At 45.2% G+C, this 142,023-nt stretch overlaps 5 protein-coding genes across 10 annotated transcripts; 2 read left to right on the top strand and 3 right to left on the bottom strand.

Moving 5' to 3' along the window:
- Nucleotides 1-464: 464 nt before the first annotated feature.
- Nucleotides 465-46,126, bottom strand: DCAF8 (DDB1 and CUL4 associated factor 8). Of its 6 annotated transcripts, none has more exons than XM_084865878.1 (14): nucleotides 45,983-46,126; nucleotides 44,756-44,830; nucleotides 25,358-25,432; nucleotides 21,804-22,474; nucleotides 20,772-20,912; nucleotides 19,775-19,869; nucleotides 14,253-14,363; nucleotides 10,043-10,115; nucleotides 9,526-9,583; nucleotides 8,906-9,013; nucleotides 7,250-7,380; nucleotides 2,525-2,644; nucleotides 1,998-2,114; nucleotides 465-1,417 (listed from the first exon to the last, which is right to left on the bottom strand). In XM_084865878.1, the coding sequence occupies exons 3-14, from the start codon at nucleotides 25,404-25,406 to the stop codon at nucleotides 1,301-1,303; spliced, it is 1,791 nt and encodes a 596-aa protein (XP_084722004.1). In that variant the 5' UTR covers nucleotides 25,407-25,432; nucleotides 44,756-44,830; nucleotides 45,983-46,126; the 3' UTR covers nucleotides 465-1,300. The 6 variants fall into 6 exon arrangements, with proteins under 6 accessions (XP_084722004.1, XP_084722002.1, XP_084722003.1 ...); XM_084865876.1 differs by having other exon boundaries at nucleotides 44,756-44,869; nucleotides 45,983-46,094; XM_084865877.1 differs by having other exon boundaries at nucleotides 45,811-46,022.
- A 12,442-nt stretch (nucleotides 46,127-58,568) lies between these two features.
- PEX19 (peroxisomal biogenesis factor 19) lies at nucleotides 58,569-66,807 on the bottom strand. The gene is made up of 8 exons (XM_084865919.1): nucleotides 66,678-66,807; nucleotides 65,054-65,163; nucleotides 64,466-64,631; nucleotides 63,942-64,027; nucleotides 63,570-63,731; nucleotides 60,080-60,256; nucleotides 59,803-59,847; nucleotides 58,569-59,641 (listed from the first exon to the last, which is right to left on the bottom strand). The coding sequence occupies exons 1-8, from the start codon at nucleotides 66,745-66,747 to the stop codon at nucleotides 59,558-59,560; spliced, it is 900 nt and encodes a 299-aa protein (XP_084722045.1). The 5' UTR covers nucleotides 66,748-66,807; the 3' UTR covers nucleotides 58,569-59,557.
- Nucleotides 66,808-70,190: 3,383 nt separating this feature from the next.
- Nucleotides 70,191-112,640, bottom strand: COPA (COPI coat complex subunit alpha). Its single transcript, XM_084865833.1, has 33 exons — nucleotides 112,484-112,640; nucleotides 109,095-109,208; nucleotides 108,822-108,895; nucleotides 103,127-103,207; nucleotides 102,721-102,797; nucleotides 101,883-101,992; nucleotides 97,373-97,482; nucleotides 95,315-95,414; nucleotides 93,763-93,898; nucleotides 92,117-92,199; nucleotides 90,088-90,238; nucleotides 89,136-89,202; nucleotides 87,667-87,742; nucleotides 85,717-85,799; nucleotides 84,889-85,028; nucleotides 84,279-84,364; nucleotides 84,030-84,168; nucleotides 81,185-81,347; nucleotides 80,938-81,084; nucleotides 79,504-79,693; nucleotides 79,287-79,382; nucleotides 78,024-78,112; nucleotides 77,036-77,159; nucleotides 75,661-75,750; nucleotides 75,378-75,487; nucleotides 74,162-74,236; nucleotides 73,947-74,015; nucleotides 73,046-73,182; nucleotides 72,617-72,803; nucleotides 72,418-72,528; nucleotides 71,934-72,095; nucleotides 71,101-71,295; nucleotides 70,191-70,834 (listed from the first exon to the last, which is right to left on the bottom strand). Exons 1-33 carry the CDS (start codon nucleotides 112,521-112,523, stop codon nucleotides 70,775-70,777), a joined length of 3,672 nt encoding a protein of 1,223 aa, XP_084721959.1. The 5' UTR covers nucleotides 112,524-112,640; the 3' UTR covers nucleotides 70,191-70,774.
- Nucleotides 112,641-112,688: 48 nt separating this feature from the next.
- On the top strand, nucleotides 112,689-125,727 carry NCSTN (nicastrin). The gene is made up of 17 exons (XM_084865871.1): nucleotides 112,689-112,832; nucleotides 114,097-114,201; nucleotides 116,760-116,883; nucleotides 117,296-117,417; nucleotides 117,851-117,996; nucleotides 118,719-118,869; nucleotides 119,172-119,281; nucleotides 119,516-119,668; nucleotides 120,319-120,423; nucleotides 120,597-120,674; nucleotides 121,509-121,678; nucleotides 122,967-123,069; nucleotides 123,181-123,276; nucleotides 123,534-123,621; nucleotides 123,863-124,017; nucleotides 124,252-124,464; nucleotides 124,988-125,727. The coding sequence occupies exons 1-17, from the start codon at nucleotides 112,748-112,750 to the stop codon at nucleotides 125,108-125,110; spliced, it is 2,127 nt and encodes a 708-aa protein (XP_084721997.1). The 5' UTR covers nucleotides 112,689-112,747; the 3' UTR covers nucleotides 125,111-125,727.
- Nucleotides 125,728-136,151: 10,424 nt separating this feature from the next.
- On the top strand, nucleotides 136,152-137,904 carry NHLH1 (nescient helix-loop-helix 1). The gene has a single exon (XM_084865240.1). It carries the CDS (start codon nucleotides 136,940-136,942, stop codon nucleotides 137,339-137,341), a length of 402 nt encoding a protein of 133 aa, XP_084721366.1. The 5' UTR covers nucleotides 136,152-136,939; the 3' UTR covers nucleotides 137,342-137,904.
- The last annotated feature ends 4,119 nt before the right edge of the window (nucleotides 137,905-142,023 follow it).

The following is a 142,023-nucleotide window of genomic DNA, read 5'->3' as shown; positions in this document are numbered from 1 at the left end:
TGGGGATTGATGGTATAAAGGATCAAGCAGCTTTAAAAAAAAAAAAAAGCACAGTGGCTAAAGCTCAGAGTGTCTTCTGTCACACAGTCCCAGGAGAGACAGTCCGCAGTGGCAGGACCTTTTCTGAAATCAAAGGTCAGTCAAGTTTTAAGGATGAGCCAGTGTGTGGTTAGAAGAGCCATCCTGGGAACCCTGACAAGAGGTAGGAGAGCTGAAGCAAAGAGCTGAAAGCCATTTCCTGTTTCCCCACCCCGAAACAATGAGAGCAGGGAATGAGAATCCTTCCATTCTTGAGCCTCTCACAACCCAACGTTAGCCCCAATCTCTAATGGCCGTACCGAGAGAGTAGGCTGTCCCCTCCACCATCATTGCTCTCCATCACTCTCTCCTGTAAGCCCCTTTATTGCAATCCGAGAGAATAGGTAGGTATTTAAACTTTAACAATAATTTTAACATGATACATCCAGATTTGACTTGCTTTTTAATATATTTATAATAGATATAAAATTAGGCTTCTAACAGTGATAGGGACAGGGAGATTGCTGCCACCAAACAACTTTTTTTTAAAGTAACAGAAGAGGTAACATCCTTCCTATTCTTCCTCCACTTCTGCCCCTCTTCCCACGTCCCACCAACCTCCCTCACCAGATATTAGGGGGTGATGGGATGAAGAGAAGAGAGTAAAGGATACATAATCAAGTGCAAAACACTGTGATAAGTACAGAGGATGAATGGGTGGAAAGAAAGTGAAGAGTGTGGGATGGTAAGGGGCTCTAAGGACTTCCCGGGAAAACAGATCCTGGGGTGGGGAGGGCGGAGGAAGGGGCGGGGGATAATATAACTGTCATAGATTTTTTAACAATAAAGGGGGGAAAAGGTCAAAAACCTAAACCAAAGAGAGAGTGGAACTTCTACCACCCCCCCCTGGCTCCTTGGTACTGAACAGCCAGTTATATCCCCAAACCCCCACCCAACAAACAAGGGAGATTAAAGAAAAGGAAACCCCACTCCTATCCCAAACCAGGTAACAAAATAGGCTCCCTTTCCCACTCCCCCAAAAGGCTTTGGGGAGAGGCATTTCTACTGAGTCCTATGCATCCTTCCGGGGAGCCCCTTCCAGGGCCCAACCTCACTCCTAGGACTCGGTGGGTTCACTCCTCTCTGGTTTGTCCTCCTGGGATTCTTCCTTTTATCTAAAGCAAAAAGTCCAAAGTGCGTTTCGGCTGAATTTAAGGACAGGAAAGGGCTCCCAGGCAGGATCAGGTTGGCAGCCCAGCCCGCCCCTCCTGGGTACGAGGCCTCAGGACGGCATGCACTGCACCCGGTCGGGGCCCTCCTCCTCGTCCGATGTGTCTGAGGAACTGGGAGACTCATCAGAGTCTGCATCTGTGGCCCCGACCCCAGGATCTCGCCAGCGCTGTAGAATGGGAAAGGCTTGTCAGTAACTTCCCTGAACCACAAACCTGTTAGATCTTAGCTACATAATTCAGATACTCTAGGCCAGGGGTCAGCAGAATTTTTCTTAAAGGGCCAGACAGTAAATATTTTAGACTCTTGGGCCATATAGCTGTTTTAAACTATGCCAACTCTGCTGTTGTAGCCACAGACAATACATAAATGAATGGATATAGCTGTGTTCCAATAAAACTTTATTTACAAAAGCAGGCAACAAGCCAAATGCCATCGTTTACCCCACCCTAGGCCTCTTCTGGCATGAGAAGTAAAACAGAAGGGTCTCCCTGAGACATTCCTTCTTCTCAAATCCTTCCCCACCCTCATGACCTTGTCTTTTTGGAGCCATCACTGTGCATGAATGGCAATGGAGAAAAAGCAGATGCCACTCATTTTTGCCAGTGGCTCTGCCAAGGCTACCTCAGGGCTCTGATGGGAATGCGGGACAATGAATAGGAAGCCCAGCCAAGACCGCCCGGTGGCTCTTTAAAGCAGCGAGGAAGTGAGCAATGGGGCCTGGGAGCTCCCTTCCCACTCCCGCTTACCCTGTGATGGCGTCTCTGTCTCAGGTGATGCATGAGGAACCAGAGCATGTGGCTGTCAAACAGGTCAGTGTGGTGCAAGCTGTCTTCATCCCGCTCCCGCTTGTTCTTCTTAATCACCTGGAGCAGAAACAGGGTTAGGGACATGGGGGATGTAATGGATGGCGATCCTGGACCTGGTCAGAAAAGGCTGGTGTTCTCTCTAATAAAGACTTCCCCTAGAACTGCCAAGCTGAAGTGGAACTAGATTAGGTTACGAAAGGGTGCCCAGGTCCATCCGCTGAGAAGGCGGAAACTTTAAATAGAATGATTCTTCCTAAAAAATGTCCCCTGCCCCCACTCTGGCATGAGCCAGAGACACTTCAAACCTTCATGCCAGACCGGGACTGTTCCTAGAGCGGCAGGACAGGCATGCAGGGGAGAGGGATCAGAGCAGTGCTTTTGGATAACTGGGCAGCGAATTATTCTTCCTATAACAACGAAAACTCCGCGTAGATAAGTAGAAAGAACTTTTGTAGTCAAACACTTACTTCCTTTAGCCCTATAAGCTCAGTAGAAGCTTCAGCTGTGGGTGCCCAGATCTTGACATCATGGTCCAGGCCGCTGGTTGCCAGCACAGGCAAGTGAGGGTGGGGCTCAAGACAGTTCACCTAGTCAGGAGGAGAGGAAAGCTCAGGCTCAGGGGTACGGGGAAATATGTTTTAAAAACCACTACTCACCGTGAGCCAAATAACTCTCCCTGAGCAGGGTTGAGAGGCTACCGGAAAGGCAGGCTCACTCATGATGAGGCTAAGCCAGAGCCCGGAGGCGGAAGGAACTCTGAGCACAGACTGGGTAAAAGACCAGGCCCGTTTCTCATTTCCTACGTATAGGCAGGGGTGGCCTCATCCCCAGAAATAGCCCTAGAGGTGGGCAAGTGACTGGCCAAGCTTAATGCTGGCTTCAAAAAAAGGCAATGAGGTCCAGATAATCTCATTCACTATAGAGTCCACAGCTCCAACTTACGCAAGACTGGAAAGAACCATCTCAGGGGCTTTCACCAAGTGGCAAACAGATTTTTAAAAAATGAAGCAGCAGAGAACAGTCAAAGAACAACTCCCCTCATTTGGCACCATGTACTCGAACAGGAGGAGGCATAGGCTGGGAGAGGCTGAGGTGGGGAGGTGGGGTAATGGAGGTACATTCATGTCTGCCTGGGAACCCTGCACATTTCAGGGGCCAGCATCCTGACACCTGCCCTAAACACACAGTAGGCCTAGCTCTCGGGTGGCAGAGTGCACCAGAGCAGCTTCTCAGGGCAGCCATAGCCTCAATCTCAACCACCCTCTAGCTGTACTCACTGAGCAGGCTAGGGCAGGCAGGCAGGTCCCTGGCTTAGGCAGCTTCCTCCTGTCCCAGGCCCTCCTGCCCCCTGCTGTCTGACTTGGAAACTTTAGCCTTCCTAACAAGGGCAGGGCGCTCCCATGCCCACTAGAAGTGCTGGTCCAGATGGAGCTGCTAAAACATTTTCAGCCTTGTAGTCAGGTGAAGAGTAGACAGGAAAGGCACCAAGAATGAAGAAGTGTGGTCCTAGTCATGCCTCCTCTCACCCACCCAGCCATACAGCCACCCAACAGTCCATGAAGACAATTCCTGGCAAAGGCTCTCTCTGTTCTCTCTGGACCAACCTTCTCTGCCTCTCCTGACCTTGCAGAGCAGATGAGGGTAAGCTGGGGCCAGCATGGAAAATAAAACTGACCCACAGACTTCTCATCTTCTTTTGTTTTCCATTTACAAATAAACAAAATGCTCAGAAAAGAGCCTACGTGTAAAGTAGAAGCCCCATTTCTCTCCTTTGCACTTTATATTTGGTCTCCTTCAGCGAGTGTGCAGAGGTTCCAGCATCTTGAACATGAGGAGCCACAAGATAGAAACTCCAATGCCCAGGAGCATTACCAAAAGCTATATGACTGCTTACATACACAAACCTTGAACTCACTGATCTTACCTTGTGAGTCCCTCTCCTCTGACCTAGCTCTGCTTGAACAAGTCAGAAAATTTAAAAAGCATAGGGGAGAAATTCCTTGGAACTTAAGGCTAAGGACAAAGCCAATGGCAGAAGAAACAACAGAATAAATTACACTATGTACTTAAGCTGGAGCCTGCTGAAGGAGCCAATCGTTTCTGGATCAGGATACCTGAGCACTTCACCAGACCTTGCCTGAATGCCAAGACTTATCTGGTCAATAATGCTGGAGCAGAGAAAGGAGCTTGGCCTTAGTTGTCCTTTGACATCACCCCCAACCCTTGTCCCTGAATGGCAACAAAGAAAAGACTGCAGTTTGAGGCAAAAACAGGGTCAAGAGACCTAGGCAAATGTGGACGATCATTTCTAAGATCCCTCTGATTCTAATATTATACTTGATGATACAGACCTGCTATCAGTCTGCATTGAGGTTGGTGCCTGGGGACCCCTCTGCTGGGAGATTAAGAAAAAACAACAACAGAAGTAGCCCAGTGAGGATCACATGAATCATTCAGCTTACAGAGGTGAGAATAAGCCAGGAAAAGCATTGTAGGTGCAGTCTCTATACCTCTTGGTCTAGTCCCTCACTCACATGACCACCCAAACTCAAGCAAGTACCCTTTCCATCGGGGCACTAGATTAATCATCAAATCCTAATAGTGGCTGAGCTGAAAGCAAACTGGCCTGGAAAGTGATTTTGGAGGACAGACAAGCGCAGTTCTGCATCTCTGGAATGGAATTCAAGACAATTTATAATCAAGAACAGACTCACTGGCCCCTTGTGACTTCCTTCTGACTATATGCCTGTTATAGAATTCTCATTAAGACTCCATTATTTTGGGTCTGTTCACTGCAGATTACAGATGAGGACTTAAGAATAGAAAATGAAGCAGGTGGCCTAACAGGCTTGGCTCAGTGGATGGAGCGCCGACCTGCGGACTCGGGTTTGGGTTCGATTCCGATCAAGGGCACATGCCCGGGTTTTGAGCTCAATTCCCAGTGCGGGGCGTGCAGGAAGCAGCCAATCGATGATTCTCTCATCATTGATGTTTTATCTCTCTCCCTGTCCCTTCCTCTCTGAAATCAATTAAAAAAAATTTTTTTTAAATAAAGAAAATGAAGCAGGCACCAGACACATCTTCAAGTTTTAGATTCCTCTTCACTTATATTCAGGCCATAAAAGTCTTGAATAACTACTGATTCCAGGTCAAAAAAACTTAGAGGAAACCAGAAGAAAAATCTCAAATAGCCTCACACCAGGGCAAGAAACACACAGAAGGAATGGGGTTCCAATTGCAAGAAACTGTTCTAAATTCTAACACCATTCTCTGGGTAAACCTCATCAAGGGATGGCAGCTCTCCACACAGCTCAGAAGGATGAAAAGGAAGAGACTAAGCTGACTCAGCCATTCCTTAGAGTAGGGGTGTCGAACTCAATCAGAGAAGGGGCCAAAATCTAAAATCCAGCCTAAATCGCGGGCCGAATGGTTTACTGAACAGTCATAAACTGACAATGTCATAAACTGACAGCGGAGTGCAGTGATGACAGCACGGTGCGGGCCACATTGCAAGGCCTGGCGGGCTGGATTTGGCCCGTGGGCCTTGTGTTTGACACATGTGCCTTAGAGGCTCTAAACCAGACTTTCTTGGGTAGCCAGTAATGTAGTCTCCCAAAGAGTCTCGCTCATATCTTCTGCAGTCCAAAAAACCTTACAAGAGAAAGCTAATCAACTTCCTTGTGACTCTGGGTCTTAAAAAAGGAAAAATATACACTGAGTGGCCAGGTTATTATGTTCTCTGAACGTATAATCATCTGGCCACTCGGTGTACTTCTCTCTCTCTTTTTTTTTTAAATATTTATTTTATTTTTTACAGAGAGGAAAGAAGAGAGATAGAGAGCTAGAAACGTCGATGAGAGAGAAACATCGACCAGCTGCCTCTTGCACACCCCCTACTGGGGATGTGCCCGCAACCAACGTACATGCCCCTGACTGGAATCGAACCCGTGACCTTTCAGTCCACAGACCGACGCTCTACCACAGCCAAACTGGTTTTGGCTCGGTGTACTTCTCTTGAGTACCTCACTTATTTGATTTCAAATAAATCAGGGGTCTTCAAACTACGGCCCGCGGGCCACATGCGGCCCGCAGAGGAGTCTGATCCAGCCCGCCAGGTTTTTTGGGCAGTGAGCGCAGCCGAGGTGTTACAGTAGGAATTAGTAGTTCATATAGTCCGGCCCTCCAGCTCTCTGAGGGACCGTGATCTGGCCCCCACTTTAAAAAGTTTGAGGACCCCTGAAATAAATCATGCAACTGATCAGTATTCCCCTTTGCTGATAGAAAGCTCAGGGCAAATAGGTAGTTGATCTCCAGTAAAAGTCTAGAACACTTTCGGTACTCATTTGAGATACAAATACACTGATTGGCCAGGTTATTATGCGCTCAGAGATCACAATAATCTGGCCACTCAGTGTATATGGTTAGCCAGATACATCTTAAGAGCTAACCATGCTTCACTCCCCAACTCAGGATCCTCATGCTTCCTTTGTGCCATATCTCTATGGAGATTGTCTGGAGAATTCAAAGGATAAGCAGACTGATGTGATCATGGTTTGTAAAGCAGGATGCCCAATCTTTCTTTAAAAAAAATTATGGCCATATTTGCTCTCTCATATATATTGTGTGTTTGTAGCCATTTGAATATAAGCATGACACTTCACACTTAAATACTTAATATGTATCTCCTAAGTACAAGGATATTCTCCTACATAAATAGAATACTATCACATCATCAAATAAATTTAACACTGAATACCATATTATCTAATATACAGACCTTTTTCTGATTTTCCTGATTATCTGAAAAAAATGATCCTCCCAATTTATATCCATTGATCCAGAATCTAGCTAAAATCACTATTAGCTCCTGGGAAGGGATAAGAGATGGAGACGTCTTTGGCATTATATAGGATGGTATCCACTCAACTTTCATGCTTTCCTTTTGCCAAAGGTTCATGGCTAGCGATACCTCATTCAGGCCAGAGGTTCTTCCCTAAGATCCATTTCTCTTTTCAATAAGCCATGTCTTAGAGGGGCAAAGATAGGAAAAGGAAGGAAATAGCCTATTGAAAACTCAGCGGTCCTCTAAGACATGCTATCATGTTGTCAGTGAGAATTCAGAGGCCCTGCCAAAACCTACCTTACTGACTGGAGAGAGTAGGGAGCCAGCCCACCAGGCACACCATACTCACCACGCCTCCCTTGTCCCCCTCCATGAACTGAACGATCTGGCAGGATGATTTCTCCCAGAGGAAGATATGCCCGCAGTCACTACCGCTCACCACAAACTCACTCTTGGGGCCATAGAAATTGACGCCTTTTACTGAAATGATAAATGAGGGAATAAACCACATGACTGTTGGCATCAGGCCTTTACCTCAGAGAGAATTTAGTTAGTCACAAACTCTAAAACAGCTAAGAGCCAAAGAATGCCTTTCATTTTCATAGAACAATCAGGAGAATACGTGTGTATAATAGTGATAACAAGAATAATACCAGCTGAAACCGGTTTGGCTCAATGGATAGAGCGTCAGCCTGCGGACTCAAGGGTCCTGGGTTCAATTCCGGTCAAGGGCATGTACCCTGGTTGCAGGCACATCCCCAGTAGGGGATGTGCAAGAGGCAGCTGATCGATGTTTCTAACCCTCTATCTCTCTCTTCCTCTCTGTAAAAAAAATCAATAAAATATTTAAAATAATAATAATAACAATAATAATAATACCAGTCCCTGAGACTATTTCTCCCAGAGACCCAAGGGCTGAGGAGTTAGTAGTCCCTAGCAATAGCCTAAGTCTCATCATTCCACACTCTTTCGAGCAACCACAGGACTCACTAATGCCTTACTGTCCCAACCTGAATCACCTCAGCTCTGCCTATTTCTAGACAGCTCTGTCCTATGCCCTAGGATTATTCTTGGGACGTGTACTTCACGGTACCTTATCAACGCTTCCTGAGTCATTAGCTGACCTGAGACTGATGGAGGTACACATCAGTCTAATCGCCTAAAGCAGCATCTAAACTGTGCTTGTTACCAAGACTCTGCACAACGGGCTCCACTCTCTCAGTTAGTGAGAGAAGCCAGGAGTCCCAAGCTTTTATCAGAAATGGGACTGGCACTCCTTCTTTGATCCCTCTCTTCTCACCAGCTCAAGAGAAAAAGGAAAACTGACTGCTCTTTCCAAATAAAAACTATGACAGCTATGTTAGGCATGGTAACAATAACAAAGAGCAGCGATTCCCCAATTTTTCTGCACATTAGAATCACGTAAAGGGCTTTTAACATCCCAATCAGGTCACATCCCTACCACTTACATCAGGATGCCTGGGGATGGGAAAGAGGCACCGGTGTTTTTAAAAGAGTATCACATGACTCCACTGTGCAGCAAAGAATAAGACAGAACAAAAAAAGACAAACTTCATTGCAAACTTGGGTGAGGTACTACACTATTCCTCCTCCTCTGCCTCATTCAAAAGAATCATTTCCTCCTCCTCCCTCTAGAAGTACAGAGCCATCCTCTTGTCAGCACTCAGTGCCACTGACTGAGGAGGGCTTTCCAGGCTTCCTTAACAAGCCCTTCAATCCTGAAGTTAACTGAAACCATAAGAAAAACAGCCCGGTCTCCTTATGCTCAAACCAAGTAATGGCAGAGGTGAGAGATGCCCCCAAACCCTCTCTCCTCTAGCAAAGTAGGCCCACAACAACTCCAGCCCAACAGGGATCCCCTCCCACAGCTCTCAGTGGCAGGCAGTCCACTCCTTTAGGTAGTCCCTATTGGCATAACCCGAATGAGACACTGGTTCTCCAAGCCAGCAGGCTTGGCTACCACAACCCAGAAAGACAGCCTCACCTGTAGCGTTATTTCTGTGGCCCTTATATCTCTTAACATACTGGGCCCCATCACTGTGAGAGGAGTTGAAGAGATAAATGTCTTCATCATTGTAACTGGCCAGGAGCTCTGCCAAGAACAAGCACACAGCAGTGAAGGCGAAGGCTGAAAAAAAAAAGCTGGGATCGGGAGCTGGGGGTAGGGGTGGGGCTTCTTGCCAGTAGTGCCCCCTCCTAATACCCATGTATATTAACACCCATCTTACTCAGTTGGAACAGCAGGCGAGTCAGGTGTCTCAAGCAGACTAGGAACACGCTGCTACAAAGGGGTAGCAGAATGCTCGAGATCACACCCATCAACTTAGGAACAAGTCAAGGCTTAAGCACCTGCTCAGGCATGTGGTCTAGACTTAAGGACAGGCCTGTCACCTCTCATCTGCAACCTTCCCCAAGTGGTCCTGGCATCTCCCAGGGTCCTCTGCTGCATCCTCCCCTGTGTGCTCACCATCAGCAACCACTCCCAGCCTCTCCACCTGGAGCTCTAGCACAGTGGTGAGCACTACCGGGCACATGCCTCACTGTTCAGCAGCTTCCTAGACAGAGGGGGCATGCCAGCCTAGGAGCTGGGCCCTGCTCACGTACCTGTGCCGTCGTGGCTGTACACAAGACAGGTGATGTTTGCTTTGGACTCACTGTTCACCTGCAATAAGGAGCAGATTCTGACTGATGCCCCACCCCCACCCCCCATTTGTTATACCATCTTCAGGAAAAAAGGTTTCCTTCAAACTCCCCTAATGTTCTCCCAGCGATTGAGAGAGAGACACAGAGAGGAATACAACCAATGAGACGTAACCATCTCTGGGGGAGAGGGCTTTCTGTTGGCTGTCTTCCGTGTGTTAGCCACTTTAGATATCCACTGACTCATTAAGCCTTACTATCATGGTACAAGGCATTTACTTCTATGTTGCCAGTAGGAAAACTGACCAACAGAGGTGAGGTGAGTGCCCAAGATCACAAGCTGGTAAGTGGTGGAGCCAGGACTCAAATCCAGGTGTCTGATTCAAAAGTCCAAGCTCTTCCCACTATATCAATAAGTTTGGGATTAGCCTTGGGGTCGAGTCAGGGAAGCCTAGAGCCATTGGCCCTTCATGACTCTTACCAGGTGATGAGGACAGAATTTCTTGAGTACTCCATTGTTTTCATTCTCATCAATTTTCCTCTGGTCATAAATCCTGTGGTGGGAGAAGCAATTAAAATGTCAAAACTGCCCTAGCTGGTTTGGCTTAGTGGATAGAGCATTGGCCTGGGGACTAAAAGGTCCTGGGTTCGATTCTGGTCAAGGGCACATGCCTGGGTTGTGGGCTAGATCCCAGGAGGGGGGCGTGCAGGAGGCAGCCTATCAATGATTCTCTCTCATCACTGATGTTTCTATCTCTCTCTCCCTCTCCATTACTCTCTGAAACAAAAATATATTTTTAAAAATAAATAAAATATCAAAAACTTAATCTCTCCTTCCTTCATTCCCATCAAGCACCAAACTATCTTCACCTTCCCTAATTTCTCCAATCCAAACTTTAATCATTCATTCAAATGTTTATGACACATATCATGTCCCAAATATTATGCTAGGTGCTTAAAATACCGTAAAGAACAAGACAGCCCTAGCCAGTTTGGCTCCATGGATAGAGCATTGGCCTGCAGACTGAAGGGTCCAGGTTTGATTCAAGTCAAGGGCACATGCCTGGGTTAAGGGCTTGATCCCCATTGGGGGGAAGAGGGCTGATGATTCTCTCTCATCAGCCCTTTGATGAGAGAGATGTTTCTGTCTCTCCCCTACCCCTCCCCCCTCTGAAATCAATAAAAATATACTTTAAACACACACAAAAAAAGACAGCTCCAATCTCTGACCTCACCCATCATTCTTCAATCTCAGAGCCTCCACAGCTGCTCTTAATCTCATTCCTCCAATGACTTTGGTGATTAGTCCATTCTTAACCTCTTCCTCATTACTGTCTGTCCATTTTCTAAAAATTCTCCTTCTACTGATTGTCCTTTCCTTGGAGTCAAATTATGAAAAGAGCAATCTACATTCAATATTTTCACTTCCTCACTTCCTATTCACTTCTTACACCATACCCACCTAGCTTTGGCTCTCAATTCACCACTGAGCTTCTCTGGCTAAAGTCATCAGTAACCAAATTGCCAATGCCAACAAGATACTTTCAGCCTTTCTTGTCCTGACTGTTCATTACTCCCTCACCTAAAACACTTTTCTTCCTTGATGTCCAACCACTCCTGTATGTTGTTCATGGGCCTGTCCTCCTTTGTCTATCCCTTAAATACTGACCTTCCACAGAGGTTTAGTCTTAAGTTCTCCTGACTCTATATCAGGAAATTTTTTAAAAATATATATTTTATTGATTTTTTTACAGAGAGGAAGGGAGAGAGAGAGCTAGAAATGTCAATGAGAGAGAAACATCGACCAGCTGCCTCTTGCACACCTCCTACTGGGGATGTGCCCGCAACACAGGTACATGCCCTTGACCGGAATCGAACCCGGGACCTTTCAGTCCGCAGACTGATGCTCTACCACTGAGCCAAACCCGTTTCGGCTATATAAGGAAATTTTAACTAGCATCTAAGTAGTATGTGAACATCCAGAAACTGTACTTATATATATTTTCCAGAGAGATGGGATCATAGTTCTCCGTATATTCTCAAAGAGGCCAGAGATTCAAAGGGAGATGGGGGAGAGAAGACTGATCAATACTTCCCATTAGTGATCAAATTCCATTGTCAATGCTTTAACTACCCTCTATGAACACGTCTCATAAACCTAACTCTCCAGCCCAAACTTTTTCTGAGCTCCAGATGTATATCTATGTGCCAACTGAAGTTATGAGATGCCCAAAGTAAATTCATTTTCCTTCTTCTAAAATTAAACTCATTCTAAACTTACCCTTTCCCCTAAATCTCTGTTAATGGCATTACCCTAATTTAAGTGATCAAGATAGAAATCAAGTACTTTCTCTCCTATAGAACTAATTTCCTTCCTGTCAATTAGATTCACTGGGTGTATTTCTTGACTACATCTATTTTCTCCATCCTTAATCAAATTTTGCCTGCATGATATGTAGTATCCTCCTAAACCAATTTCCTTGCTTATATTGTCTTCAGTTTAGAATTATGTCTAAAATGCAAAATTTTATATAAATTTCCTGCTTAAATCTCTTTGTAGTTTTTTATTTTCTACTAAAAAAAAAAGTCTAAACTCCTTAGTATGGCTGCCTACTTCTTCTCAAAGATCCCATACATTATACAAAACAAGTAAAAACGATGCTCTCCGTAAACATACCGTATCACATCTTGCTATCTCTAAACATACTGTCCACGGAAATACTAATTTCCCATTTGTCTTTAATACTTCCTCCGTGGAATGGTTTTTACTACATTTAAGGAGTCTGGCCTGAGTTCAAATACTAACTCTGCCACTTACTAGATAAGTAATACTGGGTTTATTAGTATTTGTAATCCTCACACAGGTTTCTCCAGAATCCTCTTTGAAAGCAGAGACTAACGATGTATCTAGCACATGCAGATATTCAGTAAATGCTAGATAAATGAGTCAGTTTATGCTTATATTCTCGACAATCCCTTGTTTAATATCCTACATAAAGAGAATATCCAGGAAATGAATGAACCAGAGCAAAAAAAGAGAAATAGGGTCCTGGTTGGGCAGTTCATTTGTTTAGGGTGTCACCCCAATATGCCAATGTTGCAGGTTTGATCCCTTGTCGGGTACATATAAGATTCAATCAATGAATGCATAAAGAAGTGGAACAACAAATCTATGTTTCTCTTTCTCTCTCTCTCTCCCCCTCTCTTCCTCTCTTTCAAGTCAATAAATACAAAAATTAAAATAATCCTGACCGGTTTGGCTCAGTGGATAGAGCATCGGGCCATGGACTGAAAGGTCCTGGGTTTGATTCTGGTTGAGGGCATGTACCTTAGTCGCAGGCTCGATCCCCAGTAGAGGGTGTGCAGGAGGCAGCTGATTGATGGATGTTTCTCTCTCATAGCTGTTCTATCCCTTTCCCTTCCTCTTGGTAAAAAAAATCAATAAAAATATATTTTTTAAAAATTAAAAAAAACCACAAAACTGTTGTATTACCAATTACTACTCTTCAGCAAATATATATTACCTGCTAATCAAGTTGTTTTCCTTCTACATTAAGTTTAAATCACAGATCTCAAATGTCACTTAGCCACATAAACTTCAGCAAGTCAGTAAACCAGTAAAAAATATTTAATATTCGGCCCTAACCAGTTTGGTTCAGTGGATAGAGCGTCAGCCTGTGGACTGAAGGGTTCCAGGTTCGATTTCAGTCAAGGGCATGTACCTTGGTTCCAAGAACATCCCCAGTAGGGGGTGTGCAGGAGGCAGCTGATTGATATTTCTCTCTCATCGATGTTTCTAACTCTCCATCCCTCTCCCTTCCTCTCTGTAAAAAAAATCAATAAAATACATATTTTTTTAAATTTAATATTTGAGTATGGACTATTCTGTGTTCCTTAGTAGCTAACACTCTTTATCCTTCTTCTTATTACCTTTCTTATAAATAAAATTAATTTCAGAATATAGTTATAAAAATGTGCTCTCATTTAAAGGAAGATAATGCTTTTTTACCCACCATTAGGAAAGGAAAACAAAAAGCCATTCAATTCTCTAGTGATCCTCTCTCCTCCTCCTTTTCAAACTGAAATCCCTCAGCAACAAAATAAATACATAGTTAAAATAAGCCAATTGGACAGGGTTGGAATACAGTTTATGGCTAAGGACCAGAAGGAAACTAATTGATGTACCTGGAAATTAAATCCATGAAGTCCATTTTCCTTAGGATATATACATTAATAGCCAGGGTTACAACAGATATTCATAGTAACAAAAATATCACTACAAAGAAAAGTGATTTAAGACAATGGGAGCATTGTATTCCAAGTACTCCAAAGTCACATCATTTCCATACCATAAACCAGCATTCAAAGCATGTTAGTGCACGTTAACTTATGTATGAAAATGGTGGGAGTTACTAATACAACACTTGAGATTATGCCTTAACTGCTATGTGGGGACCTTGGTCAATTCATCAAAGATCTTTAAAACTTGATTATTCCTATGTTAAGCCATCCCTCAGAGACTGTTACATTAGGGAGAATACCTCACCAGGAGCTAAACTCTTTTGGAAGAGAGTAAAAAACTCAAGATGGTGGTTAATGAATTCCTAGGCAATTCACACCTTTCCAAAGGGATAGTACAAAACGCATCAGAGTCTCAAACCCTTTGAAAGACACAGAAAAGCCAGACTCACCTTACAAACTGATCTCGTCCACCCACTGCAAACTGGTGAGTATTGGCAGGATTTACATAGATTGTATACAGCCCCACTTTCTTCTCTTTCTCTTTTGTCACCACCAGCTTCCTTTAAGAGTAGAAAAGCATAAAAGTTATATTCTCCCAAAGATACAGATGGTCATGGCAAGTGACAGCAGGGAGAGTAATATTTGTTTTGAACATAAGGCGAAAACCCCCTTCCCATTTATTTATTAAATGCTCCTTTGGGGATGTAGCAAAACAAACAAACTGGAGTGAAGTCATTTTTCTGGTGTTCCTCAAGAAGTGTAAGTTAAAGGCATATAAAAGTATTGTTCCTCAGGTAGTTCCCAGGTTAGCTGGAATCCAACATGATAACCCAACATTAAACAGACAATACTATCCACATCTTTCCATCCTTCATTCATAAATACACGTTCCTTATCACCTGGGAGCAGGGAATGAGGGGGAAGATGAATCACAAAACAGTGGACAGAAGCCAAAACCGGCTTGGCTCAATGGATAGAGCGTCGGCTTGGGGACTGAAAGGTCCCGGGTTCGATTCCGGTCAAGGGCATGTACCTTGGTTGTGGGCATATCCCCAGTAGTGGGTATGCAAGAGGCAGCTGATCGATGGCTGATCGATGACTCTCTCTCATTGATGTTTCTAACTCTCTATCTCTCTCCCTTCGTCTCTGTACAAAATCAATAAAATATATTTAAAAAAAAAAACAAAAAAAACAGTGGACAGAAAAGACCTTGAGATCAGAGTCCATCTCCTACATTCCAGGAAAGTGTCACTTAAAAAAATCCAGTGTTTAAAATGCACACAGCAGCCCTGACCAGTTTGGCTCAGTGGATCAAGAATTGGCCCTCAGACAGAAGGGCCCCGGGTTTGATTTGGTCAAGGGCACGTACCTCGGTTGCAGGCATGATCCCAGGCCCTGGTCAGGGTGCATGTGGGAGGCAACCAATTGATATGTCTCTCTCATGTCAATGTTTATCTCTCTGTCTCTCCCCCTCCCTAAAATTCAAAGGAAAAATATCCTCTTGTGAAGATTAACAAAAATAAATAAATAGAATGCACACAGAATGACAAGCCACAGTTTTCTAGCATAGGGGAAATCCAAAAGAAAACAGCATTCTTCTTCCCTTATCTGAAATAAATTAGGAGAGGAGAAAATTCTTATGAAGATTGAGCTGTTATATATTTTTTTTTCTTTATAGAGTTAGCATACGATATTATGTTAGTTGCAGATGTACAACCCCATAATTAGACATTTATATAACTTACAAAGTGATCACGCTGAAGATAGTGGTATGTTGTTTTTGTTTTTTAAGATATATTTTTATTGATTTCAGAGAAGAAGGGAGAGAGAGAGATAGAAACATCAATCATGAGAAAAATCATTGATCGGCTGCCTCCTGCACACCCTCTACTGGGAATCAAGCCCACAACCTGGGCATGTACCCTTGACCAGAATCAAACCCAGGACTCCTCAGTCCGCAGGCCGATGCTCTATCCACTGAGCCGAGCCAACTAGGGCAAAACAGCGGTTTTTAAATCTGGAAAATAATGTCTAAATTATTCATCTCGTCATACCACCAAAAAAAGGAGATCCTTACCAGGGCTTCAGGCTGAGGAAATGCTATGCAATTTCAGTTTTACCCAGAAGATTCTGCCTAATAGCCATAATCTGTCCTACTTTAAGGGTAGCACTATGAATCCTCTTCCCAGATCTCAGTACCCAACTGGTCAAATATGACATCATAAAGATTAGTCAATTTATAGAAAAGGAAAGACATGAAAGGAAAGAACTGGGTTTTAGCTTTTCTTTTTAATCTAAGCTTTTGCTCATTTCTGTTGCTATGGAAACTGAAATATAATCCTGACAACAAGCTTTTTATAAAGAAATGATTTTTAGCATCCCCTCAGCCAAGACCTGCTCTAGGCAAAGTGGAGAGATTTCACTTGCTCTGAAAAATCTCTGCAGCCTTCCATTAAAAGAATAGTGTACAGAGGTCATTAAAAAGGAATGTCATTAGGGAACACACACACACACACACACACACACACACACACACACCCCTCAAAAACACTAGGCAGAAAACGTATCAAGAAAGTTTCAGGAACACACCAGCAAGAGAAGAGATGGTATTAATTGGATTTCTGACAGGGAAAAGTGGCTGCTCCTTTTCACAGGACTATCCTATTTCCTTAACAATTTGGATTTTCAAAACGGTCAAATATAAAGGTTGCCATGTGGAAGCAAAATGAAGAAACTGTGAGGATTGATTATGAAGTACTGACTCTACTGTCATGTAATCCTGATATAACTTAATCTTTCCATCTTGCAATTTATTTACTTAAACATTCTCTCCCCCAATGGAAAAATGCATAGAGTACCTTGAGCTTTCTGGAGAATATGTAATGGTGCTATTAAAACGATTAATCAGGCCAAGACCGGTTTGGCTCAATGGATAGAGCGTCGGCTTGGGGACTAAAGGGTCCCGAGTTCGATTCCGGTCAAGGACATGTACCTTGGTTGCGGGCATATCCCCAGTAGGGGGGTGCAAGAGGCAGCTGATCGATGACTCTCTCTCATCGATGTTTCTAGCTCTCTATCTCTCTCCCTTCCTCTCTGTACAAAATCAATAAAATATATTTTTAAAAAAAATAATATATATATATATATATATATATATATATATATATATATATAAAATAAACAAATAAAACAAAATAAAATTATTAATCAGCCCTGGCCAGGTGGCTCAGTTGGCTGGAGCATCATACAGTACACCAAAAGGTTGTGGGTTCCATTCCCAGTCAGGACTCATACGGGAAGCAACGGATCAATGACTCTCTCTCTCTCTCTGTCTGTCTCTCTACCTCTCTAAAAATCAATAAAAATATATCCTCAAGTGATGAAAAAGATTAATTATGGCAGAGGGAAGTAGCATACAAAAGAAGCCATATGAAAGAAATCCACCAAGTTTTGTCTTAAAATTTGCAACTTTTTAAAGAGCAGGCATGTTCCCAGCAAAAATGGAAAAATAATTACAGATCAGACCAAAAAATTCCTTTGAGGACTATCTCAAACTTGTTTCCACTGGCTGAAGGAGTATTTACCCACAGCTCCAAATGCCACTTTTTTCCTAAGATGTTAGCCAATTTCACCAGCTCCCAGAGACTCAACTATCATATAGGATGGGGCAAAAGTAGGTCTACAGTTGTGAGTACCCAAAACAAAGTATATTCTTGTTTCATTTTTTATTAACTAGAGGCCCGATGCATCAAATTCATGCAAGGAGCTCAGCCCTCGCAGCCGCAGAGGCTTGCCTTGGCCCTTGCAGCCCGGCTTTGTCCAGAAGGTCATCAGGCTGCCTGGTCTAACTAGCATAGTATGCTTTTATTATTATAGATTATTATATTATTTTCAATACAAAAACAAGCTACTTTGGCCCCACCCTGTATATACACAAAAGAAAAATTCCCCTATGCCAACTTCACACAATGCCTGGCCATAATCTTCACATTCAGCCCCCACCTCATTCCAGCCTTCTACTACTTCTTCAATCCCTAAAGCAAACCTTTTTAAAGGCTCACTGTATCTTATTCCCCAAATCCAGAATTTGGGCATCCTCCTACGTGAAGTTTCTCTTACATTCCCCTCTTAGTTTCTATCCCATCTGTCACCCAGATTTTTGGTCATTTCTCAGCCAGATTTTCTGCTATCATTTCATTCCAAATTCAATGACTTACCAAAACTGAGTTCTCTGCCATTACTAGAACCAGATTCCCATTCCCTGTGGCCTAACAATACTTTTCCTCTGACCTTGAGCCACAGGATAAGATCTCATGCTGTTTCACAACTCTTCACCAGAGCAGACCAAATAAATTCATTATTTTTTGCATCTTTGCCCTTCCTCTCCCCTCTTGAAAACTTGCTAATGTTCCATTATAATCATAGAACCACAGAACTTCCGAACTGAAAATAACAAAAATCATTCAGTTCAAGAGACTGAATTATTTTCTCAACGCTGAATAACTGCAGGCTAGCACTGGAAAGCAGATCCCTTGTCACCCAGTTCTATTCCTTTTCCAGTATAAGCCAAATAGCTCCCAAACTCATGCTCTTGAAGGTTTATATAAATAACCAGTATACCTTTTCTGCAAGCCTAAAACATTTCTATCGTTTAAGTAATTTTTGAGACTCTTCCACAATCTAGACAACTTTTTCTATACTTATGTCTAAAAATAATCAGCCTTAAGTTTATATTCCCTAAATTAATTTATACTATTTTACTTGTATACTACATAAATCAGTGTCATACATTCCTTAATTTTGCTACTGACATACAAGATGTGATAATGATTTTTAAGACTAACAAGATAATAACCTAGATAATTCATCAACAAGGTCATGGTTAAATAAACTGTAGTATGCCATGTTATAATATATATGTCATGGTTAAAATATGAAGTAGACCTTTATGGTCTGACAGAGAAAGATTTACAAAATACAACATATTATGAAAAAAGCAAACTGTAGACATGTTTCTATATTAACTATCCTATCTATGGTGAAAAGTATACAAAAAGGATTGCATAAAAGTATATTAAGACACACAAAAGTATACAACAAAAAGGATTGGAAAGGTATTTAAAATTGTTAACAATGATTGCCAACAGCCAGAAAAGTGGGGGCCAGGGAGGTGTGCATGAGGGAGCATTTTGTCTGTATATTCTTTTTTTTTTTTGCAATAAAACAGCTTAGTTTGGTTTACTAAAATGTGTGGAGCAGTAAAAATCTTAGTATATAATTGATTATCTTTTCCAGCTGAGTTAGATGGTCCATTGTGGTGCTAGCATCTTAAAGGATCCTAAAGAAGTCCATTACACAATGAAGGAACCTATGAAAATTGCAGTAGTCTTTGTATATTCTTTATTTGAATTTCCTATGTGCGTGCGTGTGTGTGAGAAAAAACACACATACACACACAAAGACGCCTGGATCCGAACAAGATGCTATGATATCACACAGCTGAAAAAGAATATAATTTACCCATGAATCTAAAACCGATGTAAAAAGGAGCTGTGATATGATGGGGTTCAATATATACCAATATTTTTGTTCAAAATTAATCATTTGTTTACATGTTTTGATACGTTAACTGAATTGGAACTACACAGGACCACATCACTAAGCTGCTTTGTAGAGTAAATTCTTCTTGTGGGTAAGTTGAGTGGTACACAAGATAATGGACAGTTATTAAAGCCCACATATAATAAGATAACTGAACTCTGATTTAGAAACAAAAGGACTGAATGGCACTTCACTTCTGAGGAACAGTCAAATATCAACAAAGTTAAGGAATTCCTAAACCCTTATCTGCTTCTCATAGGAACAAAGGGACCATTCTGAGGGACCAGAGAATTGAGCATCACCTATGCCATGTGGAATATTTTCAAGGCCAAGAGAGCCAGTTCTGTAAAAATACTACTAGCATACTTACGAAGCTGGCCGGTCTTGTCTGAGGTCAATGGTGAAGACAACTGCATCTTCACCTGCAGATAGAAACGTACAAGGAGAGTCTGGTTCCAGGGCCAACTGTAAGAAAAAAAAGGGCAAGGATGAGGTTTCTAAAGATTGGAATTAGAGGTTATTTAGTTCATCCCTTTATCTTTAGAAGGGCTGCATTTAAAATGTCTCAGCAGGAAAGGAGATAATTTAATAAGTTCATCCTCTCTTGTTCTGTGTAAATTACTTACAGTTTGTTTATACAAGTCAAAAGGACAGGTGATTTGCTATTTTAACTAAGTCCCCAAAGGATTTGAACAGACAGTGATACCAAAGGAAAACATCAGAGATTAGGGCTCATTCACAAATAAAATCAATTTCCCACCCTTAGGTGGGAAGAGAAAGGGTGCCCAAGTTTCATTTCCCTATTTTCAGTTCTAAAAATGAGTGTACTTGGAGGTACACTTAAGATTCAAAGAAATACATAATTTTCACATTGCCTGAGCCATCTAGAAACGGATACTCCAGGTACACCTATATATTTGCTTAGGCTTTTAAGAGCAGACCATCGTCTTTCCATGACATTGAAGAACATGGTACCTACTCTGAGACGAGGCAGCTCCTCACTGGCTGCCACCATGACTATTTGGTCTATATTCCCAGGTCTAAATAGAGCTCCCAGCAATAGTGATCAGAGTAGTTTAAAGGTTTGGAAGGCATAGGAGACCTCAATGATCTCCAACTCACTCCTGTTTGGCTTAGGGATTAAGTATAATCAATTAATATTGCATTTGCAAGATTTACAGATCTCTCAAATACTTGCCTTCCAAGAAGTTTAGGATGGTGGCTGCTTTCTCTCCCTTCTTATGTACAAATCTTAGGATTAAAAGAAGGGAAGAGGAAGGTAACTACATTAAATACAGATTCAAGAAGACCTTGGTGAGATCCACAGAGGAGCTGAATTGCACATCCTTCGGGGCAGATTTACTTACCTTGTGGGACGCTCCCTTATGCTGGGCCACACGCTTCGTATTCTTGCAGCACTGTGTGGCAGACAACTCTGCTACCCGCACCTGCCCATCTCGGGCACACATGGCCAGGGTAGAATCACCACTGTTAGGAAGGAACTTTGCCTGGGGTGTTAAGAATGAAAAAGGCACACACAAAAGAAATTCAGGAGATAAATTTGAGAATAAGAAAAAAAAATGAGAACCCCAACTCGCCCCCTTGTTTCACAACAGATGAAAACTTAGCTCGCCAGCTTTAACAAAATTGATTCAAATCTAATTTCTTCCATAAGTTAGAGTAAGGGGAAAAAATTCTGACATAAAAGAGCATTTCATTTGACTCTGGAAGAGTACTTACAGGGTAAGTACTCAGGTGAACTAGTAATCTACCTACCAGGAGAGAATAGTAAGAAAAGTTTGCTAAAAGGTAAATTAAAGGGATGTTGGGAAAGGAGTGAAGATGCTTAGAGATAAATGGTCAGTACCAATATGATGTATTTCGCTAATGAGTAAAATCTTCAGATAACATTAACTAACATCAAATGTTTACTAAGTACCTGACACAGTTCTAACTGCTTAGCTTCCATTATTTAATCCTCATAATCCTCTGTTATTAGACCTACATGATAGATAAATAAACTTAAGTCAGAGGTTAAATAACTTGCCAAAAATTACACAGCTAGTGAAGGACAGGGCTAGGATTTGAACCCAACCAGTCTGGCTCAAGTCTCTGCTCTTACACAGTATGCCTCCTACCAGAGCACATCTGGTTCCTTCCTGATAATTTCTAAGCACTCTATCTATTGTATAATGAGACTTCCAACAGTCTTTATGCTCAAGGAAAGAAAAGCTTGCCATAGGTCTTTAACTCCTCTAAGGCATTATGAGAGCCAAGAAAGGATCAAGTTTGATGTCTAAATCCTGCAACTTTCTACCAGCTCTCAATACAGGGAACAGCTCAGATTCATCTAACTCATGCCAGATTTCCTCAATTGCCATTCTGCTCCCCTGCCTCACCTGGAAGACATTGCTTTTGTGGCCACTCTCAAAGTCCAGTACCGGCTGCCGCCGTACCCAGTCCCAAACCACCACTTTCAGGTCATCACTGCCACTGGCCAGCCAAGTTCCACGCTGGTTAAAGTGCAGGGTATTGACACAACCAGTATGGCCCTCGAGCCCATGCTGCAGGCGGAAACGTTGCACAAAGACTCTTGCCCCACAAGCCTCATATACAAAGCGGGAACTTGAACCCAGTTCCCGCTCCCGAAGGGCAGGAAGAGCTTGCCAGCGAGGTCGGGGAAGGGCTGATGTCTCCGAGGACACCCAGTCCTCCAAGGCCCTCTCATCATCTGATGAGTCGTGGTCACAGCTGGCCCGCTTGCGCTGTACACGACGCCGAGGATGCTCTTCTTCCTCCTCTTCTTCCTCGTCCTCTTCCTCTGAGCGATCATGGACTTGGTTTTCATCATTTATGGAGTAATGGCCAGTGTCCTCCATGCTGTCAGAGTCCTTGTCTTCACCTGAGCTCTCTGTATCTGTGTCTCGACTTTCTGTGCTGGTGCGATTGGGGCCACCATCATCCCCGGTCAAGCTCAAGCTCAGGTCTGAGGCCTCGACTTCAATGCCTGAGGATGTCTCCCTCCCCTCTTCAGCACCAGACATCTCCTCTGGACTGCTAGACATGCTTCCTGCATGTAAATGAAACATGGGTAGTTGGGGGGTGGGGGGAACAAAGAAGGAAACAGGATAGTGATTAGAAGCATTTTCCTGCCTTAGTCTAAGAAACTGTCACATCAAAAGACCCAGAAATCAACTTTGGTCAAAGTTTTTTCTGAGAGGGAATCTTGGATAAGAAGTTGAAAAGACTAAGATCAAAGCCACACACAAATAAAAGTACTTATTTCATCAGATCTGAAGAAATGGAGAATCTAAGAATATAATAAATTCTCAAGAGGCAAAGCATTGGCAAACTGTATGGAAAGTATGCTTTATACCTTAGGCTCAGTTCTGTTGGACAGGAATTCATTAGTTACAGTAAATAATTAAACTAAATATAAGAAAAAGAACAGCCATCCCTGCAAGAGTTGGCATAGCTATCTCTCAGAAAAAGATGGAGAAATAAATGAATAAAATCACTAGGATAGTAGGTAAGGAGTTGGACTATTTCCCACTACTTCCCACCTCCCAAATTCTAAACTGAAAGGCCTACTAAGAATCCAGAAGGAAGTACAAAAGTGGGAATTGTGATCATTTGAATGAGTTCTTGGTCACTTTTTGTTAATATAGGTATTCTGACTTATTTCCATTAATTTAAAAATGGTAAGAAGAGGAGGTACTACAGTTGATATCTGAGAAACAAGTTCACCATCTTCTAGATTCTAGACCCTCCCTGTTGGTAGTTATAAAACAACTGTGTCGTATTGAATACGTAATATAATCCCCTATAATTAGATACTGTATTCTATCAAAAAACAGCCTTCTTTTTTAAATAGAAATTTTATCTTGCCAAAAGTAAAGGCTGTTAGGAAAGGGAGACCAACTATAGGTGATTCTGGTATGAGCTTTTCAACTGTAATACCACTCTAATGTTTAAAAATTCAAAGGACTAGAGCACTTTACTGTTTACTCATCTAGATTAGAGCAGTACTTTCTAAAAATCTTTGTAGCAATGGAACTCCTTTTCCAATGAACTCTTAGACAAAACCCAATACAGAAAACTGATAATATAAGTGCTTTGGTTCAAGTAGTAACCGAAAGTTGGGAGACAAAAACAGCTCTTTTCAAAAAGCACCTCAACTAAGAACACAGTGTGAGAACAACTAGGCTAGTAGGAACTTGCCGATAAAGGGGAACAGTGTAGCCATTTGCTCCTACAAACTACAATGGTCAGAACTGCTATACACAAATGCAATTGGTTTAAGATTTGGAGTGGTGAGAAGACATAAAACAGTGGTTCTCAACCTTTTTATGCCGCGACCCTTTAATACAGTTCCTCATGTTGTGGTGACCCCCAACCATAAAATTATTTTCGTTGTTATTTCATAACTGTAACTTTGCTACTGTTATGAATCGTAATGTAAATATATGTGTTTTCCAATGGTCTTAGGTGACCCTGCTAGCAGTTTTATGGTTGGGGGTCTCCATAACATGAGGAACTATATTAAAGGGACGCGGCATTAAAAAGATTGAGAACCACTGGCATAACATACTACACCTACCACTTCTGTGGAAAAGGAAAAATAAAAGGCCAAACCCCTAGCATTTATTGTTAAAATCATGATTTAAAAATTAAGACAAGCCGAAACCAGTTTGGCTCAGTGGATAGAGCATCGGCCTGCGGACTGAAAGGTCCCAGGTTCGATTCCAGTTAAGGGCATGTACCTTGGTTTCGGGCACATCCCCAGTAGGGGGTGTGCAGGAGGCAGCTGATCGATGTTTCTCTTTCATCAATGTTTCTAACTCTCTATCCCTCTCTCTTCCTCTCTGTAAAAAATTAATAAAATATATAAAAAAATAAAGACAATTTTGGCGCTATTCTATCACATTAACATAAAGGTGAGAGCATACCACAAGCTCAGAAAGAGGACCTTAACAGTCAAGGACCAAGATCTAGGTCATGGACTAGCAAAATGTTTTTCTGCCAAGGGCCAGAGAGTAAAAATTGGAGGCTTCATAGGCCAAATGGATCTCTGTCACAACTACTCCACTGCTGTAGCACAAAAGCAATCATAAATACTATGTAAATGGGTGGGGCATGACTGTGTTCCAATAAACTTTATAAAAACAGTGGCAGGCTAGACTTGGCCTACAGGCTGTAGTTTATCAATCCCTATCTAGCTAATGCCAAAACTCCAAATCAATTATACACCTCAAACTCTCTAGAATGCCGTGTCTTGCAACTAAGCCCAATAAATATGAACCACAGCGGTAAGAAAAGAAAAAAAACCTCACTTCCCCCTCATCAATTTCATTACTCTGCCAATCACATCAAATAGATTTTAGCCTATAATCCTGACCTGCAATGTGCTGAGAAATGCTGGACACTGTGGTACCCAACAACTATATCCATTTGATGGACATTTCCCCAGTTTAGAAACTTGGTTGAATAACTCAGGTAGTAGCTAACTCTATCAGAATCTTCATATCTTGCCTTCAAACCTGCACTAGAGCTATTTGGCTGCACTGGCAAAAAAAAAAAAAAAAAAAAAGGAAGCATGAATGGATGAATGGAAAGAAGGCAGGAAGAAAATCCCAATTCCAGTCGGTTTATGTTCTATCTTCATCTCTTATCTAATATCTCTATTAAACTATGATCTACCATGGTAAGAGACTTCTCATTATGACTGTACAACCTCACCTTCCCAGCAACTCTCTTTTCCCACCATCAACTAGATGTTCTTTTCTCCTTTATTAAGAGCATTTCCTAGGTCTTATCCACCTTTACAACCTTTCAGAATTCCAAAGGAAAGATTTCCTTCCCTCCACTAAAATTCATGTCTCCACTCTCTTTGGGGGAGGAGAATCTAAGGTGATAAAACAAAAATAGCTTCACCTTCATTTTGGCTCCTTACCATTAGCTAAGTCTGTTTTGCCATCTGTGCTGCTCCCTTTTCTGGACATCTTGATTGTTGTTTATTGTAGCCAGCCTGGATTTGGAAGGGGGAGAAAATAACAATTAGAAAACAATCTTGAAAAGATGATAAAAGGAACAGGGAGATTTAACAATGGACACCTTTGTCATTTTTATAAAAATGATTTTTGTTGTGCTCAATAGGGATTCTCAGATACTGAAATCACACCAGATTTTCCCCCTATGCCTAAATTCCATTAAAGAGACATATCTTTGTGAAGTCAACTGCAATCTCTTTACCTTACTGAGTTACTGGCAGTGTTTTTTTCAGATGGGAAAGAGGGAACTGAAATAAACTTGAAACTGTAGGCACATATAAAGTGATACCCTATATAACAAAGAGGGAATATGCAAATAGACTGTCACTCCGCCACAAACATGGCTGTGCCCACAGCGGAGGCAGGGTTTCTGTAACACAAGATGGCTGCACCCACAGCAGAGGCCAAGTTCCTGTAAAGAGCCTTAATGAGCAATCAGCAGGGACACCACACCACACCACACCACACCACACCACACCACACCACCACACCCCCCCCCCCATGCTTAACAGGTGATCTCAGGTTGCATCCGCCACCCAGCAGGGCTTAATAGGGGACCTCAAGGCACACACACACACACACACACACACACACACACACACCCCGCGGGGCTTGACAAGGCTGGGACCAGCTGGGTCTGGATCTAGCCCAGTTGGGGGGAGGGCTGGCTGGGTCTGGGTCTTGTGCAATTTTGAGGCACATGTGGGTGGATGAGGACTTGACTCTGGGTCCTATGGTGCGCCCCAGACTCTGACAGGAGGAAGATTTTCATATACATTTTACTAATTTTCTTTCATCTCTGACACTTCTGTTATAGAGAAAGGGCAAAGAGCAATATTAAAATAGTTCCTCTAATGAATCCCCTTTTAATGTGCACAAATTTTGTGCACCAGGCCACTAGTCCTAAATAATAAAAGTGTAGTATACGCCGAAACCGGTTTGGCTCAGTGGATAGAGCGTCGGTCTGCGGACTGAAAGGTCCCGGGTTCGATTCTGGTCAGGGGCATGTACGTTGGTTGCGGGCACATCCCCAGTAGGGGGTGTGCAAGAGGCAGCTGGTCGATGTTTCTCTCTCATCGACGTTTCTAGCTCTCTATCTCTCTCCCTTCCTCTCTGTGAAAAATCAATAAAATATATTTATAAAAAAAAAAAAAAAGTGTAGTATACAAATCGACTGAACAGCTGACTGAACAGCCAAATAGTGGGACAACCATCAGGGATCACGCTATGACACCCACTGGTGCCAGGCCAGCCAAGGCAGGTACGATGCAAATGGTCAGGGCTGGCCATTGCCACATGATCGCCCCACAGAGGGAGGCCTAGGCCACCAGTGGCCAGCTGGCTGCAGAGGATGGGCAGGGCCTCACTGTGTGAGGTAAGCTGAGTGCCAGCAGGAAGCTGATCCTGGAGGAAAGCCAGTGCCGGCAGCCAGGGAAAGGAAGGCCGACTCTTGCACAAATTTCATGCATCAGGTCTCTAATATATTATAAGCAGAGAACCTTAACTCAATACAAAGCTAGCTTCAGCATTGCCCTCTATGCAAAAATCTTGTTTTAAATGTTAGACTTTTGTATCTAAAAACTCTATACTACACTGTCTTCACAACATGAAGAGGTGGGTCAGACTCTTTATATAATTTTGGACACTAAATAAGAGATAAAAGCACATGGCTGGTGTGGGCCAATGGTTGAGTGTCAACCCATGCAACAGAGGTCACTGATTCGATTCCTAGTCAGGGCACATGCCCATGTTGCAGGCTCGAATCCCAAGAGGGAGGAAGGGGGCAGGAGGCAGCTGACCGATGATGTTTGTATCTCTCTCCCTCTCCCTTCCCCTCTCTCTAAAACCAATAAAAACCTTTTTGTTTTATTAAAAAAAAAAAAAAAAAAAAAAAAAAAAAAAAACAAGAGAGAGAGAAAGAGATAAAAGAAATCAAGCTCATGAGGTAGGGTTAAGAGCTTGGGCATTATGTTCACTAGATGCTTATCTTCACACTTACAGGTGCAGGTACAGTATTAACTATTATAAGAAGCAGAGATGCATTAGAACTCGGAGTCCCTCTGCCCCACACCTCTAAGAAAGAACGTAAAAGGGTTTTTTTCTCCTCTTACAACTAATGCTAGTCACCAAATACAAAGCTGGAGAAGAAAAGGGCAACACTTGTATTAAATCATCTCAGTCCATTTCATAATTTCATAATCTCACCAACTTTCAACAGATTTGTCTTATTAGCAAAACTATAATTAGGAATCAGGGTGCCTAGCTTTTTTCCTTTTTTGCCACTGTAACACATTATTTTTTTCAGGGTCTCACTCCCACCTGGGGCAAATTCCAAAGAGCAAAGAAAAGTATTATTCAGCCCAGAGTTTTGTTAAGCCCTTTCAGTGCCTTGGACAAAAGGCATTTGGAAAAAGACAAAGTATGATTATGACTCCAGTCCTGCACCCAAGCACACTGGCCTTTCAACAGCCTTTTCATTCCCATAACAATGATCCCAGAGGCAGCCCCATCCTTAACCTTATCCCCTATTATCCTCTATAGAAATCCGAGATACTGCAAAAAATATCCTCTGCCAAAAGACAGCTGCCCAAAGCTTGCTCATAGTAGGCCAGAGAGGGGGAGAGAAAATAATGCAAGAGCAGGACTGAAGCTGAATTTGAGGGAAGAACATCTGGAAGAGTGAGGATGAAAGACAAAGGCAATAAAAAACAGAGTTGTGAAGCCACATAAGGAAAAACAGTGACGGGCTGTTTGCAGAGCAGGCTGTTTTTCTCCTCCTGCTTCGACGATATATTTTTGTATAGTATTCTTCACACAACACTTGTTTTTCCTTCATAGCAGTCCCTGTTTACATTCTTTTAATATATCAGCGATATAATCTTCCCCCCCTAGGGTTTTAATTAATTACATTAATTGTAAAAGTCCTACAAAGTGAGGAAAATAATTGCACTACTCTGTTCAGATTAAAAACTAAGATCATAAGTATACCTTATGGCCAACTGAGAACAGATGTGATATTTCCTCACCTCTAGAATCAAAGCTGTCAACCATGCTATACTTCTCACTCCACTATTACTCCCAGAGAAGACTAAAGCAGCTCCAGAGAACCTTCCTCAAAACTGGATCTCATCCACTTCTACAGAAGCCCAGCCTGCCTGAACTTTAGTCATAATGGCTCTACAGGCTTTCCCAGCCTCCATGACCAGGAGGAACCAAAGCCTAGTGCCGACCTAGCTCTGAGAAGCGGACAAAGGAGAGCCATGAGGTTCAACCCATACCCAGAGATTACAGACCTCATCTTTTGGGGAAATTGGTTGAAGGTTCTTACAAGAAGAAACTCTTTGAGGAAAAAAGTTGACAGAATTTAATGCTAAATTCAGAAACAAAGAAAACCCCGTGAACGCTTATGTTAACTCTCATCACTAAGTTGCTATAGGCCAGTGGTCGGCAAACTGCAGCTCACGAACCACATGTAGCTCTCTGACCCTTTGAGTTTTCAGCAAAGGCCAATTTAGGAATATCCTAATTAAGTTAATAACAATGTACCTACCTATATAGTTTAAGTTTAAAAAAATTGGCTCTCAAAAGAAATTTCAATCACTGTACTGTTGATATTTGGCTCTTTTGACTAATGAGTTTGTAGGCCACTGATATAGGCAGATGGCTTCTAAAGGTCATATTTTAGGGGCCACAGAATTTAGCAAGGGGAGGGAGGAAGAAAGCAAAGGAGGGGGGAGGAAAGAGGAGAGTACAGAGGGAGAGAAACACTGACTGATTGCCTCCTACAGGTGTCCTGACCTGGGCTGTGAATTGAACCCGGGACTCTTTGGTGTGTAGGCCAACACTCTACAATGAGCCAGGGCCCTTCTTCATTCTTTAATGCACTGTATTGCCAACAAATCCAGTTTTACCTTGATTGATCCCTTCACCAGCCAGGGCCCTTCTTCATTCTTTAATGCACTATATTGCCAACAAATCCAGTTTTACCTTGATTGATTTCCATGTAAAATCTAGTCCAGAACAAGCCAAACTGAGCTTGGAAGAGCTGATGAGCTCATTGCCCCAGGTAGCTAGGGGAAGCTTAATTAGATTAGCTCTACTGCCTGTACACTAAAAATAACCATAACCCCTGCCAAACTGAAGGTTAAAGAGTAAACTATTGGGGGATGGAGAAAAACAGGCTCAGGTATCATTTTAATTTCTACCTAAAAAATTCCAGTGACCTAGATTTTTCTTGACTTAATAAGAAAAAGGTCTTAAATTTTTAACCAAATAGATGACACAATATTAAGTATAAACTAGGAAGAGTGAGAGTTAATACAGTATGTAAGAGCATTTTGAGGAAGAGGTACCAAGTGTCTCCTGTTTAAAACCACTGAGGCTGCCTCCTTTTCTAAAAAAAAAAAAAAATTAACTGAATATACCAAAATTAAAAATTTACTCTTCAAGAGACACTGTTAAGAAGATGAAAAGACAAGCTATACAGACTAAAAGAAAATATCTGCAAAATACATTTAAGGATAGCAAGCAGAATATATTTATAATCTCTCGCAACTAAATAAGAATCACTAGTCACAGGGGTCTTCAAACTACGGCCCGCGGGCCACATGCATCCCCCAGGGGAGTCTGATCCTGCCCGCCAGGTTTTTTGGGCAGTGAGCGCAGCCAAGGTGTTACAGTAGGAATTAGTAGTTCATATAGTCTGGCCCTCCAGCTCTCTGAGGGACCGTGATCTGGCCCCCACTTTAAAAAGTTTGAGGACCCCTGCACTAGAAGATAGCCGAGACCGGCTTGGCTCAGTGGATAGAGCGTCCGCCTGCGGACTGAAAGGTCCCAGGTTCAATTCCGGTCAGGGGCATGTACCTTGGTTGCGGGCACGTCCCCAGAGGGGGATGTACAGGAGGCAGCTGATCGGTGATTCTCTCTCATCGATGTTTCTAACTCTCTCTCCCTCTCTCTTCCTCTCTGTAAAAATCAATAAAATATATTTAAAAAAAAAAAAAAGAATCACTAGAAGATAACCTCAATATCATTAATTAGAAAAATACAAATTAAAACCACTATGAGAATCCTCTACATGCCTATTAGAATGTTTACTATTTTAGAAATAATTATAATGCAAACTTTCTTTATCAAATGCTAACAAGTAGAGCAACTAGAACTCATACACTGATGCAAAATGGTAGTCACTTTGGAAAACATTTTGGCAGTTTCTTCTAAAGTTAAACATGCACTTACCACACAACCCAGGAATCCCACACTCAGGTATGAATTCAAGAGAAATGAAAATATATGTCCACCCAAAAGCCTGCAGGTGAACGTTTTGGTGGCTTTATTCAGAGTCATCAAACACTGGAAACAAATGACCTTCAGCTAGGTCATGGATAAACAAACTGTGGTCCATCCACACAATGGAATACTACTAAGCAGTAAAAAGAAATGAACTACTGATACACATAGAACACGGGTGGATCTCAAATATCCTATTCTACGTGAAAAAAAGATTCAAACAGCTACCTAATATGATTCCATTTATAGCACAATCTGGAAAAGATAAATTATTGGGACATAAAGCAGACCAGTGGTTGTCAGGGTTGGGGATAGGGGTAGGGAAGGGAATGACTACAAGCGCAAGTGAGAAAACTTTTTGGAATGATGAAAATGTTCTATGCTTCAATCATGGTGATATTGAAAAACTATGCATTTGTCAGAATCCATACTAGGTCACTGAAAAAGAGAGTAAACTCCATGTGCTGAAACCGGTTTGGCTCAGTGGTAGAGCGTTGGTCTGTGGACTGAAAGGTCCCAGGTTCGATTCCTGTCAAAGGCATGTACATTGGTTGCGGGCACATCCCCAGTAGGGGGTGTCCAAGAGGCAGCTGGCCGATGTTTCTCTCTCATTGATGTTTCTAGCTTTCTATCTCTCTCCCTTCCTCTCTGTAAAAAAATCAATAAAATATATATATATATATTTTTTTAAAGTAATCTCCATGTAAAATCATAGTTCAATAAATCTGATTGGAAAAAAGAAATGAGAAGTGGAAGAAGAGAAATCATGCCAAGTGTTAAACCCAACAATAAAAAAGACTAAATTTTCAAGGCTGTGATTATTAATATTTTTAATCCCCACCCGAGGACATGCTTAGAGAGAGGGAGAGAGAGAGGAGGAAAGAGAAACATCGATGTGAAAAACATTTATCAGTTACCTTCCATATGCTCCCCTGGGGATCAAATCCACGACCCAAGTACGTGTCTTGACCAGGAATCAAACAGGCAACCTTTCAGAGCATGGGACAATGCTCAACCAACTGAGCCACTTCAACTGGGCAAGGCTGTGATTATTAATAGAAGTTAGCTCAAGTGGTCAATATGCTACAGTAAACGAGAGCAAAACATCAGGTCTTCTTGTGTGAAAATGAAAGTGCAACCACATCTGAGGCAAGATGAATCCTAAACACAAAGAAAGTCTCCACCCCTATTTATTGTGTTGTTGGCAGCTAAGAATATCACAGTACTTCAAAGTAAATCTAGTGGTTGTACTATTAATATGTATATTTATGTTTTTCATTTTTATTTTTTTAAATTTCTCTGAAGTTCATCTTAAGTGCTTTGGAGTCTAGAATCTCTGAAAAATGATTAACTCTACCTTACCTCATATCTACTGGAAACTTGACCATCTAAATATTAGTCCTTGATCTCTTCACTGAGCTCAGTGAGGTCCCATGAGTTGCATAATCCCAGCACTCCCTCAGGCCAGGCCAGCAGTCCTGCTGCGCATGCCTTCATTTTGCAACTCAGGTGGCCCAACTCTCCAATACAGACACCATATTTACATGAGACAAAGTTTTACAATTTCCTCTGAAGCTAAAAGGATATCTTCGAAAATGCTTCAATTATTAGAAAGACAGGTATCTGAGAGCCACACAGTCTTTGGTTCCTCTCGAGAGAACAGATGTCCCATACCACTCATAACTGAACAGCTGTTCAGGGCTGATCTCCATCCAAAGTACAAATTCGCTTTTCAGTCCCAAGTCACACAGTCCATCTGGAATCAACCCATCCCTACTTTCCCCATCCCAAATTTTTGTTTTCAAGCTGAAATGGCTCATTTTAAAAAATATATATTTTATTGATTTCAGAGAGGAAGGAAGAGGGAGATAAAAACATCCATGATGAGAATCATTGGTTAGCTGCCTCTTGCAAGTTCCCCCACAACCCAGGCATGTGCCCTTGACTGGAATCGATCCTGGGATCTTTCAGTTCGCAGGCCGACTCTCTATCCACTGAGCCAAACCGGCTAGAGTGGAAATGGCTCATTTTTAACTCATCCTCCTTACCTTACTGTTTTTCTACTTAACAATAACAGTATTTTTCTACTTAACAATACAAGCCAACTTTTCTAACTCCTCCCACCAGCTACTTGCTTGCTTTTCATTTATGGAACCTGATTTACCCTGGGCACCCTCACTCAAATAATATAGTGTTTATTAATCAGACGGAGAACCTCAGGCACTAAAATTCAAAAGGATCACTCTCAAAAGATGAAACTCATACAATATACATATTGATATTTATGGGAAGGCAGGCCTTTAGATCTGGCCACTTTCTATTTAGTCTTTGGAGGAACTGAATATACTACACTATTTCCTCTGGAAAACTGGAGAGAGGAGCAGAAAGAAACTATGAATGTTTCTGGATCAGGGAAATTAATCTCTATTTCTATTGTGCAAAAGATCTGACAACACAGGGCACCCCAACTGTACATCCAGCCTCCCTTGTTTATCCAAATTATAGGCATCTGGCACCACCCAGTGGCCCATCTGTACACAGACATGCTTGTAATACAACAATGTACAAGGCAATATAGGAGCTACTAATATGAACAAGGCAGTCACCACCTTTTGTAGCCAATAGTCAATTAGAAAAATGAGCATACAACCAACTATAAGAGATACATGTATCATTAAAAATTAATTTAAAATATAGTTCCAAAAAATGTATATACACACTTTGAATAATTATAAAGGCAGTGCTTATTAAAATATATTTCATTCTCAAAACTGAGCTATCAGCTATTAAAGTGCCTATAGGTTTTTGGGAGACACCCTGTACATATAATGCAGTTGCAGTTGATCAGCGGAAAGAATTTTATTTAATTTCTGGGAGAAAGGAAAAGCTTCCATAGAGAAATTAGATTTTAAGCTGGGCTTTGAAGGAAGAATAGGATCTTATTTTATTTTTTAAGACTTTTTAAATTGACTTTCAGAGAAAGAAGGGGGGGGGGGGGAGAGAAATCAATCAGTCACCTCCTTCACAGTGCTCCTCCCCCACCGGGGACTGACCCATAGCCAGGCATGTGCCTTGACCAGGAATAGGATGGACAACCTTTCAGTGCACAGGTGGACACCCAACCAGGGCAGGAAGGAAAAGATTTTAATAGGCAGAAATGAGAAACACATTCAACCAGCATTAGAGTAAGACATGGAAAATGAAGAAACCTGGTATATTCAAGAAAATACATGTATAGTCTGGTTTGACTAGATAGTGGGGCAGAATTGATAGAAGGTGCTCTAGCCGATGTGGCTCAGTTCATTTGAGTGTCCTCCAATACATCAACGAGTGGTGGATTCAATTCCTGGTCAGGGCATATACCCACCCAGGTTTCAGGTTTGACCCCAGGTCTGGATGCATGTGAGAGTCAACCAATCAAGATTTCCTCTCACATGATGCTTCTCTCTCCCTTCTTCCCTCCAAGATCAATAAAAAAATAATTTTTTAAAATATATTTTATTGTTTATAGAGAGGAAGGGAGAGGGACAGAGAGTTAGAAATATCAATGAGAGAAATATCAATCAGCTGTCTCCTGCACACCCCCTACTTGACTGGAATCGAACCTGGGACCCATCAGTCCGCAGGCCGACACTCTATCCACTAAGCCAAACCGGTTAGGGCTTAATTATTTTTCAAAGTATGGAAGGTGTATGTGTATTAGGCATCAGGAAGATTATTTTGTCAATGATAGTAAGATGGACTGAAGTGGACAGAAAAGGAAGGAGAAACAAGTTTGAAAGCTAGTATTATAGTTGCCAAGGTAAGAAGCAATGAGAACCTGTCTTATGTTGATGGCAGAGAAATTAAAAGGAGATGAATGTGAAAAACATTATAGAAATAGGATTAATAGTATTTGACTCAATAAGTTGTTAGAAAACTCAAAAAATCAAAAAGACAACTTTGAGCCTAGGTTCCTAGAGGAAATCAAGTGCCATAAACGAGAAGATTGCATGTGGGGAAAGATATGAATTTTATTTTAATTATATCTAAAATCTAAGCTGACATGTCAACAATGTAGAGGAGAACTAATAGAGGTCTGAACATTGATAAATTTGGGCCAGAGATACAAATTTGGAAATTATTTGTATAGAGAAGCTTCAAAATCAAATGTCTTGTAAATTATACTTCACTTTAAAAATAAGCACAATTTACTATAGCTAAAATTTGGAAACAGCCTAAGTGCCCATCAGCAGATGAGCACTTAGGTACATCTACACAATGGAATACTACACTGTGGTTAAAAAAAAAAAAAAAAAAAAGAAGGAATTCTTACCATTTGCAACAGCAAGGATGAAATTGGAGAGCATTATGCTAAATGAAATAAGCCAGTCAGAGAAAGATCAATATCACATGATCTCACTCATTTGTGGAATATAATGAACAACAAAAACTGATGAACAAAAACAGATCCAGAGATAGAAAAGCATCCATCAGACCGTCAAACCTCAGAGGGAAAATAGGGGAGGGAAAAGGTAAGGGAGAGTGATCAACCAAAGGACTTCTATGCATGCATCTAAGCCTAACCAATGGACACAGACACTATGGGGGAGAGTGCATGAATGGGGGATTAGAGAGACAATGGGGGTAAGGACATGTTTGTAATACCTTAATCAGTAAACAAAAAAATAAGCTGGTATTGATCAGTGATTAGAACATCTGCCACACATGAAGAAGTCGTGGGTTCAATTCCAGGTCAAGAGCAAGTACCTGGGTTTCAGGATGGATACACAGCCCGTTTTTTTGGGCCGGGTATCGATGTGTCTCCTTTACATCCCTCACGTCTGTGTCTGTGTGTGTGTGTGTGTGTGTGTGTGTGTGTGTTTGTGTGTGTCTCCCTCTCTCGCTCCTTCCTTTCCATTCTCTAAAAATCAATGGAAAAAATGGTGAGGATTAACAAAAATAAATAAAAAATAAGAGGAATAAGTAAAAATAACAGATTAAGTACCCAAGAAAGCTCTGAGAATAAAGTTCAAAGAAAGAATCTCCCTCGCTCCTTCCTTTCCATTCTCTAAAAATCAATGGAAAAAATGGTGAGGATTAACAAAAATAAATAAAAAATAAGGGGAATAAGTAAAAATAACAGATTAAGTACCCAAGAAAGCTCTGAGAATAAAGTTCAAAGAAAGAATCTCGGGGGAATATACTACCTCTAGGAAAAAGAAAGGAAAGGGAGACAGAAAGGCGTGGGGAACTAGAAAGAATGACTAGAGTGTTAAATGCTGTGGCTATCAAGAGATAAAAATGGCGGAAACCGGTTTGGCTCAGTGGTAGAGCGTCGTTCTGCGGACTGAAAGGTCCCAGGTTCGATTCCGGTCAAGGGCATGTACATTGGTTGCAGGCACATCCCCAGTGGGGGGGTGCTGGAGGCAGCTGGTCGATGTTTCTCTCTCATCAATGCTTCTAGCTCTCTATCCCTTTCCCTTCCTCTCTGTAAAAAAATCAATAAAATGTTTTATTTTATTTTATTTTTTAGAGAGAGAGATAAAAATGTTTCAAGAAGATATGGATGGTCCATGTTTCAAATGCTACAGAGAAGTACAGAAACATATACACTGAGAAAAGGCTTTAAGAGTCAAACAGCTTTCTATGGAATTACCTCAGTTACTGAGTAAGAATCCTGGTTTTCTCTTATTTGAGTCATAGAAGAATTCAGCTATCTCTTTGATTTAGTTAAGTCCGTTAAGATTATTTCCTTAGCCCTAGCTGGTTTGGCTCAGTGGATAGAGTGTCATCCTGGGGATTGAAGAGGCCCAGTGCATGAAACTCATGCACGGGGGAAGGGGGGTGTCCCTCAACCCAGCCTACACCCTCTCCAATCTGGGATCCCTCGAGGGCAGTCCAACACCCCTCTCACAATCCAGAACTGCTGGCTCTCAACCGCTTGCTTGCTTGCTTGCTTGCCTGCCTGCCTGCCTGCCTGATTGCCCCTAACTGCTTCTGCCTGCCAGCCTGATCGCCACCTAACTGCTTCCCTGATTGATGTGTAACTGCTCCCCTGTCAGCCTATTTGCCACAAACTGCCCTCCCCTGCAGGCCTGGTTGACCCCAACTGCCCTCCCCTGATGGGCCAGTCACCCCTAACTTCCCTCTCTTGCCAGCCTGGTCGCCTCTAACTGCCTTCCCCTGCTGGTCTGGTCGCCCCTAACTATCCTCCCCTGCAAGCCTAATCTCCCTTCCCCCAACTGCCCTCCTCTGCAGGCCTGCCACCCCCCCACCCCCACCCCCCAAACTGTTCCCCTTGAAGGCCTGGTCCTCCCCAACTGCCCTCCTCTGCTGGCCCAGTCACTCCTAACTGCCCTCCCCTGCAGGCCTTTCCCTCCCAACTGTCCTCCCCTGCAGGCCTGGTCACCTCCAACTGCCCTCCCCTGCCAGTCCAGTAATCCGGTAACCCCTAACAATGTACCTACCTATAGAGTTTAAGTTTAAAAAATTTGGCTCTCAAAAGAAATTTCAATCATTGTACTGTTGATAATTTGGCTCTGTTGACTAATGAGTTTGCTGATTATTGTCTTATATGCATACATGCACTACCTATAGACACAGGCAATAGGATGGTGAAGGCCTGGGTTGGGGCAGGAACTGAGTGGATGGGGATTACGGTGGGGGGAAAAAGGGACATCTGTAGTACTCTCAGCAATAAAGATTTAAAAAAGATTATTTCCTTAAAAAACTCACTGGCCTACTAATTAATCATAACCTGAGACCCATCTATATATACAAAAGCCTAAGTGACCACCATTTCAAACAGTCATCATGATGCACACTGACCACCATGGGGCAGATACTCTATGCAGGGGCGGCCCCTTGGTGGTCAGTGTGCTCCCACAGTGGGAGCACCGCTCAGTTGACCAACAGGCACCAGATGCCAGCCGTGAGCCGACAAGTGAGGCTGCAGGAGCGAGAGCCTCTCCCCTAGACAACCCCCTAGACACCCCTCCCCCATCCAGACCAGGATCAGGACCTGCACTGGAACTGACTGGGTGAGAGCCCATGGCCACTTCTCAGTCATGGGCACACAGAGACCGTAGCGGAGTGGCAGCAAGCCTACTAAGTGGCGGGATGAGTGGGAGCTGTGCGGTGCCTGGCCTAGGCTTGGGCTCCTCTCCAGCTGCTTGCCGCCTTGCATACTACTATATCCCTTGTGAGATGTTGGACTGCAGGTTTCAGCCCAATCCCAACTGCACCACGATGGTGCACAAATCATGCACCGGTCCTCTAGTGTTTAAATATTAAAAAATGTTTTTAGCCGAAACCGGTTTGGCTCAGTGGATAGAGCATCGGCCTGCGGGCTGAAGGGTCCTGGGTTCGATTTCGGTCAAGGGCATGTACCTTGGTTGCAGGCACATCCCCAGTAGGGGGTGTGCAAGAGGCAGCTGATCGATGATTCTCTCTCATCAATGTTTCTAACTCTCTATCCCTATCTCTTCCTCTCTGTAAAAAATCAATATATATATTTTTAAAAATGTTTTTATTCATATTGTCATTTGGATAGCTATTTTTTAAAGAGGAAATTCAGAGAGGAAAGGAGGAGAGATAGTAAAATCAATGAGGAGAAAGAATCACTGATCAGCTGCCTTCTACATGCCCCCACAGGAGAACAAGCCCATGATCCGGGCACGTGCCCTTAACCAGAATCGAACCTGGGACCATTTGGTCTGCATGTCAATGCTCTATTCACTGAGCCAAATCAGCTAGAGCCTTAATATGTTTTTATTGTAGTTTATTTGTTTTTTGTAAAAAGCGATGTCATTACCCTGCAAAAGTTAGAGGATTAAAAACAAATGTTTCCAGCCTATACTTTGTAGCATTTTTACTACTTATTCCTAGCCTCTCAACTCTGGTTCCAGATTGCATTTCCTAGAGAAACCTGGGATTGCCTGCCACTCAGCAATGATCCTACAAACACTGCATGGAACTTTGGTAATAGTCCCAAGTCCGTATCTGCTTAACTGCTCTCACTTGCCTTTTAAAGAATTCAGAGACCTGTTAACATCTTCTTTTGAGTACTATATTCATGTCCTATGAACTAGGGTAAAGCAATATACTCAAGAACTCAACAATAACCGGGACCGGTTAGGCTCAGTGGATAGAGCGTCGGCCTGCGGACTGAAAGGTCCTGGGTTCGATTCCAGGCAAGGGCATGTACCTTGGTTGCGGGCACATCCCCAGTAGGGGGTGTGCAAGAGGCAGCTGATAGATGATTCTCTCTCATTGATGTTTCTAACTCTCTATCCCTTTCTCTTCCTCTCTGTGAAAAATCAATAAAATAAAATAACTAAACAATATAAGCCTCCTTTTCTTGAAAGTTGAGAAGATAGCCAAGATGAGAACTTCAAAGCAACCACCACAGATGATGAGGAAGATAAGGAAGTCTTGCATCAACTATCCTATGAACAGGAAATTTGTTCCCCCTTCGGATGGATGCCTTCTCTTCCTGTTGGTAATACCAAATGTCTTATGTTTAGATTATTGGCTTTGGTTCCAATAACAATATTTCAGCCCTCGTCTGTTTGGCTCAGTAGATAGAGCACTGGCCTGCGGACCCAAGGGTCCCAAGGTTCAATTCTGGTCGGTGGCACGTGCCCAGGTTGTGGGCTCCATTCCCAGTAGGGCACATGCAGGAAGCAGCCAATCAATGATCCGCTCTCATCACTGATGCTTCTAGCCTCTCTCTCCCTCTCCCTTCCTCTCTAAAATCAAAAATATTTGAAAAAAATAAATAATGGTATTTCAGTATGTTAAGAATTCATTCTAACCCATCAGTGCTATCTCCAGCGATAGAGCTAAGGAACTTTTTATAACAATTAAGCCCATTTATCTCAATTTAAACGATTCTAAGAAAAATCCATTAACTAAGGAAATAATTTATTGCTTCCACTATAAAATGATTTACTTTCACATCAAAATCCAGTATTGCCATTCACATTTCACATCTTCCTTGAGCCCTAGCTGGTTTTGCTCTGTGGATAGAGTATCAGCCATGGACTGAAGGGTCCCAGGTTTTATTCAAGAGCACATACCCCGGGTTGTAGGTTCAATTCAATTCCTAGCCCTGGTCCGGCATGTGCAAGAAACAACCAATCAATGTGTCTCTCTCTGTTTCTTGCTCTCTGTCTCTCCAACCCCTTCCACCCTCTCTAAAATATCAATGGAGACTTGTGTACATGCATATAAGTACAACCAATGGACACAAAACTCTGGGGAGAGTGGGTATGTATGGGAGGGGGGAAATGGTAAAATATGTACATAGATAATAATTTAATTTTTTTTTTAAAAAGGGAGAAAATAAAATAAAATATCAATGGAAAAATATCCTCAGCTGATGAGTAACAAAGAGTGGTGATACTCCAAAGGAACAATTTATAATGAAACAATAAGAGGCTAAAAACATCAAGCGCCCTCCTACCTGCACTCAGTTAGAGGGCAGAGTTAAATAAGGTTAAAATATACTTGATAATGTGGCACTGCTTAAAGTACACTAGAGAACCATAGCCTTTTGGCTACCACTAGAGGTAAACAGCTTTCCAGATGGCTAAGGAAAACCAAGAACAAAAAAAGGACTTGTGAGATAACTTCACATTAGAATTTGGCCAGACTTCCTTAAACAGTATCCTCACATGATAAGAGCAAATATCTAACCTCTCAAATATAATGATGAAAATTTTTGCAATAACCCAATCCATTAGACATACCACATTTCATTAAAAGATGCCATGCCCTAACCAGTTTGGCTCAGTGGTTCGATTCTGGTCAAGGGCATGGACCTGGGTTTTGAGCACATCCCCAGTAGAAGGTGTACAGGAGGCAGTTATTTCTCTCTCATCGATGTTTCTAACTCTCTATCCCTCTCCTCTCTGTAAAAAATCAATAAAATATATATTTTCTAAAAAGATGCCATTTCTGTCATATTAATCATGGCCCACACCCTACATGCAAACTTGAGACACACTAAATTCATTAATTTATCTCTAGCAAACACATTCCTGGGGTTAAGGTAGTACTCGATAAACTGGGCTTCTGGCTCAGAAACTATGTTCTGTAGGGGTAGAGATATAAAAAAAAATGCGGTAAGTGACCAATTCATAAAATTAATCACACACTAATTTTCAAAAACTGCTCAAGGACTTTCTTCTCACTCCAAGAGAATAGCTGAATAAGTAAATAAGAACTGGTTGTCCCTTTTTCTGACCAATTTTAATAATAATAATGAAGATTCTTTTTTTGTTGTTGTTAATCCTTACCCAAGGATATATTTTTCCCCGATGATTTTTAGAGAGTGGGAGGGAGGGGAGGAGGAGGGGAATAAAAGAAGGTAAGAAGGGAGGAAGGGCAAGAAGATTGTGGATTAAAATCCAACACCTATGGATGAGGACAATGGGGGGGGCGGGAGAACCATGGGTGGGAAAAGGAGAAACAATTGTAATAATCTGAGCAATAAAGATTTAAAAAAAAAAAAAAAAGGAGGGAGGGAGGGAAAGAAGAACACTGATATAGAGATACATGGATTGGTTGTGTCCCACACAAGCCCTGACTGGGGTTGGGATCCAATCTTCAACTCAGTACATGCCCTTGAACTGGAATTGAACCCACAAACCTTCAGTGGGCAGACCGATGCTCTAACCACTGAGCACACCAGAGTGAAGATTCTTGTGCATATTCACAAAAACCCAAGATAAAGTTTTCAACACGGCTGTTAAATCTAAAAGCATCTGAAATTAAGATATGCATAGTCACTTCCTCCATGCCTGTTGCTGATTCAGTGGTTTCAATTGCCTGGGTTCCAAATGGATAAGAGTAAATAACAGATTATCTTGCCTCACTGATAATCTGCTTAAAAATAAAGCTAATTCAATCTTAAAAACTAACTCTTAACACTGATGTTATGCACTAAAAAGCTCTGTTTGGCTAACTGACTTTTATTATCTGGACATTTCCTAGACATGTTTAGAGTAACTTTCTTCAGTAGCTAATATCCAGAAATAAATAATATTTACTAAAAACAAAGTTTAACTAGTCACTTCATGATTGTAAAAGCCTGTAACTCAGCCGAGACCGGTTTGGCTCAGTGGATAGAGCGTCGGCTTGGGGACTGAGGGGTCCTGGGTTCGATTCCGGTCAGGGGCATGTGCCTTGGTTGCGGGCACATCCCCGGTGGGGGGTGTGCAGGAGGCAGCTGATCGATGTTTCTAACTCTCTGTCTCTCTCTCTTCCTCTCTGTGTAAAATCAATAAAATATATATTTAAAAAAAAAAAAAAAAAAAAAGCCTGTAACTCACTGATGGAATGCAGGACCAGAGAGTGTGAAACTGATCATCTCAGGCGCCCGCAACACGGCACACGTCTATGGAACATCTTCCACTAGCTGCGTCCCATTTGCTTCTGAAATGCCAGCACTGTTTTAATCTGGCAACAAGAAGGCTGCTTTTTTTCAGCTCTCTTTAAAGACTGGCTCCTGCCCTAGGTTGATCCTAGTCAACACCACGGAGCAGCGCTGGGACGGAACTTTACACATTTAACAGAGTGCTGTACTAAATGCCCTGTTGGGTTGGGAACTAAGGTCACAGCATACCTAGCCTCTCACTTCAGCCATGCTAGGAAATTCTTCCCAATGAAATGGGACAATTCTTATGCAACACCATGAAATACAAAATATCTTCAGAATATGTGAAATCCTTGGGGGAGGGGAGGAATGGAGCAGGAATGGAGAATTCTTATCTGTCACACAGAATAATTAGGCAAAATTATGCCTCTTCAAACATATTTCCTTTTTCCACTATTTCCCAACATCGATCTAAAAATCTTCTAAAAATATAAATAATAAAAATGCAATCTCGCTATTCTCCATCCCAAGTTTTTTATCTTTCAATGGAGAGAATTTAGATCCTGTTTTATGTTAATGCAAGTTGATCAACTCTAAGTTGATCTCTGGCTTGAATATAATTGCTTTCATCACAAGGTAATCAACACTTTTTTAAAAATATGCATTTTTATTGATTTCAGAAAAGAAAAGGGAAACATCAATGATGAGAGAGAATCATTGATCGGATGCTCCCTGCATGTCCCCTACTGGGGATGGAGCCCACAACCAGAGGAACCAGGGACCTTTCAATCCACAGACTGATGCTCTATCAACTGAGCCAAACCAGATAGGGCTAACCAACACATTCTTAATTTTCATGTGGCCTTATCTACTCCAAAAAGGCATGGAAGAAAAGCCAACAAGAGAAGGTTAGAAACGTATCATCTGTGCTCTCCTATTATTAAGATGGTCCAACTGGGGAGGTGAAATAAAAAACTCTGTATCCCTGACTCCCTAGTCCAGATTCACTTCACACAAAAAGGAGGCCTTTCCATGGTCTAGTTTTTTGGTAATGTATTGATGAGGATCACTGCAGAGCCCAACAACTAGGAAAAACAACGACATACTCCCTCCATGGCAAAAGGAAAAGGCCTAAGAGGCAGACAGAGCAGAGGTGGTGAACACTGAAGCAGGAGAGGAAGGAATTACAGGCCTACCTCCTTTTATGGTGCTTCCCTTTACGGTGCTTCACAGATGCAGTGTTTTTTACAAAGTGAATGCAAGACCCTTCACTGGCAAAGAGAGTGCAATTCACTTTACTGCAATACACTGCTGCAGTGGCCTGGAACTGAACCACCAATATCTGGAGGTAAGCCTGTACAACACTTGTGTCAACTCTGGTCGGGTATACTAATACAGACACCAGGAGGAATGAAGCAATGAACAAAAAAAAACCCCACAAACTTATATTTAGTTTAAGAATGCATTTAGAGATATACATATATCTATATCTAATACTCCCCTGTCCTCTGGTCTTGAACTAACCTGAATCATGTTCAATAGACAATCCTTGGTGGGCACATACAAAGTAACATTTAAGCTGACCAATTAAGAATGAATTGAAAAAATAACCAGGAAACAATGTTCAAAAGCAAAATGCAAAGAGATGTAAACTAATGTCTAACTTATTCTAAGCCATATCAACGATGTGTACAGAAAATAGGGGGGGGGGGGGGGAACTAGCCATACAAACAGAAGGAAGTGGTATTTAGACCACTTTTGGAGATGTGAAAACAAAGAGAGAAGCTTAAATAACGCGCCCAAAGTCTAAATCTTAGTACAGCGTTTAAACACACGTCTGTCCAGCTCTAAAGCTGTACTTTCCCCTTTATATCTTACTGATAGACCTATGTACCACCAATAATAATCTTACTCCAGTTCATAAGGAGCATTTTCTAATTAGAACCCAATGTGAAATAACGCTCACCAGTGTCACATTCGATCTTTCCTACTGCAAATCAGAGATATTAAGAGTCAGCCAGACCTCCCTCCCAAAGACATTCAGCTCCAGTCACATCCCATAAACTCCAACCACAGCACTATTCTCTGCTTTTGAAACCCAAGAATCTTACAAAAATTACGTTGACAAGTATGTCCTGACTCCCTCTGCCACACTGGCTCATGCTGCTGCCTGCACAGGATGACTGTCTGTCTGTCTGTCTGCTGAACAGCTATAAAAACAAGTTTACTACCTCCAGAAGAGCTGGAATTCTGAGGTGAACTGAACCCAGACACCAACTAAAGGTAGCCTTCAGTTTCCTTACAAGCGGCTAAATATTCTCCTCTAAGGAGCAAGAAATGACGGCCCGAACGAATCCACAGGTTGTAACAATGTAAGTAACACAAACCACACGAAGGCAAAACGCAATGCAAATGAGGCAGACACAGTCACTTCTAGGCTTACCCGAGTTTCGGAGATAAACACAGGAAGAGTTTATGAGAGAGAACCAAGATGTCCCACGGCCCGTTAAACTCGTAAAAGTAATTGAACCAGAGCTGGCACACAGTCAAAAACAATACCCCGGCTCGGGGAAACGGTGGTGGGAATTTTACGACTTGAGTGGTCAGCCCTTGACCGTCAGGGCAGAAATCCAAACGCTCAACTCCTCACCTTTCCGCCTCTCCCGCGGCAGGAAGGGGCAGGCCGGGCTCCTGAGAAAACGGGTCCTGTGGGTTCACTGAAGGGCTGAGAAACAAAGTTTAAGTGGCAAAGGCGTCTCTGCTACTAAACATAGTAAAAAAAAAAAACATAAGTACATTAAAACGTGTTTGAGATCTCTCCAGAACTATTAAAAAAAACAACAAAGCACAGAGTAATGTATCTACAATAATTCCGACTACTCTGTAAATAACCTTACAAACATAGTTACGGAAATAAAAGGAACCAGGCGAGTTATCCTCCCAGCTCCACCAACATGTAAAAAAAAAAAAAAAAAAAAAAAGTCACTTAACAGGAAAACCTGAATCTTTTCAACCCTAACGAACCCCCACCCGAGCCTCCCTCCCGGGAGAAACCACCGCGCGGGGGAGGGGTGGGTCCCGGGGAGAATGTGATAGCTCCAGCGCCGGTTTGTTTACAGGCTCCGGCGACAATCATGAGTCAGAAATTCAAGCCACCGGGCGCCTTCCAGCTAACAGGGACCGAAGGGGACCGCTCGACGGCGCCCCGGAGGTCTGGGGGCGAGGGGAGGCAAACCGAGAGAATTCTGTTACAAAGGGGACCGGACGGGACGGGGCCAGCCGGCAACGACCTCCCCTCGGGTTCTCGGCCCTCGGCCGCCCTCCCGTGCGGGGTGCGGGGCCCGAGAACTAGGGATGCGGGGGGAGGGGGGAGGGGTGCTCAGGGGGGTATCGCGCGGGGCCCTTGAGGGGACTGGGGAGGGCAAGCCGCGTCCCCCAGCCTCTTGAGGGGTTGGGGGAGGGGGATGGAGCCCACAAACGGGGTCGTCACCCAACGAGGCAAGACGTCCCTGGAGAGCTGTGGGTCAGGCCCTTGAGGGCAATTCCGGGGCTGCCGGGGGGGAAAGGGCAGCCAGTCCTTGCAGCGGAGACTTGGCTCGAGAGAGGGAGAAGCCCGGAGCCCTGGGCTTGGAAACGAGCCCCACTGTTCTGAGGGGGAAACAGACCGGGGGAGAGTGGCAGGCCAAGCCGGAACGAGGCACGGACCGGGTAGGTCGGGGGTGGGGGAGGGTGTCCGGCTGGGGCAGTTACAAGCACGGGGGCCGGCGGGGCTCGGCAGCCCGCTCCCCGCCTCGGGTCATCCTCCTAGCAGCCGCTCCAACGGTCCCAGGCCCGGCCGTCCCGTCCACTGCCGCCACCAACGCCGCCGCCATCTTACACTGGCCAGCGGCCGCCGCCACCGCCGCCTCCGCTCTCTGCGCCTGCGCCTGCGCCGCCACGCTTTCCGGCCCCGTTTGCGACGCACGGCCGCGGAGGAGCCGCAGGGAAGGGTGGTCGCGCGAGCTCTCCGCGGCCCAACCTCCGCGAAGGACGCGTGAGGGGCGGGGCTTACGGCCAACGGAAAACACGGCGGGGGCGCGTGCGCATTGCCGAGGAGGCAAAGTTTATTTATTTATTTATTTATTTATTTTTCTAGTGCTTGGAGGGTCACACGTGCCTTGTGATTCTCAAGGCAAAGCTGAGTTAGCGGCGTCCCTGAGTTGTGGTGGAAATAAAATGTATTCCTAATGGGCTAGCAGGCGACCTTCCGGGCGACCTCCATGTCTGCCCTGTTTCTGAATACTGGGAACAAGCAGTTGTCAAGCCAGATTTTCTCCAAAAACCCTATTTCCTTTGAGGCCATTTCCATAAATGGTTTCCATATCTTCGAGGCCCACTTCACACACACACACACACCTCCTCCCCAACCCCCCACCCCCACCCCGAGAGCCTCCATGCATCTACTTTTCCCCCAATATATTTTATTGATTTTTCACAGAGAGGAAGGGAGAGGAATAGAGAGCTCTAAGCATCAATGAGAGAGAATCATTGATGAGCTGCTTCCTACACACCCGCCACTGGAGATGTGCCCGCAACCAATGTATATGCCCTTGACCAAATCGAACCTGGGATCCACTGAGCCAAACCAGTTTCGGCCATGCATCTACTTTTAAAGGAGTGATTCAGAGCCTTGACTTGCAGCTATTTCTATGAAGTGGGGAGGGACATTGAGGGTTCCCAAGAATGGGCCCGGGAATGCCCACTCTGCTTCCTAACAGAAAGCGTGTAGAAGATCCCTGACAGGGTTACTCCCCCGCTGCCCCGATGGAGGGTTTTTGATCAAAAGGCCAGGGTGCAAGAATCTGACCTCGCCTCCTGTACCGCTACCCTGCACGATAAGTCATCACTTAGATTGTTGCAATAGACACCTAGCAGGTTTGTCTACTTCCATTATTGTCCTAGTTAAACATTAAGGCAGCCAGAGTGTCCTTTTAAGCTGTAAGTCAGGTCAAAACTTCCAAGCTTCCCATGACACAAAAATCACAGTGGTCACAGCAGTCTTCAACACAGGCTTACAAGATCCGGTACCTGTTTCTCTGACTTCTCCCACACTGCCTAGCTCTACGCTAGCCTTGGCCTTTGTTGTCACTCCAGCGGAAGCAGGGCTTTTGCACTTGTTTCTTTTTCTTTTTTACTGTTTATCTAAGATTTTTTTCCCCTTCAGATATTAGAAATGCAAATGACTTTGGTATGTTGTTCTTATATCCAGCAACCTTGCTAAACTTTCTAATTCCAATAGTTTATTTATAGATTCCTTTGGGTTTCCACATAAACAATTACAGTATACTAGATAAGAACACCGGTTTCATTTCATTTATTTTATTTTTGGGCCAAAACCAAGCTTTTCCTCCATCATCCCCCCTCCCACCCCTTTGGCAATCATCAGCTTGTGTCCTAAAAAGGATTTTTAAAAATATATTGATTTTTTACAGAGAGGAAGGGAGAGGGACAGAGAGCCAGAAACGTGGATGAAAGAGAAACATCGACCAGCTGCCTCCTGCACACCCCCTACCAGGGATGTGCCCGAAACCAAAGTACATGCCCTTGAGTCACACCGGCCAGGACTTTCATAACATTTTTTTTAACTGTAGCATGTAACCTATAATTATATATTTTTAATCTAAATATATATTAGAATAAAACTCTGTGAAGGCAGGGTCTTTGTCATCTTTGTAACCCAAACATCTAGAAGAGTGCTAGAACACCAAGTAACTATCAAATGCTCCAACCTTCCATTCATTTATTGTATCCAACAACTATTGAATTCCTGCTACATGTAAGGTCCTGTTCTAGGTGCTGCAGCTGCTGCAGTGAAAAAAACAAACCCAGCCAAAACCAATTTGGCTCAGTGGATAGAGCGTCAGACTGAAAGGTCCCAGGTTCGATTCATGTCAAGGGCACATGCCTTGGTTGCGGACACATCCCCAGTAGGGAGTGTGCAGGAGGCAGCTGATCGATGTTTCTCTCATACATCCATGTTTCTAACTATCTCTCTCCCTTCCTCTCTGTAAGAAATCAATAAAAAATATTTTTTAAAAAATGACAATGGCAGATTAAAAAAAAAAACAAACCCAGATGTCTGCATTCATGGAACTTATTATTAGTGCAGAAGTTGGGAGTGTATAGAGAGGAAAGGGACAGGCAGAAAGACGATATTAACTTATGGAGAGTACTGTAAAGGAAAAGAAATGGTGTGCTCTTTTGCACTGGGGGTCCAGGGAAGGCCTCTCTGCTGAGATGTGAATAGAGATCAGCGGGGAGAGCCAGGCAGAGGGAGCAGCAAGGTTAAAAAACCTTGAATCTTGAGTGTGCTCTGTATTCAAAGAACAGTAAGGAAAGCAGAAGGGCATGTAGGACATTTAGAGAAACAAGATGGAGATCAGATGAATTATGGACTTATAGAACTAAAGAGAGGACTCTGGGATTTTACCCTAAGAGTGCCAGGAAAGCCCTAGTGGGTTTGGCTCAGTGGGTAGAGCATCAGCCTGCAGACTGAAGGGTCCCAAGTTCAATTCCGGTCAAGGGCACATTGCCTGGGTTGCGGACTCGGTCCCCAATGGGGGGCGTGAAGAAGGCAGCTGATCAATGATTCTCATCATTGATGTTTCTAACTCTCTCTCCCTCTCCCTTCCTCTCTAAAATCAATTTAAAAAAATTTTTTTAAAAAAGAGTGCTAGGAAACCATGGAGGGTTTTGAATAAAAGAGTGACATGATCTGATTTATCAATGAAGAAATTTACTTGGTTGATTCTTTAAGAACTGCCTGCAGGAAGGCAAAATAGAAGCTAAAAGACTAGTTAGGAAGGTAGTGCAGGCCTACAAGGCTAGTGTTGCAGTTGAAGTGGTAGGAAGTGTTTGGATTCTGGATATACTTTGAAGGTGGCAGAGGTGATTTGCTAATAGATTGAATTTGGGGTGCAAGATAAAAAATAAAATAAAAATAAAAAATAAATAAATTATATATATATATATATATATATATATATATATATATATATATATATATATATATATATATATACCTCAGACCAGAGCAACAGGATAAATAGCAATGACTTTCTCTGGGATAGAACTCCTGAGGGTGAGGGGACTGGAGCAGGTTTTTTTTTAAAATACCCAATTCTAGTTTAGATCTATTAAGCTGGAGATGCCTATTAGATTAGGAACTACTGAGTAAACAATCAAAATACAAATCTGAAGCTCCCAGGAGAAGGACAATTGGTGGTTTTATCTGGGGAGTCATTAAGGTATAAACGGTATAGATAGCCACAGCATGGGAAGTGCTTGGTTAGTTAATATGAAGAAGAAAAAAAAAGAGAGAAACAATTATAAACTGAGCTCTCTAATCCTGAGGCACTCCAACTAGTAGCGGTCAGAGAAAAAGGAAATCTATCAAAATGTATTTAAAAGGAGCAACAGGAAATAGGAAGAGAGCAAGAGATCTTATTAAATAAACTTTTAAAAATGTTTTAATGAGTTTAAAGCTGAAAATGACTGAAAATTGCCCAGCCAGTGTAGCTCAGTGGTTGATTATAACCCAGAAAGTCACAGCTCGCTTCCCGGTTAGGGCACATGCCCAGGTTGCAGTTGATCCTCAATGTGGGGGCATGTAGGAGGTGGCCAATCAATGATTCTCATCATTGATATTTTTATTTCTCTCGCCCCTATCCCTTTCTCTCTCTGAAATCAATTATATATACATATACATATACATACATTTTTAAAAAGAAAATTACTGAAAATTGACCACTGGATTTGGAAACATGGAGGTTGAGACCTTGACAAGAGTGGTTTCAGTGGAGCTATGGAGATACAAACCTCCCCTTCTGTGATCTGGTTTCTGTGCTCACTGTTGTGGTGGCCACCATTGCTTCCACCACCAAATTCATTGCTACTATCACCGGATCTTCTCCTTCTTATTTTGGGCTTTCCTGCATTTAAGGTTGTGATGACTCTTCTAAATATTTAACCCCACTGATTTCTGTGACACGGTATTCCATAGTTCTATAACATTTTTCTCTCCATTTATTTAATGAGCTTCATTGTACATGCTCTTCTAAACTGATCTTACCCATTCCCACAGTATAAACTACTACCCACATAATGGTTCCTAAATATTTATTTCCTACATAGGCTTCTCCTTCAAGGTATAGACTCATACTTGATAACCAATGGCACTTGTTTAAAAAATAGCTTTATTGAGATGAAATTCACATACCATACAATTCACTCATTGAAAGTGTACAACTGAAGAACTTTTAGTACGTTCACAGATATGTGCAACCACCACCATCAGTTAATTTTCAACCATTTTTATCTCCTTTGAAAGATACTCAGTACACATTAGCTATCACCCCCTAATCTTCCCACCCTCTCTAGTCCTAAGAAACCATTAATCTATTTTGTCTCTATAGATTTCCCTATTCTAGACTTTTCTATGAATGGAATCCTATAGAATATGGTCTTTTTTGTGACTGGCTTCTTTCACTTAGCATAGTTTTCTTTCTTTTTGGTAAAGATTAATAAAGGCATTGGATCATCTAGAAATCAGATGGGCTTAGCACCAAAATGGCACCAGCAGGCCAGAATGACTGGTGGGCAGGAGGCCCAGTGCAGGCAGTCCACTGAAAAGTGGGTGAGGCAGTTTACTGGAAACTGAAAGCCGTTAATCACTTCCTGTGAAACAGATAGTGGGAAGAATAGGAACACCGCAGGGAGGGCAAGAGCCCTGGGCCAGTGCAGAGGAGAGGTAGAGAATGTGCCTAACATTCCAGCCTCTCTCTTATTTTCCTGTAAACTGAGGATCTGTTTAACATTTTCCACCTCAAGGATTTTTGGCACTGAATTCCTTCAAAGAAAAATGCATCAGGTCCCTTCTATAGCTGCTTGCTGCTGGAAGCCAAAAATCCTTGCTCTCTGTCAGAGGGTCGATGAGGCTTGAGCATAAAAGGAGGCTGTGATAGTGTCTAGGGATGGTATTTCCTGAATACAAATAGGGCTTTTAACTTGGTAAAAACAAACAAAAACTTTATAAATTTTAGTATTATTGGGGCAATGAGAATTATGACAAATGGTCTGGTGGAAGGAAAGAGACATCAGTTTGGAGGGTTGCAGCCAAATATATAAGAAAACTAGGAAAAAAATCAGGTCCTAGTCAGCCCATGGACTGAAGGATCCCAGGTTCAATTCCAGTCTAGGACATGCTCCTCACCTGGGTTGGAGTCTCAATTCCTGGCCCCAAGTCAGAACGTGTGTGGGAGGCAACCAATCAATGTGTTTCTCTCACTCTCTAAAAATAAAAAAATATCTTTAGGTGAGGATTAACAACAACAACAACAAAATTTAGAATTTAATTTAGTTTAGTTCATGGGTGAAAAAGAAAACTTTGAAGATAATGAACTAAACTAGAGTTTAACATCCACAATTGCATTTGAGAATGCTTTTGATGGTATCCAGAGTCCAGGCACATCTTTTTCAGACCTGACATACTCAGTAAGAATTGCCAAATTCTGGAGGGATAAAGTAGGGAGAAAGATGTAAAAGCTTCCATATTGCTTATGAAGGTATAATTTACCAAATTGTTCCAAAATGAAGTCAATTTTCTTAACTTCATTTGTCCTTCGGTATGGTCGGCAAATGGGATAATTGGCTTTCTGCTGTCTGTCTCACTGAATAAATTGACTTAAGCTGTTTACCCTCTGGCTGGGGAGGAATAGTGCAAATCCTTTTAAGTTTCCTTTGTTAGGGAAAATAGGATATAGAATAGATGGCTGAAGACTACTCAGCAACTAGATTTTCTAGCTGCAAAATTCTATTTAACTCAGTTTCCCTATTTTGCTTGCCCTGGCTTACAACTTCCACAAACTTTCTTACAACTTTCAGAAACCTTTTTCTTTATTTTTAAAAAATATATTTTTATTGATTTCAGAGAGGAAAGGAGTAGAAGAGAGAGATAAAAACATAAATGATGAGATAGAATCATTGATCGGCTGCCTCTTGTACACTTCACACTGGGGATCAAGCCCACAACCTGGGTATATGTCCTGACCAGGAATTGAACTATGACCTCCTGGTTCACAGGTTGACACTCAACCACTGAGCCACACTTTTCTTCAAAATGTATCTCCATGCCTGATGCCTTCTATTACTAAAACCACACAATTTTTCCAATTTAATTAGAATTCTTAACTCTTAGAAACCTTAATTTTCCGCCAAGACCGGTTTGGTTCAGTGGATAGAGCATCTGCCTGCGGACTGACAGGTCCCGGGTTCGATTCCGGTCAGGGGCATGTACATGGTTGTGGGCACATCCCCGGTGGGGGGTGTGCAGGAGGCAGCTGTCAATGATTCTCCCTCATCGACATTTCTAGCTCTCTATCTCTCTCCCCTTCCTCTCTGTAAAAAATCAATAAAATATATATATTTTTAAAAAGAAACCTTAATTTTCCATTGATAACCAAAAAGTAAACAACTAGCATTTCTTAGATTGACACTTATGAACACTCTCAATATCAAAGAATATACCTCCAACAAAGCACAAGACATTACATTAACAATTCCAAATCTACTTTATAGGTTTTCTGTGACAAAAGCTAAAATCAGGTGAACTTAGAATTTTTTTTAAAAAATATATTTTATTGATTTTTTTACAGAGAGGGAGGGAGAGGGATAGAGAATTAGAAACATCGATGAACTGCCTCCTACACACTCCCTACTGGGGATGTGCCCACAACCAAGGTACATGCCCCTGACCGGAATTGAACCTGTGACCCTTGAGTCCGCAGGCTGATGCTCTATCCACTGAGCCAAACTGGTTAGGGCCTTAGAATTTTTTTTTTTTTTTTGAAATATTTATATGTTTATCATTTAACCCAGCAATGATCCAAAGTTTTTAAGTTGCCAAAGACTGGAAATTATGTATAGGCATAGGAGGTTGGAGAAAAAGGTGGAAGAGAGGCGGGAAACAGCCTGTTCTAGGGCTACAGTTTCCAGGCCTCCAGCCGCCTGGGTTTAAAACTGCAACATTTTCCCTTAGAGATAACATGCTAAGGAGTTATAATGAGTTCTGCTTCTGGTAATAGCAGGACTATTAAGTAAACATTGGCAGTTACTTTGTTTTGTGTTTGTTTGTTTTTTAATTCTCACCTGAGGATATATTTCCATTCGTTTTTTTAGGGAGAGTGGAAGAGAAAGGGAAAGACAGAGAGAAACATTCATGTGAGAGAAATAGATCAACTGGTTGCCTCCTGCATGAGCCCCGAACAAGGTCCAGGGAACGAGGCCTAGGGAGGAGCCTGCAATTGAGGTAGTGTCCTTGACTGGAATTGGACCCGGGACTCTTTGGTCTGCAGCCTAAGCTTTATCCACTGAGCCAACCTGGGTAGGGCAGCATTTGCAATTTTGTTGTAAAGAAAGTTGTTCTTTGGAAGGAGGGTAGGGGAGAGCAGACAAAATCAGAGGGTTCTCGTGATTTTAGGGGCCTGGAGGTTGAAAGGAAGAGGGAGGCTTTAGAGCTGCGGGTGGGTGTCAGGATGAGGAAGGCCAAAGTTGAAAAGAATGGTCAAGGGAACTTAGGGTGATAGAGGTGCAAAATTTAGAAAGAATATCCCTCCCTAGGATGGGGGTCAGGTACAGATGTAGAATGAGAAGAGTGGGTAAAGGGGGTGCCTCGTAAGATGCAGAGTAGAGATGAGGAAGCTAATGGCTGTGAGACTAATCTGTCAACGCCCATAATAGAGATTGAGGAGGGGCAAGGGTCCCAGTGAATTCAGGGAGGGCAGAATAAGTGTCCCCAGTGTCAATTATAAAGGAGATCAACTTACCTGCCAGCACATTAATTCCCCAAAACTCTGTCCTGGTGATGTAAGCCTGTGGGCCCTTGTCGGGGCCTGGGCAGCTTCAGTCTTTGGTAACCAATCCCAGGTGGTCTGGGAGCTCCAAACCGGATCCAGAGGGCGGCCTGCTGGACTGGCCAAGCTCCAACTTGGAGGGGCCAGACTGATTTCCAGTGGCCTTGCCTTCCGCACCTTGGGCAGGGCCCAGGCGGGGGTCTCAGGTCTGGGCAGGACTTGGCCCAGTGTCCTTCAATATCATCCCCCTCCCATTTGAAGCATGGGCCCGGAGGAGGCTTACCCTTGGTTAGAGAACCGGCACTTCATTTGGGGGTCATGAGAGCGGTGGCTAGGAGCTGACAGGCCTCCTTCTGGACCTCAGCCTTGGCCTGGTCTCCCTTTTGTTTTTGGATTGGGCCTCCTCATCTCTATTATTAAAGACCTTAAAGGCGAGGTTAAGGGGGGCTTGTGGACCTGTGTCTGGTTTTCGAAGTTTGCCGCATATGTCGGGGGCTGCTTGGGATATAAAATGGGTGTTTAGAAGGCTTTTCTCTGGGGAGGTGGGGTCTAAGGTGGTAAATTTCTGTAAGGTGGGAGAGGAGAGCTGGGTTTCGTCAAGTGCCCTGAGTGATTTCATTAAGTTTATCACAGTTGACTGCCCTATGGGCAGCCTTTTTGAGTCCGGCAATGAGACAGGTAACCTATGGAGCTGGTGCCCCGAGTCCCATCTCGGGTCAGTTCTGGAGACTACACCAGCGACAACCAGGTCAGCCTCTGCGTCCTGTCTATGGAGGGCATCGGCATGGTCCTGAGCTACTAGCCAAACGTGCTCCTTCTCCTCTGGGGGGAGAGAGGAGGACAGGATGATATATTGATAGATGTTGTGCCAGGTCAGGTCATAGGACTGGGTCAGGTACTCAGATTCCTTAGTAAAGGTCACCAGGTTGGTGGGGAAAGACCCAAGACGCCTCTCAATCTGTGTGAAGTTGGACATAAAAAATGGGATGTGTACCTGAACAATTTAAAATCCTATATAATAAAAGGCTAATATGCAAATAGACCAAATGGCAAAACTACCAGAATAACCAATCACTATGACGTATGAACACCAAGGGGCGTGTGTGGAACATGGCGGGCCTTGGCTACTGCGGGATGGTGGAGCTGGGGGAGGGGAGATGTGCCAGACCAAGGGGTTTCTGTCATCAGGTCAAGCCTCTGGTGGTTACTGAAAATTCTTTGCTCCATGATCCTACCTGGCACTCCAACCTGCTGCTGGTGCCGGAGCCACCACTCGCACTCACTGCCAGTGCTGGTTCCATTGCTCACACCTGCTGCCGGTGCCAGAGCCACGGCTCACACCCATAGCCGGTGCCAGCCCTGCTCACACATGTAGCCACCACTGCTTGCACCCGCTGCTAGTGCCTGGCGCCAGTCCCCATCACTCAGCGTCATCAACGGGTGTGAGTGGTGGCAGGGAAGAAGGGATAGATAGAAACATCAATGAGAATCATCTATCAGCTGCCTCCTGCATGCCCCACACTGTGGACAGAGCCCACAACCAGGGCATGTGCCCTGACTGGGAATTGTGACCCCCTGGTTCATAGGTTGATGCTCAACCACCAAGCAGCGGGGCCATAGCCACTTTTTAAATGGTGGAACTTTACTACAGATGACACATTATTCCAGAACCCTAGAGATCTGTACTGTGGCTCTCCCATTGTGGATTGCCAGAGAATCCACACAAAATCTTTTCATTCCAGATACCTCTAGTACTGTGGAATTTTCCAGGTCATAAGGTCCTACTATCATAGCCCGGCCTCTTGCATTTCTATGTAAGGATAAGTTGCCTCCAGAGGTCTACTGAGACAACGTGCTTCTTTTTTTGGGTAAAAGACACAAGACGCAGCCCAGATGGCATGGCTGTTGACCTAAAAATCAGGAAGTCATGGTCTGATTCCCGATCAGGGCATATGCCTGGGTTGCAGGCTTGATCCCCAGTGGAGGGCATGCAGGAGGTAGCTGATCAATGGTTCTCTTTCATCATTGTTGTTTCTCTCCCTTCCTCTCTGAAATCAATAAAAATGTATTTTTTTTTTTTTTTAAAAGACACATGATGCAGTAACTTATCTTTTACTTTGGAGATGTTTCAGAACACTGGATTCAAAAACCAAATATGGCAGGGCCCTAAATTTTTTGTAGGGTTTATCTCCCACCCAGTGGAGTATCTCACCAAGGAATTCCTTATGACGAGATGCTGCAGCAACCTCACTCATGTTTGTATTAATTAGCCTATGGTAAAATTTGTTTCATTTTATGGTTATTTCACTTAAAGTCACAAAACCTATCAACGTTGTTAAATGCAGCCTAGAACCTAGGCAAGGTAGTGTGACATTTCATTGAAGTTACTGACTATGCATTCTGTTCATCAACTTTTGTTGTCTCTTAATTATATAAAAATCAATATCCTTCTTGGTTGCCCATCTATCTGGTCTGTAGGACCACCCATGTTCCATTACCCAACTCTGCTTGGACCATGCTGCCCAATGGAACTTCACCCACCCTGCCTCTGAAAATTAAATGGTGCCATTTGGCCTCAGCTATGCCAGAGTCCGGTCATCCCCACTGCTTCGAGGGAAACCATATCTTCAATATCATCCCCCTCCCATTAGCTTCTACCAACAGACAATCACTTCTAAACTTCTCAAAGATATTGGTTACCACTTGGTTAGTGCCTTTCCTTCATAAAAATTAGTCAGCTGGTAGGTTTTCCAGTGTAATAGACATTCATTCCTATATGCCCACTTTCTGTAAGCCTGTTGATAATTTCTCATGTGGTCCGTCATCTTGACTTCATTTACTGTGGGCCATTGTTTCTCCCAAGCTCCCGAAAGCCATCTCAGCAGCGTATTATAAATACCTCATGGGAACTTGCCAGGATGTTCAAGTCACAGGAAAGTGTCCCTATTATCACAAATTCTCTAAGAATTTGATTCTTAGTTCTGAAATGATCCAAACCACTACCAATTTCTAACATACAGAAAGGGGCCTACAAAGGAGCACCTCCTTTAAGGTTGGAGAGCAGCATGAACACTAAGCATACAGCTTAATTCCAAGCTCAATAATCGAACCATGACCTGGCTCAGAGGTCAACCACTGAGCCACGACGGCTAGGCATGGGCATTTTTAAGTAACAGAAAAGGCAGGCTAGAAAAATACTAGAGATGTCCTTACAGTGACACATTCTTGGAAAAGTTTACTGGGGGCACCTTCACCTAGGAGAGACCTCTAAGCTACTAAGAGACAGGGTCGGGCCCAGTACAATGCTACTCAAAGGTGATTTGAAGACATGCTGGTTTGCGAACTTTTTCTTTTCTTTTTTTAAACCATTCTGTGACAGGATGAGTTAGATTTTGGGTGTTTAGAAACTTTTAACATTTTGACATTGTGATATTCAAGTGCACGATCAGTGGACTTATCCTGTCAAATGGGATCTGATCGGTTTTGAGTGTTGTCCAATTTTTGTGGTGGGGAGCACTGAATGTGAATTGCACACTTGTCTTGGCAATAGGAACACATACTGGTGGTGTGAAGAACTGGATATTTATAAAACAAAAAACCTGGTCCTTGACCAGTTTGAGAGGACTGCTCCATCCTTTCAAAAGTCTTATAATAACTCAAGCAGTGTTTCTAGAACAGAGTCAATTTGTTCATGATCAATCAAAATAAAAATGAAAATAAACAGCTTGAGAACAAACTGAGGCAGATGAGAGGGTATACTTAGATTCCTGGAGTAAGCCTGGCTGACCCAGCAAACAGTGAGAATTTATAAAAGAAAATTGGCAGTAGGGTGGGCACACAGTTCAAGGGCCGGACTCTTGGGTCTTCCCTCTCTCCTTTCTATGCTCATCCAGTTTTGGCTGGAGCTATAAGAGAGTTTGGGTCATTTAGGTCCATCGTCACAAGTCTATCTGCACTTTTCCCTTCTTTTGCAGAGCACAGGCGTCTCAGCTTCAGACCTGGGCTCTTCCACACTCTGATCAGGAACAGTAGTTAGACTTTCCCCAAAAGCCTGTGCCCTCAAGAACATCTCCTTCCTTGGTAATACCACACAACATGAGATCTTATGGGTTGAAAGGCTTACCCCATGGGAAGTGACATGTTGGGAGCTCAAAGTGACTCAGATGGTAAAGGTGAATCTGCTTTGGTAGTTATTTTCTGAGTGCTGAACCAGGACAGCCAGCTGGTCTGACCAGATTATCCATCAATATATGGCAGCCAAGGTCCATAGATCCCTAGCTCCCATAGGAGGGGAAGGTCAGCTCAAAGAAAAATAATTTATAAGACACATTAACAAAAGTAATGTGAAATGTTAAAATCAACACAAATGAAAGGGATTCCAAGTGAAATACTCAGAGAAAGTGAGGAAGGGCCATGCCATCTCCTTTGCCAAATGAGGTACAGATTGAGTGGAGAAGGGGGGTGGACGGGCAGAACCCAGCCCTGCAATGTTCTGTGGAATTCCTCTGCTAATATTACTCACACTTTGTGCAGAAGCGGAGGAAGATCAGAAAAAGACCTGGATGAAAAACACTCCTCACTTAAAATATTTATTAGTCTGGAAAAAGGACCCTGGCTGAATCCTACCCTTTCCCGAACCACTTCCCGAATCAAGCCACAGAACTCAAAGGAGTTGTTTCAAATAAACCAAAATGTATCTGGGGAAGAACAGTCATTCATTCCCTAGACCTGACTTTACAATTACATGTGTTTGCCAGGGAGGAGGGGGACCAGTGAGAATGGTAGATGGACTAGCTGAGGGAAAACTAGATGAGGGTGGGCCCTTCTTTGTCACAGTCTGAGCTCGGAGAAGGGTTGAATAAACAGGTATTTTTCAAAGAGGGGAGATAAAAGGAGGCAAAGGAAGGTCACGGGCTGGTCCACCCTGACCACGTAGCATTACAGAAAGAAACAGGGTGGCCACTTGAGTTGCTGGAACAGAGCTGAGGACTCAGCACCTGGAGAGAGGAGAATCCCAAGGCTTCTTTTCCAACCGTATTGTGAATAGAGGCAAAAGCCTCCACTTCCTTTCCCTTTCGAGAATTCAGAAAGGTCTGCCTGAAGGCAAGAGGGCATGGTGACAGACCTATAGCTCCAGCCCAGGCTAAGTTCCTCCCCATTCATTTCCAAAGGCCCTGCCCAAGAGAACTACTGAGACAGAGTACCAAGATTCTGTCCCTGCTCCCCAGGTCCAAGAAAGGGGAGTGGAGACAAGGCACAAAGACCCTGGGTACGGAGGTGAACATCAATGTGGCCAAATATAACAAGGGATGCCTTCCTTCACCAGTAGGTAGCTGGGCCTTTGCTAGCAGCAGAAACCACAAAAGGGCTCACAGAAATGGCCTGCAGAACAGGCTTTATCCCTAGAAATCAGGGGAGAAGCCTCAGTTGGTATGGCACCATCTTGGACGGGATGCCGGAGGGCAGCGGGCAGACCACTCCCGCGACAACACTCCTGCCTCAGCTCCCAGTGGTTCTCCAGACGTTCCCCATGGCTGGCAATCAGGGAGGAAACGTGTTGTGTTTCACATGATCAGACACTGTTCGCCATTGGCACCTGCTGGGCCTGATAGATTGAGTGCGTCCACATCAAAGTTGAGGCCAGGAGGCTGGAGAGAGATGGAGGGACTCAGATAACTGCTTATATTTCAGGTCAGAGCATCTAAAGGCCCATTCCCGGGAGCCACAATTATCACCTGAGGTGGAATCACAGAAGGCTAAAGAATTCTGGAAACCTGGGCTCAGATTAAAATCTAGAAGATATACTCACCATCTCCCCAGCCAGCTCTTTTGGAGGATGGCCCAAATCCTGTAGCTGGAAAATAAGGAAAGAGGAACATCAGACAGAGAAAACCCAAAAGTAGCTAAAAGCAAGAATCTGAGCTGTGGTCTCTGCTTTCTCTTGAGGACCATGCAGTATGGCCTCTCTTGTGCTCCCTCTTCCACCTGGGTTTGGCACTAGGGCCTGGGCTCCTTCCCAGATACATCCTCCACCAAACACCCCACCTGACAGCCCCATCCATCGGGCCGACAGCAAGAGGCCTCACCTGCTGCATAAGGTCCAGCACTGTCTCAAAACGAGCCTTCTGAGTGGCCTCACTGTCTGTGGGGGTCTCTGCTTCAAACTGCTCACATATCTTGCCCATGACATTGTGCTGTTCCTGATATTTTCCAAACTGTTCTGGAGGTAGAGATTCCCGGTGACTCTGCAGCCATTCTGGATACTAAGAAAAGAGAAAATGGGAAGGGAAGAATTAGGCGAATAATGGATAAGGAAGGGCAATAGAATATGAAGAACAATAAAGTACCAAGGAGAGGGGAAGACAAGAAAAGGAAAAGTTAAACAAGTTAGTTCAGCATGAGAAATAGCAATGACTCCAACTAATCACCTGGCTATGCTAGCATTTGTCATTGGAGGATGGTAAACTTTTTCCAAGAATGGACAAACAGTAAATATTTTAGGCTTTAAGGGCCACATAGGATCTCTGTCACATATTTTCTTTTTTTGTTTGTTTTGATTTTACAACCTTTAAAAATGTGAGAGTTGGTCCCTAAGCCTGTGTGGCTCAGACTAAAGAGTCCCGGGTTCAATTCCAGTCAAGGGCACATACCTCGGTTGTAGATTCGATCCCCAGGCCTGGTTGGGGGTGTGTGGGAGGCAACCAATCAATGTATCTCTCTCACACTGATGGTTCTCTGTCTCTCCCTTCCACTCTGTAAAATTCAAAATATCAATGGAAAAAAATATTTTTAAAAAAATATATATTACTGATTTTTTATAGAGAGGAAGAGAGAGGAATAGAGAGCCAGAAACATCGACCAGCTGCCTCCCGCACGCCCCACACCGGGGATGTGCCCACAACCAAGGTACATGCCCTTGACCAGAATAGAACCTGGGACCCTTCAGTCCGCAGACCAACACTCTATCCACTGAGCCAAACTGGTTTCGGTTGGAAAATATTCTTTTTTTTTTTTTTTTTTTAATAAGTTTTTATTTTTCATATTATTACAAATGTTCCTTCCCCGCCCCCCCCCCACCATTGCTCTCCTCCACCGGGTTCCCACCCCACCTCTGCCCTTTCCCCTCTCCCCATTGTCCTCATCCATAGGTGCACAGTTTATGTTCAGTCTCTTCCCACGCCCCCCTCTCCCCTTTTCCCCAAGAATCGTCAGTTCACTCCCCTTCCATACCTCTGATTCTATTATATTCAAAAGTTAATATTGTTCATCAGATTTTTTTTTAATTTCCTTGGTTTTTAGATTCACTTGTTGATAATTACGTATTTGTTGTTCATAATTTTTATCTTTGTTTACTTTCTCTTCTGAAAGAACCCCCTTCAGCAATTCATATAATTCTGGTTTGGTGGTGATGAACTCCTTTAGCTTTTTTTTATTGGTGAAGCTCTTTATCTGGCCTTCGATTCTGAGTGATAGCTTTGCTGGGTAGCTTATTTTTGGCTGTAGGTTCTTGCTATTCATCACCTTGAATATTTCTTGCCATTCCCTTCTGGCCTGCATGGTTTCTGTTGAGAAGTCAGCTGACAATCGTATAGGTGCTCCTTTATAAGTTACTACCTTCTTTGCTCTTGCTTCTTTTAATATTCTCTCTTTATCTTTTGCTCTTGGAATTTTAATAATGATGTGTCTCGGTGTGGTCCTCTTTGGATTCCTTTTGTTTGGAGTTCTGTGCGCTTCCTGGACTTGTAAGTCAAATTCTTTCACCAGGTGGGGGAAGTTTTCTGTCACTATTTCTTTCAGTATGTTTTCGATATCTTGCTCTCTCTCATCTTCTGGAACCCCCATAATTCTGATGTTGGTTCGCTTGAAGTTGTCCCAGAGGTTTCTTACATTATCTTCAATTTTCTGGATTCTCTTGCCTTCTAGCTTCTGTGGAGGAGTGTCTTCTGGCTCTTTATGTTCCAAATCTTTGACTTGATTCTTGCGATCTTCCCTTCTGTTTTTAGGACTCTGTAGAATATTTTTTATTTCAGACAATGTATTCTTTATTTCTTGTTGATCCCTTATCATTTCTTGTTGACTCCTTATTAATTCTAGTTGATCTCTTTTCATATCCTCATAGGCCTTATCCATCTTTTCTAGGAAATTCTTGAAAAACCTTATAAGCGTAGATTTGAACTCTATATCCAGACGCTTTTTGTCCTCCATTTCTTTCGTTTGTGATCTATTTTGTTGTCGCATTTCGCAGTTACAGATGGGACAGGGTTTCAGGGTGGAGCCTGCAGCTTTGGCTTCCGTCAGCCCCGCCCTATGCGGGTCCTTCAGTGCTCGCTGCCGGCGCCTCTGAGAGAAAGGTGCCCTCAATTTTCGCCTGCTGCCAAACAGTCTATGCTCTCCCCCAATGAACCCGGTATTGGGGTTCAGTTCAGTTGGAAGTGGAGTTGGAGGTGGCGTTCACAGCAGTCTGGAGCCCCAGTCTCCTTCCCGTCAGGGCAATCCCGCGGCACAGCCGACCGTCCCTTCTCTGGGGGCAGTGTGCGCGCCTCCGGGACCTCCTTTCTCCGCTCCCCCGGGGTTCCGACTTACAGCCCAGCTCCCTGTGGCTGAGCCTGAGTCCCCGGGGTCTGGCCCAGAACTGGGGTTCAGAGCAGTCGGGGGCCCAGCACAGTCGGAGTTTTATCTCCTTTCCGCTAGGGAACGCCCGCCAGGCACTCGGCCTCCCTCCTCTCCGGCTCCGTCCTCTTCGCATGCGCCGCGTGTCTCCGTACCTTAGGCTTTTACAGCTCCTCCGCGCTTCCTTCTGGTTTTCTCCTTGCTTCTTGTTGTAGGATTTCCAGTCAGTCGACTTTCCTGTAGTTCTGGGTAATGTCCATTTTATATTTTAGTTGTATTTTATTAAAATTGTTGTGTGCGGCTGCGGCTAGTTGCCTACCCGAGCAGCCATCTTGGATTCTCCTCCGGAAAATATTCTTGAGTGACGATTAACACACACACACAAATAAAATAAAATAAAATAAAATAAAATAAAATAAAATAAAATAAAATAAAATAAAATAAAATAAAAAATAGAATAAAATAAAAATAAAATAAAATAAAATAAGACAAAACAAAAAGAAGAAAGCTCGCTCTAGCTTGTCTGGCTCAGTGGATAGAGCGTAGGCCTGGGGACTGAAGGGTGTCCAGTTCAATTCCGGTCAAGGGCACATGCCTGGGTTGCAGGCTCGATCCCCAGTAGGAGATATGCAGGTGGCAGCCAATCAATAGTTCTCTCTCATCATTGACGTTTCTCTCTCTCTCTCTCCCTTCCTTTCTGAAATCAATCAATATATATATTAAAGATATACCAATTGTGAATACTTACAAAAAAACAAATATCCTCAGTGTGGTAAAGCTTTATTTTCTTAGAAACACAACTCCTCTCCAGCTCTCCCCAATCCAAATAAATGAACATAGGAGGAAAAAACAGATGGGAGCTATATACCAGAGTTTCTCTATCTTTGCAGGCTCCGAGCAGACAAAGCAGCCACAGGAGTTGATACCATGGAGAACAAGGACGACAGGCAGAAATCGTTCACAAACCTTTTCTGTGATCTCCTTCAGTGACGGGTACAGCACATCCTTGGACAGTAGGTTCTGCATGATGCTCTGCATGATGGGAAGGATGTTTCCTTCGCCATCCCCTTCATCCATGCCCAGTCCTTCCATGGCCTTGGTCAGCTCCTCTTCCGACATACCCGAGTTCTAGAAAGGGTAGGAGAGAGGTGAGCAAGTACCCTGCCTTCTTGGGATGCTTGCTACCCTTTCAGGTGGGAAAGAACTATTTAAACTTGCCTGTAGCAAAACAGTGAGCAGGGATAGACTTGAGATGATACTCAAGAGTCTGTCTTTGAGACTCTGCTGGCGAAGTGTCTGAAAATGGGCCCCTTGTGGTTCCCTACCTCCCCCGCTCACCTGAAGATCAGTGGCATTTTTGGCCAGTCCACTTAGTGTCTCCTTTAGGCAAGAAGTGAATTCTTGTTGGGAAGTTGCATCACTACCTAGGAGAGATCAAAAGAGCCAAGGTCATTTACGATTTTAATTGTGTGCTTACCTAGACTGACCTGGTTACCAGCCTGGATATGGAGCAGTTAGTAGTGAGTCTCTAGCACTCCTAATGTTAGAGTGCTCTAGGGTTACCTTCATAGTCATTTTCATGAATCTACGGACGTGAGTTAGTTTGTGCTCCATGATGACACTCAGGATATCGCTAGCACTTCGAAGCGATCAGTTTCCATTAAAACTTCCTGTTATGTTCCACCTACCTTACCCCTTTCATTAGTGGGATTCCCATCCCTCCTCCCATCTCCTTCTCCACCCCATGGCAGTTGTATCATGATTGCTACCAACTTTAGTAAGAATTTTGATGATCTCCATCCAGCAAGGATGACTTAAAGAAGTTTGTTCAGACATTTCCAGTGGTCTGGGCCCCGCCTCACCCACTCTTCCAGCAGCCTCGGAGAGCTTCTGGAACTGCTCCACCAGGTGGGGCTCTTCCTCAGCCAGCTCCTTCATTGCCTTCTCGAACTCTGCAGTGGCTTGGGAAGCCAGCTCGCTGTCGAATAGTTCCTGGAAAAACTTCTCTTGGGAGGCGAAGAGGGCATCCTGCATGCGAAGAGTGGCCAAAATGAACCTCTTGGCACTACGCTGCACCTGACCTCTGACACGCCACAGGCAGAGGCTCTGGGAAACACGGTGCCTCCCTTCTACCTCTCTCTACTGGGCATTCTAACTACCTCTCTTAAGGACGGCAAGAAAGGTATCTGGCCTCAGAGGGAAAGGTATAGAGTGGCATTCCCAAATCAATCCTTTAAATGTCCTCTTTTCTCAAAGAATTTCCTTGAGATCTACTCCCCCTGAAGTCCCTGTTTCACAAGGACTGAGGCCTGCAAGGGCACTCAGCAATGTGATGCCAAGGCACCCTCCTCCCACTCCCCTCTGGCCGATAGGGACCTGCCCCACCGCTGCTCAGAGTTGCATACTATCCCCGCATCCAGCCCCGCCCTCCAAGCAGGTGGAATTCATACTTTGGCAGTGTCTCCTGGCGATCTCTTCTGGGGCCCTGAGGCATCAGGGGCCGTGGTGGCAGGAGGGGGTGCTGGCGAGGGTCTGGCCTTATCGAAGTCATCCAGAGCACCTTCAGAGACAAGAGACACGGTGTGTGTGTTGGGGGTGGATGAGAATAGAAGACCAGGGTGTTTCTGGGCAAAGCACTGAGAGAACCATCTTTAAAACTGCCAACTAAGTTTTTCTTTTTTTTAGTCTCCTTATTCTGGCCCACTCCTAAGCAAGCCTCCCAATTCCCTCCCCATTACCTAATTTATTGCAATCGAAGAGGGGAAAACAGCTTAAAGCAGAACAGGCATCTCTCTCGGAACCGGGAGGAGTGTGTTAAAAAGAAATTCTGCAGAACACTCTATCTACAGTGCCTTCCCTGCCACTCTCTATGATTCCCTACAAACCCTACATTATGCCAAAACCGGTTTGGCTCAGTGGGTAGAGCGTCGGTCTGCAGACTGAAAGGTCCCAGGTTTGGGCATGTACCTTGGTTGCAGGCACATCCCCGGTAGGGGGTGTGCAGGCGGCAGCTGGTTGATGTTTCTCTCTCATTGATGTTTCTAGCTCTCTATCCCTCTCCCTTCTTCTCTGTAAAAAATCAATAAAATATATATATATATTTTTAAAAACCCTACACTAATACATCTAACAGGAGCAGAGATTCAGAATATCCTCAGCCCCCCGGCCCTCGCTCTGGAGCCCTAAAGGAAATAACCTTTGGCAAGAAAGCAGACGCCACCCTCTGTCCCACCCACCTTCCCCTGGGTCCTGGTACTAGTACAGACTGAACTCCAAGGAAGGGCATTCAGCTCTCTGATCCTCCAATTTGGCCCTCCCCGGGCAAAGCTCCTGGACTCCCTCTGGCCCCGTCCCTGCAGGTGGCTGCGCGCCAAGTCACACAGAGTCACTTGGCACCCTCCTCCACCGTTCCTGTTCATCCTCCCGCCTGCCCACATCTCTGGCACTGGGCAGGACAAAAACATTCACCTCTGCCCTGAAAAGCCTGTGTCCTCCTACCGGGCTGCTCGCCAGGCCTAGGGGGAGAGCACGGGGCGAGACACCAGGAGCATGGAGGGCATGGCTAAGAAGACATCACCCTCGTTCCGGAGGGTGGACTTCTTTCCCTGACACCTCCTCATCCTCCGTTTTTCAAAATAACAGGAAAGGAGCCGGCCCCAGCTCTGACAGGAGGGAAGGACGGGACGGGGCCTGGAGAGAGAGAGGCGGACGGCCTGGGAGGAGGGGAGACACCGCCTGGAAGGGAGGACCAGGGGTGGGAGGGTGGGAAGCCCGCCGAGGACCTGGAGAACTTCCCAAGGCCAAGTAAGTGGGTTTGGGGGGACCCAGAAACGCCGTCCGCTGGATTACCGTTCCGCTCCGGCAGGGAGATCACCGGCCCGGCCCTCAGGGGGCTCCCTGCTCCCGCCGCCGGGAAGGGGGCCAGGAGACGCGCTTCAAAGTCGCAGTCAGACCCTCCGCCCCCGGCCAGTCTCGGGCCGGCCTCCCCGCTCCGCCCCGAGCACCTAGGGCTCCCCTAACGCCAGGGACGGGTCCCCACACCCGCCCTCCTCGGGTCCTCCCAGGACGGCTTACTCTCCAGCAGCTCTTCCAGCTCCCGGTCCGCGTCGGCCCCGACCCCACAGTCCCCCTCCGCTGCGGCCATCTTGCTGCCTCCGCTGCACCGTAGGGGGCGGGCCTCCCAGACCTGGCGCTCCACCCCTTCCGCCTCTGCGACCAATGGTAAGGCGGGCCGGGGCAGAGTCGTCATTTTTAAAGGGACAGGACGGTGTGGGGTTTGTTTTTCTTTTCGTCAGAACCATTTAGGTAACGGAGGGGAAACTTACTTGGATCTTTTGGTAGGTTTCCTACGGGCCTGCACACTTTCGGACATACTATAGATTCTTCCTATTTATATTGTCCTCCCTTCCCTTTCGCCTATGCCTCTCCCTCTGGCATTTCAGCGCCATGACTGGCAAGGATTTTACTCCTGTCTTCACTGCTCTTTTTCTCACTCCCAGGTGAGGGCGTAACACTTAGTTGGCTCTCCCGACCCTTATATAAAGAACATTTTTATGCGGAATCAAATTTTTCCTAGTCTCCATTAGAACTGTTACACTTAGAACTCAGTGCAGGAAAAAAAAAATTACTCTGGGGCCTTGAACTGAGCAATTTGAATAGTAATAGACCTGCCTTCCCTGATCCATCTCCTTCTCTTTGTAAAGAACCTAACCTCCAATAGAGTGAATTTGGGAAGGCTCATGTAGACACAACTCGAGACAACCCTTCCTCCTCTGGATTGTTCTATTCAGACCTATCAGAATGTATAAACTACCCGAGACACAAATCTGTTTTAGTACTTAGAGGGTATCTACTGTTTAAGACCCTGAACAGTGGAAGATTGATAAATCAGGGCCAGCTGTAAAGTAGCTGACTGGGGATTAGGCTGGAGGTAATACTAGACATACACACACAGTAAGAATGGGAAAAAAGCCCTAGCTGGTTTGGCTCAGTGGATAGAGGGTAGGCCTGCAGACTGAAGGGTCCCGGGTTCAATTCCAGTCAAGGGCATGTTAGGGGATGTGCAGGAGGCAGCCAATCTAGAATTCCCACTCATCATTGATGTTTCTATCTTCTCTCCTTCTCTGTCTCTAAAATCAATAACAATATATTTAACATGTCACCAGTGACTGACACTATACTTTCTGTTCGGACCTTGTCAGTCACTGGTGCCCCCAGCATATCAGTGAAATCAGGTATCGCAAGCTAAATGGAAAGGAAGACAAAACATGCTTGGCACTTAATGTGTTAAGAAAAAAAAAAAAATGGCACAAGATTTAAAAATGTCTTAAAAGAGGTCAGGATAAAGTGCTATAAAGTTTAAAAAAGAAAAATCACATTAAAATGAAAAGTTATTTTATGGTTTTCATCCTTAGCTTCCCAAACACCTGAATACTGTTTCAAAGCACCAGACTTGGCAAATCCTTTTTCCTTTACAAACAGGGCACAGACTTATAAAATCACACCTGTGCAAAACTTACTGTATTCTTCCAAGCACATTCTGAACTAAATTCTAGTGCTCTCACTAAATTACTTGGTTTAAAATCCTTGCCACTCTAGACCTCAGATTACAAATTTGTAACAATAAAGTTGGGGCGTTAGGTTCCTTTTCAATTATAATTTTCTATAATTTGTGTCCTCTGATTAACCTAGTTCTCCCACAGCTGAAACAATTACAGATTTTCTCATTCAATTCCAAACTGCTTACATGTGTATCTCTAATATGACTACAGAGTTATCAAGCACGTGATTAAAAATAATTGGCATTTTCATTGGCTTTTCATTAATGTGGTAAATAAGCATGTTAATAAGGAAAATACTAGGTGGTAATTGAGAAAATTATGATGGAGTTGAAAACAAGCATGGATCTTCTTTTGTATTATTTCTTTTTTTAATTTTTTATTGCTTTTTTACAGAAAGAAAGAGGGAGGGATAGTTAGAAACATCAATGAGAGAAAGAAAGAGAGAGGGATAGTTAGAAACATTAATGAGAATCATAGATCAGCTGCTCTTGCACACCCCCTACTGGGAATGTGCCCACAACCAAGGTACATGCCCTTGACCAGAATCGAACCCGGGACCTTTCAGTCCGCAGGCCAACGCTCTATCCAGAGCCAAACCGGTTTGGGCTGCATTATTTCTTAAACTTGCTCCTGCTTTTCTGTGTCTTACTACTGGTAATTCTAACACCTCATCTCAGTATTTACTCACCTCTTGCCTTTCGAATATACAGTGAACAATGTTCTGAAACAGTAATTCACAGCATTTTTATAGCACTCTAGATTAAGAACATAATAGCTCCACTGTCATTGACCAATTTTAAGTTCTTGCCTGATATTCATAATAATTTCACATATATCCATTTTGTTTCCCCAGTTCCATAAGGTTTAAGAAATGTGGATAACTAACTTTTTTCATATCCCTGAATTCAGAATAATGTTTATGTTTATATGCAAAGTTAATCTTATAGTTTAATTTTTAAAGTTACAAAAGTTTTTTTGGCCAAAACTTATTACCAACTTGCATATATTTACAAAAAGCATGCTTATAACTTGAGAAAGTGTTACCAAAATAAGGCAGGCTTAGTTTGGGGATACTTTAGGAAAGCAACTCTTAAAAGCTATAAAAATATGCCGGGACCGGTTTGGCTCAATGGATAGAGCGTCGGCTTGGGGACTGAAGGGTCCCGGGTTCGATTCCGGTCAAGGGCATGTACCTTGGTTGCGGGCATACCCCCAGTGGGGGGTGTGTAAGAGGCAGCTGATCGATGACTCTCTCTCATCGATGTTTCTAACTCTCTCTCTCCCCTCCTCTCTGTACAAAATCAATAAAATATATTAAAAAAAAAAAGCTATAAAAATATAAAGGACTAAGCTCTTTTTTAAAAGACAAATTTTTAAAAGATATATTTTTATTGATCTTAGAGAGAGAGAGATAGGGAGAGGGAGAGATAGAATCATTGATGAGAGAGAAACATTGATCGGTTGCCTCCTGCATGACCTCCAGTGGGGGATCGAGCCCCCAACCTGGGCATGTGCCCTAATTAGGAATCGAACCAGTGACCTCCTGGTGCATGGGATGACACTCAATCCACTGAGACACACTGGTTGGGCAAAAAAATACATATTTTAATCAAAGACACAGCATGTTATTCTACTCAGTCTTAGCACATAGCAAGCAAAATACTTTATCAGCACTGTAATCAGCCTAATTTAATGTATTTACCTCTAATTAATCTTATATATGTATATTACATAAAAAACATCTAGAACAGTGACAGACATGATAGGTGCTCAATAAATAACAGACAGAACGTTGCAGTCAATAATGGAACAGGGGAGCTATTTGCTTTCCACCATTCTCACAGCAGTTTAATATATCCTAAGAAAAATGTGTGCTTTGTTTTAAACAATGGGCATTTACTACTTTTGTAATTAACCTATTTGTCCCCTAGTTTTCCTTCCTTCTATAAAGTAGTTATATAAGGAAAGATATGCTTTGGTGGGCAGCTGCACCGAATAAGTAGGAACAAGAAAGAAGCCACAAAACTCTCGCAGTAATTTAGTTTATTTAGTGTGAGAAACAACAAATAAGAACAATGATTATAAAAAAAAAACAAGTCAATAAAAAGTGAAGTGCATTTTTGGAAAACCAGACAGTTTTTTTCCCAACTTTAAATTTCTGGGCCCAGAGAGGGAGGGTACCTGCCTGAAAGTTGAAAATGCAGGATGTCTTAGTTTGCTGTGATGGAGGAAAAGATGCTACCTTATTTATTACATCTCACTCCTTTCTAACAAAGAGGATAGAAAGGTAGAAGGGAAGAAAAGGATTAGCACTGAAGGAATTTACTAAACAAAAGTTCACCACTGCATTTTCATTTGTTTCTTGAAAGAGTTAAGCTGGGAAGGCAAGTCCAACTGTGACCACAACTGTAAGATTGAGAGAATGACAGGTCCTCAGAGACAAAAAATACAAGAAGTCAAGCTTAGACATTTATTAGCCATAGAACAAGAGAAAACAACACTTGATCTTAGGGCAGGGAAAGGGACAGGTTAGGACATAAAGATTAATTCTTGGTTTTGGGGTGGAGACTGAGGGGAATATGATGACTGACCCTATACACAAAGGGGGCTTCAGCGAAACTGCAGAGGACTGATCCTTAAACCAATCACATCTTTGCCAATCTCTGTCACCTGTGGAAGAGGAAACAGGAAGAAGTTAGGAGTTTGAGAGGTTGAGATGCCTAGAAAGCTTACTTGCTCCACTCTTCCATGAGCACAATAAAGTGCTTTGTTATTGTCTGTTAGTGATTGACAAAGAGCAGTGGGAGAAGCTCTAGCTTTACCCAGTATATGCCTCAAGGAGGTAGGGGCAAATACAGGAGAGAAAGGACCACTGTGCTGCTTCTCTCCCCCCTTCCCTCAATATCCTAGATGCATTTCTCGAGGACAGTACTTACTGTAGTGACCCTGCAGATCTGACCCTTGAATTCAGGGGAATAGCAGGCCCCACTGAGTGGACACTTTTCCACTGGTTTTCCACGGTAGATGGGCCGGTAAGATGCAGCACAGATGTCGAAAGGGTTGTGCATGTCATAATTAAGTTGGTAGGCATCTGTGGGGTTCTTCTCGCAGGCTGCCAGGATTTTCCGGGTCTAAGAGAGGGAAGGAATATTTTATTTAAGAGTAGTAAAAGCTTCATACAACTCAAATTATTTCACCGTTATGGTTTAGTAGTTTCTTTGGTGCAGGATGGAATTGCACTGAATTCGAAATATACCTTCTGTGCAGGACATACATGAAGGGGTAATGATTACCACTCCTGTGGAATCAGGCTATTCCCTTCTCAACACCAAAGAAGTTCCCTGGATCTAGACCCATATTCCTCTAACAAGTCTGAGTTATCAGGGTCAGGCCTGGGTTAGAACTGGCTTCCATTGCCTAAAAATGCCTTTGGAGAACACAAGGGGACATATACGTGGAGGTGAGTGGTGGTGGTATTGGGAGATCTGGAGCTCAAGGTCAGGCATAGGGTTATTTTCAGGGGCAGTGGAGCTATTCTAGGTTGCCAATCACTCTCACCCTGGTGCCATGTCTGAATAAGTTATTAGTTCAGTTTCCAGGAACAAAAAGAGGTATCCATGCCAGTAAGTAAAAAGAGTCAAATTTTGTGGCTCTTTTTCTTGAATATCATTCTGTGCTTTATTTCAGCAGCAAAGACCTCGGTCTACTACTCCCTCCCTGTAAGAGCAGACCTGGTTCTTTTATGCTCACTGACGGGGTTCCTATCTACCTGTTGAGCCACCTCTGGCTTGGGCCCAAGTTCCAACAGGCGCCGAGCAAAGGTGGCAGCTGTTTTAAAGTTCTTGAGCTTGAAGAAGAGGTTGAGGGCTGTCCGCAGCACCAGGATCATGTGCACAGGCTGCAGGTTTGAGTGGGTGAAATAGGCTGCCATCTGGTGGACAGAAAGAGGAACACATGAGAGGCTGATTAGACTGTTGAGATAGGTCATGCATAGCTGGTACACATGCATTTAAAAAAACCACACAAATAAAAACAGGACTGGTGATAAAGCAGGGAAGTCTTCTGCTTCCTAGGTATGGAAGACTGATGAGATGAGGAAGAAGAGTGTAGAAATACATTTTCTTCTCACAGAAATGGGACCAAATTTCTCTTACTCCCCAGATTGAGATCTGGGTTTGGAATTGAAAAATTCAGACATAATGGAGGAAGAGGGAAGGGAACCGCTTTACTGCTCAGAGGGCCACATATCTTACCTCGCAGGTGCGTTTCTGCTGTTCCAGGCTCTCTTTAGGCAGCTTCTTCCTTTCGATCTCCATGGACAAACCCACAATGTACTCACGGCAAATGGTGATGAGCTGCTGGGCCTGAAGGAAGGGGCAAAGGAAGGTCATGGTACAGGGGCAAGAATGTGCGGGTGCCCATGACTAGGACAAGTAGTAGACCCCTCCTAACCTCTGCAATCTCCTGTTTATTGTCCACAACAAGGAGTGGCACACTGAGTAAGATGGATCGGAATTTTTCCACCGCCTCCTCAAACTTGCCAACGGTGGTGAGCTGGTAGCACAGTTGCAACCGTTGGATGAGGTCATTGAGTTTCAGGCCCACAGCTGGTACACCACTCTTCAGCCCTGCATCCTTCCTACACATGGAAAAGCAGGAAGAAGACAGACAATAAGTAGGAGCCCACTGGGACTCAACTACTTTTTCTGGCAACATAATCACCGTGAAAGCAGTAACCGAACCTCGGAGAGTGCCATGCCAAAAAAATCGTTTCCTATTAGGAACCCCAGCTTTGAAAAATTGTGACTGTCCCTGAGGCTACCACCTGAAATATCTAAACCACGCTGGAACAGATAAAAGTTAGGAACACGGGGCTCTTACCAATTGCGATTAGGGTAGCCATACATGGAGGGCAGGCAGGGCAGAGCCTGATAGGTGGTACGGCCTCGGGCGTAGGTCTGCAGGAACAGCTGCTTGTAGGGGCCAAACTGGGTCACCCCCACCTGGTCGTGAAGGAGCTGAAATACAGGAAGCAAGAAACTTAAGGATTTTTGTCCTCCTCCCCCTTAAAAACCAAGTGCCTTGGGCAAGGACTTAACTTCTCTGTACTCATTTCCTCATCAGTAAACTACACTTGTTTACAGGACCTCCCTCATTTAATACCTGTTAAAGCATTTAGGGCAGTGCCTGGCACACAGTGAATACATGTTAGTTGTTGCAGTTGTGGTGGCCGTTATCATTGCTACTGCACCCATGCTTAGTGTTCAAAACATACACCTGTTCATGAAGGGATGCTTACTTCACTGATATGAGCCAGAAAGCAGGCTATAAAATGAGTGGAAGATGGTTGGAAGGATTCACCTAGGACAGTGGTCAGCAGAGCCAAATATCAACAAGCAGTATAACGATGGAGATTTCTTTTGAGAGCCAAATTTTTTAAACTTAAACTTCTTCCAACGCCACTTCTTCAAAATAGACTCTCACAGGCCATAGTACTTTGTGGGAGAGCCACACTCAAGGGGCCAAAGAGCCGCATGTGGCTCGGGAGCTGCAATATGCTGACCACGGACCTAGGAGATGACTAAGCCAAAAGGAAAGCATGTAAGAGGAAGGCCTTATGAGAAAAGTTTCTTCAGTCAAGACCCAGGGTTTCCATGGTAAATACATGCCTCTGCCCTTGTGGGTGGGATAATTTCCATTTGGTTAAGGTGAGTCAACCATCTCCCTGGGACTCTGGTTGAGACAATAACTGAACAAAAGCCAAAGTTACTTTAAGACTTACCCTCATGGCGGTTTCAAAAGATCCTGCCAGGATGTGATCAACTGGAAGCTGAGAGTTATTGCACCAGATCTAACAAAAAACAGAAAACCCAAGCCAGGTGAAATCTTGTTCTTACTATTCCCAAACTAGCCTACTCTGCAGCAATACTCCTTGCACATTCATCAGTGATAGCCAGCTCAGAAACACTCGTCCCCACAGGCTGTCTCCCCGCTTACCTGAGTTGGGCTGGTGCCCTTGGTGGGGGGCACAAAGAACCCATCCTCAGCCCCACCAGCTGCGGGGGGTATGTCCTAGGGGAAAAACAGTAAGTGAGCCATTCAAGCATTGTCCTGATAAATCTTTTTTTTTTTTTATAATATATTTTATTCATTTTTTACAGAGAAGAAGGGAGAGGGATAGAGAGCTAGAAACATCGATGAGAGAGAGACATCGATCAGCTGCCTCCTGCACACCCCTCATCAAGGATGTGCCCATAGTTAATGTACATGCCCTTAACCGGAATTGAACCCGGGACCCCCTCAGTCCGCAGACCAGTGCTCTATCCACTGAGCCAAACCGGTTTTTTGGCTGTCCTGATAAATCTTAACAGAGCTTGGTTCCTTGTTCCCAGTCTCTATTGGAGAAGAGGGGTTGTGGTTGTGGGGAAAAACACTCAAAATAGGAGCAGCTTCACAAGTAACAAAATTATATACCAAAAGCTTGCTGACAAAAAGCCTGCTGCCTTTCATAAGCTGCTACTGGCATAACCCTGATTATCTCCTTCTTCTTTCTTTCAAACTAGATGTCTGGTGCATGAAATTTGTGCATGGGGTGGGGGGTTGTCCCTCAGCCCAGCCTGCACCCTCTCCAATCTGGGACATCCCTCTCACAATCCGGGACTGCTGGCTCCCAACAGCTTGCCTGCCTGCCTGATTGCCCCTAACCGTTTCTGTCTGCCAGCCTGATCACCCCCTAATCACTACCCTGCCAGCCTGACTGATGCCTAACTGCTCTCCTGCTGGCCCAATCCCCCCAACTGCCCTCCACTGCCAGCCCAATCGCCCCCAATTGCCCTCACCTGCTAGCCCAATCAGCCCCAACTGCCCTCCTCTGCTGGCCCAATTGCCCCCAACTGCCCTCCCGTGCAGGCCTGGTCACCCCCAACTGCCCTCCCCTGCTGGCCTGATCGCCTACAACTACCCTCCTCTGCCGGCCATCTGTGCCAGCCATCTTGTGACCACATGGGGGTGGCCATCTTGGGCATAACAGTCAATTTGCATATTACCTCTTTATTATATACAATGGGAGGTAAAGCATCATATTAGTAGGGTGTAGATCCCCTTCCTTTTGGGGACCTCAGGACAGGGGTGGTGATGGTGGGGAGGGCAATAAGGCCACTGGCTTCCACAGGGACAACAGTGAGAACTTTACAAGGGTAAGAATTCCACGTACCAGCTCAGGAGGGAGCTCCAGATCTTCTTCTACCTCCCACCCACCTCCTTCTTCCTGTCCCTTCCCAAGAGCGTCATCTCCCAAACCGTCTGTAGCCTCCACAAATCCATCTGTAAGGAAAGCCCAAGCTCAGAATAGATCCTTGTAATGACAAAATCTTAGCCAAAGGAAAGCAAAATGTTGAGATCCTTATTAGTCCCATGGTTTGGAACCCTGCAGAACTGCCCACAGGCCACTCCAGGGGGTGCATCTGCTCAGACCAGTCCTAGAATTGTATTCTTACCTTCATCCAGCTGCAGCTCGGCATCCTCTCCCCAGCCCTCAGTACCAACTGTGTCAATGTCAATGTCAGCAGCCAGTGCTCCTCCCTTCCCTGCAGAGGCAAAGGACAAAAAGAAGCTGGTTATAGTCAGGCAAGTGTGAGATGTGGCCTCCTCTGCAGACAGGCTGACTCCTTACAAAAGCAGGTGGTAAGGTTCTGTCTCCTTACTGTTTTTGTTCATTATTTATAATATATAAATTATGCTTTCAGTAGCAAGTTTCATAGAGAGGGAACAGAAGAGAAGGAAACAATTGGCCTTCCAGCTACCAAAAACTGCTTTTTAAAAATATATATATACATATTTTATTGATTTTTGTACAGAGAGGAAGGGAGAGAGATAGAGAGTTAGAAACATCGATGAGAGAGAGAGAGAGAGTCATCGATCAGCTGCCTCTTGCACACCCCCTACTAGGGATATGCCGGCAACCAAGGTATTGTACATGCCCTTGACCGGAATCGAACCTGGGACTTTTCAGTCCCCAGGCAGAAGCTCTATCCATTGAGCCAAACCGGTTTCGGCCAAAAACTGCTTCTTAATCGAGGACATAGGGTAAGTTAGAGAAGATGGAGCAAAGAGCAGAGCTGGGAGCAAAATGCCTAAGGATCTACTTAAGCTGTAAGTCAGGAGAAATGACTTAGTAGACATATCCAATAAGTCAGGAGGAGAGTTAAGGGTGGGTATGGGGACACAAATCTGCATATACCCACATGACAGAATTTGAGGTAGCTGAATTTGTACTTTTATTTATTTATTTATTTAATTTATTTATTTTTTAAAATATATTTTATTGATTTTTACAGAGAAGAGGAGAGAGGGATAAAAAGCTAGAAACGTCGATGAGAGAGAAACATCGACCAGCTGCCTCTTGCACACCCCCTACCAAAGATGCGCCCGCAACCAATGTACACGCCCTTGACCGGAATCGAACCCGGGACCTTTCAGTCCGCAGACCGACGTTCTACCGCTAAGCCAAACCGGTTTTGGCTGAATTTGTACTATTAACATTGTACATCATGAATGAAAAATACTGAATGGAGAGAATACTATATATATGGTAAAACCTAAGGATATAAACCAAAATGCTAATAGTGGTTGTTAGAAGCATGGACTATAACATCTCTCTTTTTCCCCACCTATTTTCCAAATGTTAAGGATCTCATAATGTTTTTTAGATTTTAAAACACTGTGTACCGTAACTCCGGCATCTCAGTGCTCCATGAGGCTTCATACAGAAAAAAAGGACAGATGAAAAGGAGAGGAGAGCCGACAGTACTCCCCAGGACAGTTCTCCATAAAACAAACCACAAAAACTATATGGGAGCAGTGAGCACTTACCCTTGCTGGCAATGGAGCCTTCAAAGAACCCTTTGGACACTGTCAATAAGGGCCAATTGGTATCCAATGGCATGATAGGTGCAGGAGGCTGGAGCAACTTGGCATTAGGGTCAATATCTGGAATCTGAAAGGTAGAAGGTTAAAAGCAAACAACTATCAGGAATCATGTAGGGGATGGTTATAGGCCCTCAGGTAGGACGGTGACATTTGTAGATTTCAAATACCCCAAGACTGTCTGGCTGGTGTGGCTCTGAGTTGACCCATGAACCAAGAAATCACAGGTTCAATTCTTAGTCAGGGCACTTGCCCAGTTTATGGGCTCAATCCCTAGTAGTGGGGAGTGCAGGAGGCAGCCAATCAATGTTTCTATTTCTTTTAATTTTTTTAAAAAATTATATATATATTTTTTTTACAGAGAGGAAGGGAGATGGATAGAGAGTTAGAAACATCAATGAGAGATAAACATTGATCAGCTGCCTCCTGCACACCCCCTTCCAAGGACGTGCCTGCAACCAAGGTACATGCCCTTGACTGGAATCGAACCCAGGACCCTCCAGTCCACAGGCTGACGTTCTATCCATTGAGCCAAACCGGTCAGGGCAATGCTTCTATTTCTTTATCCCTCTCTCTCCCTCCCTCCCTCCCCCCCTCCCCCCCTCTCAAAAAATAAAAATAAATAAAATAAAAAATATTTTAAACGTCCCAAACCCTGCCTGTGTTTCTCAGTGGTTAGAGTGTCACAGGTTTGATTTCCGGTCAAGGACACGTATTTGGGTTTCAGACTTGATCCTAGTCCCTGGTTGGGGTGCATATGGGAGGCAACTAATCAATGTGTCTCTCACATCGATGCTTCTCTCTTTCTTTCCCTTCCCTTCTATCCTCTAAAAATCAATGGGAAAAATAGCCTCATTCTTTGGGTGAGGGTTAAAAAGAACATAAACATCCCAAGATTTCAGAGTTAATCAGAGACACTCATGTAAAGACTCACTGTCTCCTTTTCTGGGTCAAATGTCTCCTTCAGGCTCTCAGCTTCTTCATCTAAGCCATGGGTAGCAGCTGTGAGATAAGCCAGTGACTCTGCAGAAAAATTAGACTTTGTGGTTCAGGTACATTTCCAAGTGAATGCTGCTGTGGGTAGGCAGACTCAAAGATGCCTCCCCAGTGATCCCTGCCTCCAGTAAGTCCTTGCATAACCCCATCCCCTTAAGTGTGGGCTGGACTCATTGACTTGCTTCTAATGACTAGGACATCATGGCAGAAGTAATGAGCATCAATCCTGAGATTAGGATACAAATACTGTGACTTCCATCTCGGATGCCCTCTCTTGTTCCCTTGCTCTGAGGGAGTGAGTTGCACTATGGAGAAGCAGAAAAATGCCATCTCCCAACCAACAGCCAGCGGGGACCTGAGGGCTGCTCACAGCCATGTAGTGAGCGCGGGAGGGAGCAGATCCTCCCCCACGTGAGCCTTGAGATGTCTGCAGCCTTGGCCAACACATAGATTGCAGCCTCATGAGAGTCACTGAGAAAGGCACCCAACTAAACCATGATGCATATGAAAATAGTCAATGTTTGTCATTCTAAACTACTAAGTTTGGGTGCAATTTGTTACAAAGCAACAGGTAACTAATACAGTTGCTTATCTTTAAGATCTATCATCAATGTTGATGAGAACCTGGGAATCACTGCTGACTCCTCTGTTAAAGATCCCACATCCAGTCCTTTAATAAACCATGCTGATTCTACCTTTATACACTAAATCTGACCATTGCTCACCCCTTCACTACTAGCACCTTGGTCCAAACCACATCTGTACATCTCTTGTTCCCTGATGTATCTTACATGTTAGTATAATACTTGGTATATAGTGACATTTAAAAAAATATCCCTTGAATATATAAACAAAAAATAAATAAATGAGCAAAACCTCGGGAACTGAATTAAAAGAATAAAATTCCAATGGCATCTAACCAACTGCATTAACTAGGGTGCCCGCTCAGGACCTTTTACAACTTCTACCTCCTCCACGACTATTAAATATTTTCCTAAGAGTGCTTGGACAGACTGAATATTCTGGCTGGGCCTCCATTTGGCTTTGAAGAAAGTCTCTGAGCGTGGTAGGAGCATACTGTCTCTTCTGAAAAACTGCCCAATGAAGGCAAACCTCTCTCTACTGCACCTGAATAATCACCAGGAAGAGAACATTCTTCCTAAGGCCCCAAAGGAACAGGTGAGTCTGGAAAGATACTTACTCTGCCCACAGTTCTTCAGGATCCGCACCCGTTCTGACACATCACCCAGGTACAGGGCATTCTGATAATGGCCACTCATGTCCTTTCGGATCTCGGCTGTACCAAGTCAGTAAGAGACACCACGTTAGGCCTTCTCTCTTAAATTCTCTCTCTCCTCTCTAGCTTCCTCCTCCCCCACCAGGATCCCTCTTCCCATCCTTAGTTTCTGGGGCCTCACCAATCTTCATCATCTTGCGGAGTTTCTCTAAGTTGCCAGTGATGAGATATAGGAAGGAAAGCTTGTCAAAGTTTTTGGTGCGCTGATAACACATTTCCACAATCTGGTGGTTCCCCTGTAGCAAGGCCACTTCTCCCAGCTTCTCCCAGCAGTTCTTGTCATCCAGCGCTTTGGCTGCTTCCAGAGCAATCTAAAGAATCCTCAGGGTTAGTTAACAGGATGGGCACCGTGGCTCCAAGCCAGGGATGACAGTCAGTGTTTGCATCTAAATAAATTTCCCAAGGAACTTTCAATCACGCCTCACTTGCAGCCTAATTGTATTGGAAATCCCATCAACAAGTATAACCCCATATGGAGCCATGGATAGAAGAATTACATCACATTGTCATCAGAAATTTAGTTTTTACAAAATTACTTCTTAGCAGTTGTTGATTCCATAGAGCCAAACCTTTCTTAGCTATGTTATTTCCTACTTGCCAACTCTGAAGATCCACAAGGGCTTTAGAGAAGACAGGAGAAATAATAAAAGGAAGTTCTAAACTGAAAAGTCTACATTCCTAAGCCCTCTCCCCATTTAAAAATAATGCCTACAGCCTCTAGGGCCCAACATTTAATTAAGGACTCTTTCATCTAAGCAGCCAATGAGCAGGTCAAATGTCAAGAAAGGAGATTTTTCTAATCCCATGCTATCTTGCCCCTATTCTAAATTTACTGAATTCAGACTAAGCATGAAATCAATAGAAGTGCTGTGGCAGAAACAGATAGGAAAAAGTAGAGATGGGCAAATAGCATCAGAAAGATGGTTCTATCTAACAACTAACACCCCGCCCCCCAAATTCTATTATACTTACTAAAGAAGCAAGCCCAGAATAATGCCTTCCTAATGCCATCCTAATCCTCACCTTCTCCACATTGATATGGAGCTTATAACCACACTAGAGGCCCGGTGCACTAAACAGGCGGGCAGACATCCCTCTCACAATCCAGTACTGCTGGCTCCCAATCACTCGCCTGCCTCTGCCTGATTGCCCCAAACCGCTTCTTCCTACCAGCCTGATCAATGCCTAACTGCTCCCTGGCTGGCCCGATTGCCCCTAACTGCCCTCCCTGCTGGCCTGGTCACCCTTAACTTCCCTCCCTGCTGGTCTGATCACCCACAACTGCCCTCCCCTGCAGACCTGATCTCTCCCAACTGCCCTTCCCTGCAGGTCTGATCACCCACAACTGCCCTCCCCTGCAGACCTGATCTCTCCCAACTGCCCTCCCCTGCAGGCCTGGTCACCCACAACTGCCCTCCCCTGCAGGCCATCTTGTGGAAGCCATCTTGTGTCCACATGGGGGCAGCCATCTTTGACCACTGGGGGTGGCCATCTTGTGTCTTGGAGTGATGGTTAATTTGCACATTACTTCTTTATTAAATAGGATTATTCTCACCTCAATGTTTCCACACTCCAGTGCCAGACTAAAGCGAGTTTTCTCGTCCTTGACAAAATGCAGTGCCACTTCAGGATAGCCCTTCTTCTGGAGATAAGCAATGATAGACTGGCCTACTAGTTTGGCGTTTCTTACCATGTGCAGTACCTAGACATTTGGGGTGGGGTAGGGCAGGAAATAGAGATTACTTATAGGAAAAACAATACTTCCCGTCTCAATACTCTTAGCATGTTTTCTTCTTTCATACCTCATCATATTTTCTGTTGATCAGGGCCAGCTTGAACTTGAACTCAGTAGGATCAATGGTGAGCACACGAGGACGACACTCCCTATCTAGGCAATATACGTTGTTGCCCTTCACCCTTGTGACATAGATGGGTAAATCCAGAGTTCGAATGATCCCATAGTCCCTAAGAGGAGTTAGAGAGAACCACTTTCAGTGAGTGAGGGGAAAAATCCAGCCTATAAAGGAATGGACAAAGCCTAGCCACAGCCCTTTATCCTCTCATTATCATTTTGTCCAGTGCCATTTGGACAATGATATAGATGGGAAGTTATTCAAAATAGAACAGAATTAAATTTATTTTCTTCTTTATTTTATTCTTTATTATGAAGTGGGAAAGATAGAGCAAATAGTGTGATCTTTCTTCATAAACTATTAATTTAGCAGTTAACAGATATGGCAATAGGAATCCGCCCTACTGAAGTTCTAATATATAAGCACTAGGCCACTATGGATAATTAATTCCTTCCTTATAAGGTATATAAGAGATAGATGTGAAGAGTTCTGACACACACAGAAATGACAAAAAACAAAATATTTTAAACTGAATGAAAAGAAAAAGTTAACAAAATTAAAACTTACAGGTATAATATAATATTTGATGGGTAATTTATAGTGTTAAATGCATATACTGAGTCCCCTATACCTCAAACCATACACAAAAATAATCTTCAGGTAGATGGACCTAGCTATGAAAGGCAAAACTATAAAAATTCTACAAGAGAATATAAAGAATACCTTTATGATCTTGGAGTCAATAAAGAGTTTTTTAAGTAGGACAAAAAATTTAATACCCATAAAGGATATTCACAGATTCAACTACATTAGGAACTTATGTTCATTGAAAGGTATCATGATGAGAGTTAAAAGACATGCCACAGAATGGGAGGAGATACTAATATCTATAATACAGAGCCCTGACAAAAGACTGACACTCAAATACAGTTGACCTTTGAACAACATGGGTTTGAATTACGCAGGTCTAGTTACAAAGGTATTTTCAATAAATACTGTAAATGTATTTTCTCCACCTTGATTTTTTAAATAAAAATTTTTCTCTAATTTACTTTATTAAAGACTACAGTATTTAATACATATAACATACAAAACATGTGTTAATCAACTTACATTATCAATAAGGCTTTTGTTAGCAGTAGGTTATTACTGTTAGTAGTTAAGTTTTTGGAAAGTCAAAAGTTAAGCAAAGAATTTCTTTTTTTCTTTCTTTTTTTTTTAAAAATATATTTTATTGATTTTTCACAGAGAGGAAGAGAGAGATAGAGAGTTAGAAACATTGATGAGAGAGAATCATCGATCAGCTGCCTCTTGCACACCCCCTACTGGGGATGTGCTCACAACCAAGGTACATGCCCTTGCCCGGAATCAAACCCGGGACCCTTCAGTCCGCAGGCCGACGCTCTATCCACTGAGCCAAACTGGTCCTGGCTAAGCAAAGAATTTCAAATTCATGGAGAGTGGTGCCCCTAGCCACACTTTCAAAGGTCAAGTAGATATAAAGAATGTCTACAAATGATCAAGGATAACTCATTAAAAAGAAAAAGAAAGGCAGAAACTGGTTTGGCTCAGTGGATGGAGCGTCGGCCTGCGGACTGAAAGGTCCTGTGTTCGATTCCAGTCAAGGGCATGTACCTCAGTTGTGGGCACATCCCCAGTAGGGGGTGTGCAAGAGGCAGCTGATAGATGATTCTCTCTCATCCATATTTCTAACTCCCTATCCCTCTTTCTTCCTCTCTGTAAAAAATTCAGTAAAATATATTAAAAAAAGAAGAAGAAAGGATGTGAATGGAATTCAAAGAAGAGGAAATCCTGATGGATGGCCAAATGAAAAGTTGCCTAATCTTATTAGGAATTAGACAAAGTAAAATTACAATGAGATATTGTTACACATCCACCAGATAAACAAAAATAAGTCTGACAAAGGAAGGTGCTGGCCAAGATGACAAGCAAGGAAACTTTTATAGTACAACCACTTTGGAAAGCAATTTCACATTACCTAGGAAATGTAAAGATATGCATACTCTATGACCCAGCAGTATTTTTTCTGGGTGGATACATAAGAGAAACGTATGTGCATATGCACCAGAAACATGTAAAAGAATATTTAAAAGAACATTCTCCCAAAATAGCCCAAAACTAGAAGTCACTCAAATATTCCTCTAGAGTAGAACTGATAAAATGTGGTATATTTATATAATAGAATATTATACAATAAAAATAAATAACATTAGAGCTACATCATGGATGAATGAATCTTAAACAAAATATTGAACACAGCAAAATATGAAATAATATATTCAGTATGGTTTTATTTACATGATGTTCAAAACCAGGAAAAATTAAATCATATTATTTTAAGACACAAACTGAGTGGTAAAATCACAAAGAAAAGCAAAGAAGAAATTACCATAAAAGTCAGAATAATGTTATGTTTGGGTGGAGAATGAAGGCGGTTGTCATCAATAATGACCATGTAGCAAAGGGCTTCTGGAGTGTCAGAACTGTTCTACATATTGACTTGGGCAACAGTTATACAAATGTTTACATAACTATTTGCTATTCTCTCTCTGTAACAGCTGTCTCATTTTCTATATTTGTGTCGCATTTCACAATTCTAAAAGAATTGAACAAAGAATGTTCGGATGCCCCTAGCACATGTATGTCTAATATGTTTAGACTGAGCTTTTCCAGGAAGAAAATTCAGGGAGGAGTTCAGTTCCATCTCTTGAGACAGGAGAGTGATTTTAAGAAGCTACCTTCTCCCAGTCTGTATCTTAGATCAGTGACTTACCCAGTGGTGACAGCATATTTGATGTGGTTGCTTGTGGTATAGATAAATACCCCACTCTCATCCCAGGCCCCACTCTTGACACGGATGTTCTCATGAATGTTACACAGAGCCTCCAGTTTGCGGTTACAGATCACAATGGCTGAAAAAGGCATAGGGGATGAGTGCTCTGCTGGATAGGGTGAGTGGACTTGCAGGGAGGGGGAGGGAAGGACTGGTTTCCACATCAGCGTGGATATAATGAAGACTTACCATGTTTGGCCAGTAAAGCTACATGGGACATGTCTGCTGACCAGATAACATATTTCACCTTGGAAATCTTCACAGATGCCAGAGTTCTGGGACCGAAAGAGAAGGGCAAACATGAGTACACCTGATTCCTTTGTCCCAGGTTAAGACCTACCTTCTTCCATCTCCAAATTAATGTAAACTTCAATTTCTTAAAGAGTACCAAAGAGACATTCTCTGTATTGTACACTTCCTCCTTCTTCAACTCCCTCATTAATGTAATAAGACATGGCCTTATCTCCATTATTAGGGATTTGTGTATGTCTGTTGTTACCAGTTGACTATAAGCTCCTTCAAGTACAGAAACTTATTTTTCATCCCTGAGTCCCTAGCATTCTAAATCCCAAGAGCATTCTTTGTTCAGGTTGGTGTTTTAAAAATAAATAAGCCCCTTCTTATAAGGTTATGTATCTGTACAGGATGGAGAGTCACAAAGGAGAAACACAGTTTGGAATCATAGCACAAGAAGTGATCAAGCCAAGAGGCAAACTCACTTGGGGGGGAAAAAGCTCCCACTGAGAATGTCTACTCTGCCCCCTGCACGCCTGTCTGCTCAGGGCACCTGACACGTTACCGCTTCTGCTGCACGTCAAAGAGTGTGATGGAGTCCGCGTCTCGAAGCAGGAGGTTGCCTGTGCCAGCGTAAAAGATCTCATCACAGTTGGGCACCTGAACTTTCTTGGTGATTTCATTCTTTAGATTCTTGATCAGAAGCTGAAATGACAGTTAGAGGGGGCTTAAGAGAAGTGTGTGTATATAAAATGACAACAGCTGACCATGTCCCTCAGCCATTGTTTCTTAGCTTCAATAAATGAGGCTTTGGGTTTTTTCCTGTCCAGGTCAATCAGCAGTCTTGGTAGACTTTCCAACCAAGATTCTCTCCAAGGGCCCTGATAGTTTTTTGTTTTGTTTTTTCCTGCTTTTTTTTTTTTTTCCAACTGAAATATCCTGAGAAGTCCAATATTCTCCTCCCCCAACCCCCCGCCCAATAAAGTCTTAATTCCTCAATCAACCAAAGAGAATAGTACTTCTGGGCTTAAATTTGTTAAATATTTTCTTGAGAGAGCGTTGTTTATTTTGTTTAGGGCCTATTACATTTTGGAGGTAGGAGGATGAGGTCAACTCCTCATCCAGACCACCTTTTTCAAATTTGATGTTGTCAAGAGTGACTTTAGCTTGGTTCTTAAGCCCAGGGCCACAGTAACCCAATCAAATAAATTTTAAGGCCATTTTTCCACAGGGGGATTGGGATAAGGCTAGGGATAGAGGTAGTGCTGATACACAAGGATTACAGCTGCTCAGGGGAGAGTGGGGGGTGAGGGGGAGTGCCCTCTATTCTTCAATACAAAAGCCACTGCTATCCTACTTCCCAAATTAGGTTCCGCTTTTAGTCTTGACTCACTGAGTGCATCCGATCTAGGACAGCAAACCGATTTCGAGCAACCCAGACAGCTGTGAGGCCCGAGGATCGTTTCCCTTCAGGAGCTGAGAAAAACAAAACCAAAGGGCGGGAGCATGTGGTGAGCCACTGGCAGGTGACAGAGTCAGGTGCCATGGAGCTGCCAGTCTGGCTGCCATGTTGGCTTTGCCAGTTCAGCTGCTTCATAACTAATTCAGCCATAACCGGGGGCTGTTGTCAGTGACTTTCTCCCACCAGTCCCCTCCAAACTCCAACCTCTACCCCTGCCAAGCCTCTCTTCTCTAGGCCAAGTGACTGCATTTCAGCCAACACCATGTACTGGCAGAAGGACTGCCCATCTTGGGAGACAGCACACTCCATCAAGCTAATGAGCAGGGCCTCGCTGGCCAAGCTGTTGGCACACTGCAAGCAGCCTGCCAGTGTCATAGGCTCTCCTATCTCAACAAGCTGCAGTAGAGACACAGCCTCCTCCCCAGGATGCAGCTGCTCTGCTGCTTTTAACATGCAAATGTAGACCTCCTAATAGAGCAGGGTGGGGCGGAGCACTCCAACAAAATCGATGCTGGGCAGTATTTAGCACCAAGTTGTTGCTCCAAAGACGTCCATCCATCACTCTCATTACTCTGAAGAAAGTTACAAAATGTTCCTCAGTTCCCAAACATTTCACTGGCTGATTAGAATTCTGCAGGGCACTCCACTCCCTGGAAAACTTCAAGAAAGATACACTAAAGAGTGTGCAGCAATATTCTTGGATCTGTTAGTATCAGCAGAAAACTGGACAGAATGTGCTGGTCAGTCTTGCTTTGTACATCTCTGGGACCTGGGGAGGGGGGGCAAAGTGGGGTGATGGGACAGGCTCTATACAAAACTAATTCTTATGACCGCCAATGCTCTCACTTTCCAGGAGCTAGGGAACCTCACTATCCAGGCTTTTGCTCTTCTTCCTCGCTGCTACCTATGGAATGCACCTTTACTTCTTTACTAATTATCATCTTCCTCAAAAGATGGAGAAGAGAAAATAAAAGTGGCAAGACAAAACTAAGGCATCTTAAACTCAATTCACTGTAAACACATGGGGGTTGGGGGAAGCAAGGGGTGAGTAGAGAGGGACCAAATCACAAAATTCAGTAAAAAATTGGCTTAACTGATTAATTTATAGAAGAGGCTTTCTCTTTTCTTGCCATATCCACACTTAAGAGATAATGACCCAGTGGCACCCACAATAAGAACAGAGCTAGAAAAGTATTTCTCAGAATTTGTTGATGGGGTCTAAACTATCATGAAAGTATGCTAGGAAGAGTGGGGACCTGAGGAATAGACCTGACCTGTAAAACAACTGGAGGACGTGCACGGACAGGAGCATTAGAAAGACTCCGATCTATTCTGACAATGTTTTGTCAGCACGTTCTAGTAGTAAGGACACCAACAAGATCTGGTGGTGATGGAAGAGGTAGGCAGGGGTCTCAGCTGGATCCTGGGATCCCTGGTGGAATGTGGGGCTGTTAGCAGCCTCATCTTTTTGACAAGCGAAAGGAAGCAAAGCGGATCTGGATGTGGATGGGGAGCATAAATCCCTAGTCCCAGGATGAGACATTGCAAGATTGGAACCACATTTAGAATAAATGAAATTACCAGGGTGAAAGTCATATCAGCTGACAATAAACTAGGATAACACGCTGTGCTGAAAGAGAATATGGAGAGTTTCTAATAACCAAATTATAAAATATATATATCTAGTTGGAGTAATAAAATGAAAACGGAACATGAATATTTCACACCATAGTCGCCTGTGATGCAATTGTCAGTGCCACCTGCCACAGCCCTGAGTGATGTGGCCACAGCCCGAGGATGGAATGTGAAAATTTCAAAGAGGAGGGAAGATGTGGGAGGGGAGAGCTGGAAGTAGAGTTGGGGAATAAAGAGAAAACATACCATCAGGGTTCTGAGAGTCAGCATCCTTGGGGATGGTGTATAGGTCATAGGTACTATTCTCTAAATTGCTAGCTCTCTGTAGAAGGAGAAAATGAAACTATTAGTAAGAGGCACCCAAGATATTAGTTTATTCTGATAGAGAAAACAGTATAACTACACAGAAACTATATACTTTTCCCACCCTTAACCCCGATGGCATTGGAATGTCTCCGTAGCTAAAACTTACAGGGCTTGTTGCCAAATAACTCAGTATTCCTGTCACTCATTTTTCTTTTATCCTCCAAAGATGCAGATATTACTTGAATGAAAACAAGAACTGCTCTCTATTCCACAAATTAACAGATTAAAATCCCAATATTTTATTTATTTATTTAAAAGAATTTTTTTTAACATATTTTATTGATTTTGTACAGAGAGGAAGGGAGAGAGTTAGAAACATCGATGAGAGAGTCATTGATCCGCTGCCTCTTGCACACCCCCTACTGGGGGTATGCCCGTAACCAAGGTACATGCCCTTGACCGGAATCGAACCTGGGACCCTTCAGTCCCCAAGCCGACGCTCCATCCATTGAGCCAAACCGGTTTCGGCTAAAATCCCAATATTTCAGTGCCCCAACTAGGTATACTTATCAACTTAAAAGTGTGTTTGAAGGGAAAAAAAAATTTGAAGAAAATTGCCAGGAGGAAAATATGGGACTGTTAGATGTTGAAAAAGAACTGGAGCTTGGCAGGCATGGCTCAGGTGGTGGAGTGGCGATCTATGAACCAAGAGGTGACGGTTTGATTCCCGGTTAGGGCACATGCCCGGGTTACGAGCTTGTGCTTGATCCCCAGTGTGGGACATGCAGGAGGCAACTAAGCAATGATTCTCTCTCATCATCGATGTTTCTATCTCTCTCTCCCTCTTCCTTCCTCTCTGAAATCAATAAAAAAAAAAAAGAAGAAGAAAAAGGACTGGATTAGACACTAGAAGTCATATTGGGAAAGACAGGTCTCATTTATTTTAACTTGGCAACCAGGGTTCTAAAATTTGAATGTCATTTCTTTTTTGAATTGTATGGCAAGAAATTAAGATGATTCTACTTGATGACCCTGAAGGCAACTGCCCTGAGAGGAACTCCTCTCAAAGTCAGCTCTAATATTTTCACAAAAATGGAGGATCAAAATAAGCACCTCTCTTTTCCTAAGGTATAACCTTAAACATTCCTCAAATTACTTTTAATGGTTAGGGTCATTCATTTAGATGCTCCATATGTTTAGAAGGTATTAGTTAGCCTATGAAAGATGTAAGTTCACAAACCTTTAACATGTTTACAACAACTGAAGCCTACTTGGTTTAAGCCTCTGTTTTGTATTAGTTTTCTCAAAATGACCATTAAATAACTTCTAAGAATACATTAGAATCCTGTGGCACAAGAAAGAGCCTATGGGAAATGGGGAGGCCCTAAGAGCACTCAATGGTTACTTACTGTACACAGTAGGACGGCATTTTCTGCTGGATTGTATGACATATTGAACACTGGAAACTTGGAACCACTAGAAATGCATAGAGAAAATAGGAAAGAGGTATAAGAGTAGAAGGAAGAAAGAATTATTCCTACACCTCTTACTTATCTAATCTTTACACATATACTTGTCACTTTTATAATCAGGAATAAAAGTAAATAAATAGTGCATCTATTTTCTTCCGTCCCTTAAGGTTTGGGGACTTCCCTATCCAGCTTTGAGCAAAGAGTATTTTAAAAAAGTACACCCTACTACCAATCAAATTATTTAACAGAAGGCAGGGTTAGTACTACTGTAATAAATAGGATTGGTTTGCCTTGGATACAAATTCCAACACATAACTGCAGTGGACACCACAGAGTAACGTGCGACTTGTCTCTGGTTAATTTCTCCTGTTCATATAAACCCGTCTTTTTATTGTAGTCATGCTAGAGGGTTCTTATCAAGCTCGTTTGCCACCATGAATGTTTCAGTGTGATGATGCAGCTGGCTTCCAAAGAGCACTGTTCCTTTTGCCAGGCATCCCAGAAGCTGTATATTCAGAGTTAGAGTTTCCAAAGACATACATCTGGTTTAGAGTTCCACATATTTTGCTAGAAAGCAAAGAGTTATAGATATGCCAAATAAAGGCAACAAGGTCTGTCATCAAATTGGGCTACTCTCTACCAGGAAGCTTTCTCTGGTTTGCAAGAGAGCTGGCAAAGTGTGGCAGTATGATTTTCTGCCCACAGGGTCACCAGCATTCTCAACAGGGGAACTCCCATCCCCCAAATGGCTATCTCCTTGTCCACCATGTCTTGGTTTAAACTGAACAGTCTCAGCCAATGGGGGTTCAATCTGTGTCTGGAGAGGAGATCCAAAATGTTGTTAAAAGGACTGAGTTCGGTTTGAAGTGAAGAAACAAGTCTGATTTACCTCCGCAACTGCATCACAGCTACATCTTTAGAGCTGTTGAAATCCAACTGACGTAAGAACCGGTCCTTGACATAATGCAGCATATTGCCGTGAACAGCATAGGCTGGCCTCTCCCGTTCTAGTTTAAACACAATCATGCCACCATCATGACCTGGGGCACAGAGAGAAGAGAGGAAATAATTAACTGAAGGCAAGAAAGAAAGCTGGAAATGAGAAACACGAGGCTAAGGATTATATATGTATACTAAAAACAAGTTAAGACGTCTAAATGCATCTATTATTTGCCTAAATTATCATGACTCTTGGACTTTTTATTCAAACAAATTTCTGTGAATCCTTTCCTGATACATAAATCCTTACCTAACATGTTTGATGGGTTTTACAACTTTAAGCAAAACAATGTATAATGATAACCAACTTTATCATAAGGTAATTGCTACAAACAAAGTTAAGTTCCTACAGCATCTTAACATTGTAACAAAATGCTGAACAAAATGATATTATTTTTATTTGAGGACCTGCAGTACTTTCTCACACTGCTACACTTAGACATGCCTTCTTGTGTTCTCTTAATACTTTGTGCAAACCTCCATACAGCACTCACCCTACACTGTAATTACGTATGTCTACCACCCCCATGATGCATAGTGCTTCCTCAAGGGAGGAATTACAATAACTTCCATCCTCCCCAGTCTTAGCTTATAATCCTATCCTATATAATAAAAGCCTAATATGTAATTCGACTAAATGGGGGACAGACCGGTCGCTATGACGTGCACTGACCACCAGGGGGCAGATACTCAACGAAGGAGCTGCCTCCAGCCCACAGGCCCCAGACCAGCCAAGACGGGTGCCATTGGTTCCCTCCTCCCCCTATCACCCTGCTGATCACCTCACAGATTGGCCCTGATCTCTGGCCAGGCCTCGGGACCCTACCCATGCATGAATTTCGTGCACTGGGCCTCTAATAAGAACATAAACATATTTGCTGAACAAACAGACGCTAGTTTTGAAAGCCTTTGTGGTTTTTTTCTATTATAGATAAATGTTTTTGCTTTTTCCCTACTGGCATCATCCATCTCTTAGAGAAACCTTCAACTTTTGCCCTACAGGCTACTCTCCATGATAAGCCAGATGGTGTCACTTCCAATGGCTTTCCCTTCAGAGTAACATGCACAGTCTGGTGGTCTTACCTCCTGTACTTAGGCCCTTACTCACTGTGCTGTGCCCCTATTGGCATGCTCTTCTAACAGGCTCAGCATCCCTCACATTCATGGTCTTTGGTAATCCCCACACTCAGTCCTCTCTTTCTCCCTTACTTATTTTTTTCTTAAAGTAAGTTAACTTTTTAAAAAAAGATATATTTGATTGATTTTTTATAGAGAGGAAAGGAGAGGAATAGAGAGCCAGAAACATTGATGAGAAAGAAACATCAATCAGCCGCCTCCTTGTACACCTCCCACTATGGATGTGCCCGCAACCAAGGTACGTGAACTTGGCCGGAATCAAACCTGGGACCACCCAGTCTGCAAGCTAACGCTCTATCCATTGAGCCAAACCGGGTTTGGCATTTTTCTCCCTTACTTTTGCTTACCTTTCCTCAAAGCTTTTTTCACTATATATTGCTATGATCTATCTCTCTTCACTGCAAATAAAAGTTCCATTAAGTAAGGGACATTTATGCTATACCACCAGCACCCACACTAGGGCCTGACACTAGCATACTTTTGCTAAATGAGTAAATCTCAGCTTCTAGGTCCTCAGTTAAGAAATCCATGCATCCAGTATTACACTCCTAAGTCTCCTGGAACTAATGGGCTTTACTGTTAAATGGCTCTCAGTATGGAGAGAACACTGTAAGAAGGTATGGAGGAAAAAAGGAAGAAAGCCTCAACAACATGGCTGAGAATTCTACTTCTCCTGTCACCCTACTATGCATTTACTGGAGACAAAGTTAATGGAGAATCACTCTCAAGTCTTATAAACTTTGAGCTAAAACAAGAAAATAAAAAAAAATTGCGGCCCTTACCTGCTGCAAAGAGGTTAAGGTTGGGGTGGGCAGCTAGGACCCAGAAACGATCGTGGTCCCTACGGAAGGTCTGAACCCCAGTTCTAGGAAAATAAAAGATGCACAAAGAAATATATTAATTTCCGAGGAATCTTTAGTCCATCTACACTAATAAAAGAGAAATATGCAAATTTCCCATATATTTGTGACACCCATCAGCCAATCAGGAGCATGCAAATTAACCCAACAAAGATGGTATGTAAATTTGCATACTCAGGCACAAGCGTTGGGGCGGAGGGAGCTACAGAAGCGGTGTTCCACAGGGAGCGAGGACTTGAAGGCTCCCGGGCAGCTGGGAGCGAAGCCAGGGGAAGGCAGGCCAATTCTTGCACAAATATTTGTGCAACAGGCCTCTAGTCCCACATAATAAAGAGCTAATATGCTAATTAGACTGGAGAGCAGAATGACCAGTAGGAAGGGGGGCGGGGCGGCAAGGCAGCCAGGGCTGCTGTGAGGGCCGAGCCCCTTGCACGAATTTTGTGCGTCAGGCCTCTAGTCATATATTAGAGTATTAAGTGGTAAGCCAAAATGCTAATTTAAATCAGTAACAGTATACTAAATATCCTAAATAAAGGTAGTCATGATAAATTTTACAAAAAAAAAAAAACCCACAAAAAAACAAGAAGGAAACTTCAAACTGACCATACTATTTTGATATTTCAATTTCTCTCTGTCACAATTTTCTACTATACTGCTTTCACTTCATATTTCTTATTTTTCTAGCTACAGAGGTACATACTTAAATTTAAGAGAAAAATACACAGGGAGATTTCTATTTGATAGAAAAATTTTAAATGTTGGTTGATCTTTAGGTCCCTTCAAATTTTCATAATACAGGAATACCTAGTTTTTGTTTGTTTGCTTTTTTTTTTTTTTTTTAAAGAATTTTAGTGAGTTTATTTGAGCCAAATTGTCGACATATGCCGGGAAGCAGAACCTCAATAAATTGAGATAATGCCCCGGAGAATGGCGGGGTTACATTTCTATTTATACATTGCAATCAAATGAGGGACATAGGTGGGTTACATGAAATTCATTGGTGATGGATTAAGGATGTGAGATAAAGCAAAGCAGTGGGAAACCCCTGGGATTGGATAAAAAGTAAATGATGGACACATACTTAGGTGAGTGTAGGAACAATTAACATGATAAAGAAGGAATTTGAGACATCTGTCCTGGCGCCCATCACATTTGGTTGTGTCCCAGGGGCTCCAAGGAATACCTAGTTTTATCAAGCTTCACTGTATTGTGCTTTGCAAATACTGTTTTTAACAAACTGAAGGTTTGTAGCAACCCAGCATCGAGCAAGTCTATTGATGCCATCTTACCAACAGGCTCAGTTAATGGTCAATATAACTTTTATATGCACTGGGAAATAAAAAAAAATTTGTTTCTTGTTGTATTGCCATATTTACTTGACTGCAGCAGTCTGGAACTGACCTCACATCTCCAAGGTATGACTGTGTATGATCAGACCTCTTTATATGCTATATGCTGAAGACAATGAAAAACAAACATAAGTATTCTAATTTAACTTTTAAAAAGAGAGAGGGTAAGAGAAAGGGGCTTCCCCTTAGTTTGGTACCACTATGTCACAATCCCCTTACCGTTTAGACATGTCCCAGACCCGGATACTCTTGTCCTCAGAATTACTAAGGATCAATTCTTGGCGAGGATGGAAGACGGCACAAGACACATTGTTGTAATGGCCCCGGCAGGTATCAACCTCCCATGCCTTTGATTCTGAAATAAAAAAAGGTCACTTGGGGTTTGGAATTATGAGATACTCTAATAACATGCTAACGTACACTAGTACTACAAAATGTAAAATTCGCAACTTCTTTATAATAGGGCAATTTTCTTCGTTTAAGCTCTGAATCTTTTTTTTTTTTTTTTTTTTAATATATTTTAATTGATTTTAGAGAGGAAGTGGGAGGGAAAGAGTGGTACAAACATCAATGATGAGAGAGTCATTATTTGGCTGCCTCTGGCACACCCCTACTGAGGATCAAGCCTGCAACCTGGGTATGTGCCCTGACTGGGAATTGAACCCATGACCTCTTGGTTCATAGACTGATGCTCAACCACTGAGCACACTGGCTTGGCTGAATCTTTACATATTTATTTGTTCTTATATTTTGACCCTCCTATCAGTTATAGTACATATTCTCCATTATTATTTATTCCCTTACCCTGTTTTACTTGTCACTAGCTGTCATTAGAAAATAAATATAAGCTCTGTATGGCAGGAGTTTTATCTGCTTTAGTCACCATTGTATCTTCAGAGCCTTGAAAAATGGGGGATATAAAACTGGAACACTCAGACACAGGTGTTACCAGATGAAAGGGGTAGTAAAGGGTAAGGTGATGGAAGATGATGTGACTATGGGTGGTAGGCACACAATGCCAATATACAAATCATGTATCACAGAAATCTACACTTGAAACCTATATAATCTTATTAACCAACGTCAGACCAATACATTTAATTTAAAAATAAACATTTGTTGAATGTCTCACTGTGTTCATACACCTCAAAATCAGGATGCCATCACAAAAAAAAAAAACAGGGAATGAGGAAGTTTTTATTCTCCTGGGATTAGCATAACCATTTAAGGTAAGAAAATGGGTCTCTAAGTCCAGAAGACCTGGCTACATCACCTTGCTGGCCAGCAATCAATTTAAAAAATATATTTTTATTTATTTCAGAGAGAGGAAAGTAAAGGGATTGAGAGAGAGAAACATCGATGAGAGAGAAACATCAATCAGCTGCCTAACTGGGGATCAAGTCCACAACCCGGGCATGTGCCCAGACTGGGAACTGAACCACGACCTTGCAGTTCATGCGTCAAACTCAAACACTGAGCCACACAGGCCTGGCCAGCAATCAAATTTTAAAAATATATATATATTATTTATTTTTTACAGAGATGAAGAGAGAGGGATAGAGAGTTAGAAACATCGATGAGAGAAAATCATCGATCAGCTGCCTCTTGCACACCCCCCACTGGGGATGTGCCCACAACCAAGGTACATGCCCTTGCCCAGAATCGAACCTGGGACCTTTCAGTCCGCAGGCTGACGCTCTATCCACTGAGCAAACCAGTTTCGGCAGCAATCAATTTTTTAATCATGGTAATACCATCACCGTTCACTAACCATTCATGCGCCAGATCTTCACCTGTCGGTCATCTGCCCCAGATACAATAAGGGGCATAGTGGGGTGGAAGGCGGCCCAGTTCACTCCACGATCATGACCCTGTGGAAAAAATGAGGAAAGAGTGGTTCTTCTAAAACAGCTTTATGCCCATTACTCAAAGCAAACTAATGAACCATGTTGATTAGTTTCTCTGATTTTTATTCTTCATATGAAAAGACTAAAGGGACTATTACTATGTCAATCTATCCAATATTATCCCCAAATTCTAATGGGAATTCTTCTATTCCCATATTCAGCTTCATTTTCATTTGTGATATACTGCCTTGTTTTATTATCTATTTATAAATTTCAACTAATTTATAGCATCTCAAGAATAAAGACCAATTTTATAATTTAACTAGAGGCCCGGTGCATGAATTCATGCACCGATGGGGTCCCTCGGCCTGCCTGCAGGGATTGGACTGAAACTGGTTCTCTGACATCCCCTGAGGGGTCCCGGATTTTGAGAGGGCAGTTCTCGGGTGATGCAGCCTGGAATCGGGCTCCCTCCTCTTGAGTCACCCAAGAACCTCAGCTGCCAAGTCACTGTAGATTGGCAGTTCCTGTGTTTAGCGTGCACTCCTTGGTGGTCAGTGTGTGTCATAGTTACTGGCCGGTTGGCTAGTCACTTAGGCTTTTATATATATGTAGATGAAAAAATTCTCCAAGTATAGTTGGAAAATTGGATAATAATCAAGATTCTTTTAGGAAATCTGCAAGATCAAAACTATTTTCATTATAAAACTAAGATATTATTTGCCTTTTCATTTGTATTCTATCTTAAGTTTAATCTTCCAGAGCTACAGGCATATGATGCCATAGCTTTGATGGCTAATGGAATGTGTACTTACGTATTTTATAAGTGCTTGGTTTTAATTTCAAATATGGTAAAAATTGACATCTATAACTTACATTAACAAAGATGATTTGGGGTCAATAAGTTTTCAGAGTATAAGAAAGTTTTCAGCCCAGCTGGTGTGGCTCATGGTTAAGCGTCAACCCATGAACCAAGAGGTCACTGGTTCAATTCCTGGTCAGGGTACATGCCTGGGTTAAGAGGTTGATCCCCAGTAGGCAGCTTGCAGGAGGCAGCCAATTGATGATGTTTCTCTCTCTCTCTATTCCTTACCCTTCCTCTCTCTAAAAATAAAAAATCAATAAAAACATATTTAAAAACTATCTTCAGATCACTAAGTTTAAGTGCTACTTATATATATATTTTTTAAATATTTTATTGATTTCAGTGAGGAAGGAAGAGGGAGAGAGAGATAGAAACATCAATGATGAGAGAGAATTATTGATCGGCTCCCTCCTGCATGCCCCCTACTGGGGATTGAGCTCACAATTCGGGCATATGTCCTGACGGGGAATCAAACCGTGACCTCCTGTTTCATAAGCTGATGCTTGACCACTGAGCCAAGATGGCTGGGCAAGTGCTGCTGATTTTCAGATATATTATATCCTATATATATAGTTGTACTCTGAATTGTGACAAAATCGTAAATAAGGCAGTTTCAAAATAGCAGCATTTTTGAGAGATACAGTGTGGTGAAAAGTTGGTGTGTTTTGGAATCAGACAGATCCAAGTTCAAATCTATTTACTAAATACACATGGACTATGGAAAACTGCTTAGTTTTTCTACATTTCCATTTTTAAATCTTATTTCGGCAAAATTCCTGGATCTCAATAACTCTAATTAAATCTACCTCCACACCACCACCATTCTGTCCTCTCTTTCAAGAGAACAGGCTCTGCTTTGGGATGGTAAAGGAGCCTAAGACAGCTCCCTCCCTCTTTGCACTGATTTTTTTTAAGGTAACATAATTCTCCCTTATGTGGCATGTAAGCTTCACTTCTGATGGATCACCTACTATTCTACTTCCAGTGTCTCAAAACAGTGCTCAATACTTAATAAACTTTGTATAAACCTTTGTTGAAGGAATGAACACATGAATGACACTGTCACTGTTTCCGTGGGAAAGAGCCCATACCCAGCGATGGCTGTAAAGAGAAATACCTCCAGTACATGCTTCACCACTGCATCCGTAGTTCCAAACAGATCAACGCCAGTAAGTCCTCTTACATCCGGCTCCACTGCGCCAGGGGATAAGTTTTTTTTCCTCAGACCTATTAAGGGATAAGGAGTGGGATGAAATATGTAAATACTATAATGTTACCAAAAAGAGCCCAGTAACAGAAGCACAGAAAGGCAGTGTAGACTAACATTAACAAAAAGGAAGGAAGAAATTTAGAGACTGAAGAAGAGATACTCAAGAGCTCCAATCTCTTTCTAAAAACGTTCAAAATGTTGAAGTACATTCACTGTCTTCTCTTTTGCTCCTTTAACACTAGTGGAACAGACACACTGGGATTTCTTCTCAGAGGACAATCCAAACTTCTACCACAGCTAACTTCTTCAACAAACTTCAACTCAAGAATTGTCTACTTGGTTATGGATAATAAAAAACATTATAACCTGATGAACAAAAAGATAGATACAGCAGCAGAGAAGCATCAAACAGACTGTCAAATTACAGTGGGAAGGCTGGGGAGGTTAAGAGATCAACCAAAGGACTTGTATGCATGCATATAAGCATAACCAATGGACGCAAGATACTGGTGGAATGGGGTGAGGGCATGTGACAGGGGGTAGGGGAGGCTGGGGGAAGGTCAATGAGGGGGGAAAAAGGAGACATATGTACTACTATTTGTAATATTTTAAACAATAAAAAAAGAAAAAAGAATAAAAATATATTTTTTAAAAAAGAATTGTCTACTTGAAATGAGGCCTCAAGAGGTAAATATTCCATTTCTACTTTTCCATTTTCAACTTTATGAAAACTATAGCAACTTTTCTTCTATCATCTCAAAGAGTTTTCAAAGAAGAGCCACTTGGGATGGCTACAGATCAGTGTTTCCCAAACTGGAAGCTTTTAGGAAACTTACAGGAAGTTCCAAAGGAGTTTAGGAAACTACACCTATTAAATGTAAAACAGCTATTTGGTGGAAGAGACTATAAACTATAAACTATGCAAAAAGTGTACTCATGTCTTCTACTTGCCTCTTGGGCAAAGGACAAAATAATTCAAACTGTCATGTCCCATTAAGCTCTTGCTTAAAAGACTGGTGATAGATCTGAATACGTGTACTTTGCCATTAAAACATTTGGAGGCTAGTTTCATTGAGAGGAATTACAGCCCATAATTTGAAACAACGGAAAAAAGACACCAGGATAAAAAGAATCTTACTTGCAGCCATAAAAAAGGAATAAAATTATGCCATCTGCAACATGATGGACTTAGAAGATATTGTGCTAAATGAAATAAGTCAGAGAGAAAAAGAGGAAATGCCATGTGATTTCACTTAAATGTCAACTCTAAAAGACAAACTAATAATCAGAACAGAAACACAATCATAGAAAGAGAACATTTTCAGGGTTGCCACATGGGAGGGAGGTTGTGGGGATGGGTGCAAAAAGTAAAGGGATTAAGCAGTACAAATTGGTAGTTACAGAATAGTCATGGGTATATAAAGCACAGGGAATATAGTTAATAATATTGTATGGTGTCAGATGGGTACTAGATTTATTGGGGTAATCACTTAGCTTTATAAATGTCTAGTGACTGAAACAAATATAATATTGTACATCACTATAATTGAAAAATAAAGTATTAACAAGAAAAAGTCATATTTGTATAAGATCCACATTCATGGCAAAACTACACTTATCTTTAAAAGCTAACTATTTGCATTATAGTCAAAATAAAAATTATAACAGTATTACCATCTTACAGTTGAAAAGAACTTTGTGGTTTTCAAAGCACTCTAACATATGTTATGTGACTAATACTCAGTTTATAAATGAAATAATAGAATTGGAACTCAAATCATATCTTTTAAAGTATTTGGGGAGGCAAAGAGAAAAATGGAACTACCTGGCATTTGTAGAATAAAAACCAAATCTCTAACATAGAGGGGAAAATAAAAGCTATCACTGAAAATAAAATCTAAATAGTTTTAAGCCTAAATTTTGACACTTGTAGGAAAATATAAACATTTAAGTCCAATGACAATACTTATCTTCATTGTATCAGAATCAGAATCTCTCTTCTATTACAGTGGCATGTAAACATCAGCATTGGAGCAACAAGTGCTTAAAAGGACACGGCAGTTTTAATTATCTTGTCTCCTGTCCAAGAAGAGCATTCAGCCAACAGGAAAGGAGAAAGCAAGCCAATGCTTAAAAAGAAAAAAAGCAGCACTCTCCCAAAGCTTCATAAATACCTCATCACAGAGGCGCCTCCTTTCACTTATTTCACTTGTCCCTTTAAGGGGATCTGCCAGCTTTTTCTGAGTCTGGAGTATGAAACAGATTCCAAGAAAGATATAAAAACAGATGGCTGTGAAGATCTTCACCTCCAATAAGCTTCAACAAACACATGAAAAGGAAAGGCTGTATTACAGAACGGAAGCCTTTGTTGCACTTGCTTGTGATGGTTCAGGAAAAGGAAAGGGTATATTCAGACATATGAATGTATACAGGCAGTGAAAAGATGCTTAGAAAGGAAATATTTGAGCCTTCGACAAGGCATGGGGACTGGACAGATGGAAAATTTCTACAGCAGCTACTCAAATCCAGAGGGAGGAGAGGACACTGTCAGAATGGACCAGTTTGATGCACACCTCCCAGAGGGGACCAGAGGAAGTAGTAAGAAGAGAGAGTTGGATGAGGACAGAAGCTGCAGCAAATTAATACGTTAGTAGTCATTGCAAAGATTACGCATTTGCAAGGGCTTGATATGCAAAGGACTAAGCACAATAAGATATTTCAATTTACTAGGATGCTGAAGATAAAAAGCAATCTCTCTTCTAAATCTATCCCTATATTGTAAATATTTACAGGCTAACACAAAAGATTCAGGTTAATCTAAGCACCATGGGGCACAATTCTCATGGGAGAGGTATCAAGAAGACAAGTTTTCCTTTAAAGATCTGTTTGCTTATTGCTTACCTCGCTCAGAGTATCCCCTTTCAGACACTCAGAAAAATTAGAATTTTAAATAGTTCTCTAGATGTTAGGGTATTCATTTTATGACTCAGAACTAATGTTTTCTCTTCTGGAAATATTAGCTCCAGTCCCTAACAGACCTGAAAGCTAATTCCTCTTCCCATGTTTAGACTTACTGGAACTCAGGCTAAAATAACTGCTAAAAAAGGTAGGCTGCACAGCCAGTGAGGCTCAGTGGTTGAATTATGCATTAAGAGGTCACAGGTTCAGCCGAAACCGGTTTGGCTCAGTGGTAGAGCGTCGGTCTGCGGACTGAAAGGTCCCGGGTTCGATTCCGGTCAAGGACATGTATCTGGGTTGCGGGCACATCCCCAGTAGGGGGTGTGCAAGAGGCAGCTGATCGATGATTCTCTCTCATCGATGTTTCTAACTCTCTATTTCTCTCTCTTCCTCTCTTTAAAAAAATCAATAAAATATATTTAAAAAACAAAACAAAAAACAAACAAACAAACAAACAAAACAACACAAAAACCAAAGGGAAAAACTAAAATCGTATTAAAAAAAAAAAAAAAAAAAAAAAAAAGGTCACAGGTTTGATTTCTGGTCAAGGCACATGTGGGCTCAACCCCCAGTTGGGGGCATGCAATGTCTGTTTCTGTCTGTCTGTCTCTCTCTCTCTCTCTTTCTCTCTCTCTCATTCTTTCTAAGGCACATGTGGGCTCAACCCCCAGTTGGGGGCGTGCAATGTCTCTCTCTCTCTCTCTCTCTCTTTCTCTGCTTATTTTACTTTACATGCTTTTGAGTTAATGGTGGAAAACTAATCACAGTTTCTAAACCAAAAATGACATGTTGTAAAAGGATAATAAATGTTGTATCAAAATGGGAGAAACATTTTCTGGTTAGCAACTTATTGGACCCATAAAGTACTAAACATTTAAATACTATAAAAAATTAAGATATATAAACTGTGAAAGGAGAGACTATCCCAATTACCCAAAATCTATAAATTAATTTCTGGTCTTGGAAGTCTGTTGTAACATTAAAAGGTATTCTGGATGTACCACCTCCTGTTCCACCTCCCCATGATCCTTCCACTAGAAGAAATATAAAAGATTTTCCTATTTCTAAATGAGGCCATAGGATTCAAGAGTTCTGTTTCCCTGTAATAATTTATTTCCCAACTTTGTTTTTGCCAAAGGTTTTTTTTTTAAAATTTGTGTAAAGCTTGATTCTTAATGAGCTATTGCCAATGATATATAGATTTTACTAAAACTGATCTAACAAAAAAGTGCAACTTTCTTCAAATTAAATTTCCTAGAGCAAACACTTTCCTTAGGAAATACCTCTAACATGAAGAACCATGAAAACAGATTTAATATACTCAGAAACAAAGATGCTATTATTTGAGGAAAGAATATTCTAAATTTTCCTGTTCTAAGCCAACTACCCTCACTGTTTTAAGAAATTGCAGTTTTGCACACGACATGATTAGGTTTTCCTCTGAACTTGAGCAGCTCACCAGAAATATCCCAAACACGCACAGTCTGGTCGAGGCTGGCTGATACAACCAGGTCTTCTGAGGGGTGAAACTGAGCACACATTACATAATGGTTGTGCCCCGTTAAAACACTGTAAGAAGAAAAAAGACAATGCCAAATTAGAGGCAGGAATCACCAGACTTCTACATGCTAAAAACCATTCTCCAAATTCAACGGATACAAATCCAATTATACTTTTTTTGAGGCAAAGATAAGTCAACCTAACAATTCTAAACTAATAACAATAAGAAGGCCAGCTGTTTTAACAATAGCTCTCTTCTTACCTCTAATGCATTAGCATTTAATATTAATGATTCCTGGAGAACTGAGATGGCACAGCTCTCCTCTAAAAGCCATATTAAAATATCAAAATAAATGAAATCTTAGTAATTCATAGTGGAAACCATCTGTTAATTTTAATAGAATATCTCTCTTAAGAGGCATCATTTAAAATGGTCCTTACATCTTCCTTTTATCCTGGAAAGCTCAAGGCAAAACAAAGCAAGACAGATGTCTAGACTTTGGCTCAGGTTTCACAAGAACAGAAATGAAAACCAGCTAAAAGTTTTATTCTAAAAACCTAGTTATATGACCTTCTTTTTCTGGTAAGAAATGATCAGAAAATCCAGATTCATATATTACTTACAAGATTGCCTCTATATTTATCATTTTGTACATAAAAAATTTTACAAATACAATCAATAATTAATCAGTAGACCCTGTGCATTAGTGGAGGGAGATGATTATTCTGAAGAGAAGTTGATTATAAAACACTAGGAAGAATGAAGACACTTTTGAGCCCTCTGTTCCCTGCTTTACCAGACGCAGGTTCTAGACTGCCAGTTCCACACCCGGATGGTCTGATCATCTGAGGCGCTCAGTATCCAAGGATATTCCTGAAAGATATTCCAGATAAAGGGTTTGAACATTAAACGAGTATGTTCTTTCAGGCTCCTGTAACCACTTCTCTCTTTGGAGGGAACATTCCATTGTCTAAATTCTCAGCTATCTTAGCAAAGGGAGTGCTGATTCTGATTTAATTCAATATAGCCCTGAGTGCTTTCTTTTACAGAATGAAACAAAGGAAGGTCAACACCACAGAGATCCTAGTAGAGTCACTCAAATAACATAACTTTGTATCAACGTTTGGATTCTTGAGGGAAAACAATGATTCCTACAAGGAAACTGAAGAATGCTATAAAACTAGAGGCACATGGACACTTACATGATGAAAAAATGTGGTGCGTATGTAGTCTAAGTGCCCCAGCAATGTGAAGAGACAGCGCCGAAGCTTGTAATTCCAAACCTGCAAAGAGAGAAATACAGCAGAGGAATGGGACCTGAGGTTCTCGAGTACCTAAAAGGCTCAGGTTTCTCACTCAGTTTGGATTTATATTCGGGCCCTTCTAAATAGGTGGGAACCTTGATAGGAGAGGTCTTTGTTTAAAGTTGGAGGGAAAAGATCAAATAACATGCGAGGAAGAAAAAAAAAAGGAAGGCTAGGGAAAACCTAAAGCTAAAACTATGAAAAAGTTTCTTCCCTTTAAAAAAATTTTTTTTAATTGATTTTTCAGAGAGGAAGGGAGAGGGATAGAGAGCTAGAAACATTGTTGAGAGAGATACACCGACCAGCCGCCTCCTGCACATCCCCCACTGGGGATGTGCCTACAACCAATGTACATGCCCTTGACTGGAATCGAACCTGAGACCTTTCAGTCCGCAGACTGATGCTCTATCCACTGAGCCAAACCAGTTTCGGCAAGTTTCTTCCTTTTTTGAGGAAGAAACCATTTCTATTTAATAACATGAGACAAGATGCTTATCCAAGCTCAACCGGAAGCTCTTCTTTCTACTGCATAATGTTCTCAGCTTTTATATATTCAGATCCCTTAGTACTCTGCTGATTATCTTATCTCAGGGTAAAAAAATTAAAAATGCCAGAACAAATAGCACGAGTTCAAAGGAACAATAATATAACATATGGCATTATCTTTTTTTACTCTTAACTTGGTGGCAAATGATGCCAATACATTCACAATCTACACTCATCTGTCATGCAAGGAGACTTTAACTCATTGCTATGGAAAATACCACACTGCTCAGATTCATATATAAAGTTGATTTAACTACCGAAGTACCAGGCACCAATGAGTACAAATGAGGAAGACACTAAAATCAGGACCATATATGTAAGGCAGCTCATTCTCCCATCCAAAAAAGTACAAAAATGAGAGGTCAGATGCTTTTTGTTTTCTTTTTTAAGATTTAATACTTATTTATAGTCTCTCTGGGCCACCTTATTACTATTCTTCCTTTCAACTTAAAATTTAATTTAAAAAAATTTTTTTTGTAAATGACAAAATTCAAACAACTTAAAAACATGATTATTCAAACAAGAATATAAGCTCTAGCCCTGTATGGCTCAATAGGTTGAGAGTTGCCCCTCGTAGTGAAAGGTCATGGATTTGATTCCACATCAGGGTACATGCCCAGGTTGCAGGTTTGGTCCTCAGTCAGGATACGTACAGGAAGCAACTGATCAATGTTTCTTTCTCAATAATGTTTCTCTTTCTCTCTCTCTCCTCCTCCCTTCATCTCTCTCTAAAAACAAATGAAAACGTATTAAACAAGAAAGAATATAAATTCCCTAAAGGCAGAATCCTTGTCCATTATGCTCAATACTATACCTCTAGCACATAATATAGTGGCTAGCACTTAGTAGGTGCTCAACAGGTGTGTATAAAATCGAGAAAAGGCAAATAACACAAAAAGTGAAAGTATCCTAATACCTTCACCTTCACTTGAATCAAATACATATAAATATACATGTATACAGTAGAGTTGGAGTTTCACACAAAAATTAGGTCATACTATAAATACTACTCTGTAATTATAAATTTTTTCTCTTATCAAGTTCAGTGTTTTAAACTTCCATATATATAGCTTCAAAACGTCTGCTCCTTGCCGAAACCGGTTTGGCTCAATGGATAGAGCGTCGGCTTGGGGACTGAAGGGACCCGGGTTCGATTCCGGTCAAGGGCATGTAACTTGGTTGCGGGCATATCCCCAGTAGGGGGTGTGCAAGAGGCAGCTGTTCGATGACTCTCTCTCATCGATGTTTCTAGCTCTCTATCTCTCTCCCTTCCTCTCTGTACAAAATCAATAAAATATATTTAAAAAAAAAAAAAAAAAAAAAAAAAAAAAAGTCTGCTCCTTGACAGTCCTCTATCAAACTCCAGAACTCTGAATCCTTAAGTACCTATAGGATTTGTAGACTCTGATCATTTGCTGGGCTTCCTATCTTACTCTTTGAAAATGTGGATATAGCAAACAATAAAATGATCCGTAAACATGACTTCTAGATAATCCCCCTTTCATCAGAGAAATATAAATTAAAACCACAGCATGCAGCTAGCTAAGACAATTTATTTTATCACAGCTTTGAGATATAATTCAAATCCCATACAATCCATCCATTTAAAGTATAGAATTCAATGGTTTTTAGTACATTTCAGTTAGGCAACCATCACCATGATCAATTTTAGAACAAATTATCACTTTCAAAAGAAACTATACTAATTAGCAGTCACTCCCCATTTCTTCCCAACTACTGCCTCCACCAACCCTAGAAAACCACTAATCTACTTTCTGCTTTAAAATTTTGCCTGTTCTGGACAATAACTCCTTTTTTAAAATATTGTGTTAGCCAGTTTGGCTCAGTGGATAGAGCTTCGGCCTGCAGGCTGAAGGACCTGGTTCTATTCTGGTCAAGGGCACATGTCCTGGTTGTGAGCTCGATCCCCAGTAGGGGGCATGCAGGAGGAAGCCGATCAATGATTCTCTCTCAACATTGTTGTTTCTATCTCTCTCCCCCTTCCTCTCTAAAATAAATAAAAATATATTAAAAAAATAAAAAATACATTGTTTGGGGAAAACTTTTTAAAATATATTTTTATTGACTTTTTACAGAGAGGAAAGGAGAGGGATAGAGAGCTAGAAACATCAATGAGAAACATCGACCAGCTGCCTCCTGCACACCCCCCATCGGGGATGTGCCCGCAACCACTGTACATGCCCTTGACCGGAATCGAACCTGGGACCCTGCAGTCTGCAGGCAGACGCTCCATCCACTGAGCCAAACCAGTTTCGGCTGGGGAAACCTTTTTAAAAAATATATATTTTTATTGATTTCAGAGAGAAAGGAAGAGAGAGAAATATCAATGAGAGCGAATCATTGATTGGCTGCCTCCTGCACGCTCCCTACTGTGGATCGAGCCTGCAACCCGGGCATGTGCCCTTGACCAGAATCAAACCTGGAACACTTCAGTCCACAAGCTGATGCTCTATCCACTGAGCCAAACTGGCTAGGGCTGGGAAAACTTTTTTATGAAAGTAAAGAGTGCACCGAGACCGGTTTGGCTCAGTGGAGGCAGGGGTCCTCAAACTTTTTAAAGTGGGGGCCAGATCACGGTCCCTCAGAGAGCTGGAGGGCTGGACTATATGAACTACTAATTCCTACTGTAACACCTCGGCTGCGCTCACTGCCCAAAAAAACCTGGCGGGCCGGATCAGACTCCTCTGCGGGCCGCATGTGGCCCGCGGGCCGTAGTTTGAAGACCCCTGGGATAGAGCGTCGGTCTGTGGACTGAGAGGTCCCAGGTTCGATTCTGGTCAAGGGCATGTGCTTTGGATGCAGGCACATCCTCAGTCGGGGGTGTTCAGGAGGCAGCTGGTTGATGTTTCTCTCTCATCAATGTTTCTAGCTCTCTATCCCTCTCCCTTCCTCTCTGTGAAAAATCAATAAAATATATTAAAAAAAAAAAAAAAGAAAGTAAGGAGTGCAAACTTTGTATTTTTTATTGATTTTTAGAGATAGAAATATTGATGAAATAGAAACATTACCAATAGACTGCCTCCTGCATGCCCCATACTGGGGATCAAACCCAGGCTTGTGCCCTGACAGGAATTGAACCAGTGATATCTTGGTTCATGGGCTGACGCTCAACCACTGAACCACACCTGGCTTGATTTTTTTTTTTTTTTTTATAGAGGTTCAAAGTCTCTGCCTGCAGTTTTTGCCTTTATCACAGTCAAGCTTTTTCAATTGCCTATATTCTGTCTCTGCTTCCTCACTTCACATGAAAATGCTAAGATCACTAATGCCCTGCTAAAAAAGCACTCGAAAGGTTACTTTGTCTTTATCTTATTCTGACCACTTTCTCCTTCCCAAAATTCTACCCTTCCTTGGTATCCAAGAAGGCTTTGCTTCTTGCTTTTGGTTCATCTCTAACCGCCTACTTTCCTATACTAACTCTAATTCCTCCATCTTTTAAATGAGTTTGCTTTCTCATTCAGTGATTCCTGAGAGATATGTTCTAACTACTTCTGTTTTTGGTTCCCTCCTTCATGATGACAACTCCCAAATATGTCTCCAGTGCAGACATATCTTTAGGTATCTCAAACAGATCAGAGCCAAGATAGTTTTCATTACCCATCTGTGTCTTCCCCAAAACTCAGAGGTTGAAATCCAAATGCCTAAGGTGATGGTATTAAAGAGGTGAGGTCTCTGAGAAGTACTTAGCTTATAAGTGTGGGGCCCTCATGAATAGGATTAGTGTCCTTATAAGAGAGACCCCAGAGATCCATGTGAGTACACAATGAGAAGTCAGCAGTCTGCTTCCTGGAGAGGACCTTCATCAGATCTCAACCATGCTGGCTCCCTGACCTTGGACCTCAAACCTCCAGAACTTTGAAAAATAAATTTCTGTTGTCTACAAGCCACCTAGTCTGAGGTATTTTGTGACAGTAACTCAGCCTGCGACACCACACTTTTCCACTTTATTTTTCCTATTCTGGTTAATAGTACATCTTCTACCCAGTGACTTAAACTAGAAACCCGATTTAATAATAAATAATCCCATTTATTTTCCCTTACTATCCTACCAATATCCATGCAAAAGACCGATTCATTTCTTGAGTGTTCACATCAATCTTTCTCTCCATTTCAAATGCTACTGCTTAAGCTCAGATTGTTCATCTCTCACATGGACTTACACAACAGTCTCCTAACGCTGCCTCCTGTCTTGCCCAATTCATCCAACCAATCTCTTCTTTACATTGCCACCCAAGTAATCTTTTTTTTTTTTTTTTAATGAGTTAATCTGATATCATTCCTCTATACAAAGCCCTTTATGGCTCCCTGTTATCTGTATGACAACCAAACTCCTGAGCATGCAAACTCCATAATCACTTCAATTAAAGTGCTAAGATCACTCCTTTATCTCCTTTTCTCCAGATTTTATCCACACAAAACTAATCATAGTTTCTCAAATGTATCCAGCTATGTCATGCCTTTATGTCTTTGTAACCGAATTGCCCTCCACTATTTCACTTTGGTTATCTCTCTATTGTATTACTTACTAACCTGTACAGCTATTATCTGGGTATATATTTATCTCCTCTAATAGAATAAAATATCCTTATGACCAGAGGTCACTTCTTTTTTTAAAAATATATTTTTATTGTTTTTTACAGAGAGAAAGGGAGAGAGATAGAGAGCTAGAAATGTCGATGAGAGAGAAACATCGACCAGCTGCCTCTTGCACACCCCCTACCGGGGATGTGTCCGCAACCAATGTACATGCCCTTGACCGGAATCGAACCTGGGACCTTTCAGTCCGCAGACCCATGCTCTACCACTGAGCCAAACCGGCTTTGGCCAGAGGTCATTTCTTATTTATTTGTGAATTCCCCAAAAATAAGTGCCTGGTACACAGTAAGCGCTCAATAAATATTGCTGAATAAAGTAAAAATCATGAGCTCTCTCTGAGTAAGATGTACTACTGCTTTTTAGTCCCTTCCACAATTCCCAAACCTCAAGTCCTCTGTCCTTTCCTCCAGCAATGACAGAGCCTCTGTACCTTAATTTTATAGTCATCTCCTCCAGAGACAAACAGTGGCTGCTGCTTGTGGAAGTCGATGCCTCGGACTGGGCCTGGAGAAGAAGGCAGGCAATATATGTTAAAGAGAGACATGCTTCCTAATCTCCAAGGTGGTTCTTATTCAGGCTTTTCCAGTTCTATTCCCTCCACATTATTTAATCCTAAGGAATTAATGTCAAACGAGGCTTAAACTACTCCCAAAGACAATAAATACTTCTGTCTTTAACTTCCTCCTAAAAACCATTATCTTACCATCATGTTCGTCAAACTTGTCAATGAGGGTGCACATCCGATAGTCCCATAACTGGATGACCCCATTGTGCAAACTGGTCAGGATCCAGGGTCTTTTGGGGTGAAAACTGAGTCCTGGGGGGAAAAAGAGAATGGTCCAATGAGCTAAGCCCCAATGTCACTTCCTGTCAATTCTGATAGAAAAGGAACAGCTTAGGTTAATTCTAGGCTCATTTATTCATTCACTGCTAGACATTATGAATTGATGCTATAAGGTCCTGGATTTTTGGTACATTCCTTTAAATATTGTTGGGCTTTGTTTTATGATGCAGTTAAGTTCCTTGGAATCAGTTAACCCTTTTGAGGTTTGCTTTTAAGTTTTATAAAGAAGTTTATCCTTTATTAACTTTTGGTTGAGAATATGTTTGTATATTTTCAGAAAACAACTCCGAGACCATGTGGATTCTGGCAACAGAGAGGGATTGACAGGACTACTCCAACCATGAAGACAAAAGAGAAGAATCCAGAGATGGAAGACGCTAACGATGCCTTGCCATAATAGCAATCAGCACTGTGTATCACTGCAGGTTGCCCAGGACCAAACCAGAGAGGGTCGGACCTGCATTACCACCATTTGTCCACCATACAGAACTGAAATATCATTGCTGACATACACATAAGACATGATCTCAATCATCTAGGGGAAATGGTGAACAACGTAGATTGATGAACAAGAACAGACCCAGAGATAAGGAGCCATGGGTCAGACTGTTGGACCTCAAAGGGAGGGTGGGGATAAAAGGGAGAGATCAACCGAAGGACTTGTGTGCATACATATGAGCCTAACCAGTGGTCAAGGACAATAGGGGGGTGGGGGCAGGAGTGGGGAGGGGTGGGGGATTGGAATGGGGGGTTGAGGACAAATATGTGATACCTTAATCAATAAAGAAATTTTTTAAAAATAATTTTAAAAATTGATTTCAGAGAGAAAGGGAGAGGGAGAGATAGAAACATCAATGAGAGAGAATCACTGATTAGCTGCCTCTGCACACCCCACACTGGGGATCGAACCCACAACCTGGGCATGTGCCCTGACCAGGAATTGAACCGTGACCTCCTGGTTCATAGGTTGATACTCAACCACTAAGCCACACCGACCAGGCTAAGTTTTATTAGCATGGGTCCACAGTAGCCTTTAGTGTAGGTCTAATTTGACGCTACTATTAAGGCAATGCCCTCTGAGGTCTTTGTGTGATGCCTTGTAGTATTAGGAGGTCTTTCCATGTTGGCTAGTAGGAACACAAACTATTCCTGGCCCGATGTGAGCTCCAGGGAGTTCTGCCTTCTTTTCTCCAGTGGTTCTGTCCCAGGCCTTGGGTCTTTCCTCATTAGTACTCAGAGGCCTAACGGGATGCCCTGCAGAACTCAGGTGTTCTCTGAGCACCTCCCTCTTTTCTGGTATTTTCCCGGCACATTCTAGCTGTCTTGACACCCCTGAACTCTCAACTCTGTCCTCCTCAGTGAGACCACAAGGCTCTTCCCCTCCCTCCACTGCAGCCTGGAAACTCTCTGGGAAGTAAGCTAAAAACAACCATAGGACTCATCTGTTTATTTCCCTTCTATCAAGAATCACTTTCCTGCAGTGGCTGTCATGCAATTCTGAAATCCTCTGTTTTATACATTTTGTTCAGTTGTGCAGTTGTTTAAGGTGGGAACTAAACCTGGTCCCTATTCCTCCATCATGACTGGAAATGGAAGATTAAGGAAGTAGCAACTGCTAACAGTTTAGAGTGTATCCTTTCCAATTTTTAATGCAGACCATATCACTTTATGGAAATGAAGGTAACAAAGTTTCCCTGCAAACTTCTTTCAAAAAATATATATATTTTATTGATTTTTACAGAGAGGAAGGGAGAGAGATAAAGAGTTAGAAACATCGATGAGAGAGAAACATAGATCATTACTAGTGAGGCTTATAATATTTTTGTTTTATTTTTAAAATTTCTATCAAAATTTAATTTCTCTCTGTTTAAAATTAGTTTACATTCAATACTGTTTTGTATTACTTTTAGATGTATAGTGAGGTGTATATTTTCATTTATTTATTGAACATTTCTTCTCTAAATTGACTTTTTGTTCACTTTTTTCCTGTATGGAAGTGTTCCGTAGGAACACTCATTAATGGATATAACTCTCAAATATTCTGACACCTTCCTCCTTCCCCCACTTTTCTTCTCTACTGCCCAATAAAAAATTAGGAGCAGAAGAGAAAATACAATGATTATAAAGACCCATTTCAACCACGCAGGAATTTTCCGTGGTACTCAACATGATCACAATCTCACAAGACTTATAACTGCTCAGCGTCCATTCTCACATCCAAAGTGCACCCTAGGTTTTGAGCCCGAGTCTATGCCAGGCACTGTAATAGCACTTTTCATATCTTTTCTCGTTTTAATTCTGTCTATAAGAGAATGTTAATTATTCACACTTTACAGATGAGGACAGAGAGATTTATAATGTTAAATAAGGTGCCCCACTTCCACACACACACACACACACACACACACCATCATTCGGCATTCCAAAGTAAGCCCTTCTGACTCCAAAGGTTAAGTTCCTAACCACCTTGCCATCCAGCATCTTACTATAATAGTCAAGATACCTATTTCTTCCAAATTTCAGAAGACCTTACTTCTCTGCCTTTCCCATCCTAACATCCTGAGACCACTGCTGCAGTTTCAGCCATCTGCCCTCCACCCCATCCACTGATCCCCAAACTCTAGGTTTGCCATATTTAGGAAATATGTTAAATTTGCATTTCAGATAAACCACGAACAATACCAAAAACGTATTCACTGTTCACCTGGCAACCTCAGCAAGCTCACACCCTGCAGGGGTTACAGGCCTATCCTAGCATGTCCTGTGTCCAGGTAAGAAAGGAAAGCCGATGGAGGCACTCGGTGTTGAGCTGGTGCGGCCAAAGCCTCCTTCAGCGAGGCAGCCGCCGCTCATCTCCGGGGAGGCCGCGGACTCGGATACGAACAGACGTGGATACTAAGAGCAGAGGTCGAACCTCGATCGCCCGGGACACTCCCTACAACACGGTCCTCAAAAAGCCCACAGGTTCCTGGGCCTTGGGAGCTGGCTGGACACAGCCCGGGGGGAGGAGGGGAAGGGAAAGAACAGGGAGGAGGGCCTCAAGGTGTGGAACCCACTATTGGTGACCAAACCGCAAGGACAACGCACAAGAAGAACAGGCCGGAAGGCTGCCCGCCGGTCCAACCGCCCTCCCACCTCCCTTCCTCTGGGTCCGCACCGGGGCCAGTTCGGCCCACACATCGGCCCACTCCCCCCCACACCCCCGTGACAGCGCCGCCCCCGACACCCAGCCCGCCGGGCTCCGCTACCTTTGACCCGCGCGCTCTTGGTCTCGAATTTGGTGAGCATCCTTCAGGCCCGCGGCTCCCAGGTCCTCCCTGCGCCCCGCCGCTCCCCGCCGCCCCGCAGCAAGCCTCCACGTCAGCCGCCCGCAGCCGCGGCTCCCGGAAGCTCCCGCGGACACGAACTTCCGGTCCCTGCAGCTCCTGGCCACCGAGACGGCGCCCGGCTAGCCTAGAGAGGCCACTTCCGGCCGGAAGGGAGCCGAGGCTTCCGCTCCGCCGAGGCGCAAGATGGCCACGGCTGGGGGCGGCTCCGCGGCTGACCTGGGAAGTCGGGGTCTTCTTCGCCTGTTGTGTCTCTGCGTCCTCCTGGCAGGTGAGGCCTCCCCGACCCGTGAGCTCCACTCTGCGAGGAGAACCCTCCGGTCCGCCCAGCCGTCTGCCTCCTGGTTCCCGTCCTCCCGCCCTGTAAATCCCCTTTCTCTTTCGTTCCCATCACAGAAGTTCCCCCTTCCCGAGACCTGAAGGTCTCGTCTCCCTCGTGCCTCGTCGGGTCGCCCCATTCATTACCTCCTCCTGCAGGCCACCCGCCTAGACTCTCACTTTCTCCGGATGCCTCCTTTCCCCAAGTCCCGGGCCACCCCGCCCACAATCAAGAAGGACAGGTGTCAGCTTAGCTTCCTCCCTAACGCGAAAGCAGCCGAGTTTTGTGGGGATAGGGCAGCGCTAGGAGGATAGTAGATTCCTCATTTGTTTCTGTGTTGATGCCACCGTAAACCCTGTGCTTTGCCTCAGTTTGTCTCAAAAGTAAAGTGAGACAAAAGTAGGATATGGGTACTTTTCACTGTAGACGGTGGAATAATAATCAAGGAACTTGAGGCATTTATAATGGTAGATGGCTTTCTAGTCTGTCAAGTCTTAGAAATGCAAACCTGTCGGTGTCTAACCATGACCACACCTTCCACCAAATCCATATTGGTTTCTTCAAAGATTTCCCAACGGAGAAACTATAGCCACCCCACACTTAGATCAGCTACTGGTGCTAGGTTAACTGACAGGTGTGTGGCCTACGTCTTCTCCCAATTCTCCTTGTGCGTGACCTTGCGGTTTGATTACACCTATAGTAGGTCTCCCCTCAGGAGGCCCCTTAGGCCAGTTCCCTGTTCTTTCCATTTCCCTCTCTCTCCTCACCTGGGACTGTGCTCAGCTCCCAAGGCCCGGTAATTTGTGGCCTTTTTGATGACCGTGTTGTAGGGAGTGTCCTGGGGGATTGAGTGTCAATGTCTGTCTGTTCTTCATATCTGTATCCAAGGAGGTAGCTTCTCTGGAGATGAGCAGAAAAGTAGAAGTGATAAGTAAAAGTGTGGTCACCCATGCAACCAGAAGCTGGTACATCTGAGCTTAAATGCCTTTCCTTTGACAAATGGAGTTTTCTGTCTTTTAGCTTCACTGTCAGTTGCTCTCTGTAATAAGCACATAGCTGGGTGTCCCGATGATGTGCCCAAGAAGTGAGAGGAGTAGACATTAGTCCTGTTGCGGAAAGTATGATATAGCCAAGCCGTACAGTGAGCTAATGACAAGATGGAGCCTGGTGCTATCATCTCTCAACTTTTTCCTAACACTTTTTATCTTCTGATCAGGTTTGTGTGTGGGAAACTCCGTGGAGAGGAAGATCTACATCTCTTTAAATAAAACAGCTCCCTGCGTCCGTCTGCTCAATGCCACTCATCAGATTGGCTGCCACTGTGAGTTGAGGTTGGGGTTTGTGTTTATGGCTGTTGATATTTCCGTCTGTGGCCTAGATATAAAGATCTAAGTCCTGCTTAGAAGTCTCAGCATACAAATTATGCTATGTGGGTGGGAGGTGATAGATAGTTAGGCAAACCAGGTAAGATAATTAGGAAGAGCTAACATTTAGTAAGTGTTACTAAACTTCTTAATCATGCATCTCATTTAATCTTCATGACGTAGCTACTATTATTATCTCATATTACAAGTGATAAAACTGAGACTTAAAGAAGTTGAATAACTTTTCCAAGGTTATCCTGCTCTTATTAAGTGATGAAGCCTGGATTTGAGTCCTGGTGGTCTTAAGTTCTAAGCCAGGACTCTTAACCACCCAGTAGGTTGAGTGGACATATGCTGTTTTTTAAGGAGAAAGACATTCCATATTCTATGGAGCCCAGAATATGCCCTCTGATCTTTTTGGAGCCAAAATGGCCTTTTACAGGCAATAAACTATTTGAAGAGAAGGCATTGAGAAAGCCATATAATTGCAAGACGAATTAGTAAAGCATTTGAATTTGTCTTCATACTTTGTAAATGTGTTCCAAGACAGGGTACTGTGACAGCATGGTTATAAAACTATGAAAGGGGGGGGGGGGGGAATTGTGATCTAAAGGTTGAATCCCAGTTCCCCTTCTGCTTACCCTGCTATCTGCAGATTTTGTTCTGGGAGTGTAGGTAGCTCTGTCAGATTGTTTTTCAGGGAAGCAGGAAACAGAATCAGATCTTGGCTCCTTCGTCATCCAATGGGTCACCTCTGAATTTCACTTTACGTCCATAAAAACAGTTAGCATATTCCTGCTCAGAGCTAATAAATGTTTATTGATGATGCTGAGTAAGTAGTGTGCTCTCAGCAGCTCTCTGGTTTCCTGAAACCTCTCAGGTTGGTAGGAGAAAAGTGGAACACTTGCTCAAGGTGGCAGTTACTGCTTTTCTACCCATCCTTCCCTGAGCTAGACTCCATGTTCACTGTCCCATGTCTCGGCCGCAGGAGGTGCTGGGAGTAGGTTAACCGGTTCCAAACAGTTCCAAATAAAGTTGTTGTTGGACTTAGTTCTTAAACTGGGCCTGTGGGTAGAAGACAGCAGCTCCATTGTGGGCTGAGCTCAGACTACCCTGGAGCTGGCTTCCAAGTTCCCCCTCTGGGAATGAGTCACTCTGCTGCAGGTTCTTAGAGCAGCCCTGTGGGAGGCAGAGCCCCGTGGCCAAGAGCCAGTGCAGAGAAACCAGGGGAGGAGCTGGACTCTGCCACTTCCTCATTAAGATCTTGTTTCCTTTCAGCCTACTCCTTTATAAGCCTGTCTTCATTGTATCTGCATATCTTCGATTAGGATTGCTAGCATGGTGAAATGAAGGAGAAACAGACCCAGATTTGATTTCTGATTATAATGCTCTGTTTCTGTTGGACCATTTGAAAGTGCTCAAAGGGCTTATGTAGGATTTTTTTTTTTTAGTTCCTTCTTTTCTTTCCTTTTTTCATGTAACCCCACAGTATGAGGTAAATAGAGTGGAAAACTTCTCACTGAAGGCCCAGAGAAAATAAGCAAGTTACTTAAGACTACACAGTCACTCATTGGAACCCAGGTTAGAGTCCAGGTGTTTGAAGTTCAGTGTCACAGCTTATCTTCTTCCTGTCCTGGGTCAGTCTGCTCCTGGCCGAGGGTGACCAGCCGAGGGCCTTTGGAAACCCTAGGTCCCCAGAGAAATGAGGGGAATCCATACCAGCACATCTCCAATTCACTTAAGGCCCAGCAGTGAGGAGACTGTTCTGGAGACCTCAGATTCTTGGTGAACTTGACCTAAAACTGGCCAAAAGCAACTAAAGCTACTCTCAAATAGGGCAGAGGAATGAAGGTCTAGGGAAGCTACCGAGGCCAATGGAATCTACACATGTTTTCACAAAGGAAGCTGCAGTGGCAGAACAATGAGCTAGAGATTTATCTATTTATTTATTTTTAAAAATATATTTTATTGATTTTTTTTTTACAGAGAGCAAGGGAGAGGGATAGAGAGCTAGAAACATCAATGAGAGAGAAACATCGACTAGCTGCCTCCTGCACACCCCCCACTGGGGATGTGCCCGCAACCAAGGTACATGCCCTTGACCGGAATCGAACCTGGGACCTTTCAGTCCTCAGACCAATGCTTTATCCACTGAGCCAAACCGGTTTCGGCTGAGCTAGAGATTTAGAGCCTGCCATTTTCTGGAGGAATTACAGGCTTTGTGTTTGCTGTCCTAGAATCTTGTATATTTGGCTAAATGCGCTTGAGGGAAGAAAGCAAGAAAATGAATATTAATGAACAAGGTCTCCCGAGTAGACTGCTTGGGCTCTTTTGTTCTCCATTGCCTCCTGATAGTCCTCAGGTGGAATGGGGGCCTTTCAAGTTCAAGTCTAGACGTGGTTGTATTAACCCAAATGTCCTGTAACATGTTTGGGGATAGATGATCTGCAGTCAGTGAGCAAAGTCAGAATCGTCAACTGTGGGAGCTTTCATTTGAGCCTTTCTGTCCTGGCAGCTTCCATTAGCGGGGACACAGGGGTCATCCATGTGGTGGAGAAAGAAGAGGACCTGCAGTGGGTGCTGACCGATGGCCCCAACCCCCCTTACATGGTTCTGCTGGAGGGCACGCTCTTTACCAGGTAACAACTGCCCCTGTCTGCTGGAGACTGTGTGCAGAGCGGGGAGGTTCAGGGACAGTGCTCACACTGTGAATGACAGCTTCCTCGGCTTCCCCGGTCTGAGCAGCACAGGGGTGGGGTGCCCTCACCTGGAACGGTCACCGTCAACAGGAATTATCTCGGTGACCTTGTAAGTAGAACTCTAGTGAGTAAGGACCCCAGGGAAGCAGGAGGGGTGCTCAGGGTCACACAAACACAGGGTAGATGAGATAAGCCCTGAGCTCAGATTGGGTCTTGGTTCTCTCAGACGTTAGCGGCTGAAAAGACAAGAAGTGAGTCACCAGTTTGATTCCCCTCATTCCCATTTGTTTCAGGACATTAGGCTGCCTGATGAGCTTCCTGTCTTCCCTCATGTCATTCCCTCCTGTTCTAGGAAGGTGATGGAGAAGCTGAAGGGGAGCACCAGTCGAATTGCTGGTCTGGCAGTGTCCTTGGCCAAGCCCAGTCCCACTGAGGGCTTTTCTCCTAGTGAGCAGTGTCCCAACGATGGGTTTGGTAAGAGCCCAAAGGATCTTTGGAGCCCTCTGTCACCCAGAGCTCATTGTTGTATCAGTCTTGTGTCTCTGTGTGTGTGTGTGTGTGTGTGTGGGAGCGTGATGAGGGAGGGTAATCTGTGTGTAGTGTGAACAACTGACACCCCAAACAGAAGATAGTGTTTCATGGTCTTTGCCATTCATCCCTTTCCCCTCCTGTTTCCTCTTCTTCCACTGACCTTCCATTCTTGCTTCTTGTCACATGCTTAGACCCCTAATTGGCCAGCTTAGGGCTCCCCAATACCGGGGCCTGTTTTATTGTGGGTGGTGACAGGTTGATGCTTGCTTCTTTGGGTTCTCCTCTTTCGGAACTCCTAGTTCTGACCCTATAATATCTTCGCCTTCGCTGGTCCTTAAGTGCTTGTGTCCCAACATCTATGCCTCCTCCTCTTCAGGCGTTTACTCCGACTCCTACGGGCCAGAGTTTGCGCACTGCAGGAATGTACAGTGGAACTACCTGGGTGATGGCTTGGCTTATGAAGACTTTAGTTTCCCCATCTTTCTTCTTGAAGATGAAAATGAAACCAATGTCATCAAGCAGGTAATGACTCTGCCAGCTCCTGGCAATTCCAGTAGAAAGAGGCTTTTTTGGGCTCTCGTTTGGAGGGACTCTCAGTCTACATGTGCACTCTCTGAAAGATATTGGCTTCAAGAAGAGGCAGGAAATTTACTTCCTTACATTCCCCTCTCCCATTTCTCTCCTGCCTTTACTGCATTAAGGGCCTAGACTGGAAGAAAATGTAAAGGATACTTAATGTGAAACAAGGTAGAAAGTCCTGGTTAAGAACCCCTCGTATGATCAAAAGAGCATTGGGCTAGGAATTGAGAGATTCAGTTCAGAAATTCCTGGAGTTCTTTTCACCTCCGATATTCTCTAATTCTAGTATAGCTTCTTCATGTTAACACACAGAGCAGTTAGATTCATCCAAAGTTACATGCTCAGATGATGTGCAAGCTGTCTTGAATTGGACATTTGATTTCCGGTTCAGTGTTCTTTACATCAAATCACATTAAAACAGTGGCTGATGCAGGTCATTTGACGCAGGTTAATTTCATCTGCCCCCAGCTAGGCCATTGAGTCTGTGCTCCTTCACAGCTCTGAGTTTTTCTTTGACCTTATAGATCCTGTGGTTGTACCAGACAACTCTCACTCAGGGACAGGAGTGGGAGTGGCTTCAGGATAGAGCTGGGCCTTCCCCTTCCTGGGCAGTTTGGGAGGGGCTCCCAGCTCGCTGCCTCAGTGGGGTCCATCTCCCCTTCTAGTGCTACCGAGATCACAACCTGAGCCAGAACGGCTCGGCACCAGTCTTCCCGCTCTGTGCCATGCAGCTCTTCTCGCACATGCACGCCGTCATCAGCACTGTCACCTGCATGCGGCGCAGCTCCATCCAGAACACCTTTAGCATCAACCCAGGTAGGTCAGGACCGAGGCATGCTGGGTGTACTGGGCAGAGGCAAGGGACCAGCGTGTTGGGAGGCCTGTGGGGGAGGAGTGGGCCCAGGCAGGGAGCACTGGTGGGAGAAGTGGGAACCATTCTCAACAATCCCATCTTGTCCCTAAAGTGGGCATTGGCAGGGAAACCAGTGTGGAGCAGTGGAGATGGAGAAGGTGACTGACAGAGGCCATGGTCGCTGGTCCGAGGGGCCTTCACACCTGCTTTTATTTCCCTGGGAGACCCTGACACCAGCTGATTCTCACTGTTTGTTCCTGCTCAGAAATCGTCTGTGACCCCCTGTCCGACTACAACGTCTGGAGCATGCTTAAGCCCATAAATACATCTGGGACGTTAGAGCCTGGTGACAAGGTTGTGGTTGCTGCCACCCAGGTGAGCGCTGGCCGCTGAGCGAAGTGGGCAGGGCTGGCACAGGAAGGGCAGGCGGGCCTCGGTGACACGTGGCGGTTGTCACGGTGGGAGCCTCCAATGGAGAGGGACCTGGGCGGTGGGACTCACTGCAGCACATGAGTGTTCACTTGACTGAAACAGGAGGGGGGCCGGGCCTGGTTCTCATTTCCAAGTTCAAAGTCCTCATTTCCTCCCTGCCTTCTCTGCCGGACCCAGCTGGACAGTCGTTCCTTTTTCTGGAACGTGGCCCCCGGGGCTGAGAGTGCTGTCGCCTCCTTCGTCACCCAGCTGGCCGCAGCTGAAGCTTTGTCCAAGGCTCCCGACGTGACCACCCTGCCCCGCAACGTCATGTTCGTCTTCTTCCAGGGGGTAAGGGCTCTGGCTGAGTGGGGTGGCCAGGGAACGGGGGTGGGGAGAAAGGTGGGCGTGACCACCATTTGGGGACGATCTCAATACTTAAGTTGTTATTCAGCAGACAGCTTCTGCACGTGCCTGCAAGTATCTCCCCCTCAGAGACCCCTGTTTTAGGAGGCCTCTGCATCCTGACCTGGAAGTGGTGTCCTGTCCCCCCTTCTTCCCCCACTGATCTCATCTACTAGAGGCATTCTTCTGCTTTTATTCCCTGGGCCCCTTTACTGTCACTTCCACCCGGGAGCCCCGAGGCTCCTGACTCACTCTCCCACAGCCTGGCCCGGGACTAAGGAACAGCAGCTGCGGCTGAGCTGGTGGAGATACGGGAGGGGCCAGAAGCGGCACATGGCAGCTGATGTTTGCCTCAGGCCTTCCTGAGGCTGCTCTGCTCTTTTGGAGGCTCAGAAAGTCATGCGGTGCATACATGTGGGGGAGAGTCAGAGCTGGGGCGCGGGGTAGGGAGGAGGAAAGCCACATGACTGTGAAGCTAGACTGCAGCTGAGGTGCATGAGACAGTGGCCTTTGTGCTGAGAGCTCTGATCTAGCCCAAGGCTGCCCTACCCCTTTGAGTCCCTCCATTCCCTTCCCCTCCCGTCTCTACCCCTCAGGAAACGTTTGACTACATTGGCAGCTCGAGGATGGTCTATGACATGGAGAGGGGCAAATTCCCTGTGCCGCTGGACAACATCGATTCGTTCGTGGAGCTGAGACAGGTGTGCAGCGTGTGTCCTCGCCCCTTCCTTTCTGCTCGGAGTCCCCTCCTCTTTTGTTCTGTTGTCCTCACTGCAGGCATCACCTCCTCTTCCCTTGCCTTCTCCTTTGGTCCCACTCCTTTCTCCCACCACGGCAGACCTATTATAAGTGTTGCTTCTTCGTCCCTCCCCAGGTGGCCTTAAGAGAGTCACTAGAGCTTTGGATGCACACAGATCCCGTGTCTCAGAAAAACCAGTCTGTACAGACCCAGGTAATCTCAGCATCTCTCCCCTCACTTCTCTTCGCCACGGCTCAGAATGGGGGCACCTCCTTGTCCTGGCCCTCTCCCCACCTGCCCCCCAGGCCTGAGAGACCGGACCTGAAGCTGGGTGTTGGTTAAAGGGTGAACACCGTGCTGCTGCAGCTCCCCAGCAGGAACCATGAGCTCAGCTCCTGTCACTGGTTCCGTGGGACGGCAGTTCTCTGACCATTTGGCGCCTCACAGCTATTGCTGTCCATTGAGGACTGGGTAGTGACTGGCTCCCTTCTCTCATTGCTGCCCCCCAGGTCCAGTTGTCCAGGCCATGCTGCCCCATTCCTGTCATGTCAGACTCCCAACCCCAAATGCCCTCCACTTCCCTCACTACTTGTTCAAGCTCCTACCTCCTCTCAAAGCCCAGCCGTAGGCCTCTCTTTCCGTGAGGTCTCTTCCTGCCATTGCAGCTTTAGCGTCCCTGCTCTGAGCTTCTACTGCCCTTACCAGCTGGATTGCCTGTTTTGTATTATTACTTGTCCCTGCAAGTCTGCACAACAAATAGGCGAAGCTTTTACTGAGGATGAGGCAGAGTTCTGCAGACAGGGGGGTTTTCCTGTAAATAGGAAAACGCAGGCCTCTTCCTCATTAGGCCATCGTTCAAAACGGACGGTGGGAGTTCCAGGAGGTTCAGGAGGCCTTGATCCCAAATGCCTGAGGCATGTAGGTCTAGGAGGGCTTAAGGCAACCCCCCAAGCCGGCCACTTGAAGTAGGATGCATTTCAGGTCTAAAAGGCCTCCTGCTTGCCTTTCCCCAGCCTCCCCTGAGTTAACCCCCCGCCCCCATCCCAGGTGGAGCGCCTCCTGACCACACTGGAACAGAGCAGTGCCGGGGTCCCTGTCGTCCTCCGGAGGCTGAACCAGTCCCAGCCTCTCCCACCGTCTTCTCTGCAGCGGTTTCTTCGAGCTCGAAACATCTCTGGTGTTGTCCTCGCCGACCATGCTGCTGCCTTCCATAACCGGTAAGAGGGGCCGACGTGCGGCTCTTCCTTCTCAGGGCGTCTGCAGCCGGGTCCATAGAGAGAGAGGTCTCCCCACACCGCCTCTCCACAGCCACCCCTTGTGTTCTTTGTTCAGTGGCCGACTTATATGTAGCCTGGTCCCTCATCTGACTGGATGTTCCTCTTGGAAAACATTCTCCCCTTAGCCCTTTCCTGCAGTCATCCCTGCTTGTGATTCCTCTTCCCCCAAGTCTCTAGGGGCCTGACTTCCCCAGGGAAGGCATCGTCTCAAACAGAGCGCTGGCATGATGATGGGGCTCTCGAGGTGTAGGACGGAGAGCTGCCCCTGTCGGGCCCACCCGGGGGTGCCGCAGCCCGTACTCTGAAATGCCATGTGGTTCAGTGTGAGGGTATAGTATCCCCCTACAGGGGAGGGAGCTCCAGAAATGAGGGGTGAGGCCTCTCTCCTGGGCCTAGACACCTCTGAACTGCCTCTCACTTGAGCCCGGTGGCGGGAGGCGGTGGAGGGGGGACCTTCTTCCTCAGGCTGGACTACCACGCCCCCAGCTCCTTCCTTTCCCAGCAGGCCAGAGGTGTTTCTGAGTGAAAATGCTTCATCTCAGGTTCTCTCCCCACTTCTCATTTATCTTGGGCAGCAACAGTTCTGGGGCGTTAGGTCAATCTGGTCCCAGTTTGTCATCCACTTCGGGGTGAGGGTGACCATTGAACACATTTCGGACGTAGGCGGCTGCCTTGGTTCTGTGTGGACAGGCGTTTAGGGGCAGGAAAGGCTGGGCGCTCTTCTCTTAGCCTTGCCTCTACGGTCCGCCTCCTGGGGCTCCCCAAGGAGCGGTGAGGTTTGACCCAGCGTCGTGTTTGTGTCCGTGAGCAGATGTGCTGCTGCCCTCTGCTGCAGCCCTCTCGGTGTAAATGCTCACTGGACAATCCACAGTTGCTCTGATGACCCGTGGCAGGCTTCGCCGGAAGTCGTGTCAGCCATCCTCCTCTGCCGCCACCAAACACCGCAGGAGTGTCTCCTGCCTTTAGAGATCTCTTGGGGAGGAGAGTCCTGCGTTCTGATTCCATTCACCTTTTCTGCCTCGTCTGTCAGGAAACGCTTTGTATTTAACAAACCGCTGCCACCCCTATTCCTCCCTCCCCTTTCTCCACACCTTCAGAATGGGACCCTAATCTCTCTACCCTTGCTGGCTGATGAAAAATGAAATGCCACGTTGCGGCATTAGGGGCAGGAGGGAGGGGCAGGGCCCTGGCTGAGCGTAGCCAAGGCTCGTGCTGGCTTTCCCGGCAGCTACTACCAGAGCGTTTACGACACTGCTGAGAACATCAATGTGAGCTACCCTGGACAGCAGAGCCCCGAAGAGGACCTGAACTTTGTGACAGACACTGCCAAGGTAGCCCTGGCCCGGGCTGGGTGGGAGTGGGGGTCGCGGTGCAGTGGTTGGAATGGTCCTGTTTGGGGTTAGAGAGGTGGGCCATTCAGTCCCCTTCCTCACCTCCCCCAGGCCCTTGCAGACGTGGCCACGGTGCTGGGACGTGCACTGTACCAGCTTGCAGGAGGAACCAACTCCAGGGACACTATTGAAGCCGATCCCCACACAGTAAGAACAAACGGGCCCTGGCTTCCTTCTGCCCATTTATGCTCAGACCGCCCCAGCCTTTATATCTCCCACACCTGGGAGTTCAGCGGGCCTGTCCGTGCCTGGAAGAGCTGTCAATTGGGCCTCGTGAGCCAGCCACTGTCCTCAACCCAGAGTCCATCTGGCCAGCCTGGTCTCTGTCTCATGACTTTACCTTTACTGTGCACTCAGTCCCTGGGCTCCACATCACAGCTCTCTCTTCTCACTGCCCATCCTAGGTTACCCGCCTGCTCTACGGCTTCCTGGTTAAAGCCAACAACTCGTGGTTCCAGTCTATCCTCAGGCAGGACCTGCGGTCCTACTTGGGTAAGCACCTGGCGTGGGAATGGGACCCGGCCAAGGAACGGGAGGGAGAGAGGAAAAGTCATCATTTTGCTTTAATCTTGACTTTTTTTCTTTTTCTTTTTCCTTTCTTCGCTCCTCCCCTCGTCTCCCTTTCTTTCTGTTTCTCTTCTGGCTTCGGCCAATCTTGGGCTCTTCCTGTCTCTGCCCATCTGCCCTGCACCTTCTGTCCACCACATCCCCCTTCCCCGTGGCGCCCAACCAGGTGACGGGCCTCTGCAGCATTACATCGCCGTCTCCAGCCCCACCAATACCACTTACGTTGTCCAGTATGCCTTGGCAAATCTGACTGGCAAGGTGGTCGACTTTACCCGAGAGCAGTGCCAGGACCCAAGTAAAGTCCCCAATGAAAACAAGGATGTGAGTGGTAGTGGGTGTCGGAGGTTCCCCGAGGGTCCCTTTCCCTTGGGAAGTTGGAGGCTCTCCTAGGCCCAGTTGGACCCCCGGGCTTGGGATGGAGAGGTGGCGGGAGGCAGCCCTTTGAACGTGGGTGTTGAAGAGGCAGTAGCCTAAGTGGAAAGGGCCATCGAAAGGGTGAAGGGAGAGAGTGAGAAAGGGTCGCCTCAGCCCCTACGCTGGCCTGTCGTCCTGCAGCTGTATGAGTACATGTGGGTGCAGGGCCCCCTGAGCCCCAACGGGACAGAGCGGTTCCCCTATTGTGTGCGTTCCACGGCCCGCCTGGTCAGGGCCTTGTCTCCTGCCTTCGAACTCGGGCACTGGGGCTCCACCGAGTACTCTACGTGGACCGAGAGCCGCTGGAAAGACATCCGCGCCCGGATATTTCTCATCGCCAGCAAGGAGCTCGAGGTGAGATGGGGGAGGTGCTGGCAGAGACCTGTTTGGCTCCTTCCTCTCCCACCGCCCAGGTTTGACACAAAAACCTGCGGCAGAGCTGTCCCTTGTCAGCGAGGAGGTCCCCGCAGGAAGCTTGTCTCCGCTGAGAGTGTGAATCTGTGCTCTCGCTGGAGCTGTGCTCTCAGAGAGACCCAGGGACGCTCCTAGCCCTGTGGCCCCAGGCAGGCCTACCCCGGCGGAGGCAGACAGCATTGACAAGGGCCTGAAGCAAGGCAGTCAGGCATGTAATTGCCACGAGAGAACCCCAGTTCAGGGTCCTGCCTTCCAGTAAGTAGTACAAGACAGAAGCAAGAACAGAGGTACCTCACTTCTCTTTTAAAAAGGGGAGACTAAGCCTCCAGCCTGCGGAGCTGGTGCTCTGATTGGCCAGTACTTGGTGCTCAGAGCCAGCTCCGGGAATCTGATGTCCCCCTCCCAGCCCCAAGCAGTTACCCAAACTGCACCGAGATCATCTGAGCGCACTGTCTCCCCGCAGCTCATCACCCTGGCCGTGGGCTTTGGCGTCCTCATCTGCTCCCTCGCCATCACCTACTGCATCAATGCCAAAGCCGATGTCCTCTTCATCGCTCCCCGGGAGCCGGGGTCTGTGTCTTTCTGAGGAGAGCCCCAGCTTCTGCCAGCTCTGTGGTTCACCTCCTAGACCAGCTGTCCTGCTGGGACAGAAGCCACTAGTGTGTCACTGGGCCTTCTCTGGGCCTGGCTCAGGCTGGGATGGACAGAAAGAAGTTCGAGAAAGAGACTGAGGGATAAACACGTCCTCCCTGCCCCACCCCCCAGCTCCCCGTCCATCTTCCCTTTCCCGTTCCTTCTTTCTCCCCGCCAGATCCTGGGATGACAGACAGCAGCTTCTGCTCCTATTTAAGTCCATCCACCCTAACTTACCCTCCTTCAGCATCCCTCCTCTACTCTGTCCACCCTCCCTGGACCTCCCTCTACTCCCCACCCCACCTGTACCTCTCCACCTTCCTGGCCAGGGAGAATGGCAAGGGTTGAATGCCAGGAACAATACCAGGATGCCCTGAGGAGGGGCGGGGGACGGGATCTGTGGGCAGGTGTGCTGCGGGGTGGGCATCCCACCTCCAGCCCACAGTGCTCAGTTGTCATTTTTTAAAGCTGTAAGATCTATTTTTGTTTTCTTTCCGTGTGTGTGTGTGTGTGTGTGTGTGTGTGTAAATATATAAATAATGGATTTCATTAAAATAGATTATCCACCCCCCCTGTTATGTGTGCCAGGCTCCCTTGTTCTGGGAATGGGACCGGGAGTCACAAAGGTGTTGTCCAGGAGGAAGGCCCATCACCACCAGCCGGGAGCCCTGGTTCTGTCTCAGACAGTGTTAGCAGTTTCTCCCCACCTTTGTATTTCACAGCCATTTCTTTTTTAAAGATATTTTTATTGATTTCAGAGAGGAAGGAAGAGGGAGAGAGAGAGACACACACATCAATGAGAATCATTGATCAGCTTCCTCCTGCACGCCCCCTACTGGGGATCAAGCCTGTAACTGGGCATGTGCCCTGACCAGGAATCAAACCATAACCTCCTTGTTCAAAGGTCGATGCTCAACCACTGAGCCACACTGGTTGGGCTGACAGCCATTTCTCTCTTCACTTTGGGATCCTGGAGGGTCCAGAGATGAAGGGAATACAGCCCTGGAGTAGCTCTCGGATGGTGAGGGTAGAGACAGACACTCCAGAAGAGGTGTGACCCAGAGTGGTAGGTGGCATCGGCCGGGCTCGGGGCAGTGTGGTGGCATTCAGGGAGGCCGACAGAGGAGGAGCACTTGTGTGATTTAGATTCGCTGGCTGTGGAAACTGAACCCAGAGAAAACACCGGTCACATTCGGGAACGATGAGCTGCTCAGTGCCCAAGCCCCAAGGGCCAGCAGGAGCGGCTGGGCCGGGTAGAGAAGGCCCTTGGATGGCCTGCTAGGGAGCATAGCTTTCTGTTGGTGGGCACTTTGTAGATCAAAATGAAAGTGGTTTGGGACTTGAGACACTAGTTCCCTGGGTCTTTGTGGAGGCAGCACTCTGTAGTGGCAGCACAGCTACGTGATGGGCAGGGGCTGAGTCAGCGGAGGGGGAAGGGCTGGCGGGAGGGGCTAGAGCCAGCCTCCCCTCACCGAGGCCAAGAGGCTGTCTCCCACATATGGGGGGTGGGAGGGAGGGAGGGAGGAGGGGAGGAGGGGAGGGCACAGGGATGGAAAAAAGCTTGGGGGTGGGGTGGGCACAGGGATGGGAAAGAGCTGAACATTTTCAGAATCCCAAACCCTCCTCTGAGTTTCCTGATGGGGATGCTTACCTTTTCGAATCCTGCTGAGAGGAGGTGGTTTTTCTCCAAGTTCCCTCAGGGGTGTGTGTGGGGTTCTGGGCAGTGGACATGCACGCTGCTTCCCCCTCCCCGCGCCCCCCCCCCCCCACACACACACACACACTCCTCCAGGCTGAGCTGGAGAAGCCGGCTATGCTGGCGGGAGCTGAGCGAGCTGAGAGCAGCTGCCGCTGCTTCTGGGCTGGCTCCACACCTCCCTGAGCCAACAGGTTCCCAGCGGACAGCGCCGCTTCCTCTAATGCTGTGGCTTCAGGGAGCAGGGAAGTGACTGGGTACCAGTGAGGGGGCTGAGCAGAGGGCAGGCAGAATCAAGGGGATGGTGGACAGGAACGGAAGTCCAAGCTGCAGGTCCTTCAGTAGCCAGCCTGCCCCCAGGAGAATCCTCAACAAGGCTTCTGCCTTTCATGCTGTCCCACCTCCCTATCCTCTCCCCTCCCCAAAAACACAGAACCAAAGGCTTGGCCGCTCTATGGCTCTCAGGGAGGCCAGCTCCTTTGAAGGGGCACAGGCCCTCTGACCCCCTGGGGCAGCCTTTCTGAGACTGGTCTGGCTCCTTACCAGGTACCTTGTGACCCGGAGACCCCGTGGGACTGGCCAGCAGCCACTTGGGGCCACGGAGTTAAACTCTGTAGCCTCCTCTGCTTGCTCTAGGCGTAGCTCACCCCTGTGCCTTCTGACATTTATTTCCCAGCTCCTCCCTTTCCCACAGGGGTTCCTTCCCTTCCTGCTCCTTCCCAGTGGCTCACACTGCACCTTCTCTTGCACCCACCGTCTGCTGAAAGCCGGGACCAGCCTCTCCCTCTGTGACCCCTCGTCCCTCAGCCCTGGTGGCTTCCTTCTGTTCCCCACGCCTTGCCCGCTGCTCCTGAGGGCCCGTCCTGGGGGAGATTTTTTATCCAGAGTCTGGTGTCCTGCCCCGAGATTCTGCCTCATTCAGTAGGACTTACTATAGTTTCTTCCAGGGACCGTATGATAAGACCTTAGAAGTTCCGTGCAGGGTCTCACCTGTTTGGCAGGTGGGGACAGAAGCCCAGAGGAACCATGTGGCTTACATCTGCCCTGGCAGAGTGGCAGTGATCAACTCCCAGAGCATGGCTGTGGGGAGGCACTGCCCCAGCCTTATAAGAGGGTGTGGGGCAGGCCACCTTCCCTCAGAGACCAGAGCCCCGAGGTCTAGATGGCAGGAAGGGACACGACGCAAGATGAAACCGCCAGTGGCAGCAGCCACACATGCTCCTTGCAAAGCGAACCAGTGCTGTGAAGGTCTGTGGAGTCGGAGGGTGGAGGCTTTGCTTTGGATGGGGCCAGTCAGGGGGCTTTCCAAGGTGCAAGAGGCCAGGAGCAGATTTCCCAGTTGCCCTGATGCCCTGGACTTTGTTAAGGGCCCTCCCCCGCTCCGGGCCCAGCATGCCCATCCACACGGTGGGAGTCCCAGCTCTCTGAGGTCCGTCCTCTGCTGGCACTGAGGTCTGCCTCTGTGCGGCCTCCCTTTCTTTCATCTTAAACTCCTCAGGGCAGGGCTGATTGAAAGGCTGATAATTCATGAACTCTCTATGGTATTGGGGTCAATCCAGAGAGGGAAGCCCGAGGGGCACTGACTGCCCTCCGACTCGGACGCAGTGGAAATGGGGGGCCATTGTGGCGCAGTGTCATAGGAAAGGCCTGTCACTCTCATCCCGTCCGCAAACGAAGCTTGGCCTGCTTGACCGGAGCCACTGACAGTTGAGCTTGGGAAGTGGAGACCCTTCCTTGTAAGGTCCAGGTCTGAAAGGGCCTAGGTCGGATTGGAGGGAGCTCCTGCCGCCTGCGTGGAGGGGGAAAAAGAAGCCGTAGCCCAGTCCCAGGCAGAGAACCGAGCAGGAGCGCAGGGGGCATCTCAGGAGGCCTGAGAGGGTGATGCAACGGTGAGTAAATGTTGCCGCCTCTGGCCCAGGCTGGCTGGCTGCTCAGGGGCTGGGGGCTAGGACCCTGGAGTCCTCACTGTCTCTGCTCTCCCATCCACGGAGGGAAATTAGAGAAACTAGAGGAAAGGAAGGCAAAACAGAGGCAAGAGGGTGGAGGAGGGTGGGGGGGAGAGACAAAGAAGTAATGGGATATAGGAGGTGGGGACACCTAGTAGGGCTGGAGGAGGAGAGGAGCCTGGGAGAGCTGGAAGGAAGCGAGCCCGAGGGGAGAGAGGCCAGGTGGGTGTGGCTGGGAGGGGAGTGGGCCTGAGCTGGTGGTGACAGATGGGTGGACACAAAGAAGAGAGCTTCAGGGAAGACAGATGGATGGGGGAGGGAAGAGCCTGGGGGGGGGGGGCAGTGGTCGGAGGTCATAATAAGATGGGAGATGGGCTCTGAGCTGAGGAGAGGTGAGTGGAGAGGAAAGAAGAAAGGGAGGCTGCCTTAGGAGACAAAGGCTTCAAGGCCAGGGGCCGGGGCGAGAGAGGGCTCGGGCTCGGGCTGAGGGGGGCTTCCAGCCAGGCTGGCGGCAGGGACTGACAGATTGTGCCGTTAGCCAGAGCGGAGACCCGCTGTCCCCTTCTAGAGGCCCAGAGAGACGGAGGCAGAGAAAGAGGAGACCACATGGAAGCAGGCACAGAGAGACCCTCAAAGATGCAAGAAGGTCCAAGATGTGCAGCCGCTCCCAGGAGCGCAGTGCTCCTTCCAGCTCTCCTGTCCCCGTGACCCAGAGCACAGACCCCAGCCAGTGGCCCCTCCCCGAGGGCCAGGCAGTGCGGCGCAGCGAGGGTTAACACTGTCTGCTCTCCTTGCCAGCGCTCGCCTGGTTGGGTCCCCAGGGCTCCCCACATATGTCACTGTCTCTCCTGCCAAACCCTCTGCTTCCAAGCTCCCTGGGCCCCCGTCCACCCTCAAGGACCAGGCCTGGGCCCCAGGGTCTTCCCTGCACACCAACCTTTCTTCTCAACAGCCTATCTGGAAGCCTGTGTGGAGATAAAAAGAGATTGCACTGTCCCTCCCAGTGGTTTGAGCATCAGCCGCGCACCAAAGGGTCGAGGGTTCAATTCCCCATCAACGGCACATACCCAAGTTGCGTGTTCTATCCCCAGCCCCAGTTGGGGCACATGCAGGAGGCAACCGATCGATAGGTCTCTCTCACATCCATGTTTCTCTCCCTCTCTCACACCCTCCACACCCCCTTCCACTCTCTAAAATCAAGGAAAAATATCCTTGGCTGAGTTTGAACAACAATAACAACAAAAGGTTGTGCTAAGCTAAAAAAAGAACACCTGTAAAATGCAAAATATCAATCACCATAGAGCCATCAGCGCCCCCATCGGCAGGCCCTGCTCCTGCCCTTACAGCAATGACCCCCAAGGCTCTCCTTCCCGCTCAGCCAGCACTGCCGGCACCCTGAGCTGACCCAGAGCCTCCCGGCCTCCCGCAATCATGCCCCATACACGTGTAGGCAACTTCTTGCTACCGTCAGGTCATGTGCATGGTGTAAAGGCTGGGTGAGCAATGTCACAATTCCCCTGGCCTTGTGCAGTACAACTTGCCCACGCATTGTCTGAATAGAGCCCTGTATGTAAAGCAACATTGTCCCCGCTTCACAGATGACAAAAGTAGCCAAAACCGGTTTGGCTCAGTGGATAAAGTGTCAGTCTGCGGACTGAAAGGTCCCAGATTCGATTCCTGTCAAGGGCATGTACATTAGTTGCAGGCATATCCCTGGTGTGGGGTGTGCAGGAGGCAGCTGGTTGATGTTTCTTTCTCATCGATGTTTCTAGTTCTCTATCCCTCTCCCTTCCTCTCTAAAATATCAATCAAATATATAAAACAAACAAACAAACAAAAACCCAAAAAACAACATCAGATGACAAAAGTACACTCAGTCAAGGTTAAATGACTTGCTCAAGGTCACCAGGACTTGGACCCAGGTTTACTGACCCCGAGGTTAGTACACTTAGAGGTTCTTTCTACCACGCCACGCTCTATCACACACTTAGGCTCTTTAGCTGCTCCCTGAGGAGCAAACACCGACCCCCTGAGTGATGATGACTGGTTGGAGGCCCCAGAGTCCAGGATCCTGAGATGACAGATGCAGAGGAGTTGGGGTGGCTCCAGAGCATGCTCAGACCCCCCTTTACCGGCAAACCTCCACTTGCACGGGGGAGAGCATGGGTCACATATTTTAAGGCTGGAGGTTGCAGGGTCAAAGGGTTGCCACTAAAGGGCCAGAAAGGAGGGAGTCTGGGTGCAGGGATCTGTTCCTCCCTTCTCCGCACCGCCCTTCCCAGCCCCAGTTCCCTCCGGCTACTAGGCTCTCTAGGTTCTGCCTCTGTCTCCCTCAATGTCTTACCCTTTGGGGTCAGTAACAGCCCCTCATCTCTATAGTTCTGTGTCTCCCCATTTTGTCCCTGACCGGGGGTAATCTCCCATGCCTTAGGTCTCTGCCCTGTCTTGGGGCTTCTTCGGGCCTCTCTTCCGGGATCAGCATCGGTCCATCCCTGAGCATCTGTGTTTCTCCCAGGTCTGTGTCTGCATCATGGTCTCCTCTTTTCAGCATCTCGCCTTGGCCCTGCCCCACTCATATCTGGTACATCTGAGTCTCCCATAAAGCCTTGGCCACCTGGCAACCATGCTCCCATCCTCTCCTTTTCATCCCCACTGCCCCCATGTCTCCATCTCCCCGTGACAAGTCTTCTCCTTGCCTGCTACCCAATGACTATTTGCCCGCCCTCTCTCTCTCTCTCTCTCTCTCTCTCTCTCTCTCTCTCTCGTCTTTCCCCCTCATTTCATCTGCTTCCTTTCATCTCCCATTTGTCTGTATCTCTCCTCTCCCTCATGGCACACTCGCCTGAGACTCTCGGGCTCCCGGTTCTTGGATGGGCGAGAGGGCAGGAGGGTGGGGGAGCAGGATTGTTGTTGCTGGGGGCTCATTAGGTGGAGATTGGTTTTTAATCAGCACCATGGCAATGATGATGCAAGAACTCAGATGCCACCTGATCCCCTGCCCCCTCAACCCCCCTCCTCCAGCCTCCTTTCCCCTCCAGCTCAGCCCATCTGCTGGTGCCTGGGCACCTGTCTGGGCCTGCCCAGGTGGGAGTTGGCACCTCCCAGGCCTGGGGTTGGAAAGCGGTGCGGGAGCTGGGGGAGGAATTGCAGGACTCCCCGCAGGGAATGCCTCACCCGGGAGAAAGCCCAGCAAAGGCTGATCAGCGAGGGAAATGGCAAATGCCTCAGACAGCCTCAATGTGGGCTGTGGCCCTACTAAGGTCCGGGCTTGTCGCTTGCATTATCTTGCTTAATCTCCAAGGCAACCTAAGAAGCAGCTGGAATGAACCCCATTTTACAGGAAAGCACAGTTGATGGTCCTTGTTGGAAGCCACACCTCTGACAGGGATCTCTTCTCGGTGGCACGCTGTTTCCGCAGCCCCCAGCCATGGTTCCTTCTGGGCGCTCCCAAAGGGTCAGCGAAGACATGCCCGCTGAGTGGGCAGAGGACTTCAGATTCTGACACCTGGCCCGTTGCCTTCTGTGCTTCCCTAGGTCCCAGCTCCTGCCACTCCACACACACACACACACACACACACACACACACACACACACACACGCAGGCTGGGGCAGCTCCGCTATTGATATGAAACTTAATCAGTGCCCATTTGCATGTAATTTTGTATCTAGTTTTCTCACTGCTCATTAGATACCCCAGCAAACGTGAAGTCTGCTCGGCTGCCCTGCCTACTACCCCAGAGCCCTTCTCACGCTGGGTTTTCCTCTCTCCGCCCCGTGGCTCTGTTAGCCCTGACTTTCCTCTAAGATCACCTTTTCCCCAGGGGGTCAGGCTGGGATGGGCAGCCTCGAAAAACTCCTATAGGGATCTGTGTCAGGAATCTGATCCTGCCGCCCAGGCGATGGGGTAGGGGGGAGAAGGGGGGCTGGGATAAGAAGGTGGGGTGATTGAGTTCCACAGGGATGAGGCCAGGGCCTGGAAAGTGGCCACAGGCAGTGTGGCAAGGGGGCGGTGGTACCAGCTTTGGAGGCTGAGAGCGTGGTGAGGGCAAGGACTCTCTGGCTCTCTTCTGCCGCTTAGTGCTGTCCACATGTGCTTCCCGAGACCTCCCTGCTAGAGCCAGGAGAGCAGCCTTCCCAGGGCCAAGGAGACACGGGAAGGAGCTGTCCAAGTCGTGCTGGGACTTAGACTGGGACCGTGGCACTCACACGGAGCTTGCTGAGGGACTCTGTCCCTGCTGCCTCTTCTGAGAGGCCGAGGGGCTCTCTGGGATCCTGCCTGGCTCTCGCCCCGGCCCCACCCCTTCCCCAGCTCTCCATTTCTTGCTTATGAAATATGCATGGAGAACAGATGTCCCTGCTCCCCTACTGCCTCCCCCCCACCCCCAGGGCCAGCCCCCAATCCCCAGCTCCCAGGGTTAGGGGGGTTCCCAGGTCCTTCTGCCAATGGCTGCCTGGCCTGCCTGTTTAATATTGATGAGGGGGGAGCCTGGGCCAGCCAATGGAGAGCTGGGGGTGTGTGTGTGTATCTCCATATATACACACACATAGGGCTGGGCCAGCTCAGGTGTGTATGTGTCTGTGAGTGTGTGTGCGTGTGTGTGGATACTGGTGGCCCCAGTCCCTGGTCGAGCCCACCCCTTCCGCCTGGTCCTACATCCCCACTATGCGTGCCCCTCTCATCCGCCCTGGAGCCTGTGCAGCCACGCCACGCTGCCCCCGAGAGCTCTAGAAGGCTGGTCACTAACTTTGCAGACGGATGAGCTCTGAGCAGCCAGAGGAGACTGGGGCTGTCAGCGCTGCCCCTGTCCTGCCAGCGTGGATCCCCTCACAGGGTCCTCCTAGGTAAAGGGGGGACCGTGGGCTGGGGAGGGGTGGGCGTGTCCCTCCCGCTCTGGCTCCAGTCCCCTCCCAGAGCCTCCCTCTAGTTCTCTCTCTAGTGTGCTGTGTCTTCCCACCCTGCACCTCCCTCTGCCCTCTTCTCCCTGCTGGTTCTGTGCCCACCTGTTCTCAGTCGGGTTGGGGATGGCAGAAGCGGGGCAAGAAGTCTTGTCCTGGATGCTTGGAAACGCTGCTGTCCTTGGTCCTCGGAGCCTGGAAATTTGAGACCAGAAGTGGATTTGGGGGTGAGGACTTGGTGGGTAAATAGAAGCCGCTGCCAGGAAAGGAGCCGGGAAGGACAGTGGGCCGGGTGGAGATGGGGCAGGGGGCAGGCTGGGAGCAGACAGATGGGGCGGGAAGACATGGCAAGGTAGTCAGGGGGCAGGAACCTGGGGACAGGGGAAGGACGGGGCTGTGATCGATGTGCTGAGATCCCACAGCTGAGATCCTGAAGCCTGGGGTGGTGAGCTGGACAACTGAGCCTGCGCCGGAAGATAGTGATTGTGGGCCCCCCACACTATTGGACCCCAGAATACGGGATGTGTTCTACATTTCAGCACTAACCACCTTGTGTTTTGTGTTGTTGTTGTGTGTGTATGTGCCAGTCAAATGATGACCTTGCACCCCCTCTCCCCCAGCTTAGTAACTGTTGGTCAACTACAGTTGAGCCTGTCTTCTGTGCAGTGGGGTGGGCAAGCTTGGGGGTGCCTGGCCCCTGTGAGACTGTCTGTCAGGCAGGAGAGCCAAGGCTGATGAGGAAGGATGATGGTGGCCGTGAGAGAGCTGAGCTCACAGTGAGTGGTCCACTGTGCCCACTGAACACCCCCTAAAGCAGAGCCCTCTCCCCAGCCTTCCCGGCCGACCATATTCCTGCTGCCCTGCCCCCCCCCCCCGCCCTCCTCTGACCCCGGGGACAAGCAAGCCTTAACTAGACTTCATCATGGTGCCCCACGAAGCAGTCCACACCCTCCTCTGCAGGCCAGGTCTGAACTGGCCTTGGGCTGGGGGAGCTGATTACTGTATGTCCCTTTCTCCAATCTTCCTTCCAGAGGAAGGTCGGAGGCTGTGGAGGTCAGAGCTGGAGGAAAGAGCTGGTCCTGAGCAGGGGAGCGTGGCCAGGGAGGTGCCTTCCCCTGAGTCTAGTGGACGGGGTGTGGGACCTGCTGTCCGAGTGGCTGTGTTTGGGAGCGGGGTGTGGGCTGGGAGCCACAGAGCTGGGGCAGCTGTGCCGAGCTCCATATGTCCCAGTCCACTCTACAATGGGCAATCTGCAGGTTTATTCCAGCCTCCTCCCTGCCCCACCACACACACACACACACACACACACACACACACACTCACACACGGAGGGAGAGTGGGGCCAAGGCTCGCAGTTCTTCCCTCGCTGGCAAAAGTTTAGAGTCACAGCTCTACGGACCTAGAGCTTCAGTGTTGCTCAGTTTTGTTTTTTTTTCTTTTTCCTTATTATTATTTTTTAAATTATTGTGGTAAAAAACACACCATGCAATTTACCACGTTAAGTGTGCTGTCCAGTAGCGTTAAGATTATTCACATTGCTAAACAGAGCTCAGAAATCCTCATTTTGCAAACCGGAAGCTTTATGCCTATGGAACAACACCTCCCCTTTCTGCCTCCTCCCAGCCCCCGGTAACAACATTGTACTTTATGTTTTTGTGAAAATGACTACTTAGATACCTTATTTAAGCGGAATCACACAGTGTCTTCCTTTTTTAACCCTCACACCCAAGGACTTAGAGAGAGAGGGGGAAAGAGAGATGGGGGTTGGAGTAAGGGGGAGAGAGAGAGAGAGAGAGATCAATCTGTTGTTTCCCACATGCACCCCTACTAGGGCTGGGAATCAAACTCAAAACCCAGGATGTGCCCTGACCAGGAATTGAACCGGCACCCTTTCTGTGCACTGGTTGACAACTTTCAACCAACAGAGCCTCTCTGGCTGAGCTACAGTATGTCTTTTGTAACTGGCTTATTTTGCTTAGTGTAAAGTCCTCAAGATTCATCTATTCTAGGTGGTAGCACGTGACAGGATTTTCTTCCTTTTTAAGGCCCAGTGCTCTCTCATTGTGTGTGTATTCCACTCTTTTTATCCGTCTGTAGATGGACCTTTGGGTTGCTCCCGTATCTGGGCAGTTGTGAATAATGCTGCAAGGAGCATTGGAAGGCAGATACTTACCTCTTCACAATCCTGGTATCAGTTACTTTTTTTCTGATTTCAATTCACTTGGTATATATCTCTATACTGTCTTCAATAGCGGTTACTTCATTGTACAATCCTACTACCAGGGTCCAAGGGCCCCACTTTCTCCACATCCTCACACCTGTTCTTTTCTGTGTTTTTGAGAGCATCCCTCCTAATGGGGGTGAGGAGATATCTCATTGTGGTTTTGATCTGCATGTGTCTAATGACTAATCATGTTGAACTTCTTTGCATACATTTGATGGTGATTTGTACATCACCTTCGAAGAAATGTTTATTCAAGTCCTTTGCCTAGGTATTTAATCAGTTATTTGGTTTTCTGTTGTTAGAGGGGGCAGTTCTTCATAGTATGCTGGATTTGAGCCCTTATCAAATAGATGGTTTTTAAAAATGGTCTCCTGTCCTGTGGGTTGCCTTTTCACTCTGTTGACTGTGTCCTCTGATGCACACAAGCTTTTAATCTTAAGTCCTATTGGTCTAGTTTTGCTTTTGTTGCCTGGGCTTTGGGTGTCAAAGCTAAGAAATCATTGCCAAGTCCGATGTCATGAAACATTTTCCCATTTTTATAGGAGCTTTGTAGGGTTAGGTCTCACATCGAGATCTTTAATCTTGTTCTCGGGTTTATCCTGCCCCATGTTCTCCTCATCTTTCTCCTCCTTCCCCATCCCTCATATTCTGGATTCTCTTCCTTCTTACCATCTTTCCTCCTGTTCCTTTAACAACACATCCACCCGTCTATCTGTCCTGCTGTACCTTAAGCCTCCCCTTTGTTTCTGCCCTTCCCCCGTCCCAGTCCATCTCAAATCTTCCTTACGCCCTCCTCATCTCTGAGCTGTCCCTCCTACCTCCCCACCAATGTCCCCTTCTCTCTTTCAGGCTCCCAGCTGGAACCCTGGCCATGGACTCCTGAAGTGGTTCTGCCTTCTCTAGCTCAGCGGCAGACCCCACCACCCAAGGCCCTTCCTGCCTCTCCCACAACTTGCGTCCAGGCTCCCAGAGGGAAGGGTGGGAGGGGATCCTGATCTCACGGGGCAGGGGGCATCCATCATGATGCTCAACTCAGACCCCATGGAGTTGGACCTGCCTCCCACCCACTCTGAGCCGGAGTCAGGCTTCAGTGACTACGGGGGCGGGGCGGGCCCTGACGGGGCTGGGCCCAGGGGGCCAGGAGGGGGCCAGGCCCGGGGCCTGGAGCCGGGGGAGCCTGGCAGGAAAGACCTGCAGCACCTGAGCCGGGAGGAGCGGCGGCGCAGGCGCAGGGCCACCGCCAAGTACCGCACGGCCCACGCCACGCGGGAGAGAATCCGCGTGGAGGCCTTCAACCTGGCCTTCGCCGAGCTGCGCAAGCTGCTGCCCACGCTGCCCCCGGACAAGAAGCTCTCCAAGATCGAGATCCTGCGCCTGGCCATCTGCTACATCTCCTACCTGAACCACGTGCTGGACGTCTGACGGCGGCCTGGGGGCGCCCTCCCCGGGCCTCCCCAGCTCCCTTTTCCTCGCCCCCTGACTAGGACAGACATCCTTCTCCTGAGCCCCGTACCCTGGCATGGAGCCCCCCAGGCCTGGGGTAGAGATGATGTCCCCGAGGGTCGTGAAGGCGGCTTTCTATGACCGACCCCGGCGTCTTCTCCGTGTGTGGTGGGGCCCCAGCTGTTAGCAGTGTCTGCGGGAGGTGGGTGTCCAGTCCTCGCTGGATTAACTAAGCTCCCCACACATTGGGTCCCGCTAGCTCTCTCAAGGGCTGCTCCCTCTTCTACCCCAGATTTTCTGAGACCCAGACCCCCACCCTGCCATCCTCTTTCCACCCTGTTCCAGCCTCTCCTGCCCATGGTAGGAAGGGAACGTGGGAACAGGAAGGGGTAGGCTGGGCTTAGAGTGAGGTGGGATCTCAGTCTAGTTCGGCAGAGGGGCCTGTGAAGATGACATCATCTCCGTGGGGGGAATCCCAGGAGCTGACTTTGGGGAGAAAGTCTTCCTGTTTTCTATCTTGTTCCTGAGGATGCAGGCCTTGATGTTGGCCTTCCCCCAACCCCTCACGGTTCCCTAGTACCCCCAAGTGTGGGCCCTAGGGGTCTGTGTCCTATGTCCTGTTGCATTTCCGATTTCATACAAAAATAGCGCTCTCTGAGCTATTTGCTCCTCCCCCCTGCTTGGCCCCTCCCACTCCTACCTTTCCAATTGCCTCCTGGGATAGGGGATGATGTCCCGAAACGCACCCCAGGGAATGGGTGGGCCAGATCTCACCTCTGCTTCCTGCATCCCAGCCCGCCACGAAAATGTGCAGACCCACATCCGCTCCTCCCTCGGATGCAGAGGGTGCCTCATCATCGCCCTCTGGGAGCACTCAGCTCTCTTGGTCATGGGGCCTGTTTATTACCCGCCCCCCTTCCTTAAACTACCTTCCTCAAATTGACCCTTACCCACCCCACCTCCAGCTCTCCGCCCCACCCTCATGTCACTGAGCCCCACGTGCTCACCAGAGCCTGGGCTCAGCAGCAGAACAAGGGCCCTAGGACCCGTGCAAAAGAAAGGAGCTCCCTGCACTCAGCACGCTCCTCCCTCGCACCAAACTGCAAGCTCTACAAGGATATTTATTTATGTATTTATTTATTCGTCTATTTATTTACTTATTTATTTATAAATATTACTATTTATTGCCAAGTTGTGCACTTTGGGGTAGGGTGAGGAGGTCCCTGGAAGCCCTGGCCAGGTCTCTCTTGCTTCTTCCCTGATTATTCCTTTCCCTTTCGTGCTCCCTCTGCAACTGCAGGTGTGTGTGGGGATCCCCTTTGCTCATGACACCCCGTATCCCTCCTCAGATCCATCTGTCTGTCACCCTAGTTCTCTGGATGGTGCCCCTCTCCCAGCTCCAGGGCTCCCAGTTCCTTCCTCAGCTCCCTCCATTCCCAGACAACCTCACCTGTCCCACCCACCTCTTTCTCCCTCAGCCTTTCCCCAACCCCTCACGGTTCCCTAGTACCCCCAAGTGTGGGCCCTAGGGGTCTGTGTCCTATGTCCTGTTGCATTTCCGATTTCATACAAAAAGAAAAATTAAAGTGACCTCGTTCTACCACCAGGTATGGCTTGGATCATTTGAATAGGTTGGAAGCTGGCCTGCAGGTTATGGTAGGGTGGGCACAGTGGGTTCCAGGCCTTGACGGCTCTGCTGATGGGGCCGTGAGAGGGCAGTCTGGTGGGTAAATGAAGACGGGAAAAAGAAGGGTCACAGAGTAAAGAGGGGCAGCGGAAGGTGTCGCACACAGGCCCCAGACCTCCCCACCCAAAGCCTCATGGACCCCCATGTTGGGCACTCACTGAGTGGCACTTTCTGATCTCCCTGATGTGCTTCTGCCCCTGCTCCCAATGGGTCTGAGAAGGAGCTGAGTGTCCCAGTGGAACCCAAGTTCAACCCGTATCTGTGGGTCCACGCTCCTGGGAAAAGCCATGGCATGAAACACGGTCTTCCCTGGTATTGTCTCTAAACTGGGTCAGAACTCCTTGCAACCTCAGTTCTTGGCTCATGTATTTCCCCAACTCAGGATATGGGGAGAACAGAATGGACCCAGGACTAAGTAATACGTTAGGGATGCAGAGAAGTGCTGAAGGGCTGCCAGAGGAATTCTGGGAGGCTCCTGACATCTGCTTCTAGATGAGGAAACCAATGCCCAGCGAGGGGGATGCCTTGGCCCAAGGTCACACGGCTCCTTGTGGGCAGAGACAAAGCCAAACCCAGGTCCTTTCTGTTCCATACTGCAAGGCCCCTCCGCCTCCGTGACATGACCTGTCCTGACGGGTGGCTCTTTATGGACCCCGTATTTTAATGCAGGGGTCCTCAAACTTTTTAAAGTGGGGGCCAGATCACGGTCCCTCAGAGAGCTGGAGGGCCGGACTATATGAACTACTAATTCCTACTGTAACACCTTGGCTGCGCTCACTGCCCAAAAAACCTGGCGGGCCGGATCAGACTCCCCTGGGGGCTGCATGTGGCCCGCGGGCCGTAGTTTGAAGACCCCTGTATTTAATGGGACACTGATGAACTAGAGAGCATTCAGAGTTGTGTGGTCAAGAAGGCTAAGGGCCTGGAGACCTCCCAGGAGGAATAGTTTAAAAAACTGAGGATATGTGTCTTCCCAAGAGTAGACTTGGGGGCAACATGCTACCCATCTTCAAAGATTGAAAACAAGCAAGCCGACAAACAGACAAAAAAGAAACAAAAGCAGACATTCTGGGTGGTCCCAGGAGTCAGAACCAGGACCAGCAGGTGAAAGTTACAGGGAACAGCCGGGATGGGTTTGGCTCAATGGATAGAGCGTCGGCTTGGGGACTGAAGGGTCCCGGGTTCGATTCCGGTCAAGGGCATGTACCTTGGTTGTGGGCACATCCCCAGTGGGGGTGTGCAAGAGGCAGCTGGTCGGTGATTCTCTCTCATCGATGTTTCTAGCTCTCTATCCCTCTCTCTTCTTCTCTGTGAAAAATCAATAAAATATATTTTTTTTAAAAAGAAAAGAAAAAAGAAAGTTACAGGGAACAGTTTTTTTTCTGCAAGAAAAACTGCAGGGCTTGGAGCTGCCCTGCCGTGGAAGGACCAGAGTCAAGGAGGAGGGGGCCAGGCAGACAGGCAGTGACACCACTGAGCACATTTCTGCCTCCATGGTCTCCAAGATCCTTTCAGACGGGAGATCATCTGGGAAGGCTGAAGGCAGACCGTGGGCGGGGAATTCTAAGACGTCTGCGATGAGCTCAGGATGAATGGCATCAGCAGAAAGAAGGGTGTGAGCTAGACTCAGAGAGGAGGGTTGATATCTCTCCTTCCCCATCTGAGTTAGATCGAAATGTGCTCTGCCCAGAGCATGACAAGAGGGAGGCCAGAGAGAATCAGAGGACTAGAGGGGCCAGGGGGGAAGGGAGCACAGAAAGCATTGAATCCAACACATTTATTTTAATTTTAAATACATATTTATTGATATTTTACAGAGAGGAAGGGAGAAGGATCAAGAGTTAGAAACATTGATCAGCTGCTTCCTGCACACCCCCTACTGGGGATGTGCCCGCAACCAAGGTACGTGCCCCTGACTGGAATCGAACCTGAGACCCCTGAGTCTGCAGGCCGACACTCCATCCACTGAGCTAAACTGGTTAGGGCAGCTGACACCTTTGTTTTAAAGGCAGGTTACTGCTATCCACAGGCTCGGGGGATTCGTATGCCATGGTGGACTGGGACTAGAACCTGGTTCTCCCATTCCTGGCCCAGAGTGCTTTGTGCCTCCCCCTGCACAGCAGCCATAGTCCCCTGAGCTCCCTTCCCCCCTCACGCTTCCCTTTGCCAGGCTGGAAAGCAGAAGGGGTTACAGGGCCCCCTCCTCAGGGATCCCTGAGGGCCTGGGGGTGGTGAGAGGTGGCAGCTGCAGCTGTTCTACTGCTAGCTCCGAATTTCTTCAGATAATCAATTGGCCTCGCTGCTGCTGGGCTCTAAAGGACAGGGGTGAGGAAGGAGGTGGGAAGTGGGGGGGGGAGGGGGGAGGGACAGAGATGGGGGGAAGGGAGAGGGACCAGGCGCTGGGAGAGAAGACTGTCAGGGAGATGAAGGCCCAGGCTGAGGGATAGAGGGAAAGAGAGGTCTGGGGCCAGCAGACCAGGAGAAGGGAGGAAGGGGAGGCTAGGATAGCATGCCATCTTGGGTTTCACATCCTCCAAAACCCAGCAAGTGTGAGGGCCAGTGGGGTGAGGGAGGGGCAGTTTGGCCCCTCCCCTCTCCCTTCTTCTTCCAGTCCCTTCTCCTCGGGTCATACCCCTTGCAGCTGTCCTCGCCCTGGTCCATGCCTGGCTCCTGCAGGCCCTGGGCCTCCAGTCCTCTCCGTCATAATTGCTCCTCTCTGCCCTCTTTCTCTGCAAACCCCACCCCCAGTGACAGCAGGGTCCCTAGGGTTTGAGAATGGGGTTTGGGGGAGGACTCTCAGCCACTCCTTCCCCTCTCTCCTTGCGTGTGCGCACGCGCGCGCGCGCGCGCGCGCGCGCGCGCGCGCACACACACACACACACACACACACACACACACACACACACACGTTGTGTAGGCTGCCAGGCAGATGGCCCCTTTGTGCCCACACAATGGGAGCCCAGCCTGTGCCCTC

This window comes from Pipistrellus hanaki (genome assembly GCF_964339955.1).
Source record: "Pipistrellus hanaki genome assembly, chromosome: 18".
Classification (NCBI taxonomy): Eukaryota; Metazoa; Chordata; class Mammalia; order Chiroptera; family Vespertilionidae; genus Pipistrellus; species Pipistrellus hanaki.
The sequence above is the reverse complement of the archived record's forward strand: the minus strand, read 5'-3'. Positions and strand labels throughout refer to the sequence as shown.

Excerpts from the sequence above, each read along its gene's own strand:
- DCAF8 (XM_084865878.1), bottom strand. The coding sequence starts at position 25,406 with ATGTCCAGAAAAGGGAGCAGCACAGATGGCAAAACAGACTTAGCTAAT. Across the intron at positions 22,475-25,357 it reads CAAAACAGACTTAGCTAATG|GAAGCATGTCTAGCAGTCCA; the intron begins GTAAGGAGCCAA and ends ATTTACATGCAG. Across the intron at positions 2,645-7,249 it reads AGGGGGACAAGGGAGGCGTG|GTGAACTGTCTTGAGCCCCA; the intron begins GTGAGTATGGTG and ends CCTCCTGACTAG.
- PEX19 (XM_084865919.1), bottom strand. The coding sequence starts at position 66,747 with ATGGCCGCAGCGGAGGGGGACTGTGGGGTCGGGGCCGACGCGGACCGG. Across the intron at positions 65,164-66,677 it reads GCTGGAAGAGCTGCTGGAGA|GTGCTCTGGATGACTTCGAT; the intron begins GTAAGCCGTCCT and ends TTGTCTCTGAAG. Across the intron at positions 59,848-60,079 it reads TGCTGGACCTTATGCAGCAG|CTACAGGATTTGGGCCATCC; the intron begins GTGAGGCCTCTT and ends CTTATTTTCCAG.
- COPA (XM_084865833.1), bottom strand. The coding sequence starts at position 112,523 with ATGCTCACCAAATTCGAGACCAAGAGCGCGCGGGTCAAAG. Across the intron at positions 101,993-102,720 it reads CAGTCTAGAACCTGCGTCTG|TGTTTTAACGGGGCACAACC; the intron begins GTAAAGCAGGGA and ends TTCTTCTTACAG. Across the intron at positions 75,751-77,035 it reads AGGCTCCATTGCCAGCAAGG|GGAAGGGAGGAGCACTGGCT; the intron begins GTAAGTGCTCAC and ends TTGCCTCTGCAG.
- NCSTN (XM_084865871.1), top strand. The coding sequence starts at position 112,748 with ATGGCCACGGCTGGGGGCGGCTCCGCGGCTGACCTGGGAAGTCGGGGT. Across the intron at positions 120,675-121,508 it reads ACCAGTCTGTACAGACCCAG|GTGGAGCGCCTCCTGACCAC; the intron begins GTAATCTCAGCA and ends CCCCCATCCCAG. Across the intron at positions 124,018-124,251 it reads TCCCCAATGAAAACAAGGAT|CTGTATGAGTACATGTGGGT; the intron begins GTGAGTGGTAGT and ends GTCGTCCTGCAG.
- NHLH1 (XM_084865240.1), top strand. The coding sequence starts at position 136,940 with ATGATGCTCAACTCAGACCCCATGGAGTTGGACCTGCCTCCCACCCAC.